Source organism: Nipponia nippon, unplaced genomic scaffold (assembly GCF_047370975.1).
Source record: "Nipponia nippon isolate SJK-2023a ecotype South Korea unplaced genomic scaffold, ASM4737097v1 scaffold_1, whole genome shotgun sequence".
NCBI classification, from domain to species: Eukaryota; Metazoa; Chordata; class Aves; order Pelecaniformes; family Threskiornithidae; genus Nipponia; species Nipponia nippon.
Window position 1 is genome coordinate 96123727 of NW_028262290.1, and position 121155 is coordinate 96244881.

At 43.4% G+C, this 121155-nt stretch overlaps 6 protein-coding genes across 19 annotated transcripts; 4 read left to right on the top strand and 2 right to left on the bottom strand.

The window, feature by feature from the left end:
* Positions 1-4080: 4080 nt before the first annotated feature.
* On the top strand, positions 4081-27856 carry GCNT2 (glucosaminyl (N-acetyl) transferase 2 (I blood group)). Of its 6 annotated transcripts, none has more exons than XM_087763183.1 (8): positions 4081-4125; positions 4429-4573; positions 4747-4829; positions 7068-7292; positions 7368-7553; positions 8420-9576; positions 24498-24590; positions 25766-27856. In XM_087763183.1, the coding sequence occupies exons 6-8, from the start codon at positions 8655-8657 to the stop codon at positions 25954-25956; spliced, it is 1206 nt and encodes a 401-aa protein (XP_087619309.1). In that variant the 5' UTR covers positions 4081-4125; positions 4429-4573; positions 4747-4829; positions 7068-7292; positions 7368-7553; positions 8420-8654; the 3' UTR covers positions 25957-27856. The 6 variants fall into 6 exon arrangements, with proteins under 6 accessions (XP_087619309.1, XP_087619299.1, XP_087619320.1 ...); XM_087763173.1 differs by having other exon boundaries at positions 7397-7553; XM_087763194.1 differs by lacking the exon at positions 4081-4125 and having other exon boundaries at positions 4520-4573; positions 4765-4829; positions 7397-7553.
* A 5749-nt stretch (positions 27857-33605) lies between these two features.
* On the top strand, positions 33606-38453 carry LOC104021826 (transmembrane protein 14C-like). 2 transcript variants are annotated; one of them, XM_087763256.1, is made up of 4 exons: positions 33606-34080; positions 35217-35318; positions 37309-37393; positions 37631-38453. In XM_087763256.1, exons 1-4 carry the CDS (start codon positions 33945-33947, stop codon positions 37686-37688), a joined length of 381 nt encoding a protein of 126 aa, XP_087619382.1. In that variant the 5' UTR covers positions 33606-33944; the 3' UTR covers positions 37689-38453. The 2 variants fall into 2 exon arrangements, with proteins under 2 accessions (XP_087619382.1, XP_087619389.1); XM_087763263.1 differs by lacking the exon at positions 33606-34080 and adding an exon at positions 34475-34712.
* Positions 38454-38680: 227 nt separating this feature from the next.
* Positions 38681-73194, bottom strand: MAK (male germ cell associated kinase). 3 transcript variants are annotated; one of them, XM_087763230.1, is made up of 17 exons: positions 73106-73194; positions 67073-67171; positions 66207-66544; positions 64397-64451; positions 63355-63476; positions 63204-63247; positions 62224-62325; positions 60302-60434; positions 60039-60210; positions 56336-56503; positions 54226-54546; positions 52909-53099; positions 52235-52365; positions 50417-50548; positions 48406-48480; positions 45559-45687; positions 38681-42326 (listed from the first exon to the last, which is right to left on the bottom strand). In XM_087763230.1, the coding sequence occupies exons 3-17, from the start codon at positions 66305-66307 to the stop codon at positions 42172-42174; spliced, it is 2031 nt and encodes a 676-aa protein (XP_087619356.1). In that variant the 5' UTR covers positions 66308-66544; positions 67073-67171; positions 73106-73194; the 3' UTR covers positions 38681-42171. The 3 variants fall into 3 exon arrangements, with proteins under 3 accessions (XP_087619356.1, XP_087619363.1, XP_087619370.1); XM_087763237.1 differs by lacking the exon at positions 63204-63247 and having other exon boundaries at positions 62224-62303; XM_087763244.1 differs by lacking the exons at positions 48406-48480; positions 63204-63247 and having other exon boundaries at positions 62224-62303.
* Positions 73195-77308: 4114 nt separating this feature from the next.
* Positions 77309-85123, bottom strand: GCM2 (GCM transcription factor 2). Of its 4 annotated transcripts, XR_015699913.1 has the most exons (6): positions 84676-85123; positions 83106-83358; positions 82599-82711; positions 80931-81056; positions 79715-80736; positions 77309-78904 (listed from the first exon to the last, which is right to left on the bottom strand). XR_015699913.1 is itself a non-coding variant. In XM_087737256.1 (5 exons), the coding sequence occupies exons 1-5, from the start codon at positions 84715-84717 to the stop codon at positions 79855-79857; spliced, it is 1389 nt and encodes a 462-aa protein (XP_087593382.1). In that variant the 5' UTR covers positions 84718-85123; the 3' UTR covers positions 77309-79854. The 4 variants fall into 4 exon arrangements, 3 of the variants coding, with proteins under 3 accessions (XP_087593382.1, XP_009473707.1, XP_087593388.1); XM_087737256.1 differs by having other exon boundaries at positions 77309-80736; positions 83106-83331; XM_009475432.2 differs by having other exon boundaries at positions 77309-80736.
* Positions 85124-85871: 748 nt separating this feature from the next.
* On the top strand, positions 85872-87392 carry LOC148057490 (synaptonemal complex protein 2-like). The gene is made up of 4 exons (XM_087737268.1): positions 85872-86089; positions 86386-86451; positions 86936-87073; positions 87159-87392. Exons 1-4 carry the CDS (start codon positions 86081-86083, stop codon positions 87291-87293), a joined length of 348 nt encoding a protein of 115 aa, XP_087593394.1. The 5' UTR covers positions 85872-86080; the 3' UTR covers positions 87294-87392.
* Positions 87393-88480: 1088 nt separating this feature from the next.
* LOC148057491 (synaptonemal complex protein 2-like) lies at positions 88481-115041 on the top strand. Of its 3 annotated transcripts, none has more exons than XM_087737284.1 (32): positions 88481-88579; positions 89876-89900; positions 90912-90997; positions 91124-91212; positions 91314-91348; positions 92096-92238; positions 92717-92769; positions 93125-93170; positions 93934-94026; positions 94116-94176; positions 94600-94748; positions 95598-95658; positions 98002-98120; positions 98549-98624; positions 98785-98830; positions 99452-99497; positions 100492-100556; positions 102165-102213; positions 103362-103417; positions 104024-104078; positions 104649-104805; positions 105789-105838; positions 106953-107049; positions 107489-107580; positions 107740-107803; positions 109533-109664; positions 110391-110515; positions 111132-111226; positions 112681-112780; positions 112861-112919; positions 113390-113459; positions 114709-115041. In XM_087737284.1, the coding sequence occupies exons 1-32, from the start codon at positions 88511-88513 to the stop codon at positions 114766-114768; spliced, it is 2523 nt and encodes an 840-aa protein (XP_087593410.1). In that variant the 5' UTR covers positions 88481-88510; the 3' UTR covers positions 114769-115041. The 3 variants fall into 3 exon arrangements, with proteins under 3 accessions (XP_087593410.1, XP_087593414.1, XP_087593420.1); XM_087737288.1 differs by having other exon boundaries at positions 92123-92238; XM_087737294.1 differs by lacking the exon at positions 112861-112919 and having other exon boundaries at positions 112681-112814.
* The last annotated feature ends 6114 nt before the right edge of the window (positions 115042-121155 follow it).

Genomic DNA, 121155 nt, shown 5'->3' on the forward strand with positions numbered 1-121155 from the left:
CTGGCTGAAGGAAGAGAGAGCAAGAACCCACCTTTGCCAGAGAAAGGTACGGAAGGGGGACGCTGACAGACGTGGTGTGCTTTTATACCCAGTCGAATAGCATGTAAAACACCACAAATTTCATGCTGTACACACAGCGGCATCACTAGAGCTCAGTCCCCGAGAAGGCTGGATATTAAATTGATCAAACTGGTAATGAAAGTGGGAATTACTCCATCTCAGCTGACACAAGGCAGGTGACCTTATTAAAAAATATGCCAGTGTATTTAATGGGGTAGGGCAGTTTCTTGGGGAATTCATGATTAATGTGGCTATAACTCTGGAGATCCCACAGCTAATGCCCCTGGAAAAAGTCTTACTTCCACTATGAGATGGCTCAGCTGAAATTTTTGAGATGGGACTGTCTGAATACAAGCACATGAATGCAGCCAGTATTTTCTGACAGAGAAGCCAAGTCACTCAAGAACTGCTGCGTTGATTAGAGGACATGGTGGCTTCATGCCGGACGCGGCAAGCTGGGTATGTAAGAAACCTCAGAGCCTGCTGAGGGATGCAATGTGCCTCTCTGTGGTCTGTTCAGGCTAACCACCAGGAGCAACTGGAACTCCCATACTGGTTAGTCATCACCGAAATAACAGAAGCCACTGTCCAAGACACTGACTGCATGTAATGTCCTGGGCAAGACCTGACTTGGAGAAACCTCAGTATCCACTGACAACCAACAGCCTGGCGCAGGGCAGCGTTGGTGGCTGTCTTGAGCTATATGCATGTATATGAAAAAGATCTGAGAGTGAGAAAAGTAACTGCCTGTGCACCTCCAAGAGGGAGCAGGAACTTAGGAGGGTCATAACATCCCAGCCCAGTACTGTGTCCTCAGCAGGTGCCAGAAGCTGAGGCCTATGGAAGATCAAAGGAGCAAGGCAAGCAAAGGTGGCACTTCTCCTGACACCCTTCCAAGCCTCCAACCATTTGCAGACCAAGGTCTTCCCGAGATGGACGTGGCTGCTGTGTATCCAAGAATGGTCCTCTCTCTCACGAACTTACCCAGCCACTTCTTGAACAGAGACCGCAGAGAGATGCAGCGAGCAGAGATTTAGGAGTAAAGCAGCCTGTTTTCTTCTGCTTGCTGCAGGTAGGGGGAAAAGAGGCCTTTGTGCACGTTCTTTGCAAATAAAAAGGAGTATAGCAAGAACTAACTTAAATATAGGCTTGGGATTCAGACCAAGGAGCGTTATCAGTGTAAGCAACAGGCAAGAAGCTGTAAGAAGTTCCCAAACAGAGAAATTGAGCCAATCCAGAAGAAAAGAAACAGACACTTGTAGAATTTTGAGACTGCAGAGCGGAATTGCAGTTTAAGGCAGGATCCAGGCACGCTGCAAAAGGAAGGTCCCAGAAAGCACCATGAAATATCCTGTCAGGGGACAGAAAACCCATGCCAGGGTACCAGCTGCCAGCTATGTATGGTAACTGGGGAACTCAATAAGAAAATCCTGGCCTGGGAGAGGCAGTTTAGCAGGAAGGGACCAGACAAGATGAGGCTGGCCGCAGGAGCTGAGAAATGCGGTGTTGTGCAAGGCAGGAGATATCCAGTAGTTTTCTAGCCTCTTTACAACCTTCCAGCGACCCAATATGGGGAGACTAGATTGTCCCAGCTTCGGTAATGCCATCAGGGTCCGTCTTCGATCTCATGGCGACTGGTGATTGCAGCCACTGCCCTTCCCGTAAGAGAGCCATAAAAAGTTTTTGCGTAAGCTGTAGAACAAGGGGCCAAAACATGAGCCTCCACCCAAACCAAAAGCAAATAGGAAGGTGCTTGGCAATTTGAAATACCCGGGAGTGGAGTTCAAGGCTTTTGTTGAGTGCTGTTTTAGGTGTGCATACATCAGCAGCTCTAGAAGATAATCAGGAAAAAGACATGGAGATGGATGTGAAAACTTAATAGAGCCTGAAGCAGGGCTGGTTCTGAAAAGGGTTAATTGGTGTAGATGGCAAGGATAGGGGAAAAAGACTGTCTTCGCAGCAGGGCAGCAGGTCTTACTCAGTGTAAGGCAGATGGATCACCAACACAGATTGCTTTGCCCAGACTGTTGGTTATACAAAGAGAAGACCTTGGCATACAGTAAAGCCTCCGGAGGGAAAATGAGGCAATGGAAGCTAATCTTAGGCTAAACCTTAAGAAAAACTGTGTTCTTTGGGCTGCAAAAGGCAGCATTTCTGCTATCGGGAAGAAAACTGCGGCTGCATGGCACTGGCCAACTTCTTCCCCAGTTTGGCAGCCAGCGTTTGTCACTAGTCACAAGTTACTTCTGCCAGTGGCTTGTCATTACTCGCTAAGAACCTGGCAGGCTCTAATGATCATGGATGTCTAAAATTATCTCCTGAGCAGACCTGGAGTGCAGCGTGATGGGGACCCTTTCAATCCTAAAGCCCTTTGGCAGACTCCGGAGCCCTACAAAGCAGGTGGCACCTCACCACTGCTCACAGCCTGGTGGGGTGGGAAAGAGACTTCTTCAAGGCACGCCCTGGCTTGGTTCTACCTAAACCTAATAAAAAGTCTGTCCCAGCCAGGAAGACTTTAAGGACAACAGATACCTACCACAGCCCTCTGACAGAGGATCCTGATAATCCATTGAAAGAAAACTAAGCAAAGAGATGGAACAGGTATCAAGATAATTTGTGTGCTGATGAGAAAAGACATGAGAGGCGAAATACCTCTCAACAGGTAAACAGTTACAGATTTATCATTTATTAAATGATTTTTCTTTATGCTTAGGATGAATCACAAAAGTATCATACAAATGCTTTTCCTTCTAGAGTGGTCTGGGACTATCCTGGGCTTACCAAAATTGCAACGTTAATGGTAAGTAGCAGCGATGACGAGCGTATTTCTAAGTGATGATGAAGTCCTTTTGCTAGCAGTTCCTAGATGTAATAGGATCCCCAGCCCAGCTACAGCCAAGCTAAGAGATACTGTAATACAGACAATCATAGGAAAGAGAGCTGGAAAAGACCTAGAAAATTACTAGGTCCGGACCAGTATGACCTGCAAAACTGCTGAAAAAGCTACGCCTAACCTGCTCCCGAAAACCATCAGCGGGAAAATTCCAGCCTTTCCAGACAACCTAATCCACATTTAACTGTTTATCACTACAAAGCTTCCCTGATGTCTGATCTTCACCTCTCTGATGCTATCTGAGATGATTAGTTCTTCTCCTATGCACAGAGAACACGGAGAATGAGCTACTCCCTTCCTATTTGCATCAGGACTTGCTTCTGGTTTTCCTTTTTTGCATATTTGAAGACTTTCTGCCTATTTCCTTTTTTTTTTTTAATGACAAAGTAACCACATATATTTTTCAGTCATCCCTGACAGGTGATGTTTTCTAGATGCCTGTGGACTCTCTGCTCATTTCATACCTGGCAACAAATTATATTGCCAGAATAAAGAGCATGATAATGCCCAACGTTTAGTGGAGCCATTAGAAATAAAAGGAGTGATCCATGTAGCTGCTCTCTCTGTGGCATAGCCAGACCCCCGTACCAGCAGGCAAGGCTGTGGTTAGCCTTGCTGAGCAGAGCAGGTCACTCCCAACCTGGAGATGGAGTTGCTTTACTCCTCTAGCTGCTAAGGCACTCGTAGCTGGGAACGGGCCCTTGGCCATGCAAAGATGGGGCTGCAGGGCCACTGCCCTGACCTAGCATCCCCCTAAGGGTCTGACACCAGCTGCCCCACTTCACCCGCTCAGGGGAACACCTTGGGTTCATGCTCATAAAGTTAGCAAGTGCCCAAACGTTTGCAAAATCCAGTGTAAGCTACCTTTGGACACTCCTGAGGTGCGAATAACAGCTGCACATGTACGTTTGTACTTTACGGTACACTAATGCATGCATTAATCTGCAGTAGGAAAACAGATCTCTCTCCATGCCTTGGCTATACCAGTATCACCTATAAAATCCAGTCATATTTAACAGAAGAAAACCAACTTCACCACCACAGCCTGCCTGTCCTCTATTAGAATATGTTTAATTACGTCTTGCTTTCTCTGCGCAGGAGGATAAATGAGCAGGGAAGAGAATGCCGTGCTGTTGCTTCTGAGCAGCTGAGGAGGAGTAGTTTGCACAGAGGTGAGTACATGTCCCTGTTGGAAATTAATTGGAGACGGGAGTAGTAGAGTGCTCTGCGTTCGACCAGTAGCAAGTCCGACTTGCAAAATGCGCTCTGCTAGAGACTAGGCATTTTACCTATGCCTGAAACCTTTCTATCTAAAAGTCTACTGCAAATTCAGACAAGCCGCGCAGTACCCACAGTGTAAGAGGCTCTGCGTCTGGAGCTTGGGAGCATGGCAAGACAAAAGCGGGTGGGGTGGTGTATGGTCTGGCCCCCGCTGTTTGTGCAGACAGATGTGCTCACTGACTGCGTACGATTAGATTACTCGATGACTCTACTGGAGCATGTGAGCTGAGCTAGCGTTTGCCTTGATGTGTCATTTCATCTCTCCTCCCACTTGCTGCGAGTGCTGCTGCGTTGTGACTGCCCGGTGTCAGTGCGTCTGCCTGGGAGCTCCTGTTTCAGGTAGGCTTGTATTTTCTTCTCTTTGAATAGCCAGATTACGGCTGGCTGGGAAGTGCAGGAATGCCAGGGGCTGCTCTGAACAGGAAAAAAAGGGAGGGCAGAAGAGAAGAGAGAGGAATAAACTTTAACTACTCTTGTGCCAAGACTGTTTTCTTTTTCCCTGCGTTACACAGTATGTATGTACCTTCCAGCTCAGGCAAGGCATGTGACAAGATGCGTTAGAGAAGATTGCTTCCAAGCAGGGCCGCTCCACGAGGTGAGTTTTGGGGAGACTGTGCACATTGCATGGCAACTCACAGCAGCACAAGACCAAGGCAGATTCATCTTAGTACAAGAAGTTGTGAGGGAGGAGGAGACCCTTTACTTGGGCACAAAACAGTGGACTGTGGCTACTTGCATTTCCTAACCAGAAAAAACATACCGAGGAGAAATAGTTTGCTCGGAATTGCCTTGCTGTGATTTTAACATCTGTGCCAATTCAAACTGACAGCTTTGCAGGCGAGGGTCACGAAAAGGAATGTCATGATACACATGGTTTTGTCCTAACAATAGCATAGAAAATGCCAAGTGACTCCAGACAGACACGAAATGTGTAATGTTTGTCGCTACTGGCCAAGGCCAAACAGGAACTCAAAACCAATGTGCACAGCCTGTGCATCTTGCTTTTTAATTAGCTGACAAATTAGCTGAAACCAATTACCTATATTGATTAAGGCCAGGAGCAGTTTACTGAGTACTAACTATATGCCTAAGACATCCTCGTTGTCTGGAAAGATCTGTTCCCATTCATCCACAGGGAAGCCATTCCAATTGCTAATCCTACTGGGGAATGTGTTTCCACTACAGGAGCCACACCAAAAGCTCCTCTCATACTAAAATGAGAATTGCTACAATGCAGGTCCAGGCAACAAGAAAAAGGAGCTGCCCTGCAAGCCTCAGTCAGCAGCAGTTTTAGTTCTACCAGCGCAGACCCCTCTTACGCCGCCTATGTCGAATAGCGTGGTAAATTTGATCTTCTCTTAGCTTTTGTCCAGTACCTCTGCTTTTGCACCCAAAATATGCTGAGGTCCAGTACAAACCACGACAGGAGAAGCCACGGGCATCATGAGGTCTCCTGCCACCTTGCTGTTTTTTCACGGACATTTGCCATAATATGGTTCAGGTTTACATCTATATTTGGCTTCTCCCTGCATCTGAACTTCAGATGAGTCTGTAAAATCTACAACTCACCAATACCTGAGAAACATTTTTTCTTTTGAGGTGGCTCACGTGATTTGTACACTCTACTTCTTTGTTTCCCTGCTCTTTTTTTTTTTTTTTTGTTTTGATTTCTGCCTATAATCCAAGGCATGGATCTCATTTCACAAAGATCAGCACGAAGTAGAACTACCAAAAAAACCCCCTCAAACCCAAAGGTTTTGAGAGCTTGGTTTTCCACAGCAATCATTTGCATGCGTGTTTTCAGGTTTTTAATACTAACTGTGCCAGAAAATCGAGGCACTAGGATTAAGAAGTAGCACCAAGCATGCAGACTTCTTTCCCCGAAGGCTAGTAGTACCAAAAGACCACGGTTAGTCTGGATTGCTGCAAGGGTGTTGCAGCAATGTCTGTGCAAGAAAAAAACTGGTTTGTTTCACAACACACCAAGGGAAAGCTAAAGCTTGCATTTCGCTCCTGTGATGAGCAGGCCTATCTCTTGTTTTCTGCATGTAGCTTACTTGTTTGCTACGGACCATAATAGTAATGCAAACTTTAACACCTAAGAGAAGACAGTCTCTGCATACGCACACACATGTATAAATATATGTATTTTAAGTTCTTAAAAGTCTTCCTAGCTGTGTAGTAGGTTATGCAGTACCTAGCATAAGAGTTTTAAAAGCATCTGGGCAGACAGTTTCAAAGGCATCTAAATGCCTTGGAGGATCTCAGCCTTTGATACTTTGGAAAAGCTACCTGTGCTCTCTGCCCCCAACTGAGACTTCCTCAAGGAAATACTGGCTCCTGCAGGAATGCTGGCACCTGCCCCCAGTTTTCTTCCTTCCATATTTTCCTAACTCCAGCTGGGTGGAGGTCTCATGTTAAGACCATAGCACAGCGGAAAAAATGGTCTTGCAGCCAGCTGGCCCAGTGAGCAGGTGGGAAGACGTTGAACAAAATGGTCTATGGAGTGCACAGAGGAGAGCAAGAAGCTGCTGGCTTTATCTGTGGTGATGGCAGTTTGCATTACTGAGGTGTCAGGCGGTTGAGTGTTGTTCACTCCTGGATATAATTTGCTGTAACAATCAAATTAGGAAGGAGCAGTGGTTTGAAGCACTCCGGGCAGGTCTGTGCACCTCAGGACAGCATTCACCAGTCACGGAGCTGGGACATGTTTTCGCTTCATGGTGGTGTTTGCTGTATATTTCTTTGCTGGACTTGGACAGTGGTCTCAGCTCAGCATCTGCTCATCTCTCTGAATCCCCTTTTAACAAGCTGTACCTTTGGGTTGTGGCAGCATTTTCCAGATGACTTCTCAGCAGCGTCAGGCGAATCTTTGTTACTCCCTGGGACTTCGCACACCTCTGTTCCAGCCCCTTGGCTCCACCGGAGTCGTCCTCCGTCCGAAGGCACTGGTGTCCATGAAGAAGGCTGCACTGGATCTGCAGTGTGACCACAGCTGTCCCCATCTGTCCCTGCTCACACCCTGGTGAGAAGCTGCTCTGCTGCTTGCCATCACCAGGTAAGCTTGACTGCCAGGTCTGCCCTGCACTGGTGCCCCTCTTGGGGGACAGTCTAGCCACAAGTCCTTACAAAGTTTCTCCACTGCTCTTTTCCTCTTCACAGCTTGTGACTGTACCTGATGGGTTGAAGCCACCGCTTGCAGCCTTCAATCTGTGAATAGAGACTCCCAGTGAGTGTTTGGGGCCAGGACGGGAGGAAAGTGCAGCTTCTGGGAGGGACCTGACAGCACCTGAGGTGGCTTGTCTGCATGAGCTGGAAGGTAGGTGATGGTATTTCTGCTTTTGTAGCATGCTGGACTGCCCAGTAAAAACATTTGCTGGTGTAATTTCAGATCATCTGATACTGCCTCAGCATTACTTCATGTTGGAGCAAAATGACATGATGTTGGAAAAAGTTTATATGCTCCAAATGTGCTGTCTCATGGCAGCAGATCCACATGAATAGACTCAAAGTTGGATTAGGGAGAATTACCAAGTATTTCACTTTAGTCAGACCCATGCCAGAAGCTCTCATTGCATAGACACATTGTTACACCAAATGCATGCACATCTCTCAGAAACAAGAATATCTCCTCAGAAAGCCTAAGGTTAGCTTAAGTAGTTTAAATAGCAGGTTTCACTAATCCAGCTCCTTGTGATGGATGTAAGCCTGGAGCTCATCACAACTCGTCCATGACACTTAGCAGAAACTATTTGGCAGATTTCAAATTTACAAATGAGGCAAACATAGCTGCAAAAAACCTGATGGCTCTGATATAACTCTACACAGAGGAAAAAAAGACTCTCCTGTTTCTTATATGTGAGTGTTGGTGGCCTTACACGGTAACATGGTGTGCTGAACAAACCTTTCATAATTCTGAAGCAGCCATGACTGATACACTTGGGTAACTCAAAAAAGAAGTTCCTATAAGTAAAAAAACAGAATGATACAAGGGGTAAATGAGGTTTTCCTGTCACAGGGTGCACACACAGGAAGTTTTACAGCAATATGATACACGCAGGGAGAGTGGGGAGGGAGCAGCTAAGAACATACTCCTAAATTGAATTCAGGGACATTGTGAAATACGTAGCGCCGGCTGTTCGTTGCCAAGCTAGTAATTATGCAATGTGTCTGTTTAATCTTCAGGGTGCTGTGGAGCAGCTTCCATCTGCAAGTTGTTCACTACTTATGCTCCTTCCACGTCAACGATGACAACGGAACTATTAATATCGAAAGTAAGTACAGCAGCTGCGTACTATACATCAGATGGGTGCATGCATTCTCCAGCAGCAAGCAAGCGCAGCCAGCAAAACAAGCTGTTCGTGGTGTCTGATCTGACATCTTTGCAATATTTCAAGTGAGACTCTTTCTCTGAGCAGCAATGGATACGCTCAGATATTGCTTCTTCGCTGTCCTGATTCTCAGTGTCTCACTTCCATTTCTTTTCTATGCTGTTAATCTGCATGCACAAAAACCTCTCAGGAGGCTGAACTTCTCAGTGAGTTCAACTTTAGCAGAAGCCTGTAAAGCACTAATTGAAGACAAGGCGCCCTTTCTGAAGGAAAACACTTTAAAAACATCATTCGGAGAATCCAGTTGCACGGAGTACATCACGCAGAACCACTACATCACCCGCGCCCTCTCGGCTGAGGAGGCTGCCTTCCCCGTCGCCTATGTCATGACCCTGCACAAGGAGTTCGAGACCTTTGAGCGGCTCTTCAGGGCGGTGTACATGCCCCAAAACGTCTACTGCGTCCACGTGGATGCCAAGGCGCCGGCCCCCTTCCGGCAGGCGGTGCAGCGCTTGGTGGGCTGCTTCCCCAACGCCTTCCTTGCCTCCCGGGTGGAGCGGGTGGTCTACGGCGGCATCTCCCGCCTGCGGGCTGACCTCCACTGCATGAGAGACCTGCTGGCCTCGGCCGTGCCCTGGCGCTACCTGCTCAACACCTGCGGCCAGGACTTCCCCTTGAAGACCAACCGGGAGATCGTCCGGCTGCTGAAGGGCTTTGGGGGGAAGAACATCACCCCTGGGGTGCTGCCACCCCCCCACGTCACCGCCCGCACCAAATATGTGCACAGGGAGCAATTATACTCTTTCTTTTCTTTCATGCTATGGACATTTGTGCGCAAGGTGCCCCCGCCCCACAACATCACCATCTACTTTGGCTCTGCGTACGTGGCCGTCACCCGGCCCTTTGTGGAGTTCGTGCTGCGGGACCAGCGCGCCATCGATCTGCTGGCATGGTCTGAGGACACCTACAGCCCCGACGAGCACTTCTGGGTGACGCTCAACAGGATCCCAGGTGAGTACACCTTCACTTGTCTTCTCTGTAGATGCGCACATGCATGCACACATGCAAGGACATATACCTGAGGCTGATCTTGACGAAGCCTAGATGAAAAATTTAATCAGATCATAATTTATATAGAAGGCTGATCTATCAAATAAGCTTACTTGCCTTTTCTGACCACCAAGAGAGAGATGACTGTGCTGTGCAGGATGTGCATTACTGTTCTGCATCTGAGCAGGAAGAAGCCCAGGAGATCTAAGTTCAAATTGAAATCCTTGGACATTTCATCTGATTTAAGGCTTTTACCTGTAAAAATTGAGATGAAGAAAAGAGAAGGAATAAAGATTAAAATATGTGAGGTATGTAAGCATTGTAGTGAAGGTGTTTTCTACAAGATGCTCATTTTGCTGGGGGCAATTTTATTTTTCCACAAATAGAAGTCAATTCCTTCCTCTCTATCTATTACTCCAGAGCCAGAAAGTCTGAGTTCAGGCTTGAATCTGTTTCTAGTCTTCACGTGCTTTTCTGGGGGCACACACCAGCTCTCCTGTAACACCTGCAAAAAACCCCCTGTACTCATAACTACTGCCTACATTCCACTGTACAAGGTCAAGGATTTGTTCAGAGAAACAGAATCAGAGCGAGTATTTTCATCTTTACCTTATGTATTTACAATTAATTTTACCTTGTTCATATGACTGGGAAAGGGTCAGAAGATGCACAGGACTTCTCCCCCATGCACATTGCTTTTAGAAGCACCTGGTAGGACTTTACTGCTCCTGACTCCCTAGGGATCTACAGCACCCCAAAGCAGGGTATATAAGGAATGGAAGCAAGGATAAATTTCTTCTCCTGTCTTTTTTTTTTTTTTTCTTCTTTTCACCCTCTCCCTACTGTAACTTGTGGGAAATGAAAACAAGGAGCAGTAACAGAGAGGCAGAGCATGTCTACTTTAACCTAAGCAGCAGGCTGTGGGTCCATTTTGCAAGGCCAGTCTGCTTTCAAATTATCACATAACTCTGAGAATAGGGCTTGCTCTTCCGATAACTATATTTTACAACTGGCAGGCACAAGATGCACAAATGATTACTGATCAAGATATTTATGGCATAACCATCAGCACATATTCTTTTTAGATAGTTGACTTTTCCAGGAAGCTGGTTGCTGTGATCTTATTGTAGCCCATTGCCCCAGAAGCAGTAAACCTGGGATGAGATATGTTCTCCGCAATCAGAAAGCTTTAGGTGGCTGCCATTTGTTGTGCTGCACTGTGTAGCTTACGTAGGCTGTGTATTTCCTTGTTTATTTCCATGATCATCACTGTATGCTTTCCAGTGGTGCACATTGGCGTAACAATTTTTGTGCTTGTTCTCTTTGCATTCAAAAGAGGAATCCAAAAAAGATGAAACATTTCCACAGCAGATATGTGTCCTTCCTATTCCTTTATTCCCTGCCATCACTTTAGGGTGAACAAAAGTGGCCACGCAGCTCTGACAGATGTACTCAGGGGTGCTGTTGTCCAGGATTTTGAATCCAAACTTGTAAGCATAGCATGGAGTGTCTCATCTGAACATATTTGAGTCAGATGCAGAGCTTTGAGCAACTCTGGGGTGAGAAGTCCTTCTCAGTGCATGGGCTGTTAGCCTGGGACTTGGTTCCTGGCTCTCACAAAAATGTCTTGTTCAAGTTTGGCCAAGCCACTGCCTTTTAGGTTTTCATGCATACAAAGGGAGACGATAGTGTCAAGCAGTGGTCCAGCTGTTAGAGCAAATAGTTAAGAGGCCTCCAAGCAAGCGGAAAGATCGTTTAAAGACCAGTTTGGATGTACACCATATAATGAAAGAACTAAACCAAACAGATATTTGTAGTTTCAGACAGCTGTGATAATCTCAGTTCAGATAAAAGATAAAAATGGCTGTTCGGTCCCCAAACCTTAAAATAGCATGCTTATTACCCAGAGCCATGCAATGAAGACCAAGAGGTATTTTGTTTTTAGCCCCCTAAAGGCTAGGGAAGTTCAATTCCCATTCAGCTGGCTTTCAGGTAACAGTCTTAACTTACCTTTGGTATTTATCTCAGGCCACGTATCTCCCACATGACTCCTGTATGACAGAAAATTCTTGAAAGTCGCTTTTCAGATAAGGAAGAGAAGCATGGGGAAATCAAGGGAAAGTATTTGCAAAGTATGTAGGCCTGAAATGACTGGCCCTAAACCACTTCCCCTGGGTCACACAAGAAGGGAAACACCACCCTAGTGCAGGTTAGCAGCCACATCCCAGGCCAGCAGCGTAACCTCTGGGCCACCTTTCCCCCCTCTGCTCACGTAGAGCAGAAAGCAGGTTCTGGTCATTGTGGGCGAGGTGTGCATCCACAGTCCATGCTACTGAGTCCTTCAGGGCAGCCTTACTGAGTCCTCTTCCAAGCCAAAATCCTGTCCCCACTTTCATGCAATAGGGTCACAGTATATGCATGGCTTGGGATACAGGCAGCCTCAGGTACCCTCAGGGTACACACCGATATGTACATTGACATACACATATGTTGGTCCACTAGTAACTTACACGTTGTTCAAGTGGGAAAATAAAGGTCAGGAGAAGTAATAGCAGCACTTCTCATTCAGAGACACCAACATGCTTTACAAGGGAGATTAGTGCTATTATTTCCCATTCACAGAAGCAGGCAGAAAGGGGCAAAATGATATTCCCAGTGTTTTAAACCAGACCATGGGCAAAGACAGTGCTGGAGCACTGACACCTGACTCCCAGTCTAATGCACTGGGTTAATCTGCTTTTTCAGAATTGGCTCACCTGCAGAATGACAGAGCGTGGTTGCACTGTTGCTTCTGCACCAGCCCTGTTTCTTTACTAAGGGTGAGGGTGCACAAGATGGCTGAGCACTAAAAGCTTGTTGTTGCCAAAATAGGAAATTTTCTCCTGCTCATCCCTTCCCGCTCCCTTCTGCCCACCAGTCCTGTGCCAGCAGCATTGCCAGTTCAACTCACTAGTTCTGAAGAAAAACAATCTACTTTTTTTCCTGAGTCTGTGAATTTAATTGACTTGGCGAAGAATCTGACCAGCACTGAAGTCAGCACAAATTAAAGCTGGGGGTGAACATGCAGATGTGAACAAAAAGGAGAGGAAAATGGGAAGGAGAGGAGGAACAGGAGCCAGACCTTCCCCTTTCAGTGATGGTGAGCCATGAGACTGGCTCAAGCCACGAGCCTGGCTCAAGCCACCTTCTACAACGCCACCTGCATACAGGCATTTTTTTAACATCTGAGCTTGGAAGCGTAGGGCAGAAATATTTAAAGGCATTACCCATGTTTTATCAGTATCAACAGTTTCTGTACAGTTTTCATCCCAAAACAGACAAGAGATGTATTTGGGGAATCCAACGCTGCTAGTTGGACGTATTTTTGTTATTGCATTTAAGACACATTTCTAGGAAATGAGGATATGGAGATACAAACTTTAAAGTCCCATGGGTTATATCACACTTACAAACTGCCTGTCTAAAACTCACATGTTCATGTCTTTTTGCTAAATCTTTTACCTATAGGAAGTTCTCTCACATTGATAACAACAAAACAAGTCATAGCTTTGTCTGCTTTAATCTTCAAGATTATACTATGCACACCCTCCAACTGACAAGTTAGCTGTAAGGAAATATTCAAGAATGCATCCTCAAAGCCAAAATAAATATGTTAGAAGGGCTAGCCCATAGTCTGAAGAACAAATGTCGTCTGTGCGCCACAGAGAGTTCACTGCAACATCCTGTAAAAATAGCATCTCTCTTCTACTTTGACCTTTCTGCTAGGTGCTGCTGGCACCAGGTTCATTTATACAGATGATTCTTCTGTCTTAAATGATCTGGGTTAACACCAGTCCGGAAAATGTGAAAGAGTTTTTATTTGCAATCAATCCTTGCCCTGGATCACTACATAGTCCTATAAACGGCTGCACTGGCAGGACTGAAGGGGCTTGGTGGTTATGGGAATGAACAGCCAAGGTGTTTCAGGGACAGGGAATAAATCTCCGGAGGCCAGCAGCATGTATTTAGGTAAGAGGCACCCAGAGCACTTTAACCACCATCCTTATTCCTTCTCTCAACACTGTGACTGCACTTGTGCACTTAGAAAACAATTCTCTTTCCTACTTCCCTGCACCTCTTTTCCAAGTTTCTTGTTCAGGTTTCATTTTAGGGAATTTCTCCCAAATTCGGGTGTGGATACACAATTAATGTTTTAGTTGGGAGCAGAAGTGTGCTTCTGAAGTGCTTTCCCTCCAACTGTTCCTTCCTACTGCACGCTAGTTTTATTACTCAGATAACGATCTTAGTGCGCGAGGGCTGGCTCCTTCTCCGGTGGAACCAAACCAGAAGATGTGTATTAGCAGGACATCTAGTGCACTGCAGCAGCTAAGGGAGACACGGGGATCTGAATCGGGGAACAGCCTGCGCCACTGCCAAGCACAATGCTGGTCCTAAAGCGCACACTGGCAAGTATGTGCTAGTAGAAGACTCCGAAATGCCAAGGGCTCATGTTGCATACGTAGCTAGGTGATGCCTGGTCTTCCACAGTTGCTGTCTCCCACCAGCACGCCAGTCTGGTTGGTCCTTCCTTATCTCTACAATATTTCTTCTGCCTCAATATTCTTCCCTTGCTCTCCATCTTTTGCCATTTCTCCCATGCTGAACTTCTTTGTTCAGCTCTCATTTGTTCTTCAATGTTCCCCTTTCCTGTTGCTTTCCTTATTTCATGGTAAGTGCAGGAGATTTCAGGTTCTGGCGCACTCATCCAGGATCCTTGTTTCTGGATATCACAAAAAAACCCTGCAAGAGAACACTCATATCCAGGCACACTGCTTTTTCTATCTCACCTCAGCTCCTGTACCATTGTCACCAACTCAGATGCATGTATGGCAGGGGAGTGTGGGGACATGCTGGGCTGCTGGGGGATCACTTGTCCAGGGTATCGGTCTCAGTTTTGCACAGATGCAATGAGTACTGCCAGTCTCATAATAAGAGCTGTTAAATCCTTAGCAATCCCCCCAGGCTATGAGCTGCAAGAGAAAGTTTGCGTGTAGCAACCGGCTATTACAGAAATCACCCACTCATTCCCTGCCCTGTACGAGTGCCCGGTTACGTTCTGGCAACTGAGCAAGGCTGCAGATGCATCCTGCCATGCTCGAGCAGCCCTTCTAAGCTTCCATGAAAAGACTCTAACACGTGGTTCCTTTCTCTCCCTCAAAATGCTGGCGCTGTAGCAATGGTGCCATGCTCAGCAGTTCTTTGGTTCCTGTCACTGCAGAGTGCAACAGCAGCAAGTCTGGAGTGGTTTGCCCTTACACAGAGTACAAGGTGGTTAGCAGCCACGCCAGCTGTTAGCCACAGCAATGCACCTCTCTTCCCTGCTCTCATTCTGGCCAGCACAAAATTCACCTGGCCACCCGCAGGCAGTACGGTCCTGCCTCTGGGATGTGCCTTGGTCATGCACAGCCCTCCACAGAGATCATGAGTGGCGCTTGGCATTCACTTGGTGTAAGGGAAGCTGGAGGTTTGCAGGGAAAAGTGCCAAGGCAGAACCACTTTTATTCCTGGCTTCTGCAAGAAGCCTGCAGAATGGGGACCAGCTGTGGGTCATGTGTCCCAGACTGGGGAGTGGTGGGAAGGTGCACCATATCACTTTTGCTCTTGTGCCAGCCTGAAAGGGACATTGGGTACACAGCATGCCATCACCGCCTACTGCAAAACTAGACAAACTTTTGCATAAACGTGAGGTAGTTGTTGATTACCAGAAGGTGTGGCCCACAGTGTCGTGTGCGAGCCTGGAAACCCCCACCACTCTGATCTGAACGGACAGATCACAGAACCACCAGGCCTCCAGCAGCTTCCTACTGAGCACAGGCACCTGGGGACATCAGCAACCTCACCCTCTTTGAGTGAGGTTCTTTCTCCTGTGGTTGCTAATCTGACATGGAAATCGGGAACCCATCCGTGTAAGATTTTGCATTCTAGCTTGTGCCTGCTCTTCCAAGTATTCACCCAGCTGTGTGCCTACCACAATTGTAAGTGTTTTTGACACAGTTGCATATTGTGTCTAAGTGTGAAGACTCAGAATCCCCTCATCTCTCTCTGAGCCGGATGAAGGTTGCTAACATATTCGTTCATTTTGTCAATGGTTGGGAGGGAATGAAAATGATGGATAGTTTTTTTTGCAAGCAGAGTGTTAAACCACCCCCAGACTTTGAAAGTATATCTGCTCCATCCTGATGGTAATTCCTTGGCTGGGAGCTGAATGGTGGACAGAAAAGTGAGGACGACAGTTGGCACACAGTATGTCTCGGGTAACGGCAGGCATGTGGCGGGTAATACTGTGAGTGAAGCTAGTACGCTCTCAAGATAGGAGTTCTCCTTGTGAAAATTTCACTGCAGTTTACGTGAAGCAGTATCTTCACATCCAAACAAGAGCTGGTGGCTCTCAAGGAACGTCTCATTCACATGCCTTGGATGTGGGTGTGAGATCCAAGAGGAATACCAGAAAATTCTGAGTAGCATTGCTAGCACATTAATCAATCACATTAGCCAATACCTTATTTTTAAGTTTTTATATGGCTATTTGCTTGTACGAAGAGACCCACTTTTTTTTCCCAGATGTTTTAGCCTGCACTGAACTTCTCGTTAGAGTAACTTAATTCTTTGTAACAGTAACTTAATCCTTCATAACTACTTTGGTAACTCTCCACCCTGCTGTTGTTTGTAGACATGCGCTTGGAACAACCTTCTCTGCAACACACACATTATATTAATATGCACCGCTACATTTTTGTTCTGCCTGCTAAAATTGTTCCTTTCCTTTGTTCTAGAAAAAAAAGTATTTTGTACCTATGCCTCCATTATTTCTCATATAACTAATCCATGTCCTCTTGTTCCTATTCTCCATTATTTTGATGAGACTTCCTGATTGAGCAAGAACTTCTCATAGGAATAAGCTATAAAAAAAAAATAGGGATTTTCCTGTGACTGTTATTGAGTCTCATGCCCGCAAAGCTGTTGTAATCTCATCATCAAAACCTCTTTTTGCAAAACCTGCTTAAGGGAAGGTGTGGCAACACAGTCACAGCAATCACAAATACACCTTCTTTATGGCAGAATTTCCTGAAAAATTACTCTTGTCCTCTATCTACTATTCAGATATGATAGTTCATCTGAGAAATAACTTAAAATAGGGTTTGGTCTCTGTGCAATCCGCAGTCATTGGAATTTAAGTACTGCTTTCAATAGGAGCAGTACTTTGCTTCACAACCAATTGTTTGCTTCTCACTAAAACACTACTTAGTGATGACGGGACAAGGAAGGGTATGTCTTCAAGAGGCCTTTTTGAAAAGCCACAGCTAACAAATGGACTTGCACTCCTTTGCTTTATTCTCCTTTATCTTCACAACTATCAGACATTGATGTGATAGGCTTCAAACAGCACAACTCCTTGAAGAACAGGAGCAGATGAGTGTAATTTAAGGAAGAATGTTTTTCTTTCTGACTTCTGGCGTCGGGTAATGTCTGTCACAACTCATGCATGTAACCAACCAAACTTCAGTCCAGCTGCAGTAACAGAGATGTTTCTTGACGTTCCCAGATGCTGAGCTGCCAACAGCCCTTGTTTTTGTTAGGGGGGAACTCCAGTCAGGTCACTTGAACCTGTCCCCTTATTTCACCTACGAGCATATTCTTCTGACCACTAAAGCTACATTACACGTGTTGAGAGACAAACCCTGACGCCAGCACCCTGCCTGGGCAGCCGGGGTGGAAGCTGGAAGAACGATGCCTGAACGGGTGCCGGGGTGGGCACCGGTGGTTCCTGCAGAGCGTCTCTCCCCTTGGCTGTCCTCAGTGCCCAGCGTGTCCCCACAGGTCCAGCTCACTCCCACTCTGGGAATCGGGTGTTTTCTGAACAATCCTGTAGAGTTCAGCTCCTCTGATGCAGGACCGCAACCCTGCCAAAGACATTAGAGTTCATTTATGGGTCAATAACAGCTCAGAAAAACCTCCTTCAAAACATATCATCAAATGAAGCTACTAGAACTGAGACCCTCTCCTTATTATCCATTGGATGATTCAACACAGGAGGTGCAGTTTAGCTCTCTTATGACTGTCAGCAGCCTGATGGCTCAAGGAAATGATGTGCATTGCCTTAATTCAGACCGCCGTCTTGAAATATGTAGTTTTAAATTAGCTTCTTTTTTTTCCTTGAGTTTTATTTCCTTCTCTCCAGGTTCTGAGGTCTGCTTTAAAGCTTGACAATCTTGACTTTATTTTAGTTAATCCCTCACTCCTCTACACACACACGTTTGAATTCACATACCGCACTGAAATGAAAATCTATGGTGGCAAAATACAAAATTGAGCCTTTGTACATTTTTAAGGAGGGGTGGTGGGTTTTTTTCTCCGTTGTTTCAATCTCATCTTGAAAGAAAATCTCTTCTTCTGAGGACTCTCCCATATCTTTACCAGCCACCTGCCTCCCATGGACAGCTGGGAGAACTTGTCTCACAGGACAAACAAGAAAACAGACAAACCAGGATTTCAGAGCAAATCATTCTTGCGTGCTGTCTTATGAGCTCGGTCAGACAAATTCTTGTTGCTGTGCAGGGTTAAGAGGTGACCATTTCCATCCTACCCGCATTCGCTCATCAGCTTCTCTCCATCCTTCTACTGACAGCTTAACTCCTTGATTTCTCCCTATTGCAGTTCTGTAAGATGACAAAAATGGAAAAAAAAAACCAAACAAACCTAATTTACTGTTGGAGAACCTGGAAGGGACTACAATAGATTGGATGAACCTGGGAATGAAGCCCTGTGTCCACAAGTGGAACTTCTCACGCAGCTAGGAGGGTTGCAAGCGCGGTGGCCACCACCAGAAGGCAGGGCCGGCCTGCAGGGCGCGCGTCCCCTTGCCCCCAGCACTGCCAGCACCAGCCCGGGGGCTCTGTCTGGAAACGTGCCACGAAGGCGGCAGGGGCAGGGAGCACCCTGGGGTGCTGGGCTGGCTGTAGGCGGTGGTGAGACAGCCCTTCCCAAGTGTGGGAGGTGGCTTGCGGCAGTGCGTTTCACGGGTCAGCCTCGCATTTGTGTCCTCTCGAAGTGGGACTGCCCGGGAGGTGCTGGCCAGGCCAGGGGCAAGCCGAGGCTGGCAGTGTGGGCCATGCGGTGGCAGCGGTCAGTGCGGCTACTGGTGGCTGCCATGGTGCTGCTGGGTGCTGCCATGTTGCTGAGGCATGGCAGGCAGTGGGGGGCGAGCAGTGGCAGCTCCCCGCAGGCCACAGCGCTGGACCGGGCGTGCAGCATGCTGCTGGCCGGGCGGGACCCCTGCCTGAAGGGCAGCTGGCTGCGGCCAGCACCAGGGGCAGCCCCCTGCAACATGTACGTGTCCCGCAGCCGCTACATCACCCGCGCTCTCTCAGCCGAGGAGGCTGCCTTCCCCGTCGCCTATGTCATGACCCTGCACAAGGAGTTCGAGACCTTTGAGCGGCTCTTCAGGGCGGTGTACATGCCCCAAAACGTCTACTGCGTCCACGTGGATGCCAAGGCGCCGGCCCCCTTCCGGCAGGCGGTGCAGCGCTTGGTGGGCTGCTTCCCCAACGCCTTCCTCGCCTCCCGGGCGGAGCGGGTGGTCTACGGCGGCATCTCCCGCCTGCGGGCTGACCTCCACTGCATGAGAGACCTGCTGGCCTCGGCCGTGCCCTGGCGCTACCTGCTCAACACCTGCGGCCAGGACTTCCCCTTGAAGACCAACCGGGAGATCGTCCGGCTGCTGAAGGGCTTCGGGGGGAAGAACATCACCCCTGGGGTGCTGCCACCCCCCCACGTCACCGCCCGCACCAAATATGTGCACAGGGAGGTGGCCGGGCACAACGCCTCGGGGCTGGTCACGCCCCGGCTGCACAAGGTGCCCCCGCCCCACAACATCACCATCTACTTTGGCTCTGCGTATGTGGCCGTCACCCGGCCCTTTGTGGAGTTCGTGCTGCGGGACCAGCGCGCCATCGATCTGCTGGCATGGTCCGAGGACACCTACAGCCCCGATGAACACTTCTGGGTGACGCTCAACAGGATCCCAGGTAGGACATCATGTCCAAGGAGGGCACGAGGGTCCCCACCCCAGCACCTGCCACCACTTGGCTGTTGCGTGGTGCCAGCCAAAGAGCCACCAGCTCTCTGTGGTGGCCACCATGGCTCACCTCTTCACGGAGGTGTTTCCAGCTGTGGCTCTTGGTGGTGCCCACCAGCAGGTTGCCGCCACTCCTGTTGTTTCACATGGAGAAACACCCAGGCAGGTGACAGCCCGTGTTGGCAGCACTAGTGGCAAGCAAGGAAGGTGTACTGAGCCTCCTTGAGTTTGATGTCCTGGACATTTATCCACTTGGCTGAGCTGTCTTCTGGGGGGAACAGCATCCGTGACTGGGTAAGGGAGGTCCCAGGCATGGTGGGCTTTGCAGTGTGATGGGTTCAGGGACGCCAAACGCCTTCCTGCTTAGCAGCCGCTGCCCTGCCCCATGAAGACCCAGGGATACAGCTTGGCATCCACTTGGCTTCCACCCTCTTCGGCCGTACTGTCTCATGTGTATCTCCTTGTACCATCTTGCTTCTCCAAAAGCCACCAAAGGGGGTTTCCAGGTCCCTCTCACACACTGGTGGGCTGCACGCTTTCACTCATGGGGAGAGAGTACGTGTTTGCCGACCTATACGTGGCCCACCCCAAGCCCTTTATGTTTCCCAAACATAAATACAAAGTCCAGCAAAATTTGTGGTTGATTTCAATCAGGTCTTGCAGAGTAATATTCCCAAGGGTGATGTGTACACCATTTCAGGCAAATTTCTGAAGTACATATTCCTGCGCACCAGCTTATAAAGCGCAGGAGAAAAGCTTGGATGAGTTGGTGGCACAGAAGTGTAAAGAAGTTGTCCCCTTCCCTAGAGAGAGATTCCGATGAGGATGAACAGGCTGCTTCAGGGGACTGGTAGAGATCAACCCATTGGCAGCTAGGATTTAACCAATGCATTGGTTTGATCCCGGAATCACAGGTACAGGACTTGGAAGGTCAAGGCAAATCAGGCAGCCTTTTATGCCGCAAGATTTCCAGCCCATGTCGGTTTATGTATGTGTTACAGAAATGCTAACGCAGTGGCTTGTTTGTGTAAGCTGGCTATATTTGTCTTCATAATACATGGTAGCGATGCAAAGAGGAAAGGGAGCGAGCTGCCTCTTGGAGCCAGCGCATGCAGATCAGCTCTCACTGGAATTGCAATGGCAGAAAAGCAGGAAGAGCTTAGCGGAGAAGCAGGTTGTGTTGCCTTTGTCCTGTGAATGAGGTCCAGGCTCTGAAGCAGTGTTTTTCCTGCCTCCAAACCTCCGCCACCAAGGGAAGACATGAAATTAAAGGCATCGGAGTGACTGGCCTGTCTTTCTAGTCCCTTGTGGCTGTGTTCACACCCTTCACACCCGAGCAGTGCAGTTCTGCTGGTGGCTGTTTCTAAGACCTGGTAGTCGCAAACTTGTTTCCAGGGCAGTGCTCAGTACTGCTGTCCAGGACCCCAGAACAAGACCCCAGAACAGCTTCCAAATCTGAAATCAGTTGCTCAAACAAATATTTGAAGGAAAATATGGTAAATCCACTTTTTTTCCCAGTGCTGAGCTACACTTCCTCCCACTCTTTAATTAACTTACAAAAGTGCCTGGTTTACTCAATTTGGGAGATGGTGAATAATGTGAAGTCAGTAGTTCTGTATTCCTGGAAGGCAGTGCCTTCCAGTGTTTTTGTGGATGTCCTGGAGTCATTCCTGTTTTGTCAGTCATCTTTCTGCTTTCCCACTGTGTCAGCATTTTCCAAGTCTTTCCGCACACCACATTTACTGCCATCTGTTACAAACAGGTTTTTAATTTGGTATGGTAATGCACGTCCCAGGCCGTTTAAAGTGTTTATCTCCTGCCATCACTGCCTCTTTTTGTCTTTTATAAAGTGTTATCTTTAGCTTAATGCTTTCTCCAGAAGAGTAACATTTTCTGAATTTTCCCCAGGACAAACCCACACTTTTTGGCACGTTATTTTATTTGATAATGGCCCAATATACAGAGGGGGAGAAATAAAGCCATGAAGTTCTGGTTATAGCTGCCACATATCTCTGTTTATGGCAAAGTGCTATGGTGGTTCTGCTGTTGGATCATACGGTCTTTTTGCATCTGATCTAAAAGTCATGACCCAGTATTTGCAACCAGCCATCCTTACTTACCAGGAACAAGCTATCCTTAAAAACACAGAGCAAAGCAAGCAAACAGAAAAAAACCCTGATGTTTAACCTCCTTTTCAATTTCTCAAAAAAACCCAACCCCAAACCCAAGCCTCCCTGACATTATACAATGCCTTTAGGGTCTCATTTGTCCTTCACCGCTCTCCTCTTCAAGCTCACAAGCAAAATAGTTGTTGGGTTATGGTAACTGTAGAGGTACTGTACTTGTTGCCATCTAGGAAAGGAACAGAAAAAACCAAAGTAGTACCAAAATCTTACTTTACTTTCACCTTTATTTTTTAGAAAACGCCAGGCTTAGGATGATGACCCATTCAGCTGCTGTTTCAGCACCGAGGGCTTCTTGCATGTGCTGCAGTCACCAGCTGAAATTGTGCTTTACAGAACTGCTGGCAAATCACCCTGTTTAGGATTGTGGTTAACCAGCAAAATAAATAGCCTATACTAATACACATTTTAAATTAAGTTATGAAAATCAGGAAGATGGGCTAATTAGCCTTAAAGAAAGAGAGAGGTCAGAACTGGAGATTAAAATGTCAATTTTATTTTACTTAAGATCATATTTGAAGGGCTTAGGTTCCCTGTCTTTGCACAGGTCCCACAACTCCAAACCAGTGCTATTACGCATTTCGTACAAGCTCTAAAAGGCTTTGTTCTCATTGCATTGTAAATCGAGGAAAATGTCTGTCTTTTCAGTATCCAGAGTTAGTACAAATGATAGATAATAATACAAATGTTATGAAGATGTTTTCATAAAAAGTGCATGGTTCCTTCCCTGCCGCTCATACAAGTGTTTCCTTTAAAAGGAAAACAGGAGGAAGTAGGAATAACAGGCTTTAAATATCCCTATTAAAAATCTGGAAGAAAAACACTTGAACATGTTTAGCTGTTAAAACAGCTTAACTTTTGCATCAACTATGATTAGGCTATTACCAGGGATTATTAGCATTAATAGTAATAATACTAAACACTGTTATCACTATCGGACTCTGCACCCCCTATGTGTACAACAGAGATGATTGACAAAAATCGCAGAGTTTTGCTACTGAGGAGGGCTACCCGCGACGGGGAGCTCTGGGGTAGGGGCTGAGCTTCAGAGGTGCGGGAGCAGCACGGAGCAGCGATGCCCCAGCTCGCCCTCGGCTCCTGCCTCCCGCTGCATCGGGGTGCGCAGGGAGCAGCTGGGTTGGTACAAATCCTCTCCTCCCTGGTCGCTGCCACCAGTCAGTGCTGGTGCTTCTGCTGCATTTGTTAAAAAGCTTGAGTCCCAGATACTCCTCAGCAGTAACGCTGCAGTAATTCTTTGCATTTGAGCAAGTCAGTCTTTTCCTTTGCTTTCAGCTTCATTAGGAGAAAGCAGAATAAACGTCTGCATTTTTGTACCTGCTGGCATGCACGTTGGCTCCCCATAGGCTGCCTGTTCTGCCTTTTGATAGCTCAGGTACAGCGTTGGTCATTGCTTGCTGGGCAGGAAAGAATAAAAGATAGTTTTTTCCAAGCAGACAAATAAGTTATATACGAGTGTGTGCGCCACGGTGAGAAATTGGGGCTTTCCCAGCCTTTCTTAGCAAAGCGGTTTGTACATGGGGTGGCAGTTACACAGTCCGTATCACTGTTTTGTTCTTCAAAAACCGATTAAGCCAATAAGAAAGATAAAATTTGCTGAAAGGGATGAGTTCATAGAAAGCTTTTATTATTTTGTACCTTTGCTTTTTTTTTTTCCCCCTGTATTCTGAAGACAGTTTTAGGAAATACTTCAATAAACTTCTTTCACTGAATTGAATATGATACTGCAGTACAGATCTGGCACGCAGGTTTCCCTAGCTGTACCTACCTGATCAGCTCTTGCTTTCAAAGGCAAAGACTTCATCCCATGGCGATGGTCTGTTATAGTTACTGCCTTGTGCTGAAGATACTGATATTCCCTTGCCTCACAGCAGTTGCCTACACGTTGCATACATGTTGCCCGTTTACTCTTCAGCAAATACCAACTGCTAAATGTTCAGCATTTCCCCCTTAATTACTTAAAATGGATGTTTGCCAGGTTATAGCAGGACTTGATCGTTTACTGACGAGGAGAGGGTCTCTTACCAGTTTATCTCCTACATAGGCCCTGCAATCTGCCTAGACTTATATATATTATTATATAACATTATAGGCTATGATTGAGTTTCAACAGCTCCCTCCAGTTATATCATGCTTGAATTTGTTCTGTTAGTCTCTTTTCTTAAAAAAAAAAAAAAAAAAAGACAGTATTTACCACTAAATTCATGTGAAGGTATTATGTGTCGGTGGCCCAGTGTTCAAATAGCCCTTGGAGGGCAGTGCTGGTTGGGAAGGCGACATGAGTGATCGTACGTGCATGCAGTATCATACTGAAGCTGCTGCAAAAGAGGGATTTTATTTCTCAAATGAAATGCTTAGGTCTCTTGGGCTGACATCTTGTTTATCTCATGAAAGCTGCTTTCAATGAAGAAACTTGACAACAAGGTTAGCAGCCAGGCATCTGTTGATGTATATTCCTAAGTATGTCATCCCAGTCCTGTGGAGAAAGGTCCCAGAGAGTGGACATAAACCTGAACATATAGCTGTTAAAAGGACTAATTATTTGATTTTCCGTTACCTAATTGCAGGTGTCCCAGGCTCCATGCCCAATGCATCATGGGAAGGTGACCTGAAAGCAGTGAAGTGGATTGATATGGAAGAGAGCCATGGAGGCTGTCATGGTAATGTGTACATTTTTCTCCATTTCTTCTTCCTGTTCATATAGTGAAAAATACTCGACTGTTGCTCCTCTACTCCTACAGCCTCTAATCATAATGTGAGACAGTCTTTAGACAGCCTTTCATCAGCGAGAAGACATTAAAAAGGAGTCATCTCCTTCATAGTCCATATGTGAATGACAGTAGCCACATAAACAGGGAGAAAGCTGGCACAGTTGCTTCTTCATCAGGAATTTTATAGAATATATCAGCCTTGGGAAGGGTCATATTTGGCAGCGCTTAGGGCTCACATGAGTTAGCTGACTATTTTCCTGAAGGCCTTGGGGGAATTTTCTCGCAGGTAGGTGGGAAGAGCCCCCGTGTATGGCCCATGCTGGGACGCAGATGTGCTAGTGCCAGCAGCGGTGTGCGGGGCAGGTGTCCTGTGTGAACTTGGACAAATCCCAGCTCTCCGCTGGGCACCGACGCCTGCCAGAGTCCCAGCTGACGGAGGAACCTAAGGAGCTGTGGGCTGACGGTGATGGTTGAGCTCTGAGTTTTCCTATGTCATGTTACTGCATGACATGACATTAGCAGTAGGTAATCTTCTGTGTGGCACACTTAATTTTTCAGTCACTGGTTTGTACATTGCGTACGACTACTACTTCTGACATATCCAAGTGGGATGAGAAAGGGAATGCCAAAACGCTAATGATACAAATTTTATTTCAAGAATTCTTAATCCATAACATAGCTGTTTGTGTCGAGGAGAAAAATGTTGAGAACTTCAGTCAGCTTCAATTACAGCAGTTTCACATCGGCATAACTACATTGAAATCAGTGAAATCACACCATTATCACCCAGAATTAGTTAGTGGAAAATCTGGTATGAGTAAAAGTATCGGTTTCTCTTCACTGACAGAAGGAAATTCCCCTTTGCTGTGTTTCAGCCTTGTCTCAGAGAGTCTCAAGTAGTAACACGTCTTTTCTGAGCTATCTCCTTATTTTGCTCATTATTTATTCTGAAGTAACTTTCTTCATTTCATCCCATTGTTCATACTTATTCCCATTGCATGTCCAGTATGCCTTTTAGCATGTTTGTTGTGTAGGTGATTATTTATAGTGGCTTTGTAGATAAAACTTCTCAAAAATAATTAGTTGGATCCTTGATTCTGACGTTGTCTTTTTTCTTTTGGCAGGCCATTATGTCAGAGGCATTTGTGTATATGGAACAGGTGACCTCAAGTGGCTTTTTAACTCCACCTGTATGTTTGCAAATAAGTTTGAGCTTAAAACGTACCCCCTGACGGTGGAGTGCCTGGAGCTGAGACATCGGCAGAGAACCTTGTCCCAGAGTGAGGTTCAGGTGGAACCCAACTGGTATTTTTAGCTAGCAAAACCCCAGGCTACAACATCGATAAAAGCAGTCAAGAGAATAGCAGCAGCAGCAATCTTAATTTCTGCTGTGCCAGAAGCATAAACTCATGAGACGGGTTTCTTTAGGATGTTCTGTACATGCAGCTCGGGTCGGCTTGTCTCCCACTGCCTGCAAATCTCACCTTCCACTTAACACACAGAAGCCAAAGCACGAGAGATCCGAAAAGAGACGCCAGGGCAAAGCTCCTCTTGCGGCTGGAGAAGCTTTGCATTTTTGCCATTTTTAATGGGCTATTTTCCAGCTCTAACTTTTGTCTTGCTACACTGTCATTGCTATCTTTTTGTACAGAAATATAAACAGTCATGCATCCCTGGCACTTCTTGTGTGTAAAAGACAAGTGTGCGCATTTGGTGAGCAAAATGGCAATGAGTCACAGCCAGCAAGATCTTAAAAGCAGGAATACAACTGCTGGCTATACATACAGATACTCTTTTGTCAAAGATACTGATATTTATTGCAGAGAACTGATGGAAAAGTACTGGAAATGGAATAAAGATGCTGCACTTCCCAGATCTTACCTGTTCTTTACATATCTGTTGGGGTAAGGTTTGTAAGAGAAAACAGCATCCTTTACTAGATCAGTGGGTGTGGTTAGAAAAATCAGATAGGCTTTCAGGCACAGGAGCCCTTCTCCATGTCTGAAAACTGAGGGCTTGCATTTGTCTTACTTGGCCAACTAACAGAACCAGAAAAAAAACCCCAAAATCTCTACATGCAGATTTTGGCCCACCAGTGTTCTTAGATCATCATATTTCTAAGGACACAGAGGGAGAGATGGAAAGTGGGAAAGAAAGTAGCAAGATAAATATTTTCAGGACTGAAAGGGCAGTAACTGAGCTTTGGGAATAACTCAGTAATTCTGTGTCATATTTTGATATGGCATAAGCCTTCTTCCCAAGTTTCCTTCCTTTCATCTTCACGTAATGGTTAATGCACATACTTAACCTTGCAGCTCACTTCATCACAGCCCTATTTTTATTCCCCAGTAACAGCCACTAGAGGGAGGCCATCAAACATCTGAGTAGATTTTCCCTTCCAAGTCTACATAAACCCCTTAAAGCACACAAAATCTCAACAGATTAGGCATGCCGCAGAGAAAAAAATCAGTGCTTGGGAATATTTCAATATGGGCAACAGAAGGTAAAAGTTACGGGTATTGGTCATCGTGTCCTAAAAAACAAAGCAAGGAAGCAAAACTATGAATGCTTCTTCCTGTGGCTATGACGGTTGTATTTACGTTGCATTTTAGCAGCACTGTTGAGGGGACCTAGTCAGCAGCACGGAGGCGGTATAAATCAGAATGCCTGAATCTAAGGAGAGTCTGTGCTGCTTTCCTGTCTCTTTTCTGAACAAGCGACGGTGGCTCAAAGAGTTCCTTTTGAATAACAGCAATTTACCACCAACTTTATTAAACCATCGCTAATTTCAGGGTTGTTTAAAAAACTGGATTGCAAACTGCAGCAGTTCAGGAATGACAACACATCATATTTTCGATGTCCTGAAGCACGGCTGGTAACCCCCAGGGAAGGTTCTGAACAGGCAGGATCTGCCTCAGTCAGCTTATTCTGCATTTAGAGCTGCCAACACCTAATAACGCAGATCCCTGCAGAAAGGCGCCGAGAATTTACCTCCAGAGCAGAATTTTGGTGGAAATCTTGTTCAGTTTTTTGGGGAGGGGAGAAGAAGAGGGCTTTGCAAACTTGCTGCCATGGTGGCAGCTGCAGAGAGAAGTATTTCAGAGAGACTCATTCTTTTAAAGAGGGAGTTTTAGGGTGTACAACTTGAGACGCCTGGAACCAGCCCCCTCTTTGTTTTATCAAGCTGAATGTTCCCCAGATTGAAAGGTCCCAAATAAAATAAAGGCATTCTCACCATTTTATGTGACTATTTAAAGTAGTACAGAGTACAAACAAGATTACTTTTCATTGTTCAGACTCTGCAGGCAAATGGCAAAATAGCAGCAGCAGAAGCAGTAAGCTTGGCAGTTTGAAATTATGCGTATAAAAGGGTATTGTACTCTGAGCCTGAACAAATATAGGTATTTTAAGACTGGGTGATATCACCTGTTTAAGTAAGAACCCAGAAAAAACATCACAGCTGGTTAGTCTGTTGAGTGACCTAGCTTTCTGTCCAGTCATGATTTAGAAGGTTGTTTTTTTTCATGAATGCTACTCCATGTTACGTTTTTCTGGAAGTCAATTAATTTGTTTTCATTGTGTGCCTGATTCTGGGGCACAACACCTGCCTCATCAGCCTCTTCTTTTTTTTTTAAAGAAAGAACATTACAGTTAATCACCGTTTGCAAGGTGACGTGGAAAGAAAAGAGGGAACAGAACAAATTCTGGTGGCCAAGCTCAAGAAATGCATCTGAACCAATGTGACCTAGCAGTATTAGCAGTACTTTGGAATAGCAGTAAAAGACATGGGGAGATGAAAAACTGGAGGAGGTGGCTGCTAGGAAGGATGTTCAGGAAGGTTAGGCTCCTGTGCGCAACAGTAACAACAGTTTAGCAACTGCGGCACACCTCTGTAGAGGGAGCTGGCTCTCTGAGTAACCCATGCCTGTACCTCCTTGTTTTCTACAATTATGGCAAGGAGGGGGAAAAAAAGTAAACTCTTTCCCAGTGCAGCTTGTAGCTGCTTTTCTGAATCAGTATGAACAGCGGAGCAAAGTTTTCAGTTCCGTTCAGTCGCTCGCTCAGAAGCTGACCGGGACGGGGCAGGTAAAGAACTTACTCTCTCTAACGGGATTTCCAGGCAGGTCAGGCTTTCCACTGAAGTCAGTTTGACTTGCTTAGACAACCCACGGGATGCCTTTCCGCTTATTGAGCTCCTAAAGACTTTTATACGGCTTGCCCAAGGAGCCAAAATATCACTGTAAGATTTAAGGTGTGTGCAACTGCAGACTTTTGACTCCAGGGACAGTGAAAGGAGCACGGGAACAGGCTGCGCAGAGAGGCCGTGCAGTCTCCATCCTTGGAGGGGCTCAGGACCCCGCTGGACAAAGCTCTGAGGTCATGACACGTACATCTGCACAGGCTGTCATCACTTCGGGATCACAGGTTAGGATTTATGCCTATGAATGAAAATCAACAGACCCTTTTCCTCCTTCCTAACATTAAGGACTTTTTTACATATGATACGGTGCTGTACGAGCAGCTACAAGACCCTGCAAACTTCTGCGCCTGTTCTAGATACTGCAACATTTTTCCTTCATTCCCTAGCATCTCAGATGTTCATCAATACACTAAAAATGAGCGAGAGGAGCAGCATGCATTCCTCTCTTGTTACTCCATACGTGAGGTAGGGAGGAGAGGACATTTGGAGGAGCTAGCGTTGCACCTTCTGTCAGTAGTAGGGAAGAGAGGTCACCGTTGCTTTACCCCCTGTTTGCTGTTGTCTTAGCCTACAACAAATCTTGGACTCCTTGTCGGGGTTTGTTTAACTGGTCTATTAATGCAAGTAGGTACTCATGCAAGACATGGAGTACTCTGCTATGCGTCTCTACAGCATAGTAGTGGGGCTTGCAATGGGATGTATGAGCTGACAGGGCTGGTGCTTGCTAAGTCTCAAACTAAGTGGAACAGGGTTTTAATTTATCCGTTGGATGTGGGAGTTGAGAGTTTCTTTCCAAGCTTTCCTCTTCCTAAGACACGCTATTTCTTCAGGTCCAGCAGGCATCGTCAGGTGCTCGTTTTTCCACCCCACAGAGCAGCACCGTGAGGTTAATACGTGAGCTGAGACACTAGTTAGCTCCCAGGCCCCGACCCAAGTCAGCAGAAAGGGCTGCAGAACAGGCTGAGCCGGTGCAGCCAGCGCTCAGCGTGGGGCGATGAGCAGAGCTGCTGCAGACGGAGACCCTGTCACCATGCGTTCCCCGGAGCCAGCCGACATCAGCAGGAGCTGCAGTTTCAGGCTTACACAACGTGCGAGGCCACAGGTCTGCTGTTCCCCATTGCGAATAACTTGCAGGTTTCATGCTATTTCCCTTTCAGCTGAACACACTCAAATACCTCCGAAAATCCCCCACCAGAAGGAATACGTATGTTCTGTCTGTGCCTGCAACATCGGAGGTGTGCGCAGCAGCCAAAAACGTCCAGCAGCCCGTGCCAGGCTGTAGGAATTGTGAAAGAGTCCCCGGGAGCACAGTTGTGAGAGCGGGTCCAAGAACAGCACGATGCAGCGCTGTGCTTCACCGTGTTCCCAGCTGGGTTCGAGCCTGCTGCTGCAAACCAGGCATCTGCGCAAGTGCTGCAGGTCTAGAAGCCTGAATTAAATTCCCTGGCAGCAGGTCCATGAGCAGGATTTTTTGACGCGAAGGGAGGGCAAGTCTTAGGCTTAGCTCATGGCTCGATGTCTGGCAGCAGTGCTGCAAAAGCCAGCCTAAACCAGCAGGCTCCCAGCCCTCTTGTTCCCTCTCCTGCTAGGTTTGTCTGTGTCCCAGCTGTATCAATTCCCCAGGCCTCAACCAAGAGGCCAAGCAGTACTTGTGCCAGCCCAAAAGAAGGGGTGGGAGAGATGATCCCAGCACTAGGAGCCAGGCAGCTGCTCAAGTTGAGTCTAGTGACAAAAAAGAAAAAAAGAAAAAACAAAAGGAAACAGAAAAAAAGAGAGGCTTACCAAGGTATCCTTTTAACTTCACATAAGGCAAGAAAGTAATGTGAATGTATTCATGTTTTCAGTTTTACCACCACTATTAGGCATCACCTTAGAGGTCATATAGTAGCCAATTAATATGGATCCAATATTGGACACTCCTCCTCCCCCCCCCCCCCCCAATGACTAACAGAAATGGTATAAAGGAAAGGAGAGGTGACACTGAAGTTACAGAACAGCGCAAAAGCCAAGCACACTTTAATGGGCTTGTGGTCTGGTTTGGTTTGCTCCCTTGCAATATTCCACTCTTCCATTACAGTACACTGCCTTGTCCTGCAAACCTTGTATTGCACCACAGCTACCACAAACCCACCATTTTGGCACCCACAACTGCAAGACGGAAGCTTTGGTGCACGTGAACAAATCATCGCATAGCCACAGGAGCCATAAAACTCAAGTAGCCGGTAGGACTGTCTTCTCACTGGCTTTGGAGTCAGTTGCTGGCTTCTAATGCAGTTAAAGCGTCACAGACTCTGGTAGACCTGACTTCTGTGAGCTGTGAAGTCAGCAGTGAAATCAGCAACACCAAACAACAGATTAAGTAGAAGCTGCAGGTGCTGCAAACATCACGCAGGACGGTGCCAAGATCTGCCTGTTAGCACACAGATTCAGAAGTCAAGCCACAGCGTTACGCCGTGATGTGAAGGAATACAATAATGTCCCCAGCTTCCACCAGGAACCAACCTGTTAACATACCAATATCTAATGAACATAACATCTTGATATAAGGTTTAAAAAAAGTTTTACTGGCATTACTCTGCACCTGAGAGGCACTTTCACGGACCCTTTGCAAATCCATTCTTAACAGATTTGAATGAAGATGGATGCTCATTGCTCCATATTCAGAGTGCCACCCACCCTGTAGCTACAGTTTTGCTTGCCATCTCCTTCCTCCCCCAGGCTAGAGCCAGGGATGATTTAGACTTCTGCTAAGAGAGGACCATCCAAGAAAAGCTCTTTGCCTAGCCCATCCTGCTGGCTCATGGCTGGTGACTGCCAGCAGAAATTTTAAGGTGGCACCGTGGTGGTTTGCTATGTGAGCATGAAGACTCACTGGTCGGAATGATAAACAACTGGCTGGTGTGTGAATGTCATTTTTGGGAGGGTCACCTAAAAAGGCTGGAAATAGGCACCGGAAATAGGCCTGGAATTAGGCACCAGAAATAGGCCTGGAAATAGGCACCAGAAATAGGCCTGGAAATAGGCACTCAAGGCAAGACAATGGCATCAAGTAAGTTAACAGGTAAACCTTACTGTCTGATCTGATAGGAAAAGGAAAACACAGCACATGAGAGAATGACCTGAGAATGTGAAGAGCTAAAAATAATAATACGTGGCAGACATAAAGACATAAGAGATAAAAATACTGTTTTGGTAAGTGTCATTCATTCAGCGTCAGCCTTCTTTTTCAGATAACCTGGGGCAAACTGCTGGTTTGCCACAGAGCTCATAAAACTGCAATAGGTGGCCCATTTTCATTTTGTTTTGTTTGTGTAGTGGAAGCCTGATGACTGTATTAACTTTCTTTTGGTCAAAATATGTTTGTGCTAGTCCCTTAACCATTCATATACAACAGAACAAAGGTGCAGCCTGCACGCATCTTCTTCGGGGTCTTTTATGGAAGCAAGTGGGGAGGAAAGTCCATTGCCTTGTGAAGGAATTGGTCTCACCATAGTGTGCAGCGTGCAAGCTTCAGATCTTCCCTTTTTTTTTCCTTGCAAAGATAACCAGGCCCAAGCATAGCTACCATCAGTAGTGCAGTTGGGGAAAAAAAAAACAAAACAAACCACAAAGCAGAAAGCATGATCGACAGGTCCTTTTTGTTGTCCTACAGGCAGGCCTTGAAACTTGCCAAGTTTGGTACACCTTTGGGTACACATTAATGAACAAGCTCTGCCAGGGGTCAGAAGGTAATTTGCTTCTTGTGTCAAGTGGGCCTCATGATATTTTCCTTTCTGTAAAATACATAAAAGATCTCATCACAAGCACAAACCTCAGTGCTCAGTTCTCAAAGCACAGCTGGGAAGGAAGGAGGCAGAGATCAGCTGGGAAACTTGCACCAATCTTATGGAGTTTGTGTCATGCAGAATCACGGACCTGCTGAGGTTGGAAGGGACCTCTGGAACCCACCGAGTCCAACCCCGCTTTCTCAAAGCACGGTCAACTTGCTCAGGTCTGTGTTCAGTTGGATGTTGAATATCTCCACGGATGGAGAATTCGCAGCCTGCCTGAGTGCCTCTTCCAGTGTTTGGCCACCTCCATAATGAAAATTATTTTACTTATGTTTAAATGAAATTTCCTGTATTTCAACTTGGGCCTATTGCTCCTTGTCCTGTCACTGGGTATCACTGGGACCCTGGCTCCATCTGCTTTATTCTTCCCCATCAGATATTTATATGCATTGCTAAGATGCCCCGAGCCTCCTCTCCTCCAGGCTAAACAGTCCCAGCTCTCTCAGCCACTTCTCGTATGAAAGATGCTCCAAGCCCTTAATCATCATCATAGCCCTTTGCTGGACCTGCTTCAGTATGCCCATGTCTGCCTTGCACCGGGGAGCCTAGAACCGGACCCAGCACTCCAGCTGTGCCTCACCACAGAGCAGAGGCGAAGGATCACCTCCGTCGGCCTGTCTAATGCAGCCCAGGGTGCCGTCTACCTTCTTTGCTGCAAGGGCACGTTGCTGCCTCATGGGCGACTTCTTGTGACACCCTGGGATGCCCAAGCCCTTTCCTGCAAAGCTGCTTTCCAGCTGACCAGTCCCAGGCACCTCTGCAGCCCCAGACCGGGAGAGCTGCACCCTCCCTCGGGAGCTGGGACTGTGCCCACCGCGGTGCCGGGGCGGCTGCTCCACGTGGCGCCGGAGATGGTGCCCCGTAGCACGTCACTGCCGTCGCTGAGCACGTGCACGCTGTCGTCAGCAGAGTTTCCGGGGAATCCAGACGCCTTCCTTTGACATCCGTATTGGGCTTACGGGGCAAGGTTGTGGCAGCGGGGGGCTTCTGTGAGAAGACACCAGGAGCTGCCCTCATGTTGGGCAGAGACAGCTCCAGCCAGCTCCAAGACGGACCCACCGCTGGCCAAAGCTGAGCCCATCAGCGATGGCAGTGGTGCCTCTGGGATAACATATTTAAGAAAGGGAAAAAACACAGCGCAGCAGCAGCTGTGAGAGAGGAGTGAGCAAACCGTGAGAGAAACGGCCCCGCAGACACCCAGGTCAGAGCAGAAGGGGAGGAGGTGCTCCAGGCACTGGAGCAGAGATTCCCCTGCAGCCCCTGGAGAAGACCATGGTGAAGCAGGTTGTCCCCCTGCAACCCGTGGGGGAGCACGGGGGAGCAGATCTCCACCTGCAGCCCACGGAGGACCTCATGCCGGAGCAGGTGGACATGCAGCCCGTGGAAAGAGGAGCCCACGCAGGAGCAGGTTTGCTGGCAGGACCTATGGCCCCGCGGGGGACCCAGGCTGGAGCAGTCTGCCCATGAAGGACTGTCTCCCGTGGGAGGGACCCCAGGCTGGAGCAGGGGACGAGCGTGAGGAGGAAGGAGCCGCCGAGACGAGGCATTACAGCCTGACCGCTGCCCCCATTCCCCCTGCCCCGGGGAGCCCCAGTGATGTTCAGCCTGGGAAGAAGGGGAGGAGGTGGTTTTGGTTTATTTATCACTTTCCTCCTCCGTTATTAATTGGCAGTAAATTAAATTAATGTCCCGAAGCCGAGCCTCTTTTGCCCGTGTCGGTAACGGGTGACCGCTCTTTACTCCCGCGCAACCGCAGGACGGGCCGCGCCGCAGGCCCCCACCCGGCCCCGGCCCCGGCCCCGGCCCCGGCAGGCGGCGAGCGGCCTCCCCCCGGGTGCCCGTCACGGCGGGCGGGAGCTCCGGGAGAGGCGGTGCCGCCGCGGGGAGGGCGGCCCAAGGTCGGAGCGGGGGGCGGCGGGGCGAGGCCAGGCCCGGGGGGTGCCCGCGGCCTCCGCTGCCCGCAGATGGAGTACGACTGGCTGGGCTTCGGCTACGCCGCGCTGGTGGCGGCGGGCGGCGTCGTCGGCTACGCCAAGGCAGGTAGGTGCCGCCGGCGGCGGGGGTGCCCCGGTCCTGCCCGCAGGCAGGCAGGCAGTCCTCCGCTCCGCCCGGCCCCGGCCCCGGCCCCGGCCCCGGCCCCGGCGCGGCGGCGGGTGTCGGAGCGCTTCGGGAGGGAGCGCTGTGCCGCTGCCGGGCCGACCTCGGGGCTGCGGCCCGGCCCGGGCGCTGGCCGGGAGCCGCCGCCTCAGCCGGCGCGGCGGGGAGCTCGGGCGCAAGGGCCCGCTCCGCTGCGGGCAGCCGCCCCGCCACGGCGGGCGAAATCCCTGTTGCAGGGAGACCGTGCTCGGCTGAGGACTGCAAGTGTCTCTCTGATAAAAAACCGCCACTCCAGTATCTTCTGCTTGGTTTAGACTGGGTTTGCGGTATTTTTTTTTTTTTTTTTTTTTAGTGGTGAATGTGAACTTGCCAGCGCTTTTGTTTGGTTTGCAGGCTTGCTTTCTGTGTGTTCTTTCACTAACTGCTTTTCTTTTCATTTTACTCAAGGCAGCGTCCCTTCTCTAGCAGCCGGTCTTCTCTTCGGTGGCTTAGCAGGACTAGGTGCCTACCAGCAGTCCAAAGATCCAAAGAATGTGTGGCTTTCCCTCGGTAAGTTTGCTCGGCACCCAAGTACTAAGCATTACCGGTAGCAGTGGGAATAGTAACCTTTTTTCTAGCACGTTTCAGCCTGTCTGCGCCCTTTTATTTATACAAATGTTCTAAGTGGTGGCAGGGCCTCCTGCCCGTAGCCAGGAGGTATTTGTGCAACAGCACGGTACCTGGTTCTAAGACCTCGGTTGCCCTTCTGGAAGCCAGAGTTGGTGAGAAATACCTGCGTCCTCTGCCAGACGAGATACCGTGTTAAACCAGTGTGGGCACAGGAAACGTACATGAAAAATGTTTGGTTGTGAAGCAGCGTTCCCAGTCTGTGGTCACGGAATAGGCATTTGAGCAATGGTGAAAGCACTGTGACAAGCAGTATATGGCTTTATGGAGTATTGGTTTGCAGAGGCATCTCCGAAGAAGAGCAGCGTATGTTTTAATGCATCGTACGCTGTGGAAGGAACAGTCTGAAGTATATAAAAGAAAGGAGGGAAGGATCTAATCTCCTTGCTTATGGTAGATGGGACAAGAAGTTGTGGGCTTAGCTTGCAGTTAACCCTTCAGGTGAAGCAGAAGGATAAAAAGACAGCAGAAAGTGTTATGAAGCACTGGAAGAGATCCGGTGAACCTCAGGGGCTTCCATCACTGCAGGACTTTAATAAGTGGTTCGACCAGTATCTGACAGGGATTGATCTTGCCTTTGGGCACTAGGTTAGCCTAGATGACCTCTTGGGGTTCCTTCTAGTTCCTTCTAGCTACACCGTAGGATTGTTACTGTTAGGATACTATAGCATTACAGTGATTTAAGACTACTTAAAACCAACAGGACTTGGTCACGTAATGTGCTGAAAGGCTTTATGAAACCCCTGGTAGATACTGCAGAGGACCAAACTGCCTTGTCAGTAAGGAATGAAATGTAAACCACAGCTCAATAAGAAGCAAAGTTTCCACTTGTGAACTTTCTCTTCTGCTCTGGCATGCCGTGGGAGCAGCTGTGCATCTCCGGCACGAGTTTTCAGGCAGTGTCATGACAGAAAAATGAGCAGCTTCCTTGTATCCTGATGTGATGCACGTAGTGCTTTCAATTGGACCTCCTGAAAGCGGTGTTGTGTCCCACTCTAGTACAACTCTTTATTCATCCATTCCTTCTCAGCCCTGCTGCGATGTGCAGTTGCGGCTCCCGCTGAGCTTTAGGTTGGTCACAGTACATGGAGGGTAGAAATCCGGAAAAAGAGCCTTGACAGAGTATCTTCAGAATACCTTTTGCCCTGTCTGGTGCAAACAAACTTGAAGCTTTGGAGAAAGGTATACACCACCTGCGCCTGCCTTTCTTCTTCGAAGAAACAACAGCCCCATAACTTTTATGTGAATATTGGTGGGATTTTTTTTTCCAGACATAGAGATTAAATAATTTGGAATAATCTTTAAAATGTTAGTCGCTCTTTCAGTTTGATCCCTTAGATTGCTTTCTGTTTGCTAATTCATATTTTCAGGTGGGATTGTTTTATTTCTAGTTGTAGTATTTAGTGCCACCTTCCAGTGCAGAATGTCACAGAGAAATGGGAACTGTAAGAATATTTGCCTCCCACATAGTGAACTTTGTCACCGTCCCAGCTTCCTGGCAGTTTTGAGCCTATCTGTATTCAAGGAAATAATAATTCTTCTGCAAGTAAGGAGAAACTGAGGGAGAGTTAGTGATCTGCCCAGAGGATTGGAGGCTGTGGGTGATTAGACAGTGGTCTCAACCCTAATGAGATCTGCTCACTTCTACTGAGCAGCGGAGCACGCTTACCAAAGCTGCGGAGAAGCTTGCCACAGCTCTGCTGTTTAACAAAAATAAATAAAATGTTTGCATAGGCTTCCTTGCGGAGAGGAGGGAGGCGTTCCTGTCTGTCGACACAGGCCTGTTTGGTTGGCGCTGCGAAATGTCCAAGCCTTGCGGTGCTGCGCTGGTGTTTCTATTTCAAATAGATCTGACCGGGCTTCTTTTCAACAGTGGCGTCTGGAACCCTGTCTGCTGTTATGGGAATGAGATTTTACAACTCCAGAAAAGCAATGCCTGGGATAATTGCTGGTGCCAGGTAGTCACCTCTCTTTTGTTCTTGTCTGTATTTTTGAATAGGCATTTTATTTAACTTATTTGCAGATTATATTGTTTTACAAATGTTATGTGGTAAGTTCTGTGAAAAATGAAATCTTATGGTGGAGTTCAGCTGAATGAAATCATGTCAGTGTTTTCTTCTGTCTTGTTCTTTATGGGATTTTTGCCTTTCCCTCCCCTTTTTTTCTTTATATATAACAACTATTCTGTTCAACAGTTTACTGATGGTTGGACGGCTTGGGCTGCAAATCATGGAAAAGCCTCTTAAGCCATAAGTCTGCATCAAGTCACTTGAAGATGCGTGATTGAGAAGCCTGAAAATGCAACTGCCTAAATGTGCTACACAAAAGTGGAAAAGGCACTGCTCTCTGTGCATTGTGTTTTTCATATGCTAACGCACGTGGGTTGTGTTTTTAAAGGACCGACGTTAAGAACCCTTGTTATGTCTTCCAAAATGGTATTTGTCTTAAGATTTTCTGCACTGTGAAGCAAGAAAATACAAGCATAGTGTTAGTTTAGCTTCTGGTCCTGCCGCTTACTGTAGGCGAAGACCTCTTGGCACTTGCATACAGACAGTTGCAGGATTGAAGCTTAAATGTACATCTGGACTTGTCATTCTAAAATCATCTATACCTCTTAAAACAAGGGGAGAGGAGTTGCCAATTTATCACTAGTAATTAATATAACAACATGCTTATTACGTTACCCCTCCCCTTCCACTTCCCTGCCAGTTTATCCGGTCATCACGTTTGTCAGTCAGGGGCTTTCTTCTCCCAGCACTGTGCGTTAGCACCTGGTCCCACAAAACACAATCACGGAGCAGGCTGTCGAGGTTCTGCTGTAATGCAGTAAATGCAAACCTGTTACTTGCAATTACTTGTAAGCAAAAGTGCCCAGCTAAATGTCATTCTTTTCACTTTTACAGATTATTATTCATAAATCAAAAATATGCTTTATTAGATAATGCTGAATTGTAGGCATAGCTCTTGTATTTAATAAGAATTGTTATTCTAAATAAATGAACAAATTATTATTACAAATTTTTGTGTTCTACACAACTTTTTTTTTTTTTCTTTAATTGTTCATCTGGATTGATACAGTTTGGTGCCTTTCCCGCAGGGTGTCCGAATATATTTGTGAACGTGGATTGTATAAATTATCTCTATTCCGTTCCCTGAATCTAGTGACTTGTAAATATAAAAATCCCATGAACTGGGAGGAAGTGTAGAGAACAAAAGCATACAGACCATATATTTCAGACAAGCATTACATTAAAAATATATATATTTTTTTTTTTCTGAGAGGAATCATCTATTTCAGATTTGAAAAATGCTCTATGAAAGTTTATTTAAAGACTGAAGGGCTCAGTTGATCAGTCTTTGTCCTCAGTTGATTCCCTTGATGCCTGAAATCATTCTAAATATAAACTTGCCATGCTGAAGTAATCCTGGAGCTACACATGGATGGTAACGTATCCCTTTTCTGGTCTCATTTAACTGATGTCCCTTTCTGCGCAGATCCTGAGCTTCGATTTCCTCAACCTTTCTTCTTTGGTGGCTGGGACTGGGAGAGCGGGAAACAGTGGGATTGATCTGTTAGATCGGTGAGACTCCGGAGTTGCTCAGAGCTCTCTAAATATCAGGCTAGTACCTTAGGAGGATGGTGACGTCTTGTGGTCTTCCTTCCCGCAGCAGAACGGGCAGGGTGGTGGCCCCGCACTGCCTGAGCAGGGGCGCAGAGCTGGGCCGGTGGCAGCAGCCAGGCTCTGCCAGCAGTGCCGTGGTTGGCCCGGCGAGTCGCAGCGATGAGGCAGGGCTGTGGTCAAGCCGGGCTGCCGAGTCAGCGGACTGGGTTCCGGATCAGCAGGGACGTGGCCAGGCGCCGGCACAGCTCCGGCAAGGGCAAGGGTCTCAGCAGCCTGGTCCCAGGCCACACAATTCGGGTCAGAGCTGGTTTGAGCGCGGGCAGCGAGAGCTCTTGGCGGGGGAGCTGGACTCAGGGCCCTTTCCTAGAGCTCCTGTCCACCAGCCTGCAGAGTTCAGCTTCAGCTGCTCACCCGTATTTACTTTTCCTTCTTACTGCCCTGCATAGAAACAAGGGGTGCCCAGGACAGCAGATGGTGTGTTTATAAATCATCCTTTTAAGTGCCTAATCCCAGGCTGCGGACCTAGCAGGTGTCTAAATGTCTTTGCTCTAGCTTTGAAAGGGTTAATAAGCCAGACATTAGCATTTAAGACACTTCTCTTGAAACTACTGTGCGGGTTATTTGCTGCTTCATACTGCTTTTGAAGCAGTTATCTTCTGCGGAAGATGCAAACAGAAGTGCATCTCCTGCAATAAACTGAGAACAGCCACAATCCATCAGTTTTCTAACTGTGTAATGCTGGTCTCAAATCAGGTAACGTGTGAATTTGGGCTGCATTTGTCCTTTAATGGAATAAAGACAACACAAAGCAGGGAACTGGACTGATGAGCTTTTAAACTTAGACCAAAGTGTTACACCTTGCTGCTGTTTCATGAGCTTTGGAAAGCAGTAGCTTGAATTGAGAACTGCTGGTAGAACTCGTTACCACTTTTCATGTTCAGGAAAAACAGTAGTAATCCAATCAAAGGGAGGAGAGAAAAGCCGGCGCTTTATGTACTTTTTACCCCCTTGGAACTTTATCAGCATATACTACATTTCTTGAGCATTAGATGGCATTTCTGCACTAACAGTTCAACGTGTATCAATGAATCAGAGTTAAAATGACTGTACAAAGCCTATTAGCCTCTTACTTCTGTTTTTTCTTGCTGTTTACAACAAGAATTTCTTAACATTTGTCACACTTTCGTTATGGACAAGTAAAGGCTGTTATGGTTATGTCAAAGCCGGTTCGATGTTCATTATCCTATGGTAAGGACAGCATGTTTCTTTTAGCCATGTTTAGTACCATAAATAGTACCTATTTATTTTTCTGATGTAGGTGATTTATGGACATGTAAGCTATGGACACGTTACTAGTTAATTCCTTGCCCAGACTGTGATTTTAACTAAGTCACTGGTGTCTTGTACTAGAGATGAGTGATTAATTTTTCTTTTTTTTTAATTATGAAACCAGTGCATTTATGCCTGTTACAGAAAGTCTGAGGTTGTCCTTCATTGCCATAGCCAGTTACAGATATATTCTGCAGATAAATTAAGATGCATTTAAATAGCATAGGGACATCTGTTAATACTAAGGGCACAACAAATAATTAAGCCTAGACCAATGGCAATTGAATTAAAGTCTCTAGTGCATTACTAAGCAGATATCCCTATCCCTATGTAGCTTTTCCAGTATTAAAGTGGCATTTTCTTTAGGTGCAATTTTCATAACAAAATATTTGACTTTTGGTACAACTGTTTTAGATTAAATCAATTTCCAGTAAGTTAACATAACCCATATATTGTGGCACATTAGGTCAGCAACAGGAATTTAAATTTTTATATGCAGTTATAAAAGCCATACAAATACATTTCTTTTTTACAATGCTTAAAGTAATCTTTAACAGCTTTACATCTTTGAGGAACGTACATACTCATTTTGTACTTTAAAATGGCAGCTTTAATGTAACTACTAAGGCTAAAGAATCTATGCTAAATGCAGTTAACAGTAGTAGCGTAGCTCAACATCCTAGAAACAATTCATTGTACGTTGCAAGATCCTTTGCAGGATATTACTATAAAACTTAGCATAGAAGCCAGGGAAAGTATTGAATGAGCATATAAATAGTGAGGTATTGCATTATTAAAGTTTGTTGTGTGTTTTCAGGTACCTAAGTTGGCCTTTAAGATCTAAACCAGAAAGCAATGTCTCTGAAGAACAGCCCAATATCCTCCATTGTGTAGCTTATTCAGCTTCTGTAGTTTAGTGCGATCACCCAATAAAAACATGTAGAAACAGGAGTTTAATGATAACTTGCGGCTTTTTGGCTAATTCACCCTTAAAATGACTGACAGACTGCAGCGATTCAGGCTCCTTTAAATGTCACTGTGACACTCCCTTGACAGAACAGATATAAATCTCCACAGATCTTTGACCAAAAATGGTCGTAAGTTAATTATAACAGTAGAATCTAATTTTTAGGCTTCACTACAGCTTGGCAAGGTAAGGCTAGCATTCGGTACTTGTTTAACTATTTGCCAATATTGCTATATCATTCTATAGCCATATATGGGCCAAGTTTTTAGACCTTCCTTGTGTACTATTTTTCAGTGGATTGCTTATGTCCTGCTACAAGGAGTTATCATTGCTATTACGAATATTTGCACATTACAGACTCTAAGTAACTCTTAAGTACAAGTGAGTTCTGAAATCCATGTATGAGAGCGTGGTGTTCTTCACAAAGCCTGATCTGTGCTTTGACTCTCATCTTTCTGGTCAGGAACCAGCCTAATACCTGAAAGTCTGGTGCTGCTCTGTTTTAGCCCTGCTTCTAGCTGCTTGTGTACTTGAGAGCAAGGATAGGAGATCCATCTATAGAAAAATGTCGAGTGAAATCTAATTCTCAGTAGTTTTGGCAATATGTGTTATACAATACTTCAAATAAATCCTACTTTATAGCCCGTATTTTATGTGGTGGTATATGTACTATACAGGTAATAGAACACAAGGTCGGTTTTTTTTCTTTTTTACTATTGCATAGTCTTAGGAAAAGTGAGAGCAAATAGGCATTTCAGGTTTCCAGTGCAGGAGAACTGAACACAGCTCACATAATATCTATGTAGGATGGCGTTTTCTATCTGTTTCCTCCATATTTGGCCACCCAGTCTGTTCTTCCATGTACTGGCTGAATTGTTGGTGGGCGAGTTAAAATAGTCACGTTTTTTGCTGCTGAATTGAAAGTAGGACCCGGTAACTGAGCACGAGCAGCTTTGGTTTTCCAGGAATAATCTGAAAGGAACAAGAACTCAGAATTAGTTATGACTCAAAAGATATTTCACTCCTTTACAGATAAAAGAATGAGAGCTTAAAGGTGACTTGTGGTACTCAAGGATGCTAACACAGCAGGATGCTTTGGTCTCTGATATGCTGTCAATGCTTGTTTTCAGATAAGGTTAATGTTTCTTACAGTTTGTGTATCTTACTGGTAATTTTCATCTACTGGATACTTGTTTTGCAACAATCCCTTGAGAAAACATTGAGACAGAAATTCAGTGGAAAAACTGATGTGTATGTCTACAGCTCTGTATCTCCTATTACAAAATGGCTACACAATGGAAGTGTTCTTTCCTCTATCATCTCAAATATCTGAAAAAGCATATAATTATAACATTGCTAAGCTTATTAAAAGCCAAACAGCCTAGACTGAAGGACAGCTTCTGGAGACCCTCTTCTTCCTTTTGAGATGTTATGCCTCTTATTCCCCTCCTGCTTAGCTGAGAACTCCTGGTGTAGCTGGTGGCGAGTCCGCTTCATCTCCATTTCCCATGTCTCTATAGATTTCATAGGATCTCTTCCACGTCGTCAGGGTTTTTTATCCCTTATATTGGCATCCACTCAGTCTCAGGCCCTGGTAGTAGTGTGCTACTATATTCCCGGCCTTCCTACCCAGATTTCCCCTTTCTGCATTTCAGGTACTGACTACATGCTTAAGCTTCATGTGATTACAGTAATTGCCCTGCTGCAGGGGCTCACTGCTCATGGTTTTCTTCATGTTAATCACCAATTCTGCTATTTTTCCAAGCCTTTAAAGTCAGTCATTTGGGACCTCTCTTTATATATAAGAAGAAATCCTGTTAGGATTTGTATATATAAGAAATATATATACTCCTAATATACCTTAGCGTTGTTTCTTTAGCATGCCTAAAGTATGTCTTGCTGCTTCCATTCCTACTTTCATAGTTTAGCCTTTTGTTAGGTATTACTGATACTTTTTTTTGTGCCGGAGAGGTTTAGATTTCTTCACTGAAAGGTTAAATTTCTTCACCCTGAACTCAAACTGGGGGTCAGGTCTCCACCTCTTTGAAAACTAATACTGTTCCTTTTTATTGTAGGCTGGCAATCCCCATCTTTCATCAGCAAGTACGATTCCAGCCCACCCTCCCTTGGCAATGAAGGTCACTTTTCTTGGGTCTTGGCATTGCATTTTCCTCAGAGAAACTGATCTTTTATACTGCATTAAATTATTTAAGCTATGGCATTAAAAAACTTAACAGAACAAATGAAAAGAGCAAAAGCAATTGAAAGCATAACTTATTTCACTTTGGATAATACAACACAAAGGGCCACCAAAAATGTTAATGTTTAAATATTGACAGATAGGAGATAAAAAACTGCCATTTGCTTCATCCTTATCTCTCTTCCCATGCAAGTCTGCAGAGTGTAGGCTAAATGTGAGGGGTTTAAGCAATAGGATTCTTGCTCTTCTCCAGGACATGGAAGAGTCTCTTAATTGACTTCCATCTGCCAGCCTTTCTGACTTTTACTACACATTTTCCATTTCTAATTACAGATTAACAGTGAATTTATTTCCCTTTGGATCACCATAAGTAATTCCTTTTCATTCTCACTATTCACAGCAGTCTAGAGATAGTTGCAGATTTTGTCCTCCTGTGAACTTCTTGATCCACACACTGTGACAAATCAAAACTCTCGTCGTTGTGTTTCAGTGGTGAGTTGATAAGATAATGAAGTGCAGCTCCAGCCTTCCCTGGTGGGTTTCTGATCAACTCAGCCTCAGAATATGCATACATTTAAGTGTATTTTATATATATGTGCCATCTCCTTCCTTCCCTCTCTCCCTCTCAGAAGTCACTGGCAAGTTCCTAAGGGGAACAGGTAACTCAAAAGAGCAAGTCAGCAAAAAGACAACATTATTAAGCAGGACCATATCGGACTGGTCTGCGATAGGCCCTTTAGCTAAACAATTCACAATTAGTTTAGGGCCTTGCTATTTCCTCCGAAGTAACTAGAGAAGTGTGCTGTTGGGTTTTGGACAACGGCTCTAAATCTTCATTCACGAACCAGTTTCTCCTGCATCCTGAGCACTTCCGTTCATCTTTGCTGAGTCAGAAACATACCAACAAAGAAGGTGCTCAGAATGTCATCCGTACCGCAGAGGATCCAAGGGAACAGTTACCTTCAGAACAGATTTCACATTGTTTTTAACTGATGAACGGAACAGCCTTTTAATGTGTTTGTTAATGTAATCTACAGCTGTAATGTAATCATTTCTGTATCATAACTGTTAAGCACTGGTCATTTGCATTCTCTTGTTTGGCTTTTACCTTCTGTAATGTAGCAACATGGAAAGTTTCACTTCCCACAGCACTCTTGTGATATTTCATGAGTACAAGAGTAGTGTCATCTCAGTATCCACAGACTTACATAGCCAGCATACTGAGGTGAAGACACAGTGAAAACCTGCCTTACATGACCACTGCAGAAACCACAGGCCAACTAGATAGGGCCAGTAAATGAGAGAGCAAATAATTTGAATTTACTGCTTATACCGTATCTGTAACATTCTTTGTGAATTTACTAAGTCACTTGATGAAGGTCTTTGCCTTTTTTGAAATTGTTGAGGCCACTGTAAGCATGGATCAGCACCATTCAATTGCATTAAGTGACATTAAACTGATTAAAGACCCACACAAGAAAGCTCCAAGCTACATGAAAGTCACTGTCAAGAAAATTCCTCCAAACCCCCTCAAATCTAAGGCTTTTTTAAAACTGTGAACTTATCTATTTTGCATACTTACTAGTTGGTGACTGTACCAATTGCTACTAGCTACATAAATCATGGATTTATATTTGTGTCCAATCTACGTGACCATTTGCTATAGACTTGTAGAGTTACATATTTTTACAATTCTGCTTAGCCCTTCACCACTAATGAACAGTAGTTTAGCAAATGGTCCGGACCTTCTAGAATTACAAAACGTTTGCGCCTTTATTTTCTCTTTTACCTAAGAAATAATAGCAGCAATAGTTTCTCTGGGTATCAGGACTGCCTCTAGACACCTACATTCAATTCACTTACGTTAAGAACAATTTATGCCCTAGAATTTTATTTACAGAACTTGAGGAAAACCTTACTAAGGGCTAATAAATCTTTTAGGAAGCACGGGGAATGAACATTTCTCTTTGTCCCAGATACGTATGGTATAAGGATGTTTCTTACCTGATACAGGTGCACCAAGAGGAGCTAGCTGTATCCGTTGTCCAGCTGATCCAACTTCTTTTTTATGAAAGGAAGGGATATATACTCCTGATGGGTTGTAAGCAGCACCACTTACAAAGCCAGGATTTCCTGTTGACATTACAGAGTTTTAGTATTTTCGGTTTTCAGAAAACCTTGCCTACTTTTTATAGTCACTTCAAAATATATTTGCAGTACCACAAGAGTAAGCATGTGTTCTTTAAAAACTCCCTAGTGCTTGTCTGATGAAAAAAAGTATATATTCATTCTTTGCTTTGTGTATTAGTTGGACCCTTTACAGCACCTAACAGACTCGCTAAGCTGCAGATCCAGTACATCTGATACGTGATTTAGCAGGAACAAAGACAACAGAGCAGGATGAACATTTCATTAGTACTTTCATTCAACTTAGACCACATAGAAAGGTTTACACTGAGTTTTAGAGAAAGGCAGGATCTTACCTTCTACTTACACCTACTTGCTTTACTGGAAGCTGGCTTAAGTACTTCAGCAGTTGAAAACTAGCACTCAACAGTACTCTTGTGCTCAACATGTCTGGCCTAAATCTATCTAAAATAATGGAACCAAACTTCTCTTGTGGGAAGTGGTGCACCACTTGAAGTTGACTTTGCTCGTTCCACAGCTAAAGGCCTGCTATAAAAGTCAGACCCAATTACCCTCTTTCTTTAACCCTGGTTATAATTTTATTGTGCCTAGTTTTGGTCCAGATCTTTCTTTAAAGGAGTGCTACCTTGCGAAGGTTGACATAACCATCCTCATTTGGAAGCTGAGAAACATTGTGCATTTACACACAAAATTAGTACTGAAATTATTGTCCAATGGCAGAGTGATCTGTTACAATATTTAGACTCCCTGTTCCAAGAAAATTTCTTACCTTCTCTGTGTCTGTCATCACTTGGGACAGTGTTAAGACTCTGCTGGCACAATGTCCAGAGAGAAGTGCCTTTCTGTAGTGGTGTGGTTCTGTATTCAGTAGTATTAAATTTGTGAACTACAAGGCCATACACAGTAGTTTTAATTTGACCTTTATCAAGTGTGAGCATTTCTATCATACTACTATTCAGCATGTTTTCAATGGTAGTTGCAGTAAAACACGCAACATCCGATTTGACAGTTTTTGTTTCCTAAATCTCTGGCCTCAGTGCAATCCCAAAATGTTCCTCTTCACACAGACACTCCCAGTCTTCTGTGATAATTTCAGAGCTCAGAGCAGTGGATCTATAAGCTGCAAAATTGGTCAAAGGCATCCTCAGCTAATTACAGCTGTGTTGGGTCATTGCATAACTCCCTGTTCAGGAGCACTAATAAAAAGCATTCAGCTAACTCAGTTTTGCCAGTCTCCCCAAACTGTCACTTCTGTTAGTCCCGCAAATACTTGGGTCTCCATGTGGCTTCCCTGTATCCAGTTGATGCCAGTCTCCAACACAGTAAAGAACGACACAAAAGTCCTAGTGAAAAATACAACTTTATTAAAGTGTTCTAATGAAATTTAACTTTCTTGCAGTCTTTAAGTTGTTCTTCCTTTGCCTGAAAAACAAAAGCAGCAGTTTTAGTGGTTCGTTCACCTGCCTGTGCACATACACATCTCTCATTCCCTCAGTTCCTAACTATTTCAGTGGGAGTGGTTCATAGCTCTGACAGTTTAGTAGCATTCTTAAAATTCTGAGGTCTGAAAGTAAGAACATGACAGGCCTCAAGTAATATAACCTCAAAAAGTCTACTTCAGTCTGCTTCTTATCTACAGCTCAGCAAAGCTGCCTGTCTGTCAAAAATTGCTCAACCATTTTGTGGTTCTCCTTACCTCTCGATGTCCAATGTTCTTTATGAACCCTTTTGCAGGAAACGGAAGAGTGCAGCCAGGAGGAACAGTTTGGGTGAAACAGAGAGGTCTGGAGGGGTGATCTTTTGTTGGATGAGAACAAGGGAAGGAGGAAAAAAGACGTTCAATATAAAATAACAGAGTAACTACAAATAATAATAAAAAAATAATCCTATTGAAAAGCACAGCTCCTTACCTCTGACCACTGCTGTACAAAAGAAGAGGTGCTTGCTATAGAAGTACCCATCCATCAGGCTTCCAGGAGGTCTGGCAGCAGGTATATAGGCAAGCACTCACGGCCACGATGTCAGCAAGTGTAAGCGTGGCCCAGGCTGTACCCTCTACCTCAAACAACACATACGTGGTTCTTCATAAAGTCATGGAATCATTTGAGCTGGGCAATGAGTTCAAAAAACCCTATGAATAGCTGCAATGAGACATGTCATGCAGGCAGTACACACCAGAGGGGCCAGAAGCCGGGAGAGAGGTGAAACATTCCAGCGGCTTTGCAATGCTCACAGCGAATAGTGTGTTGAGACACAAACTAGGCTGCCTGGAAACCTGAGTTTCCACCCTCTCACACTAAGGTAACTCCACCAAAATCTATGCAATCACAGTGCTGTAAAATCAGTGTAACAGATAGAGAATCAGAATGCAAGTCAATGGTGCAAGTCCCAAGCGCTGTTATGAACAAGCAGTCTTTCAGGAGAGCTCCATATGCTGCTTTAGGATTGCTTCCTCCCCATTATCCAGCAGCAATGCAGTGACATGCTGTGGGTTATAAATAGGGTAATAAAATATTCTCTTTAAAGCACAGTTAAGTGCCAAGAGTCCAGAAGAAGTCACAATGAAGAGAGCAGGGTTTGACAAAACAGATTACAGATGAAAATGAAGTATATGATTATCTGGAATCTGCATTATAAGTGCAATTTTTACAAGAAAATGTAATATTTATATGAAATGTGCCAAGAACCATTGTTGTAAATTACCTTTTGGATCCTCTAATTTTTCGTTCAACCTTTCTTTGCATGATAGCTTTTCAATAGGTATAATTAAGTTCTCATCTGTAGACAAGGAAAATGAAAGGAAGAAAAAGATGGAAAGACAGAGCTTTAGAAAAAGCGTATGAAGAACCTGGCTAGGTGATGTAAAAGACATGAGGGAAAACAAAGCAAGCAAGAAAAAATACCTGACATTTTTGTAACTATAATGTCTCAATCCTATGTTTTCTCAAGCAGGAAATGTTACTCTAACAAGTTACTTTACAAGGTCCTTTCTAATAATGGAATAAAAATGTGATTTACCAACAATGCAATCACATTCCAGTCACACAAATACATAGATCACAAGTTTAAGCACTCAGGCCTATCTGCAAAGTTGACTGATCATAACCTTACAATTCTTCATAAATAAAGCGTTTGTAACCATTTGGTCCTGTCTTGTTTCACCTTGGGACAATGTTGTGGATGAGAAAAAAAAATAAGCACTTAAATAAACTAAATGTAGTTACTTAAACAGTAAGCAGCCCAGTATCAACTTTCACTTCTGTCAATATGAAAAAAGGAAACATACATAATTTACATGTGTTGTATTTCCGTGATGGGTTCTCCAGCTATCCTGGTTTCGTGTGTGTCTGTCTTAAATGTTGTTGCCTCCCCATATGTGAAGCATCACATGCAATTTAAGATACTGATGGAAATAATACCAAGTATTTTCAAACATACAAAATGCTCAGTTTTAGGGTTTTTTTTTTCTTTACACTTTTGTTAGATACCGAAAGTAAGCCAGTAAGACAAAACCAGGATTTTTACCATTGGCATTCATCTTCATTTTATTTTCAGTGCAGTTCAGTAGGCAGATGTCTAGCTTATTGATGCATACTTTAGGAAACTGCTCTTTGCCTTTTTGTGCCTAATTCCCTTGCAAGACTATTTTATGAATATATTAATTAATTCTGAGGCACCCAGATACTACATTTCGGAAAACAAAAAGGTACATATGATGATTGCTTAAAAAAGTCTGTTCTATTCTAGGTAGGTGCTGTTATTTTTCCACTTCCTGAAATCTTCCACATAATTTCAGATGAACAACTTACAGCTCACCTGACTTTCAGAGAAAAAATCAGGTTTGTTGACACTGCAGAATGGCTACTAAAGTTCTTTTAAAAAGGGGTGCAGCACCTGCATGTAAAGAAACCTTCTAAAGTTCTTTCTGTACAAGCACATAAGGCTGGGTGGTTTATTGGCATTAAAGTATGTGGGAGTGACTGATGCTAGCTGGACAATGGCTGCAAAGTTGTTAACCAGGTAACCTCTCGTAACAGGGTGATGGGACTGTGTACTTAAAGTATAGGGCTTGGTGGTCAGAAGGCAGATTTTAGTCTTGAGTCTGATGCTTTCCTCAGTGAAATTTTAGATAAGCCGTTTAGCTAGTTTCAGTCTTCACTCTATAAAATGCTGATAATAGTGTTCTTCACAAAACGTAGTACCAAAAGGCGCCTTACTGCAAGTTCCTTGCTGAGAATAAGGGGACTTTTCATGCAGCAAAGTATTCAGGACAAGGCTAGTAGATTGTTAAAATGCATGTTTAGAATATTAGGCAGTACGTCTATTACACGAGCACACCACCCACCATCTTGTTTTCGTATGCGAGGCTGCTGTTTGATAGCGTGCCACGGCACACTGACCAGGCAGTAATGAGGTCAAACTATTTGCTTAAATTAACACAGCAAAATAATGGTCTGAGAGAGGATTACGGTCAAAATTTATCTTGACAGAACTTTATAATAGGGGCTGGTCTATACTTCCTTTACACTTTGAAAGCAAAATACATAGTTTACATATAAAGAAGTTGTTATTTTAAGAGTCTGTCATTAAGAAAAAAAAAAAGTTAGCCTAGAAGCTAAGCCTGACCACAGAAGTTAAACCAGATGGTCTTAACTAAATTAATGAAATAAAGTATGATGAGATATAATGTGACCACTTTTATTTACACTTTTACCTGTAGTATTTCTGTTGAAAGTCACCCCTCCTCCAGTATGTGCCAACGGTTTAGGAAACAACTGGTTGTTCCAGGTTCCATGCGATCCTTCTTTACTGACTGCTACTAAAGAGACGCTCTTAGGGTTTACACCTTAGAAAACAAATTATGGAAAATGTTATAAGTATCAATTTTCAAACATAATGCAACCAATGAAAATCGGACATTTCTAGAACAGTAAAACAACACTGAATTATTTGTGGTATAATGTAAACACCATTAATGAAAAACAACAATGCCCATTGATTAGGTTAGATTTTTCAGCCAAACCATGAAAACTAGAGATACTGATTTAAGATCAATTCTCTTCATGCTTTCAAGAGAACTTTTAAAAGCCTTTTTAGTACAGCTACTTGGTTTCTGCAAAACCATAATCTCATTATTGATATTTTTGACTCTCAAACAATTAACACAAATTAAAAATACCTATCAAAAACTAGGGTTCTCAAGGCTGAAAATAAACTATTTATTCAAGGGGTAAGTTCAAAAGTAGGACAAAGAGGTTCTTGTTACTTCAGCACGTTACAAGCATTACAAGATGTAATGGGATTACACAGCATGAAAGCAGCTCCCAGATCTAGTGGTAACAGAACTAAAGTAATACAGATAACAAATATGATTCTTGGAGCTATTGTTCTCTTAAGAGCTGATATTATTTTTTACATCTAAGCCTTTCTCATTAAAAACTCCACTAAAACCAGAGAGACATTAGAAGAAAAAAAAGGTTAAAAAAGATATGAAATATAGATGAACTTTCCATTTCTGTTACCTTTAGATAGGGAAGGGTCCCCCTACCCCCCCCCCCCCCCTTTTTTTTTTTTTTTCCTTTTGGACTTAAACTCTTGAGTCTCTGGGCATCCTATTTACCATTCAAGAAGTGATTTCATATTGAGAAGTCATCACTGGCCAACGAATTCCTGAGAAATTAGTGATACATTGTAACAAAACAACTTGCCTGACAATGAGGAATTCCTCTGTGAGTCACCTAAATTCTCCTATGTGGATTACAGTAGAAGTCATAATACACATACTGTAATTGTGCAAACCATCATGGCAATAAAGGATACTAAGTGAGACACCAAGGCGATAATTTGGTTATAGAATATATTCAGAATACTAACTGAAGGCAACATTCCCTTTTCTTTCTCCTCCTTCCCATTCTTACTCCTAGCAATTATATAATTTTATGTTATTTTCCTGATAAAATCACCCAGATTTAGACTAAGCTAGCTATCTATTTTTAAGGAGGATGACTGCCTTGGGAAGGGAAGTGAGTGGGTGAATTCCAGCTAGCGCAAGTGGCTGATATTTCTAAACTTTCTACCAAGAAGGGTAACTGTGCTTATCAGAACTTCAAGTTCATAAAATCCCAAACCTCCTGATACTGCAAAACCGGGAACTATGCACTATATATTTATATACGAGTAGTTTCTTTAGTCCTCAGATACACTTGCTTATGGTCAATCAGGATATATTCTTAGGAATCCAAGAGATCTTGGATTTATATTACTGAGGGTTTTATGTTATTGGTCATAAGAGGGCCTCTGAAGTTTTATGGTGTACAAGCAGCATTGAGCTCCCTTCCATGTTTACATAGCCAGGACCTTCTGCATCAATTGTGACGAGATATGTTCTGGGAAAGGCATTTAGTCCAAAACTTGAAAATCTAGCCTGGTTATGAAAAGTGAAATTATCCAGTGTGAAATCTAAAGTTTAAATGTACTGCACATAGGTTGTTCACAGCTTGTATTTTCCGTATGTATTGACTTTTACCCTTACCAGGTAGGTATCTTGATTGTCTTAGATAGTACTGTTTTGCTGATGTATTTGATCTTCCAGAATCATTTCTCATCAGAACCTTATTTTCCCCTCCTGGCTGGATACAGCATGAAGCTTTTGGTTCTGGCACACTGAAAAATCAAAATGTTCAAACAGTGTGACCAACAACTCCAGCTCAGAATATCACAAGCTGACCCTAGCCTCAAGAGTGCAGTGCTTTCCTCTTATCCTGCCTTCGTCAGTAGAATTTATTCCCACAGAAAGTAACAGGCAAATCTCATACCTCAGGAGAGAGTTTGACCTTGGACTTCAAAGAAAAAAAGTGTATCCAACAGTGCTGAGTAAAAGCAAATGTGGATAACTGTAGCAGAACTTTCCCTAGCTTAACTGACAAAGAAAATGAAGTTAGTATATCTGATTTTAGTAAAACACACAGTTTCTTAATAACATGACAAACACCTAAACCACACAGTGCCTGAAAACAAATTTGATTCAGTTTGGGTATTACTGGCGCTGTATCAACACCACACCCAACGCTGGTCTGCTCACATAGGTCTTTGCATTCATGCAGACTTTTGGCCACTTAAATTTTAGCAGATTTGTCCTAATCAATTTATAAATCTAGTGGAAACTGTTTACTAAAAAAATTGTGATTTTATAATTATAGGACTTACCTAAAAAGACATTCCTTAGTTTTCTTTTCTTTTAACAGTGCAATGCTAGGCTTCTTTGAACATGACATTCCAAATTCAGTGTCATCCAACTCATCCCAGCTGTCCACAGCCTTTACCAAAGTCTGACCCCATCGTCTTCTGCAGCTTTTAGGACCTGCTGCACCATTCTGAGGGCCACTAGCTGCTTGTTTCTATTTTAAATAGGGAAAAAAAAAAAAGAAGCTTCAATTCAATTCTAAAATTCTGTATTTTGTGTCTGGTTCACTTCCTGACTACCGCTTGAGAACTTTGAGAGAATTTTTCCCATTGTGTTGTGCCTATGTCGGTCATAGTCTTAGAATGATTTTAAGCACAAAACATAACAATAACGCTGGCAGGTATTTTGAGTGTAGCTTTTTTGGACTGTCATTCTTAAATTGCTCAAATCTATCTGAAGTAGTGAAGTTAACGTTCTTTTTGCAGACCCAGTTCAGTGCTCAGCCTCTGCTACTGGTACCTTGCTGAACTCACACTCTCGACAGTGGTAGGTGAACTGTCAAGAAGTAGCACACAGTGGTACACAACATTGACAGCCGTCACACTCAGAGTTTATAAGTGCCAATTGCCATGGTCCCAAAGTAAATACAGCAAATAACAGAAGTTAGGCAGGACTTCCCTTAACATTCTCTTCCAAAGAAATTATTAGATTTTAAAGCTGTCCTTTCATCTTGCTTTCCAGTATTTTCTGAATACCTGTTATTTTTAACATGCTTTATATTGTAGTTCAGTGGGTATAAGTGGAAAGCAAAAAGAAGATCGTAAACCAAAGTTTAATATTCATCTTCCTAAAAATCTTACAAGCTTACAATCAGATGAAGTGTTGAGTTCTGTGTGATTACAAGTGTTGCTCACTTTGCAGCTATCTACTAGTAGCCAACAGGTGGTAGTCAGAGAACTACCATCATAAACAACACACTCAGCTTTCTCAGGTATTTTCCTGCTTGAGGCAAGCAAAATTCTCCCTTTCCACTTCTGTATTGTACACTAACAATATTTTTGTGAATTGTTTTTCAAAAGTCAATATAACGATAGTTGTCATAACTACATTACTGCATAAGCATGACAGTAAGGGCTATTATAAATGAACATACATTGTTGTTACAAGCAATCTATTCTGATTTGCTGTAAAATTTCAGTAAGTGGCCAGTTATATCCTTAATTAGTCCCTAATTATCCATCTGTATTTCCTCTAATAAAAAGTATGACAATTTTCAAGGGATCGCCTGGTTGAATATAAGACCTTCTAATAAAACCACCTAAATATTGAAGACAACTTACTGGCGATGAGTTTTTATTGATACTTGGAAAAAATGGTTGTGCCTGTGGCTGCTGCTGTTTTGGTACTTGCTGGTTAGCTGTATTCTGAGGCAACTGAATTTGCTGGAGAGGCTGGTGGTTAACCTTTGACAGGGGCTGCTGCTGTGTTTTGTCAAGTACATCAGGTGAAGACAGAGGTTCTGGCTTGGATATAGCTTCCAGTTTAGGTAAAGCTGGCTTTGGCTCTGTTGGCTGAACTGGTTTAATAGGAGTCTGCTTCTCCAGATACTGTGGAGGAGGTCCTAAAACTTGGCCAACTTGAAAGTAAGCGTACTTCAAAGCCTGGAGAAGAAGATATAACATACTAATTTTACTTCAAAGAGTTGACTTTGGTAACCTCATCAAGAATCGAAGCAGGTTTCTCAAGCATTTGTGCAAGCTCTACAGCACAAATGCAAGATGGATGCATAATGAGACCATATGTAAATAGTGTGTATTGATAACTGTCAGTTCTGTATTTTAAACCCTTCCCATCATCTAATTTAGTAAGATGGATCCCCTTGTACATGCTACAGCAGTCATGTCCTTTCTTTCCATCCTTTACTTCTATGTTTTGTGGAGTCTGCGTTTTGAGGTGTATTTTACATTCATCACCATTCTATATTCATGCAGTAACAAATTTCAATCTTAAAACAGGTAGTCTCCACTACCTTTACCATATGCTTTATTACATGTTTCCACTGCTAACTACGTTTTGGAAACCCAATGAACAGCTTTTTTTTTTTAATCTAAAAAACAAAAAATCCCAGAAGTGTGGTGATTGCCATTTAATATTAATGTATGGGTTTTACAATTAGAGGACATTAACAAGCAAAGTTTCCCCTTCATTTTCTTATCACCAGGTTTCCTTGTTTTGTTTTGAAGTACATTCACTGTGCTTGCTGTGCCTTCATGGTGTTTATTAGGAAACTACAGTGTCTGTCTTCAGGCAGATGTGTATTTCATTCTTTTTCTCTGACCTTTTCATGTCCACCACTAGATGCACAGCACGGACATACCATACTAACACAGCTCCTCCTGTGTCACTCTCTGCTACTCCTTCTGGGTAGGATCCTACTCTTTGTTAGTTCTCAAAGAGATTTTTTTTTTTTTTTCCCTCAGCTGCGCTTGAGAATTGCTGCCTTTGTACACATTTCCATGTACGTGTGTTCAGCTCTCCCTTTTGGCTGTGGATTACACAACTGCTGCAGTTGCATCATTGACAACTCACTTGGGCAAAAGCTGGTTATTTGCTTTCATACAGCACCATGCAGTATTCTGTGTAGAGGTATATAGCACCTGACTACAGTTAGATCTCAGTGACCCTAACAATAGATATGCTCTATAAAGCGGAGAGGAATGGTTGCTTTGCTTGGTACCATCTGCTTAACCACTTCTGAATCACTTACATTGCATCCACCTAGGATAACTTGCAATATGTCTTTTTTCTTTCCCAACTGTATTCCCCTTTTATACTTTTTAAATAGGATTGCATTAGGTATGAATACTCAAAAGAACCCCCCGTCCCCAGTAGAATGTAACCACCTTTGTTACTTGAAATATGTTTTTTTTAAATTAACTTGGAAAAAAACTCTGACCTTTGTGACCTATTTGTATGTTCTTCACAAAGTTCTTTCCTTATCACTTAGTACAGTTTACGTCCCATCTCTAAGTAAAAATAATCCTTAGCTCTTCCATACTGCATTCTATCTGCAGCTTCATGAAAAGCAAAGCTTAATTTTCAATATCCCACTTTGCTCAGATGGGGGAGGAAAATGACGGCGGCAGAAGTGAATTATTGTTACAATTCAGCAAACTTGCAGCTCAGATTTTTCTCTGTCCTGTACAGAGAAAGTTTTAGAACATGCCCATACAGAAGACAACATTATAGAAATAACTAAAGAGTTTATGATGTCTGCTGAGCGAGGTTTAGAACGTTCTCTCCCTACAACTCAGCCTCATTCCCATCACAGAGTTCAAAACGAGGAGACGTTTCTCTGGCCATCAGTATTATGACAATCAATTGGTTTCTGTATCTACAATTTTTTAACAATGCAAGAAAATTCAGTCTTAATCATTCAGCTGCTCAGACCTGACTTGCTGTAGGTCTCTTCTTTGGATTCCAGTTCAGCATATCACTCATAAGCTGTATTGCTTCATTGCTTGCATTTGGGATGAGAGTTTTTAGGCTTATAGGGACACATTGTGGGAAACGGAAATTCATGGCAGAAGCAAGGTGGTATCCTTCTGGCCAGTCACTCTGTTTCAAAGGAAAGAAAAATGAGTACCAAAAAAGAACAAAGACTATATACCTTCGAGGTATTAGATCAAATTTAATTTTATGCAGCTTGAGTCACACTTGGTCTGCATATCTCCTTCCTGTATAGTGGAAAACAGGCACTCCTATTTTCCATTACAATTGTTACACCACCAGTGAACGCAGCATAAGTCTCCAACGGCAGTCCTTCTCAAGCTCTCCTGTAGGCAAAGGTGGAACCGTCATTGGGGATACCACACTTGGACATATTCTATGTGAAGGAGAAGAGAGCGCAGCAGTACCAGAAGCAGTACCGAACATGCCGTCTACTATGGCAATGAGCTCAGACAGCTGACTTCAACATACCTTCTTTATGGGAATCGTAGAGGTGAGGCCCTCCCACCCAGCATACCATGGCTGTGTAACCATGGTGCAGCCTATACAATATACCTCTGATTCCACCATTAAGATAGTCAATGATTAAATTGCAACTAGACACTATTGCAACATAAAAAAAGCCATGACCGCCAGACGTATTTTTTTTTTGAGTGTTTAACTTTCCAAAAGTAAACCCTGAAGTCCTTAGTTGCTTCATAATTGCATTGTTTGAATACAGAATCACAGAAGGCCTTTAATACAATCTATCTTTCATTTTGAATGCGAACCATTAAAACTTACTCTCTAAATAAGGCTTTCAAAACAGGTATGCATTTATCATGCAGTTTGTTTATATAAATATGCTGATGAGAATGTTATGAGGGACACTGTCAGAAACCTTACTTAAGACAATGTATGATATTAGTGCTTCTCCTCTATCCACAAAGCTTGTTACACTGCTACAGGAGTAAATTGGATTCATTTGACAGAATTTGATCTTAAGATACCATGTTAGTTATTACTCATCTTTTTAGGTACATCAACAACTTACAGTTTTAGCTCTGTTAACGCAGTCTATGGTAATCAAAGAACTCAAATATAATTATAAACCAAGTCTGGTTAAAATAAGTCTCAAGACTTGAAGTGACTTCCTATTCCACCTCAGAGAATAATTTGTTCATTTAAATTAATGTATGCAGACCCTTTTCTCCTCCACTGCATCTCCTTCCTTTACTGGAGTTGGTGACATTCTGTCTGCCAGAGGTAGCGATAAAAGAACAATTTAGAATGAAGTAGCAAGGGCTGAGTGTTGAACTCGTGAAGTACAGGGATAGAGTGAAAACAGTACAAGTGCAAAAAATGAAAAATACATTTCAATTTATAAAAAAATTAATTTGGAATTATTTAAAGTGCCATTGACAACCTTCAGCTAATGAAATGCATTTCATTAATGAAAAAGCTGACGATGATGTGAAGAGGAGAGATTAAATTGCCATACTCCTAGTGCACCATCATGCCAGTACTTGAATGGTGCAATTTATTGCTTTATTTATTTTATAAGTAAATCAACTTCATTTATAAAATAAAACAAAATAGTTGCCTGTCACTATTTAAAAAACCCAAACACACACAAGTCATTAGTATGGTGTTATAGACTTCAACAGAGGAAGGTAAACTGGAATGAAGATAGTTTCTGGGCATAATTCCTGTAATTCCTTATTGCAGGATAAAGGAATAAATGAAAATGTATGTCTGAAAAAAAATACTATTTGTAAAACTATTTGCAAAACCAGACTATTAAAAAACTGCTGGTGTTTTTCAGAATGGAGAATAGTACTTCACTTGTAACAACTGCATCATTTGTTGTGATAATTCCTATCATAATATTTAAGTACTCTTCTTACACAGTGATCTCCCTGAAGAATGCCTTAGCATTGTTGTAAGGAGATAAAATTCCCAAGTCTGCCCAGCAGATGACAGGGGCACAAAAAGACCTCATTACAGCTTCCTGATCCTAGAGGGCTGATTTACCGTGTCTCTAACCCTTAGGGTCTTTAGAAGAGGCTACAGTTTCCTCTGAAACACTCAGCTGGTAATGCTCCCTGCTTTCCCAAGCAATCAGCTTGCTAGTCAGGGAACGACAGAGCGTACACAGTCACGATTTGCTTCTGTTCAACTACTCATAAGGTTAGAGAAAAACCACAGCAGTCAGCTCAGCACTGCTCTGCTACTACACACACTGAAAATCTCTCTCTGGTCTCCCTGCACTTCCAGAACTTGTTCATGCTATACGTGGAAAATGTTCCAGAAGGTAGTATGTTGCTCTCTTTCACAGATATTCTCAATATACATCAAAATGCTCTTCTTACTATGCTAGACTTGTGACCTGCTTAAGAAACTCAACATCTGTGTTTGAAAACTCAAGTCTTAAAATACTGCTCATGTTACACATTATTTCTGATGCATAATTGCCATAGCAAGCACTGTTTTACACATCATAGCAATTTTCACTTAATCCTCTAGTTTTCACTTCCATAACATATCATCTATAACTCTCCACCTCTGACCTTTTACTCCCTGCTCTGTCATGAGCTTGCACCTGTTTCTCAGTATGTTCTCTTGGATGTTTTCCCACCACTTCAAGCTCTGCATATTCCTAGCTAAGCTTAATCTATTTCTGTTTTAGGTTTTCTGTTCCTCACTTCTCCATTGGTAACAGGTCCTTTACTGGACAAGAATTATGCTTTATTTTATATCAGTAGGACACCAATGAAATCGATGTTTTCCTCTCCCACCTTTAGGTTTTCCAGATCTAAAGACTCTGTGTTCAGTCAGTTATTTCACAAAGTCCTGTTTGCGCCCATAAAGTACTGATACACATCTGCCATCTCTTATTCTCCAAAAAATATTTATATTATATGGTCTTTTTTCAGTTTCTTCAAAATTTTGAAGGTAAACTTATTATTTTCTTGCATGTTCATGTATCCATTTGCTAAAACAACTTTTTAACTGAAGTAAATATAATTGCATATGTTTTTATATGCGCTACCCAAACCTTCCTTGTAATTTTAAATAGTATTTAGCCCTTCCAGAAAATAATTGAAAATAATTGTTTCCTCTCTGAAGTACTGCACGTTTTTCCTCCATTACTTTTTATTCCTAATAATATTTTATGACAGATCTGTGTTTGAGATCAAATGTTTCCTTTATGTTTTAAAAAGAAGAAAAGCACAGTTTGTCTTATTTACGGTATCTTCTATAAGCTCCAAATTCTGGGTACCAGCCTCAAGGAATTATACTTTCAATAAAGGAAAGCAAATTGGCTATGGCAAAATGAAATCCTAGGAGACTTCTGATTTTCTTTCCAATATGCATAGCTTTAATATTTTATGTGGCTTTCATCAGAGGAGAGCAAGGCTACTCATCATGGTATGATATACAATGGATGCTAATATACAACAAAATTCTAGCATTACATGCCTTAATGGAAGCTTAAAAGAAATACAGTTGAGAAAACCTTAAGTCTGCAGGAAACTTACTAAAACTAAATAATTTATATGTATGTTCTGAGAGAGACATAACATTCAATGTTTTATAATAATTTTATTTAAATTTTTTTTTTTTGTAAATATTATTGTGTGGATTTTTCCAAAAGTCTTACCTTCTTTGGAGTCCCTAATACTTGGCAGATTTTGAAGATTTCATCTACTTCACTTGTGCCTGGGAAAAGAGGTCTTAGTGTGTACAGTTCAGCCATTATGCTGCCAACTGCCCACAGATCAATAGGTGAGCTATAAATAGACGATCTTAGCAAGACTTCAGGAGCTCGATACCTGTGAGGGTGGAAAGAAATAATAGATAAATTAAAATGGTAAGAGAAAGGTAATTAGTTAAGATAGTGTATTAATTTCTTAATGTACTTACCACCTGGTAGAAACATAATCTGTATAAGGTGGCTGAGATCTTAGTTCTCTAGCCAAACCAAAATCTGCTATTTTCACAAGCTCTGGTCCAATACAGAGAAGGTTTTCAGGCTTCATATCTCTATGAAAAAATCCTATAGAAGACAAGGCAGAAAAGAATGGTGAATTATTATGTCATCACTTCGTAAACAGCAGCCTCTAATAGAGTAACCCAAAATTTACTTTGGGATGTTTTGGAAGAATATATATTTTTTTCCTTTTTCCTTTTTTTTTTTTTAAATTCAAATAAATGAATTGTAACCATCCTCCAAGAAGCACACACATTTTCCCTCCAGTGATTATTACGCCAAGTGTTCTTAAATTAACAAGTATAAACTGTCATTAACACACTAAGGAAAATGAATAGGCTATTGCAGCAATATCAAACAACAAACCAATTTCAGAATGAAATCTTTTGTGAAAACTACAACTGCTTTGTCAGTTTTGGATAATCGAAAATTGAGCATCTGACACACTTACTTGATTTATGAAATTCCTTGAACGATTTTTAACTAGTTTATCATTGTGACAACAATTTGCAAACACAGACATACAGAAGGTATCAAAATTCTGCTCAGGAATGCTAATATTAGTAATGCAGGCACATAAAGATTCTTTAATGCTTACTGTTGAGCACCTATATACCTGGACAGCGGTTAAGTCACTAAGAAAATCAATTCTGCTGTTTAATTGGTATACAAAATTTGTTATAATATAAATCAATTTGATTGAAATTCACTTGCTACAATAAAGCATTCAGTTTCGGCATGCAGAAACTGACAACCACTGGAAGATATTGGCTGAAATTATTAGCGAAATGTAAATGTTCAAATTTATCATACCCATCATTCTCACTTACAGTCAAAACAAAATATTAATATTGTAACTTAGAAATGGCAGTTTTCTTAAATTCTAATCTTCTCATTTATTTCATGTAGAAATGACGAAGGAAAAGAGGATGCTAATAATCAGAGAACAGTATATGATCAGAAAGACGTAAAATGGCAATTTCTGGGTATTTGATGATACTGAACAGAACTAATTATTTATTTGAATTCATCAACAGGCCTTCCCAGGATACATGAAAGCTGGAGATCACTGGTAACATTGTTTCTTATTTCATTTTCAGGTAATATTTTATTGCCTTTGGAAAGTTTTAGGGATACCAATGTGATGTGAAGGACAAGTACAAAATAAAAAAAAGAGTTGAACAAGAAAGTAAATTGCTACTTTTTTAAATGCAAAGGAGCTTAATACCAGTATTTCAGAACACAGTTTACAGACAGATATTAAACATGAGAATTAGACGAATGCTGTGCAACTTTTTGTTGTTGTTGTGAACACACAGAACCTCTTATTTAGACTGTGCTTGTAATTGCTAGAAAAGTCCCATCTTTTAAAATATTTAAATCCAGGTTGTATTTGATAAGGAGACTGTTTGATTTTCTTAGTGAACAAGTATTTTAGTATTTTTTTAGATATAGAGTATTGTATTAGTTGTAGTATCTCAAGACAGGAGAAACTGCCATCTGTAAAGTATCAGTGCTCTTAAACAGATCTTTTTGAGGAAGGAGAAATGCGTAGTATAGCACAGCATACAGGTTTCTTTGTTTATTTGTCTGGTAACTAAGATGGAAAAAAGTACTGAACAGTGTATGAAAAACATCCAATGCTTTCAAAAAGAAGGAGGAACATCCGATCATAGAACAACAGGGTGTAACTTCAGGTATGGTTTAAAAATGCACCATACTTGAAGCAGATAAGAATAATTTTTATTAGAGATTATTAATAGCCTTTGCTAGATATTTCTGTTCATGTTATTACTGCGCATTATCTTATTTTCTAAAAAAGTGCTACACAGTTCAACTCTAGTATGAAACTTACCGTGTTTATGGATAAAAGCTAGCCCTTGTAATATCTGATACATCATGTTTCTGATGACTGACTCAGGGAACAACTTGTTTCTGTGAAGAAACAGATTAACAACTTCACATAATAAAAAAAAAAAAAAGTATTTTCAGAACATTTCATTTTGCACAACGCATCATGAACAGATGAAAACAGACCCGTCAAGCCTTGTGCACAAAGTAAGACAGGTGCAACTGGCTCTCATCTCAAAACTCGCTTGCTGCCAGGCCTTAATTTCACTCACTTTAAGTGCTGCAGAGGGACTTCTCTGCAGAGTGGTTCACGATCCTATCTCTGTGTAGAAGCTGGCTGGCCAGTAGTGTGCTTGACCAGGTGAACACGGAACGCACAGTAACGTAGCAAGGAAGGGACGGCACAGCGCAGCGCTGTGGTAGGTGTGTTGCCCAGCAGTGCCCTTACGGGAACCCTGATTGAGAGCAGCGCTTCTCAGCTGTGGGGCAACATTGTGCTAATATCGCTGGCAGCTATCTCAGGATGCAAACTGAAGAGCTTTGCACATTAGGAGATAAAGGTGCATCATAACATCAGAAGGAAACACACATTAAAGGCAAAAGAATTCGGCAAAGAAAAGTATTATTGAAAAGGCAAGTCCTATTCCAAAGTCCACTTTGCAAGCCTTGCTATGTACTGTTTGTCCAAGATTGCAACATCACACAGTCCATATACAGGTCTTTCTTATGAGCATGCATGTACATGCAGATGACCATCCCCACCTTAAGCCAAATCCATGAGCAAAAGCAGAACAAACAGTGTTTATCCAATCCTTCATACATTAAAGTGAAGGCTAATAAAGAAAAAACAACGTATTTGGAATTTCTCTCATGGCTCTACACACCAAAGACATGCAAACTATCGTGTTAACAACTGAACAAACTGTTATTTCCAAAAGCATTACAATATGCAATATTGTAACGCAGAGCAATGCAGAATTCTACCCTCAGATAAGCAGGTGCAGCAACTCCTGTTCACATCAGTGGGGCTGCAAGAAGAGCCAAAACCAGAAATTCCAATGTGTTCTTCAAGATAGCATAAGAATCATTAAATAAAGCATGATATCACACTTTATGTTCTGTGAAAATGACATACCTGTCCTTCATTAACTGATAGAGATTTTCCTTCATGTATTCAAATACAAAGTAAAGGTGGTCATTTTCTCGTATGACTTCTTTCAATTTTATTACATTGGCATGATTTAGCTTCTTCAGAGACTGTAATAGAGCAAAATATGGCTTCAGATAACTCGACAGTGACTTTGGTTCCTTATCAGAACTAAATTTTTAATATGCAAAAGTTTCTAGCACAGAATTTACAAAATATGCCCATCTGATAGTCCATATTTATCTTGTAATCTCTGTTTCAAAGAACAACAAAATAGCATTTTAAATTAATTTCAAAATAAAAGTAGCAGCAGTATTAATAGTAGTTTAATACTTCTATTTCTAGGGATTACATCATTGCTGGGGTGAAGATTAACACAAAAACCTAATTCCCTGCAATGAAAGACAGTTCTGCAGCTGTAACAGCTCTTGCTTACAGAACTGAATAAGAAAACCCAGCAATTTTTTTGTTATGAAACTTTCACGAACAAGGATTCTCTTACAAGTGTTCTTTTTGGAGATACTGATTACGTGCAACATCCAATAAGTTAAACCTAAAGTATGGATACCCAGCTCCTTTGTTAGGAAGTTTTGTTATGTACAGAAAATCAGATGCCCAAAACATGGGATGACTTGGAATTTAAGCCCAGGATTTCAACCGTTATTCTATCATTTGGCTAGCACTCCCAGTGCTTTCTACAAATGCCCCAAATACAAGATATAAGGACTGGATATACGCCTAGAAACCTGCTGGTAAAATGAAAGAGCAGGATGGTAAAACACAGAAACACACACAAAATCAATTTCTTTATCTTCTCTCAAAGACAAGGGGCTTGGCTATGAGACATGGCCACTTCTTGAGAATAGCAGGATATTCCACAAAGCAGCAGGAGCTCCAGGAGTGCCAGCAGACCATGGCTTTGTGGAACCTGTCACTCCCATTTAAAGAGTTCACAGAGTTTGGCCTTATGCTTGGACACTGTAGGTGCCCTTTTCCTTTGTTTTCAAATGTGGTACGTTCGCTACTTTACCTTGACCTCTCTCAAATTCATACATTCATCCCATGAATAGAACTTTCTTTTCATTCTGAAATACAAGTCCGAGATAAAGTATTTTCAGTGAACAGTACAGAATATTTTCAGAACAAAAAATCTAAACATGTTATTTTCCAAGTGTAGCATTACCTATATTTTGAGTTCAATGTAAAACATTCTAGAATACCTGCCAGCAACATAATTAAAAACAAACTCAACTCTTAGAATTACTAGAAATTTAAGTGTTTGATGATTAATCACTGCAAACATATTTTTTAGCCAAAGAGACCATGATACTCCAAGGTATTTATAAAAACCATCAGGGACACAAAATCCCTTCGTATCATTTGAATTGTGCTCTTAATAACAAGGAAAGCAACAGTGACACTGCATACAAGACATGGATACTTCAAACCAGAAAAATGACCTCTTTGTGCCTAAGTTGCATATTCTAGGAAAACAAGAAAATTATATTTTTGAAATCTGCAAAGTATCTTAACTGCTTAACATTATAATTAAGTATCTGACCTGATCAGTCATTTTTACAAATGTGTTCCAAGGTATTAAATACCAAATAAAAATAGTTTCATTTTTTCAAGCAATACTCATACGTACATACAATCATTATCTATAACAGTTTAATACATTTATTTGTAAGTCTTGCATAGATACAAACATGGATATTTGGTGTTGCTCAGATTTTGGGTCAGGGTTGTGAATGTCATGTTATTTGCCATGTTTCTGTAAAGTTCTAGCACCTAGAGCAAAGAGATTTAAACCCAAGATTTTCATTTAAATTAAACATATCTTCAACCAAAACTGTCCCCCCTCAAATCCCAAACTTACAAATCACACAAAAGAATTCCAAATCCTGAAATCATGATAATGAAAAACAATTCCCACAAAATGTTGTTCCTTTTGTCTAAAAATAATGAAAATAATCAATTGCAGATTTTTTTTTTTAGCTTAGATTAATATTATTAACTTAGGTAACAGTACTAGCAGCATATGGAGAAACCTGAAAGTCTGAGAAATTCTTAAAAGAAAAGTCAGTCAATTATATTACAATTATCTTTCTGCAGTAAATCCACAAATGGAGGAAAAAAAAAAATCTCAGCAACATACAATTTCTGTATTTCAACTTACGCTTTATATCCTGCTTGCGATTCTGTAGGAATACAAGGGGACCTTCCCCACTCCTCTAGTATAATTTTTGTTGTTTTGTAATAAGCTTTTTAGGCAATATGACAACAGTGATGATTAAGGCACAACACAACTTTACTAGATCCAAGGAGACTGCCTTTATTTACCTGACCAGATTGTTACCTGGTATTTATCACTGTAGCAATATCTGAAACTTAATGCAGTACCTAAAAACATCTGGGGAGGTGGGAAGGTATTTCAAATCTACCCATTAAGATGGGTATTCTTACAATTCATATAAACAAACTCCCTCCCTAATTAATCAACTGCACATTCAGTTTTGCTTTTCCTTTGGTGTTAGCCTAACATTTTTAGAAGGAAGCATGTTCGAACTGAACAAAAGCAGCATGCGATTTTATAAGCCAAGATAAATCAGTAACTTATACAAACTGATGTGTCTGTCTACTGATCTGTTAGCTGAAGTCTGACCCATGATCACCTTGTTAATAATCTTAATTAAAAAAATAATTTTGTCATGTTCATTTCCTTAAAAAGAAAAGGGACATTTTTTTTCTATTCTACACAGATGGCAGACAACAATAAGGTTAAAAGGGAAAATTTTAAGCTTTTGCAAGTACCTTTACTGAATTTAGATGTTACATACCTTTTGATAGCCACAAGTTCTCCTGACTCATTGCTCTTCCCCATCAGCACGCTGCCATAGGTGCCATCACCTAGTTGTTTCATGATTGTGTAACGGTTCATTTTTTTTTTTTAAGACCCGGATAGCCAAAAGCTTATGAAATTCTATGTGTCTTCTGTCTTCTATATGTCTATGCTCTTTGATTTTCTTAGAGAAATCTTCTTCCGGACTGTTTCACATCGGTGATGTCTTCTCATAACGGAGCAGGATATTCACTAGTCTCCTCCAAATTACAGCTACTTTGAGATCCAGATATAAAGTTTAAGAGACTGAAGAACATGGTCGTTCTCACATAGATCCTTAAAAAAAAAGAATAGGGAAATAAGTAATTTTACAGTATTTTAGGAAAGAGACACTCTACTATTTGCATCTAACAATAATGGCTCCCAGATCTGTATGTGTTCTTTAAATAGAACACTTCAATATAACTAGCTCCTTTAAATCCTTCGAACCACAGAAGGTGCCTAGTCTAGGATTAGGGTTACAGTAAGCAGGGACTGGAAAGTCAAGATTACTGTCATAATTCCCTAGAACCAGAGAAGTGTGTTTAAGGCTGGTGTCCTCTGATGGAACTCCTTAATTTGCAGACAGCAGCAGGGTCCTAATCTGTAATGAAGGCAGGGCTGAAGGTTGGGAAAACAGACAGAAGAACCCAAATTTTGCACAGGGTGCTATGGCAAACCTAGGGTCTGAATGCTGTGTTTTGGATTGGTAGTGCAAGCAGGCTCGCTATGCTTAAAGTTAGCGAGGAAGGGAGGTGAAAAAGCAAGATAAACGCTGCATTCTTTGCCAAGGTAAATCGAGTTGTTATAAATGTACTTGGATACCTTGCTCTGAAGTTCACAGAATTCTTAGTCTGTAGCCACAGTTAGGATTAGGCACAGTAATGGATGAAGAGGTAAGTTTATTGTTCAGTTTTACAAGGCCTGCAGAGAGAAGGATAGAGTTCACGTGCATTGGTATGGAAGACTAGATCTGCATTGTCATTTGGAAAAGAATTCACACTAAACATGTTGAATCTTCATCTTTGAATATACGTAAACCTTAATTTGAATCCTGATCCAAACTTGAATCTTTATACTAGCTTTCATTATACACAATATTATCTGTCGCCAACACTTCAGCTGAAGGCCAGTTCCCATAGGTCCTAGGCACAAATCCTAATTCTAACCTTAGCACCGGCTGCCTACCAGACAAAATCCTAAAAACTGATGTTAAGGCAATTTATGCAAACTCACAATAGTCATCCACTTATTTATGCAGGCCTAGGAAACACTAACAGCTAATCACCGTACCATTTATTTGCCATAACCCAAATGCTTAAACACAAACAAACCATTGACTGCTAACCGAATTCCAGCATTACCTCTGCCTTTTGCCTCTGCTGTCTGAAAATGCAAAGCTCAAATCAACTGGCATCCACTGTCAGCCTACCTCTATAGGAGATGCATGCAACTCTGTAGTCCTTATCCTTATGCCAGGATTAGCTACAGGCTGGTAAGTCTGTCCAAACAGATTAAGGAACTCAAATTCAGCTGGTGACAAGTCTCAGGCCTGAGATTTACAGGCCTAGCAAAATTCAACAGTAAAATTGGCCTCTTACAAGCGCGAACGCAGCATTCTGAAGTAGACTAGCCTGCTGTGTGAAGGAAACATCTGCCTGGACAATACAATGATGTTTCTAAGCAATAACAATGTTATTACTTGAAATGCTGCTTCCTTGGAGAAGTCGTAACGCGCACCTTGTTACCAGGGAGGAATCTTACATCAGCTGTCAAGATGCCAGTAACAAGCGACCTAGTGGACATCTCAATTTATAACCTTTGCACAAGACAACCACCAGTTTAGCAGTGAAAAATATAAAGAAGTTCTTATCCACCCTCCCAAAAGCACCCCTACAGTAAAATAAGATCGCTGGTTAATAGTGTATTCTATAACAAAGCTGAAAAACAGATTTAGCAAAAAGTAACAATCATAGACAATTCAAATGATGACTGGGTTTTAAATTGGACTTTCATATATTTAAGCCTATTGTTTTTCTCAGAATTCAGCTTTATATCTTATTCCCCAAAGTGTCTGCATGCACTCTAGTCTTTAATACCTTGAATAATGCCATTTCTTCAACAAGGTTATTTATTGACTCCAGTAATAAGCAGATGATAAAGTGTTTATGCCAAGTTAAGATACATACTAACTACTCATACTTTGCAAGTTATCAACTGTTAGGTTTTTTTATATATATCTATATCTATCTATACATATATATCTATCTAAAAGCCAAAAGAAAAATTTTCTGAAAGTATTCTAATACACATTTTAAAACACAGCATCTGCATCTAAAGCATCAGCAATGATAAACTGAGTATGCATTTTGTGTATAGGTATACATAGGCATGTAACATGAAGTGAAGTTAAATGTAACAGGATTTGGGTGCCTGTGTTTCTCTGTTTCAACAAATATCATTGTACATTGTTTGAGACATGGTTTTCGGAGGGGCTTCAGCAATGTCTGCCAAAGATGGCCCTAGCCTGAACTTCTAGAGTTACATACATCAAAAATTTGGACAACTTGCATGCGTTTCATGCCCAACCTTTTGCTCTCTAATGATGAAAGCGTCTGTATTTGCAATAAACAGACCCAGATCTAGACACAAACCTCAGGTTTTGACCTTTAAGTCCTCTAATTTTGGTGCCTAAATCCTAGCTTTCCAAGTCATTTTTGGAGTATAAATTAATCACATGCTTTTACAATTATTCCTTTTGTCCAATTATATTATTTCAGCATGTGCACTTGAAACAGCATCACATGAAGTGTTTCTTCCCTCCAGAAGTCCTATGTAATGTAACACATCACAGACACAATTGTGCATTTTGTCTGTTCTGTAATACATTTTATTGCCTTATTCCTTTTCTGCTGTATACTGTAATTTTCAGGGTATGAAAACACTTAAGTACAGAAATGTCAGCACATTCCTTCAATAGTCAAATGGAAGTGTCAAAAACGCTCTAGGGAAATGCACAAAACCAGGTGTGAAAACTACCTACCCTGACAACAATATCTATGTACCATCATACAGACTGCAGACATTCACCAGCACACTGATGCACGCTAGGCCATGCCACTAATGACTCTCATGAAAGAGTTGTCTTGGTCACCTACAGTTAACAAAAAAGGCAAACGAGGGAACTCATAGTGAGACCTCATCAACTGAAAACTAACCAAACGCAGCAGGGAAAAAAAAAAAAAGAAAAAGGACTGCAGGTATCACACTTGACTCTAAGCTCTTCTCCAGCTTTTTAGGGAATTCATCCTTCATACAGAAGTATCTAAAATGGATAGAGTTGTGTGGACAACTTAAGAGTCAACTTTACGGCAATGCTATGGCACGCAGTAGTCCATAAGAAATGCTGGAGGGTGGCAGAGGTTTGCTGACCAAGAAGTACAGCACTGGATCCTGCAAGACTCTAACCGCCACCGCCCACTGACATTAGAATAAGCGAGGCTGCCAAGTACTTGCGTTCATCAGCCTGGTGTGACATCAGGGTCAGGGGCTTCTTTCGCTCTTACTGGAATTACAGAGCACAATGAGTTAGAATATAAATGCTCTAGAGATTCACATTTCACTACAACAGACTTTTGCACGCTTCGTAATTTGCACCACACGTAACCAGCTCAGGTGTGCAATTTCTTCTCTGTGGTCTCTATTATTTTATTTTTTTTTTCAAATTTGCAGTTCAGTTTTCTCTTTTATCATAGAATCATTAAGGTTGGAAAAGACCCTTAAGATCATGGAGTCCAACCGTTAACCTAGCACTGCCAAGTCCACCACTAAACCATGTCCTCGAGCACCACGTCTACCTGTCTTTCAAATACCTCCAGGGATGGAGACTCAACCACTTCCCTGGGCAGCCTGTTCCAGTGCCTGACTACCCTTTCGGTGAAGAAGTTTTTCCTAATATCCAACCTAAACCTCCCCTGGCGCAGCTTGAGGCCATTTCCTCTCCTCCTATTGCTTGTTACTTGGGAGAAGAGACCAACCCCCACCTTGCTACAGCCTCCTTTCAGGTAGCTGTAGAGAGCAATAAGGTCTCCCCTCAGCCTCCTCTTCTCCAGGCTAAACAGCCCCAGCTCCCTCAGCCGCTCCTCTTAAGACTTGTGCTCCAGACCCTTCACCAACTTCGTTGCTCTTCTCTGGACACGCTCCAGCACCTCCATGTCCTTCTTGTAGTGAGGGGCCCAAAACTGAACACAGTACTCGAGGTGCGGCCTCACCAGTGCCGAGTACAGGGCCACTATCACCTCCCTGGTCCTGCTGGCCACACTATTCCTGATACAAGCCAGGATGCCATTGGCCCTCTTGGCCACCTGAGCACACTGCTGGCTCATGTTCAGGCGGCTGTCAACCAACACCCCTAGGTCCTTTTCAGCTGGGCAGCTCTCCAGCCACTCCTCCCCAAGCCTGTGGTGTTGCATGGGTTGTTGTGACCCAAGTGCAGGACCTGGCAAGGCTCAGGCCTTGTTGAACCTCATACAGCTGGCCTCAGCTCATTGACCCAGCCTGTCCAGGTCCCTCTGTAGGGCGTTCCTACCCTCCAGCAGATCGACACTTCCACCCAGCTTGGTGTTATCTGCAAACTTAGTGAGGGTGCACTCGATGCCCTCGTCCAGATCATCAATGAAGATATTGAACAGGACCGACCCCAGCACTGAGCTCTGGGGAACACCACTCATGACCAGCCACCAACTGGATTTGACTCCATTCACCACCGCTCTCTGGGCTCAGCCGTCCAGCCAGTTTTTAACCCAGTGCAGAGTGAACTTATCCAAGCCATGTGCAGCACCAACCTGGGGAAAAGCAAGGGCTCAGTCTAGCTTTTCTGGTTAACGCAAGCCTCTGAAGTGGCCTTTCCCAACCTAAAGCTAATATGGTATTATTTCCTCAGTGATATGAAGCTCTAAAATGTAAAATTGTCATCATAGGTACCAAACTGAAAAGAGAAATCCTACTGTAAACAACAGCTTGTTTTCTACTCTTAATGACTTACTGCCCATTATCTCATCACACACGATTAAGGAAGGATTATAGCAGGGGACAAATAGAGGACAAATTACAATAGCTTGAAAGAATCTAATAATTTGTATAAATTTAGAGAACCTGAACAAGTACTAAATAATTTATGCAAATTTTAACTTTTACTATGTTACTGGTGTTTTATTTTAAGCACTAGCAACAACTTCAAATTATTTTAGATGTCTGAATTACATTTCAAAATGTAATGAATAACAGCAAATCATCTGCATTTCTGCTGTACAGGTATTACACATTACCAAAAGTTTTACATTTGCATGCTAAACAGGCTACTGTCAAATTAAATACAAACTAGGATATACAACCCAATAAAGACCTCCCACACAGATAAGCAAAACACTGACAACCCAATTTCACCAACCTGTTTAGAGTAAATGCTGAAATCACCAAAACCGTTCACAGAGCACGGTACTACTCTCAACGATCAAAACTGGCAGTATTGCACAGTACAGAAGGTATGCCGATACAAATTTTAAAAGTTAAAAAAGAAGAACAACCACAAACCAATTGTTGCTACAGGAACCTTCTTTGCAGTGACTGTATATTACTAAAGCTGACAGTAATCAGGTCCCATGACAGGTGAATCCAGTTCTGGAGATTAACTACAAATCCATTGCGCTAATCGAAGACCACCAGTTACTTAAATGCATGACTGCTCAGCTCCAAGCTAGAAGTTAATAACATTGACAATAAATATTTGTTCTCTTAAATATACCGCCTTAAATAAATTTTTTAAAAAAGTCTCTTCAGAAATCTAATATGTTGTTTCACTTATTTGTATTGGGCATTCAGGACGGGGCATATCAAAAAGCAAGAACTCCAGTTTGCTAGAAATATTTTCCCTTGTTTTGTTCCAAACCAGCTTTGGTTTCAAACCAAAATGATCCGCACCAGCTTTTTCAGGATGTTTCAGCAGCGACCTGCCTGGACGCTGCCGCCCCGTGCCAGCAAGGTTACCTCTTCCCACCGCCGTGAAACCTCTTCCCACAACGCAGTGAGCGGTACAGCCAGTTTCAGGGCAGTAATGGTTTCAGTCAGACCTGCTGCCGGACTTTCAAGTCTCCAGCCTTGGGCGGCGTCCAGAGCGCAGGGAGGGCAGACTGCTCATCTTTTAACATCTCTGCGCCACTGTAAGTTTCAATAAACGCCCATTTCCGTGCCAGTTTTGGTTTTACCTGATGACGTCCCGTTATCTCCCAAGAGCGTGCAGGTGCCTCCCTGCATACATGCCGACGGTGGGAAGGGGAGCGCAGCTCTCCCCGCACTTACTCAGGCTGTGAAGCCCAAGCCCGCCTGGCCTGGAAGCTTCACCCTGGTTCTCATGAATAAAAATTCACCTCCTCTCATTAACTCTGAACGTGTCAGGCTGTCGAGGCCCGGACCTCTCAGCGGAGCCAGAGCAGGCAGGATCCCTGCCTCCACACGCTGCGCCTCCGATCCCAGCGGAGCTTTCGCTCCTGCGCCCCGCACCGCGGAGCGGAGCGGGCCAGCTCCTCACGCACGGAGGAAAGGCCACCGGTGGCCCGGCCCATCGCAGCCCAGCCCGGGGGCTGGGAGAGGCCATCCCGTTCGGGGACAGACGGCGGGCCCCGGGCTGCTCCCGCTCCAGCCTAAACCACCACCTCCTTCGTCCCGCTGGCACCCTGGGGCCGCCCCAAACGGCCCGGCCCCGGACGGGCGGGACGCGACCACGAACGGACACCCGCTCAGGACGCCCACCGCCCCCTTCCCTTCCTTCCCCACCGCCACCGAGCGCGGCCGCCCACTCACTGCGGCGCTGCGGGCGGTACCAGCCGGGCGGCGGCCGCCGCCGCCGCCGCCGCCGCCTCACGCCGCCGGGCCGCTCTGCCTCGTCGCCGGGGCGACGGCGCGGGGCGGGAGGGGCCGGCGGCTGGCCCCGCCCCCTCTCGCCGTGGTCACGTGGCGCAGCAGGCGGGCACCGGGGTGCGCGTGCGTGCGGACGCGCGGCGGCGGCGGCGGCGGCGGCGGCGCTCGGGTGCGCGGACGGTGTTCGGGAGGGCGGCGGGGAGCGGCGAGCGAGTACCGGTGCGGGGGGCGGTGGCGGGGCAGCCCCCGGCGGGAAGAAGGCGGGACCCGTGCCCGCGGGCGGCAGCCGCGTGGCGCGCCTCCTGACGGTGGCACCATAACACACGAGGTCGTCTTGAGAGTGTCTTTGCTGTCACCGTCGCTAGCGGTAATGATAATTATATGCTAAATAAAGCCGCCGGCTAAGCCGCCGCGTGCTTAGGATTCGCCTATCTGTAATGTTCGTAGCTGCAGTGACGTCAAAAGTTCTTTTTTCCCCTAGCGTTTTCCTTTTATTATTAATTGTAAGCAGTTTACTAAAACGCACGTTGCTAATATTGATGGGGGGGGGGGAACTTTCAATGCTATATGTATTCTGAAATATATCTATTTCTATTATAAAAATAATCATGAAGTTTCTTCTCTTTGTAACCCGCATTTCTCCAGTCTGTGCAGAAGGCATGGTTAATAAAAATTGCATATTTAGTGTCCGAGTCAGTCATTTTGGCGGTGAAGTCTCATTTTAAGCTTTGATTCTCAACATTAGTTTGAACTTCCTATTTTGTAATGTTTTTGAGATCTTTTCAACACAATAACTGCTAGTGGCACCCGTGGAGGGAAAGGCAGAAAATTGTTTTAGAAATTCAGGTTCCTGTCTGCTTCAGCAAGCTGGCAGCTCGGGCTTGGTGAGCAAAAACGGTAAGCTGTCTTAATTATACCTTTTGGTTTTTTTTTCCCCCCCCCCCATTCCTCATTAACTGCTGTGGTAACTTTGTGATGGTTTAAGCATCGTTGACAGATTAATCGCTTCTACCTCAAGTCAACTGGGTGGAACGCGGGGCTATGGGAATCGGTTTTCTGGAATCCAAAGGATTCGGCCGCTCACACATCATTTGCTGAAATGAATGTGCAAGAAAACAACATTATATTTTCTGAAACAGAATATGCCCGTTTCCTTTGCTGAAATAAAACATCAGAGGTGCCTCCCGGGTAAAATGAAGTTCAAAGGTGAGACTTGGAAGTGAGAAGGGAGAAGGCGGCATCACCCACGCCGGCGGAATTCAGGCAGAGATTCAACAGGAGTTGATCCTACGTAGCAAAGCATTTAATCATGCGCTCACCAGTAAGGACGTGTTTGAGCGCTATTACACGTATTCATTGCATGCGTGGAAGTACCTCTCCACCCTCAGTGGAAACGGTGCAGCAGTTGCCATGTGATGTCCCCTCCCTGCCCCTGTGTCCTTTCCTTTCTGTCTCTTCAGCTTAGCCTTGTCCCGTGGCTGTCCTTTCCCTGTGACGGGCTCCCTCCTCCTCCTCTGGTGCTCCCACCCAATTCCCACAGCGATCCCTCCGGCTACCTTCCCCTGCAGGGCCGTGGGGCTAACGTGGGGTTTCCTGGGATCTTGCTGTGCTTGTGAGCCTGAGCGTTACGTGGCCTGTAAGGCTGCTTTCTGAAACTCTAACCCCTTCTCCAAAGAGATCAGACCGTGGAAGGGAAGGAAGCTACAGCTGCTTTCATGCTCTTACCTGGGAATTCCCTAGAACACCGCTCTAGGTTGCTTCTGGGGCATTTCTAGTCTAATTACAGCCACTTATAAGAGATCTGGCACAAGCAATGGATCTGATGTTTAAATAGTTTCAATATTATTTTTGCACAGGTGCAGCACTTCAGTCTGAATTCTGTTACTGGGACCTTGCGTCTGTCAATTGTTGGTACTTTCTGTGACACTCCCCGACATTTCACAGGCGTGAAGACAGAAAGGCTGTAGACAGAACTCGCCAGGGTTTAAGCCAAACTGCAACATGGTGCCGAGTTGCAGGACAAGCACTGCAACCCAGTCACTTAACACTTCATTTTGTCACAAAGACACGGGAGAGGTGCCGTGCTGTGCTTTTGCTATGAACCAGGAAACCAAAGGAAAGGCAACAGGCTGGAACAGGGAGACCCAGGAGCTGCAGCGATGTTTGTCAGCCTCGCGAAAGGGCCTGCAAGAACATCCTCGTGCACCTGCTTCCCTGCTCGTTTTACACACCACCACGAGCGGACCCACTGCTAATTTTCTGTTGAAAGAACCCTCTTTGGTTGTGGTCCTTAAAGGTGTCGATGCTTTTCTCAAATGCCAGCCTAAGTACCAGACACCGGCTTCTCCCAAACGCCATCACAAGTGACAGCGTGCACGTTGAACCTAGTAGGGCTTGTGTAAACTTCATTTGGTTTCTGTTTGTTTGAATGAGTTTGAGCCAAACAAGCGACGTTGCTGTGTGACTCTTATTCGCACCTGTATCATCCCACCGATCCTTGTGTTGCACACGGACTCTTGCGAGCCCACGGAGGCGTCGTGTTGAACTGCACTCTCTGTTTTCACGATCCCAACTGCAGCGCTAAAAAAAAAAGTAACTGGTTCACCCTCCCTTTGCTCCTGAGTGACAGGCAGATACTTACTTTACGCAGCTAGAAGACCAAAGACTGTTATCCAGACGTGGGACACCACCCTACACTGGCCTCATTACTGCTCAGGCAGAGGGGTTTTAACAGGCCTGGACTAACTTTTCACTCTGCGTGCTGGGAGGAACTATTCCAACATTAAAGGTCCCTGTTCTGCCCTTTTTATCTGCATGTAACTGCTACTGATAAGGGTGGGAATGACACGAACTTTCCTAAATGTGTAATCCAGCTCTTCAGAAGACCTCCTGCATCTCTAGAAATACATTGTGCATCCTGCTAAATGGTGTCTCTCAAGAAGCATGATCCACTTTTGTGAATGGGAGCAGCTCGGTTGTGTTAGATAGCTTCCCTCAAAAAGACACAAAGAAAACCCCTAGAAATCCAGAAAGAATCCCAGAAAACTCCCAGAAAAAAAACAACCAACAGTCTCAGAAATCATATTGTGCTCTCTTGCATCGTCAGTGTCTGTAGACTAGCTCTGGTTTCCACCCATAGAGCTTAGAGGAAAGCTTGCCTCTGTCTTACAGATGCTAGTCTGTACCCCAAAACGAGGAGATCAACTACCTCAAGCCCAGTAAGCCCAAAACAGCCAAGTTTCTGCATGCCTTGTTGGTAGCATTTAACGTATTTGAAAAGCCCAGAGGTAACCTGCTTTCAGAAGAGGAGCAAGGGCTAAGCGAATTGCTCAGACTCACGCCGGAGGTCTTTGGCAGGACTGGGTGGACGCAGGTGGCCGCGGAGCGAGACAGCGTGCCAGGCTCTGTCCTCCCAGCAGGAGGAGACGGGATCACGAAATGATGCCCGCGTGCAGTTGCACCCGTCAGATGTGTGACACGCGGTTGTGTTTGGTGGGTACGCAGTTGAAAAACATCGTCACATGGCCTCTTGTCTCCGGGAGGCATCCATTCAACACCTGGGCTTTTAAACTTTGCCATTAAGAGGCTGCTGTTTTGGTACAAAAGGCAGCCTCGGCATGGGGACAGGTGGTACTTTACCTCAGTAGGGCCCTTGTAGTCCATATGAAGCCGGAGCCACAGGTGGCTGAGGTTTGAAAGCGCCTTTCCCCCCCCTCCCTCTGTGACTTTGCCATAACAACTGGAATTTGTTAGATGAAGACGTCTGCCGCAGCGCAGGATGCGGGCTGGCGAGGGGCTCCTCTCATGTGCTCGAGGCAGGACCAGAAACCGCGCTTGAAGGGGATCATTAATGGAAGAGAAGCTCCTTACTCAGGGACCGAATCTTTCTTCAGTATGCTGCTTTGCTTGAGAAACATGCTTTTAAATTCAATCTTGCGGCTATATAAACCAACAAGGAGGCTTTCAATTTCATCTTTTTTTTGTTACAGAAGCTCGCATTGCCTTTACAGTTATATATTTTGGAGAGAAAACTATGTACAGCACTAGACTTTATCCATCTGGTCTTTTATCTGAAAAAGGTAACGTGCGGATACCTCGTCCCAGACACTTGTGCGTGGAAGGGAGCAAAGCGAAGAAAGACTACAATAACCTTTAGAATGGTTTTATTTGTTCTAGTGCTACAGATGATGTGGCAAGGTAACCGCTACTATAGCTTTTTACTGTGCTTAAACACTTGTCATGTTTATTAAAATTAAGTCCACACCCAAAAAGTAGCATCTTAACACAATTAGCTGCATTTTCTTTACTGATGCACAAAGTTCTGCTTAAAAGGCTGTGTTTAAGAGCATAGCATAATGATTTAAGCATACAGCTACAATGACAAGTTTTATAACAGTAACATTTACAGCACAACCCCCCCCACAGCTCATCTTAATGTTTTAATGCCTCTGAAGCGTGAGTTGTGGTTGTCTAACTCCTATAAAATCTATATAAAATGGAGCAACTTACAGCTTTAAAATTTTCATTGACTTTTGCATCTGCTGTGAATCTTTCCAGATCTTTTAGTCATTTAGTTTGGCCTTATTCCCCTCCAATATGTTTCTTTTTCTTTTAAACTTAGAAGGCTGTAAATCTTAATTTTTATTCAGCATGCCAAATGTCTCAATATGATCTGGAGTACAGATGAGAAATCTCAGTTCTGTAAATGTCCATATTGTCATATATTCCTAAACTCTAAAACTTTGCATCAGTCTTTCTGGGTGGTAGCTTTTTTTTTTTTTTTTTAAGGTTGGTATATGGGCTAATTATCACTGATGTTCCTCACCTGAATTGGTTCTTGTCAGTAATTTAGAACACCTGGTAGAAGAATTGCCAGAGTTTAACAAGAGCCAAGTGAGGTATACAGCAAACACCCTAAAAGACAAGGTAAGCTTGCTGCAGATGAATGCATTTAATCTTTTTGTAAATTCCAGCTTCACATGGCTTGAATTTTTAAAATGCTGAACACTCCATTGCTGAAACAGGATACTATTAGCTAAATTCCTGTGGGGCTCAATTTCACATATCCAAGTGCATACAATGTTTTCATAAAATTAAAAAAGAAAGAAAATAAACTACACCAGAAATAAAGATTGTAAAAACTTGCGTATTTGTACACCATGCTTTGCAAGTAAGATTTGTTTAGTGGTTTGATGATAGCATTACAAGGTTCTGTATGTCAAAGCCAAGTAGCCAGCTGCTCATGTTCCTTTATGTGGTGCTTTGTTTTTAACCACGATTTCATTGAAAGGGTACAGTAGCTTATTGTTACTCAAAGCATAGCAAAAACATACAAACCCCAGATTTTCCAAAATGTTAAAGGTACTTGGTAACTTAATAATAAGAAATTCTGTCATCCTGCCCAATCCCCCGTGTCTACATAGCTCCCTTGATCAGCGCCCATGGTTTGGGTACAGGTTCCATTCCCCAATAACTAGGCAGCTTTCAAAGTACCTAAGTACTTAAAACTGCTAAGTTTTAAGTCAGCAGTACTCTTCCATTTCTTTCTCTTCCTGACCCACTGGAGAATTAGTTCAATTAGCTAAGAATCTGAGGATGCAAGTCCTCACGTTTTCTTTGTTTAACTCAGGGTGTCTGGACATTTTGTTTCCTCACCTCTCAGTTTGTTGGTTGCTTCATTTCCAGGAGAATGGCGCCGTCATGGGGAGTTATGATTGCAGAGAGAAAAATGACTGGAAGTCCCTTGGAGGAAGGAGAAAGATCTAATGAAAATGCAGTGCAGAAAGGCAACCAGGGAAGATGCATTCAATGCTGACCTGTACCGCTAAGCAGCTAGGATGTTGCATTTTTAGACAGGATGGAGTCGTATTCGTGGGTAAAACGAGTTTCTGCAGTAATAACCTGCACAGTATTGGTCTGACCAGCTTGCCAAACCCCTTTAGACAAAGAGCAGTTTCACTGCAAATGGTTTTCAGGACCATATATGCAACCCTGACACCCACACGATGCTGGGCGTGCTTGGTGGGGGTGACCTGAGCCTTCTTGCCTCCAGGTCAAGTATTGCAGGGGGTCGGTTGCCAGTGGTGGTGGGGCTATGCCTAGGCTTTCCCTTTGGCCTAGGAAGGCTGGACAGTCTGTACGCTTGATGCAAGGGATCAAAAAGCAACAGGGAGTTAGCGTGTAGGTTTTTAATTTCTCATTTCAGAGAAACTTATTCGGCAAATTGTCTTGCTTTCTTTTATTTCTTTCATTTTCCGTCATTTCTTTCAGTTGACTATGACCTATAGCCACCTTCCTTCACCTTTTTTTCCATTACCTGGTAAGCATTTTCTTTTTTACATATGGAACGTTTTCTCTCAAAGCTGGAGGCAGCTGGCAGGAGTTGTGGCAACAAGTGGATTGCATCCCCCATCAGAGGGGGCTGTTGACTTCCAGAGGTGCCATGCCTCCAACGCTGCCTTCCCCCAGGCACATTTGGGCTCAGCTCCTTGTGCCATTTTAGAGATTAGGTGGGGCTGGTTTGAAATTTTGTGCGAAATATGCTTCACTCACCACAGAGCCAGAAAGGGACTTTTGGGGGATAAGCTGTTGTGATGTACTGCTTCCTCACTGCTCCTCAAATCCCAAACCAGTGGGCTTAGCATGCACACAGTCAGCATGAGGATATATTTTTCCATTTAGGCAACATTTAGTCAATATTCAGCACTCTCAAACCTTAAGGTCTGTCCTTCATGCTCAGCATAGCTGTTCCCCAGCGGTGGCCCATACCGATAGGTCTCCAGGCTCTCAGCTGGTTCGGACTTTGTAGGGACTGGGTCATGCTGGTAGAGCAAAGCTGACTTTATCATCCCAAAGTCTTCCTGAATCTTCATCCCTGAATAGATAGCACCTGAGACGTTTTCTCCCACGTGGGTATAGCTCTGAAGATTTTTTGTATCGCAGAGGTTGTTGCTGTATTTCAGTGTGGATGGCTTGTAGGCCTGGTAGGACACCTTGGTGGTGGTTGTGATGACTGTTTGCAATGGCGGGGCTATGGGAGAGGGGCCGGGACCATACCTGCAGGGGTAGTCCCCACCATAGTAAGGGTGGTTAGCACTTGTTTGCATCTGTCCATAGTCACTCCGGTCTCCGCTGCTGCTTTTCCCCCAAGTTGGTTTCAGTCCGTAATGTCTGCCAGAGCTATCGAAGCTCTTATCATGGGCAGTCACAGCGTTGTAGTGAGACCCATTCAAACCGAGGGGGTCAGCATCGATGGCAGGACTTGTCAGATCTTTGTAAAATGCTGGGTAAGGGCTGGAGCTTATAAAGGTAGGGACTCCAAACTCATAGCTGCATGGCCTGGGCACGTAGATCCTTGGATTTGGGCACTTTGGGTATGGCGATAGCTGGTCCTCTTGGAAACCGGCTGAGTCATAAGATGCTTTGTAGAGGTCAGCATTTTGCATCGAAGGGTAAGACTGGGCTGGAATCGAAAAATTGGTGTCTGTGAGGATACCAGCCCTCTCTGGGCCATCCATGCAGGGCAGATTCTGTAGGTTATTGGTGTAACCGCCGCTGTCATGGTACCTTCCTGCCTGACAAGGACAAGTAGATCTTTGAGATTTGGGAATCAATATTGCCCCCACACACATATACGTCTCAACGCTTGCTCATTTCAGCCCCAAATGAACAGATGTAGCATGGTGTAAAGCTTTGTTTTGCCCTGGAATCCCTAATACATGCTTATGACACCTTTTTAATTGAATAAAAAAAAAAAATCTTGACTTACCTCTGAGTTTAGAGGTCTCTTTTTCTGGGCATGGTGAGAAAAGGACATTTGCTTCTTAATTGCACTTCGTCTTGCCTCTGCCTCCAATTTGCTCTCTGGCCTGGGGTGGTCATGGACTCCTTTAGCCTAAATTAGGTTTCACAAAGAATTAGATGTGAACTGGAAGGGGACAAGAGAAGAGAAAATGCAATAGTAGAATGAGAGGTAGACACAGCATGGTCTGTGGTTTGGCAGAAGAGAACAGGGAGGAGAAACTAAACAACAAGGAGGGATTGAATTTAAAAATAAATAAAATAAATCATGATTTGCAGGTAGCTAGAAGAAAAAAAAAGTGAGTCAGTGAGGACTGCAGAGCTGCAAGCCTGGATGATGAAGGAGCAAAGGTGTTACCTATGTTTGTGACATTCAGGAGTAGCTGATTAGAATCAAGGGGGGGAAGATTATAAATATAGTTTGGTTGATCTTCTTCAGTCCAGGATCTCAGTTCTGCTTTATAACAGCCATCACTAATCCAGCATAAATAGACTTTAAAGATGTTTCATGCCACCAGATGACAAATATTCTCTGCTCTGAAAACAGCAAACACCTTGAAGAGGACTGAAAAGTATACCCTGGAAAGCCATCCAAAGATGCTCTGCTATTGAAACATCTGTGGACATGCAAATCTATGTATCCAAAACTATACTGATATATAATAAACCAATACATTCTACATGTCCTTACACATTACATTTCCCTGAATGGACCTCCATGTAGTCCCTAATACAAAGTCGGAAACTTAAAATTGCTTTTAAAAATGCTGTCCTTTCTCAAGTAGAAATTAACTTCTAAGTGAGGATTTATCGACTATTTTGATGGTAAAAACCTTCAGTTTTTGCATGTCTGTAACAGAATAGCTGAATAATAATAATACTGCTAATAATAAAAAAACACAACAGGTGAGAATTTGGGAATGCGGCCAGTTTGCTTCCATTTACTGACTGGAAAACAGAATTCACTGCAGTGTGGGTCAGGGAAAAAAAAAGACAAAACCATCCAGCAGAGAATGTAATCTCATAGAACAGAAGCTTTTTGTTAATTTTTTGTCCTAATGTTGCTAAAAGAGAACAAATCAACATGAAATTTCAAATTTTAGCTTTCTAAATTTCCCTTTTTTCTGCCAAGTTTTTAAATTCTCTTAAAATTCAAATATTATTTTCACATGAAGTAGAATTTTCACATTTCAACTTGTGCAATTTAAGTAAGGCTTTCCCTTGCCCATTTATTTAATAGGGAATAAATATTAGGTCCTTGGTGAGATTCAGTTGTCAGACATGCCAGGGTGCAGGACAACCTTTGTGTTCATATTCATGTGACTGTAAACGGGAGAATTTTAGACATCTATAATGATGTTACAGTTGAAATTGAATATAGTCAACCCTCAAGTCATGCTTTTAAAAAGACACCCAAGTGTTATTGTTTTATTTGTTCTTACCATGTTTGTACTACAGTGCAATTCAGTCATGGACCATAATTCCACTGTGCTCAGCAATACACAAAAAAAAAAAAAAGGAAGAAAAAAGGGGAGGGGGAAAGAAATCTCTCTATATATGCGTATAGATACATTTTTTGTGTCTAGATATAGTTTTTGTGCGTTTGTGTGCGCACGTGTGTATGGGTGCTTTTTACCTGGAAAAATATTGCTTTGCCATCAAGCCTCCAGAAGTTCGTGACTGGATAGCCGCTGTGTCCTCGGCAAGGAATCAGCTCAAGGGCTGAGTTACAGTTCGGGCAGGCTTTCTCTGTGAATAGAGACAAAGACTGAAGACACTGGTTAAAGGCGAGGGTGTTGTCTGAGAATAAACAGAGCTCAAGAGCGATATGATCAGCCTTGAATGAAATTCAGATTAAAATATGGTGTTCAAGGAAACACAACATAGACTCCCAGGCATAACTGGACTAAAGCTGCATACTTGATATAAATGCTAATGAGTTAAAGGATTGGAGACCCGTTTCCCCCTAAGTATTTACAGGCAGAAGTTGACAAAATTTGGAACTAAATATATTCATGACGCTCTTTGCAATTACACCTTATAGCCTGCATGCAAGTGAGGGCAAGCCCAGTTTAGAAATCAAGCCCAGCTGAAAGAAACGGGGTCCCTTGGACATCCCAGCTCTCCCCCGGGCACCCCTCACTTTGCTGCTTCTGCCGAGCCTTGTCGCATATGGCAGGGCGCAGCTGCAGCCTGGCTCCGCCGGGCAGCGCGCAGCTGCGGGCGCACACCACCACCCCCAGGCAGGACTTCTTGAGGATCTGGCAGTTGTGGTTGTTGGTGTTGCGCATGGCCCAGCCGCTGAGGTGTCTCTGCGCGTTCTTCTCCTCGCTGGAGTAGATGAAGCGGACGTAGCCGTCGGGCCATTCCTGGAAGGCATCAAAGTGCTTGGGCTCCTGCGGCGGGGCAAGCGGGGTTGAGAAAGCGAGGCAGCAAGGAGAAGAGCAAGAGAATATTAGCAGGATATCGCAACCTGATGGTTTTGCCCTGTTACAAAATACATAATGGGGGAAAAAAGGGCTTTTTCTATGACCACCCAAGCAGCAGAAAAAAAAATATTGAAAAAATAGCTTATTCAGAAACGCTCTATAAAAGGGGTAAGGCAGTCTGAGCTTCCACATTTCAAAAGAAAGTCAGGATCCTTTCCTCTTTTGCATCATGATCCATAATACCGTGGTTTGTTGTCACAGATGCCTCTTTGCAGTGGGGTTACCCAGCCATAAAAGGTCAGCCTCATTACCAGAACTTAACGAGTGGTCTGTCACTGCTGCGCCCAGACAGGACAGAAGCCACCATGCTCGTACTGGCTGTTAAGTTCTTCTCCTTGTGGGACTGTGCACCTGCAGGCTGGAAACTAGAAGTTTTAGCTAAGGAATGGTTTCTTAAAGCACATCTAAGTTGAATAAGGCTTCTACCAAAAAATAAACATAAAGAAAATTGTCTTTGCAATTACACTTCCAATATACATATAGTAGTTTGGAGAAAGAACATTTCAATTTGGGGTGTCACTGGCTTTCTGGAGTTCCTTACCGAAACAGAATTACCAGAACAATGAAAAAAATGACAAAGATTTTAAACTCCAAGTATATACAGTGCAAGTAAAGAGCTCCTACAACACTTGTTTAATGTACATAGGTACCACAGGTGAACAGTCCCAGTGAATGCGGGTAAACTACCAGCATTTACAGTGTTTAGCCATTCTGTAATTGCATGGGCTCCGTAAAATTAAATAAACTCTAAGATGAAAAAAGCTGTGAATTAACAATGTATCTGGAGCTCACAACTAGAAAAAAAAATATGGAATGCTCATTGGCAATAAGATGTCACATCAACAGACAATACTTAGATGGCTTTAACTATATTAGTAGAAAATAGTCAATCCAAGCTTCTTTTTGACATTTCCGTAAATGAGGAACAAGAGAGAAGAAAACTGGCTGAACAGTGGAGCTGAAGATTGTTTTAGGAGTTCATACACAGCTGGCCAATACTGCGCATCAAATCCGTATTTTTATTACAACTCATTTTGCAAGGACTACTGCAGCCCATCCAGACCCGCGTAATTCCATTTGAAAAGGCGCAGGAGAAATAAATGGAAGCCATAAATGGAAGCCTTGCTCCGAGAGGAGGCTTTTCCCCCGGCACCCCAGCCGCCCGGCCCCGCGTTAGCGCCCGCCGGGGGTGCTCTACCGCGACCCCCCCGCCCTGCCCGGTACCTGCGGCAGCTTGGGGTCGTTGATGTCCCAGGTGAGCTTCATACTGGGGGGCAGCGGCTGGGTGGCGAATCCCGCTTTTTTATGCGGTCGGGGCGTCCCGGGAGGGGGGGCGGAGGGCTCCCGGCCGGCCCCGCAGGCGGGGCAGCGGCACGGTGTCCCCCCCTCCCCGGGCGGGCAGGGGCTGCTCCCCCTCCGCCCCCCGCTGCGGTTACCCGGAGGTGGGGGGCGGCCCAGGGCGGGTCTCGCTTGAATCCATCCCCGCCAGTACCGGGGGCCGCGATCTCCGCAAATTTGAGCGGGGTCTGGAAGTCTGATCTGGCAGCAGCGGGGCTCTGCTGCTCCTTCCCGAGGGTTTAGGACCGGGGGGGTGCCGGGCCCGAGGGGTGCCCACCTCCAGGCACAGCTCTGGCCCCTCGGGATGCCCCTAACGTTTGATTTCGAGGGTGGTTTGGAGCTGCCCGCAGCTTGAAAAGCCCCTGGAGGGAGTCAAAGGGGCTGTATAAATAGCCTGCTCTTCCTTAAGTGCAGGCATACACCTGCTCTTTAGGTTTAGGTGTAAACGAACTAAGTGATATTAATTTAGGTTTAGGTGTAAACGAATTAAGTGTTATTAAGCGTGTTTTTCCTTCACTCTGTGCTCTATGACACGAGGTTTAAAACACAAAACCAGAGACAGCGCCACCTTATTGATCGTTGTGTAACTTTAATTAACGTAATAATATTGATTATTATGTAACTTAGGAAGTTATAAGTAACATTTTTTACCTTCTTCTTTTAGGAAAAAATAGCTGATAGGGCTCTTGGGGGGAAAAAAAAGTTTGCTTTTAGCTCTCAGAAAGGAAAGAGTATGCCTAATACGATCGAGACTGAATCGCAGAACGGCTGGTACTGCGATAACCCTTTAAACGATCTCACCTGTTCTAGCGGATTTTCGCATTCGCTTCCATTCCCTCCAGTCCCCTCTAAAAATTTCCTGACCTTTACTTTTGCAAAACAAAACCGGGGCGCTGGGCTCCCCTTTCGCGCCCGGCTGCTGGGGCGGATGCCAAACGCCATCACCTGGGTGCGGAGGGGCCCTGCCCAGCCGCCGCCCTCCCCACAGCTGCGGCTTTTCAGTGCCAAAATGGGGTGTCCCCCGCCCCCTTTTTTTTTTTCCTTTCCCCTCTACCAGAGCCGGTGGATAGGGTCAGGTTTCCTGAGGAAAGGAGAGCGCTTGGGGCCGTGGCAAACGCTGGCGAGCATCTCCCATCCGCCCCATACGCGGGTTTATCCAGCAGTAGCTGGTCTGCGGTCGTGCGAGGGCCGTGGGGAAGGGGGTGAAGGAGTCCCAGCGCCTCCCCGGTCCCCCCCTCCCGGCTCCCGGCCGCCCCCAGCCGCGGAGCCGCAGCCCGGAGCCCCCCGCGCCATGGCCCAGGTAAGCGCCGCTCCCGGCGGCGGGGAACTGGCTGCCGGGCCGGGGGACGGACACACGGACACGTAGATACGGTGCGATCCGCCCCGAGGGGCACCCGCGGGACCCCGCTCCGGCTTCTCGGGGTCGCGGCTTTGGTAAACCTCCGGTTCGGAAGCGTGGGGAGGTTTTGAAACTTTCCTTAGGAAATAAGGCAGGGAAAACAGCCTTTGGGGAGAGAGAGGGTGAGCAAACGGTCTGCAGCTTCGGGGCAGAAAAAGCGGGTTTTTCCCCCTGTATTTTTCCCTTTCTTTTTAAAGGATGAAAAAAGTGAAGAACGGAATAGAGAAGTGAATGACGACGTGGCAGCCAGAGGAGAAGACTATGTAAATATTTTTTAAATGTATCCTTAGCTTTATCTTACAAATAGTTGTACGTATACTTAAAGGTGTATTCTTAAATGGATATGGCATGTCCTAGAATTTTTAGTAATCTAATGTAACGTGGGAAGTGCAGCAGACCCCTTAATCTTTTCTTTAGTAAGTGGGAAGAAATGATTGTAATAGTTGCGGGACATGGCAAGAATTACAAATTGAGTGCACTAAAGGAGTTGCTTATTTCCTTATTAGGTGTCCTTTAAGGTTACTCAGTTTCAAAGATCCTGTCTCTTTGGGAGATTAAGACTGATGTTTCACCTTCAGATGTAGCAGTAAAAATGACAGTAGAGAAACAAATGAAGTAAAAACAAATAAACAAAAAGCCTACAACTTTTATAATAGCATTACAAGTATTTTCTCATAATCAGTGCTGCGATGATTCGAATGCCCACTTCTTTTAATCGCTAGTTGTTTGCTTCCCCTCCCTCTGCAGCTCGAATCACTGCTCACTGATGCTTTTAAGGGGAAGGGATTTCAGAAAATAAGCGAACTGCTTCAGGAGAGAGACATAGAGCCTCTCCAGAAATACAGTGAGTCTCTCTTCAACCAGCTAGACAAAGCACTGAGAAAGGTGAGTACCATAAATGATCTTAACCATTTTAATGCCCAGCTCTACGAGCATCAGGCTAATCGAGTGCGGCGTGCTGTTTCTGTAGGAGCTGGACAAGACTGAATTCCAGAATGTTTCGCTGCTGCTGAAATGTATCCAGCTCTACCTTAAAAGTGATCTTCAAGAAGGGATGAGTTTGTTTATTGAGCAAGGACTGATAGAACAGATGAGTATAATATAAGTTACTAATGTGTTTTAAAGTTGCTTGCATCAGGAAAAGAGCTCCAAGGAAGTGAGAACTAGATGATGGCTTGTAGGCCACACAGAAACAATTTTTTTTTTAAAATATATTGCATGAGCTGAGTGGAAAAAAAAAGTTTATTTTCATTGCATTACTTTCAGTACAGCAGCTAACCTCATGGCTTCACTTATCACCTGACTTAACAGGTTTGTGGGGTTTTTTTTAAGATGACAATGGCAGGAGAAGATGAGTTTTGATGAGTCCCATCTATGAAATGATATAGAATTTCTAAATACATGTTAAGTGCTCTAGCAAAATACAGTTTTAGTAATAGAATTGATGAGTAGTTTGTGCTTTTATAATTTTAAAAGCTGACTTACTCTTTATGAAGGTTGCTTTTTAGATACATAGTAAACCAGATGCATTTAATCTGGAATTGCATTTTATCTTCTAATGGCACAATACTGATTTCAGCTGGTCATACTTGCAGTAGCAGAAACGCGCTTGTGCCTAAGAGGAGTAATACCTGGATCTAATGCAGCTAGGAGGGAACAGTTAACACTTGCTCTCTGTTAGCAGAGCTGTACCAAGGAGTCCTCAGTCCAAAATGTTGTAATCCTGCCTTGTAATTATGCTTTTCAGGGATACAGTTGCTCAAAATTCCTGTATGGAGAGATTATTAATGAAGTTTAACCATCTGAGCTCTGTATCTCCAGTGAAGCAGAGATTTCTAGTTAGCCATAGGCATGTGATGCTATGCAATATGTTTAATAACGTAAAGTATTAAAATAATGACTTTGAAAAAGCTTGACGAATTTTGAAAACGTTATTTCACTGTGAATTGATGTCCCCTAGGAATTTCCATAGGAGTTAAGATGCCCCTAGCACTGTGCATTGTGTGAAGGAAGTCCTGAGCACCAAGAGTGGGGCCTTGAGACGAGCAAGGAGGGCTGGGGCGGCGGGGGGAGTCCTGCTGAGTGGGTGTCAGGGTGGCACTTTTTGTGTCCTCCTAGCAAAAGTCGAGCTCCTTAATGCCATGTAGCTTTTGACACAGTATATGACTCTGAAGTTCAAAGACTAAAAAAAACCTGGCTACGTGCATAAGGTTTCCTTCAGATACATCTCGGTTAAGGATTATTAACTCTTCTTCGTAGGTTTTAACTGATTCTTTTAACTTTTACCTGGTATCTTGGTTTGAAAAAGCAAGAGCGTTTGTGATGGTCATCGACCCAAACGAGAATAAATTTTTGATGTTACTCCTTGAAGACTTCTTTGACTCTGCATTGGTATGTATATGCATTAAGGGGGCAGAAGGGTTGCCTTTGGATAAGAAAGCCATTGTTCACAAACAGCTTTCTGTTAAAAAATAAATAGTTATGCAGACCTTGTGCTCTAGGACTGAGCCTGGGACAAAGCTCAGGTGGTGGGGACAGGCGGTGCCCAGGAGCCTGCTCTGGGCTGGTGTTAGCCTGAGGTTTGATGCACCTGGGAGAAGCTGCCCTGGGGCCGCACAGGGCTGCAGCATTTTCTAACGTGAAGCCAGGCGTTTGTTTTTGCAGGAAAATGTGTAAGAAGTTCCTATGCATTTTGTAAACCGAAGCTTTTGTGCTGAAGCCCTTGTTTGAAAACCCAAGCTACTGCCACTGAGCTGCACCTTAAGTGCAAATGTATTTGCCAAGGTGGTGCTGGCAATTTGTTCTTACGGTGTTTGAAACAGCTCATTTACTTTTAAAGAATATTCCGAACTGCTTATAATTCTCATTCAGGTTTCTATTTTAAATATGTGTAACTTTAAAGGTATTGGAGGCCTAGTGATCTAAATTTTCAGTAGGAAGAATGCTTTTAGCTTCTTTCCCCAAGCTGTTCCCCCAGTCTTGTTTGTAGCTTACTGGAACTGTGTCACCTTGTGCATCAAAATTTATTTGAATACTTGTGGCTCTGTTTAGGAGACTTGATAAAAAATATTTGAGTAAAATGAAATTTTCTTCTTTCTCTACTAACCTCATTGAAATTATAGGAAATATTCTATAAATTATTTCTTTGCCAAAATTTGATTTCTTTGTCTTCATGGTCCATTTCTTTTCTACGCTTTCACTGCGGAGGATGAAGTGTTGTTTTATTTGTGTTGTGGGGTTTTTATTTATTATTTTTAGTTTTCCTCAATGGACTTTAACACTCTTCAGACATCATATGATAGCTCACACTGTAGTGTGTAAACATAAAATGTGTTCTTACATAGGCCATTATGTGCAATAAAAGTAACAAAGCGATGCCACGATGTGGGTTTTCCAGGGAACTTGAGGGCGCTCCACTCTTGAGTGTTGCTGAAATCCTTGGGGGAAGTGGGTGCTTCGCTCCCTTTACCCTCCCTGCGTAATGCCAACCTGTATGCTTGGGGTGACCATAGGTGATGTACCTGTATCAGGTGGCACTGCTTTTCCTGATGTGGGTACAGTAATATTTTATGTTATTTTAGCTCCTGAAAGGTGTGACAGTGGGGGCACAAATGCCTCAGCACTTTGAGTACTGCTGTTCTTGGGTTGTGGCGTGTTAACGAAGGCTTCCTTTACTTTTTCCATCAGGTGATTTGCAAGTGTAGTAATGAAGGTCAGTATTGTTTTTCCTTCTATTCCTTGATATCCTGAATCTCAATCGCTCATTTCTTAATTCTGCTCGAACTCTATTCCCTTTCTCTTCTCCCCTCTGCTCCCTGCCTCCCCCTCCTCCTCTCTGCAATGTTTTCTTTAAATCATCCTGCTAATTTCCCTCCAGTTAACTTTCATTAACGTTTACATCGGAGCACAAAACCTTTTACTGTTTATCTTTGGTTGCTTGTTTTGCATATGCTGAAAAAAAAAATCTAGCTGTGGTATCTTGTTTAAATGGTTGGCATCAAGTATTTCACTTGGTCAGAGTAAGCGGTGCTTCTGAAAGGACTTGAGGCTAGACAGTCTGCTCTTGCACATCTATTCCTAGTGGCTTCAGATGTTATTCCCTTGCTGAAGGCAACCACCTCCACAGAATAACGTGGTGACTCCTTCAGCCATCCCAGCTAGGCAGAGGGAGGTCTGTCTCTCATTCGTTTCAGCAGCAAGGTTCTGCCTGTGGCCGCAGCTGGCTTTCCATTAGGGCTGGGGAGCAGGTGCTTTCAGCAAGAACAAGCACGCGTGTGCCCAGACATCCAGGCTCTCACAAGTCATGTAAAAACGAAGCATTACACTGTGGGCTGGGTAACTTGAGCTTATTCGTCCTTGTAGCTTATTCTAGTGGGAGCGGAGCGGGCACGAGCATCTTCTGGTTAATACTGTAGTGGTTTGCTCAGCTGACTTTGTCAAAAGCTGTATAGTACGGGTTTATCTGTTGTGGTTAGTAAGCAGCTTCTCCTCTCTATGCCTATTTAAGTAGTTACCCAGGTTAAAGTATCTGGAGCTTTTTTTACAGAGAAGCTACAAGTTCCCTTTTCTGTCTAGGATTAGATAGCTGTCAGCTTTGTTTAAAACTGAATCCCCAGCTGGGATATTTTTACGCCTTTAACACCACAAACTGTAGTTGCTTCAACTATCTTTTATATGCAGACCAGCTCATTGCTAGCTGTAACTTTTCAAACGACTTTTCTAGGGAAGAAAGAGCTGGTGAATTTGTTTTTACCTGAACTAGGGCATCTAGTGACAGAAGTAAATATTTGCTGTGCTCTGCGGCAGGAGGTAAGACCCTTACTAGGAGGAGAAAATACACACGCATACACGTGTGTGTAATTAGATTAAAAAAATGTGAAAAATGTTACTGAATTCTTTCCCTTCCTATTCTTCCCCTTCCTCTGTGGGGGAAAGGCTTTGAGGACCCTCAACTCTATACTCGACGGTGTCCCACGGGAGGAGAGAAAGAAATTCCCTCTGTCTGAAGAGATGTGCTTGCTCACGTAAGTGGTTTTCCCTCCAACTCTTGTTGCAGGGAAGACGGTGTTTAGCTACAGGAGTTAAAGTTGTTTCCACTTTAACTTGTTGCATTATGTCGTTTCAGGAAAGACCTTGCAAAAACTATGCTGGAGGTTGGTGGTAAGAAGTACTTAGTGGTTATTCTTATGAAGCTGGGCTTCTCCGGCTTTACTTCGTCTGCTTATTTATTATAGATGAATTATAATTTAATTCATTTCCTTGTAGAGAGTTGATTTTTGGGGAGGAAAATCAGATGGTACTTTAAGAAATTACTAATTGAAAATTGTTAGATGTAACAATGGATTAGTTCTTTCTGGTTAGTATTAGTAATTCGTATTAACTAGTAAGAAAAGCTGACCTGATATATGTAGAAAGGTAATTAGATCAGCTTTATCTATGTGTTTACAAAGTATGTTTGCTGTTAGTCTTTAAAAAATAAATTTTAACTACTTTGCCACAATGCAGACAAACTTAATAAGGTTTATAGCCTCTTGAGTGAAATCTCATTTGTTTTCTCCTAGCTATACCGCTTCCTAGGGCATTACCGTGGTATGTGAAATGTAACTTAGTTGTAGTGAGTTAGTGATGAGGCTTTACTCTCATCCCCTCCCTGATCCCCAAGAACATCCCTGACGTACGTGCGTGTGTTGTGGCTAGCAGTGCTCCGCACCTCGACCTTGCTGAGCCAGGAGGAGCTGGAGATGCCCGGAGCTAATGCTCCGCTGTTACCCTCTACTGTTTTCCTAGGTGAAACTGAAGCTAGCTGATTAATATGACTGTATAGTATATTTGTGCAAGAGTAGCAATGCTGTAACCCTCTGTTATGGTGGGGGGGATATTTATCCTGTGCTTATGTTTACCATGTAGATTATGACCTTCAGGTTGCCCTTTCAGAAGCACTTTGTAGGTTAATGACAAAAAAATGGAGGGATGACCTTGTTCACCACTGGTTTGAAGATAACTATCTTGCTGAAGCTTTCAAAGGGATCAAGGATAGAGAATTTGAGACGGTGAGGGTCCTTGTTTTGAAAACAACATACTTGACAAGTCTGTATAGGGGCTAGTTTTGGTTCAGTTCAGTCAGGATGTCCTTGTAAGAAGTTCCTACAAAACTGATTTTCTGATTTTATAAATAGACAAAATTATTTTGGTTACTTGTGGATGGTGTGGTGTGTGGTTTTTTTGTTTGGTTTTTTTTTTCCTGGCAAATATAAAATGGCATATTGTTAAAATAGTTCTTATTTCTAAGTTATTTTACTCCTAAAGCATAAATAAGTTAATTTTTGTGGTTTATGTTTGGAGGCTTGCTGGTCATAAGTTGGTTCCAACCATTTGTAGCAACTTGAGTTTTTCTTCCCCAGTGGCCTTTGGCATCACACTGAGTAGTTAAAAGCTTATAACTGGAGTAGAGGTTACACAGCCCAATAGAAAAACTCTTTGCAAAGGAAATGTAGACCGATTTTTAATAAGATGTCATTTGCCTTGAAGGACTGCAGAAAATTTCTTAACCAACTAAATGAAAGGCTTGGGGATGAAAGAAGGTAAGCTGTGAACCAACAGAATAAACTGGTGCTGTCATTATTGCAGAGGGGAAAAGCTAGGATTGTAAATTGATTTGGGTTACATTAAAAAAAAAAATTATCACATGTGAATAATTAAGTTCTTAACAGATTTTATTCATTTTAATGGTGGTTCTTTTGAAAGTAAAATCAATGAAGACAATGCATCACTACTAAAATACTCTATTCTCTAAGCTTCTCCAAGCTTAATTTACTTCTAGGAATTTATTAATTCTTTTTTGAACAACAAGATCGGTTGCTAATCTTGATGATTTTTATCTTCGTAAAGTCGGACTCTGATGTTGAATATATCATGTGAAGTCTGCTTTTCTTCCAGAGTCTATTCATTTCCTTGCATATCTGCTTTTGCTGACATGAATGAGGTAATAGTCCTTAACACTGTGACACCTTCCCTACAGTGTTACTGCTGTTAAAATGTTACTTTCTGTGGTATATGTGGGGTTTTTTTTCCTCCCTGATTTTTATTAAAGAAGTTAATTTTCTGGAGAGTGGAGTGTAACCTTCTGTTCTAGTTGGGAAGTTTGCATGTTTGTCACTTAGCTCCCAACTTACTGCTGCTGACTTTGCTTTTGTATCAGCCAAGTGATAGAGGCAGTGCTTCTCTTCATGGTGATGACAGAAGAGAGATCTCTAAAAGGAAATAGGAGGCCAGGACAACTCTAATTCCTCTGGCAGAGCTGCTCCCAGACTGCCAGAAAACAAGATTAGCCCAATGCCTGTGTAGGAGAGGTCATAGTCGCTGTTACAGATCCTGCAGATTGCTTTACTGGTCTTTAAGTAAATCTATTTGTGGCACCATTCCTGACTATTGTATCAAATCAAAACCAAGCCGATGGAAGCCAGTTTCGCTGCTTCTGCTTATTTCAAGTGCTTAGAAACACAGAAAACTTTCACAGGCTCTTTCCTGCCACAAACATGTGAGCCTTTGTGTATTGCCTTTCCCTTGGCTGACATAGAGCCACGTCTGACTTTGTGGGTATGGTTGGGTGAGCAATAAGCTGGCAATTTGCAGGTTGATCCCAACTCTTATTTCTGTTTCCAATTTCGTCTTGTTAAAGCAAACTGAGAATAAGACAGTTGTGGGTTTTTTCTGGGAATGGCAGCACTGCTGTTGTGCTTCCTCAGGTGAAGAAGCCATCAGACGAGAAGCTGGAGGAGTTCTGGATCGACTTCAACACCGGCAGCGAGAGTGTGACTTTCTATGTGGACAGTACCGAGGTAACAGCAAAGCTGATGTGGCCTTGGGTTAGCCTAATGCAACGAGTGCTTGCTCAGCCCTTCTGATGTGGTGGCTTTGGTTTTCAAAGGGTGCTCTTTGGGACTCTGTGAGGCTGGCAAAAGAAGCAGTCAGCAGTTACAGCCTGATCGGTAAGGTTTTCCAACCAGCATTATCCTCTGTTTGGCTGTGGGTCCACAAGACACATGGAGCCAACCTAAAATTTCACTATCACCAAAGAGTTCCTGTGTCTTCTCCCTGCTCCCCATGGTGCCCTTTGATGGTCACCGTGCACCAGCTCTGCTTGTTGGACTGTCTGTGGGTCTGTTTAGCACATAACCTACCCTCCCTACCCAAGCAGGGCATGTTGAGGGGTCAGTTTATAGATGTGCTAGGGAGTAGCATAATCATCTAGATCCAATGAGAAAGAAATAGGTGAACAGAGTAGTTGGAAATGCAGGGGCAAGATGTAAAAGAGACTGTTTTAAGAAAACCTGGACATTTATTCAAATATTTTTGAGGTGATAGACTGAATGTCTTGCTCTAAAACAGATTTAACTGCTTTTTTTATGCAGAGGATGATGGAAAAAAGATTGTTAAAATTTACATGAAGATTCCTGCTACTCTTAACAAAACAGAAGCAACAAAAATCAAAATATCTTTCAGTGCTGAGTTTGAAATCTTAAGTATACTTAGAAAAGTCCTGGGAGATGAAAAAATGATGGTAAGCTCTTAGTATGACTTTTTCTTTTCTAAACTATATTTTTGCCCCGTGTGTATCAAGTAAAAACATTCAGTGGGGTGTTTTTTGTGTTTTTTTTAACGTCTGTTTATTATATATATTTCCTCCCCTTGTGGATTTGTGACTCTCTGTATAGATGTTGTTAGCTTTGGTCTGAGATTAGAGACTTCAGGAAATAAGTTTCAGGGGATTCAAATTTATGGTTTAGAAGTTGGAAGGTTAAACTGGTTTGTTAATCCATTCAGTGTGATATGATTACTTTTGCTGAGTTTCTGAAATAAGAAATAAAGCCTATGGCATTTAATTGCCATAATTAATAACTTGAAGTACAAACATTCCCTTACATTAGCTCAAAGTGCTATATTGCATAGGATGAGCAAATTGTGACATGACAACCTGGAGAAGAGAAGCGATGCCGCAAGGCACAATTCTTAGATTGTAGGTAGTACTTCTAGATTAAAAGTAGAGTACTTTTAAAACCTCAAGTTTTTTTTTTTTTATAAGCTAATGTAAAAACATGGGGGATGTGTGCAATTTTTTTTTTGGTAACTGTTAATATGGCTACTTTTTTATACTTGTGATTCATCCACAGACCATGGGGTTTGCAGAAAACCTTATGTGACAGTAAATAGCCATAGTATAGTGGCTGTCATTTATCCTTGCAGGAGCAGAGACATTTCTAAATGGCCAACTCAAGTAGCATCCAATGATTTGCCAATGATTTGTTGATGGCGATTAACAACTCTTACGTTATTAAGTAGCTGACTTTACTAGATAAAGATTCTACTTCTTTTAAGGTCACTTTCACATGAGATTAATTCACACCAACAGATAAATGTGGCTGAAGAGGAGTCTGTCCATGCTGGGAAGCAAGCCAGGAAGAATGAAGCAGGTGATTTTTTAAAAATTATTATTTTATTTTATGAAATCTAAATGCTTCCCTTCTAAAATTAGTATCTTCGCTTGCAGTTAACCACATTAAAAAAAAAAAAATCCCCAAGCTCAATCTTTTACTGTTCGTATCTCGTGAGCTTGGTAGCTGGTGTTTGTGGCAGATGCTGAGTCCTTCTAGCCCAGGGAGCGAGGATGTGGCACCATGGCTGTGTGTTGCTGGGATTGCATGGGCAGGGGAACAGCTCATGTAGGCTGGAGCTGTGCACTGGCAGGTAGCCTGGCAGGGCATATCTCGGCTGCTGGCAGACCTCTGATAAGCAAAGAGTGCGCAGTAGTGTTTCTCCACCTGAGGGTGCAGCGGGATGCACCCATCTAGCCTCCCTTGCTGGCCCAATGCATGGTTCATGGTTTGGCTGTGCTGTGTGGGTGCCTGTGGGAGACTCCCTGCAGGAGGGGACAGTGGCATCTCTGTGCCCATGGAAGCGCAGGTCCTCTGATGGACCAGCGCTTGCACCTTGGCACTTAATGTGCTCTCCTCTGTGCTGCGGATGCATGTGTGGTGGTGCAGCCTCCTCCAAGGCTTCCTGCAGTGAGGTGACTTCTGTTTCTTTCCAACAATGTGATGTGATAGAGAATGGTGCGCTCTGGTCCCATTACTCCAGACAGTGGATGATGCTCTGGAGATGCCTGGTGCTGTTGTGGAAGTACAGCTGGGGGAGCAGAAATGTTCACCCGTGGTCCCTGTTTGTAGAGAGAGATGAGCAGCGGCACAGCTCCTCTCTGCAGGAGGTGACACGCTGCTGTATGCAGGGGCGTTGCGAGTGCTGCCGTAAATACCTGCTGTATGCAGGGGCATTGCAAGTGCTGCTGTAAATACCTCATGTCACAAGGCTGTCTCTGTGTGTGCCACAACTACGAGAGTAGCTGTGTGCCTTAAGGTAGGGAAGGCTCTTAGCTGGACCTGGAAAAGCTGTTACTTCCTCCTTCTCACCAGCCTACAATTAATGCTTTGTATTTCTTTGAACTGGGCACATTGAATTTTCCATGGTCAAATGGTGTCATTTCTCGTGCTGCCAGCAAACATCCCCTGCAAGATGTTTCCTTTGAGGATCATTGGGCTGAGTTTAATTTTGTTCCAAATAGAGATGTCGAGGGAACATGGAGCCTGAAGTACAGGCATGATGCTTGGGTGCCTGACCCAAAAGAAGGTCCAAGCCCAGCAATGGTCTGAGGGGAAGGGAAAGTAGCTCCTTCCTTTCCCTCTACTCCGCTCTGAAATTCTTTTCTAAATCCTCACCAAGGCTGTGACCCACAGTTCGAGGAAAAGCTGTTTTCAGCACAAAAGCAAGACACGCATGATCAAAATTGGTCTTAAGCAGGAAATGTTTCCTTGGCTCAATTTCAGTATCAAATTATTTGGGAGGCGGCTTTTTTTCTGTATAGTGATCTTTTCTCTTTGAAGACTGGGATATGTCCTTGCTGCAAAATTGGCTGTACTTCAGTTTTTAAAGTGATTATTTTCCGTGTGGCTTATTCCTTGGGGTAACTTGCTTAACAGATCTTTCCAGGTCTTCTAAGGCAATGAACTTGCAGCTCTCTTTCTGCTGCTACCACCCACCATCTCAGAAAATGAATCACAAGTTTGAAGAGCCCTTAGATTAGGTAGCATTCTTTCTGTGCCTGTGTTAAAAGCAAATTTTGCATTTTTCTTAGTTACTGTGCATTTCAGATTCCTCCAGGTGACTACCTGAAAGAGCTACTTCCAGCTCTAGATGTCCGAGACAGTAACTTCTTCAGTAGTCCTTCCCACTTCCCCCCAGTTACAGCCCAAAATGAGCTAGAATGGGAGTCTTCCAGATTCTGGAAGTGCAGGTGAGGGAGAAGTTCCTTCATCAGTGTCCACCATGAAGCATACACAGAAGTACAAGGTGGGCACTACTACTTGGAGCAATCAAGGAGTACAAAGGGCAGCAGGTAGTACATCTGTAGTGAAACAGCTTCTGCAGTGGCCAGTAGAGATTCAGTGCAGGGAAACAGAGATGGTGGAAGGTCCCACTGGTCTGCTGCTTTAGCCAGGCACAAAGGGTTGTTCCGTGGCTTCCAGAGCTAAGAGTCAAGGTATCAATAAGATGATAAGGTGCTGTTTATTTAGCATTGCAGTTCTGCACTGGGTAGTTTGGAGGTGCTTGATGTTTTTGTTCTATTAAACACGATTTTGAGATGTTTGTGCCTGATAAGTTGTACTGTCACGCTTTTACGCAAGCGTGTAAGAATGGAAAGGGAGGGGGGCGGGTGTGTTCAGTTACTGCAACGATGTTCTCGCCCCGTTGCTGTTCTGCAGCGACAGCCGAGTCCGCTAATCCGCAGAGGAGGAAAGATCCTTCAAACTCTGAAAACGCAGAGACTCTATCAGACAACGTAGCTCCTCAGCACAGCCAGCAGTTAACAGGCACCGCAGCAGTAAGTGTTTGGAGTATGGTGAAACCATCCTTGTGCCCCATTTTCCCCTTCCTTCAGTCTGCTTTGTGTGGTTAAAACCTTCTTTCAAAGAAAACTGGTTTGTACCCAGATCTGACAATGTTTTCAAACCCCACCTTATATTCGTGGGAAGTCAGCCCAAACACTTGCCTCCAGAGCTGCAATTTTGGCAAAACTGCTTTACAAAGAAAGAAGAAATTTTACTCCCTCTTATAAGGGGATGCTGGGATGCTCTTGGTGAGAAGCTCATAGTATCACCTACATGCAACCTAAAATGACTTTGTGTGGCTAATGATGAACCTGTCATCTAGCTGTTGTCACAGGCTAGCACTGAAAATCTCTGTTTCTAAAAAAAATCCACTTCTTTGATCATATGCATGCTCTGTTCGTGGTTTCATGTCTCCGAGCAGAAAATGGTTAACTCTGGTGTCACCGTGATTACAGTGAGCCAGCAGACTGATGTGGAAGACGCTAACCACGGCTCAGGTCAGGCATGGCTCCCTTCAGTTCCTTAAGTCTGACCCAGTTAAGCGTCACCCAGGTGACAAGGTGAAGGCTCTGCTTTTGTGGGCCTTACAACAAAAGCAGATGAAGTGTTTAATAGTAGCTTCAGAGGGTGAAGCTGTAGTTTCCTTGCCTCCTTCAGCAAAAAAGTCCAAAACTCCATCTCCAACGACAAAACCTAAGCCTAGGTGAGTGTCTTGCAGACAAAAACTTGCAAAGTGGTTTTTTTTTCTGGTTTTGTTTGTTTTCCCTCCCCCGGGCTTTTAATGCATGTGATTTTGAGGTATATTCTATCAGTTATTAAATGGAAACAAAGATTCTGTTTTGCCCCCCTGGCTGGTTACCCAGCGTTACAGTACTCTGGAGCTGCAGAACGGTGATGTTTGGTTACTGGCTTGGCTGCTACCTTGATGTGACTTTTCCCTCTCATCATTGATTTAATCCAAGTACAAGATGAGCGTACAGCTGTACTACAGAGAGTTTAGCTGCATAACCACAGCTCACCAGATATGTAGCTATTTACAATGAGGACCATGACTTCTGTGAAAGATCCTGTGAATTTGAATTCACCTCGGCGTTAGTAACACCTTTTTTCAGAGCTTTGCAGGACAGCATTTCTTATAGTTAACAAGTTGGACTTCTGTAGAGCTACTGGTTAGCTTTCTTCCCTACACACCTTTTAAACCACTGCTTTGATGCTAATTCATGCAAGCTTTTTTCCATCTTAGTACTTCACAAACTGACTCTTTGGGCTTTAATTAAACAGCCCCTCAGCACTGCATTTCCCTCATGTGTTCTCTTGTCCCCAGTGAGAAGCCCCTAGAAGAACCACCCATGGAGGAGTCAACACAAAAGGTATGTTTGCCTTGAGGCCCACCTGAGTGAAGAGACGTGGGGCAGGGAAGAGATGCTCTGGTGGAGTTGCAGAAAAAAGCTAGGATGGGTTGACCCACTCCTGCCCTTGAGTGGTGTCCTGAGCCCGTGCAGTGACATATCTGATGTAACGTGCCATTTTGCACCAGGAGTGCGCTGCAGAGGCAACAGCTGCCAACCTTATTCTAGTGTGGCCCAACCAAGTAATTTAAGCTCAGCTGTTTGAGTGCATATACCCCCTGGCAGTGGTGTGCTGTGCTTCTGTCCGGGAGCATGGCATGTTGGCAACCAGCTCGGGCCTGCGTGGGACAAACTCTCATCGCGAGACTTACGCACGATTTACAAGAGCAAAGATTTGCTTGCTGAAGGGAAGCAAGTCTTGGAACTCTACAGACATGTTTAGTCCATTTTGTACCTGAGCTCTAATGATCCTCCCACACTAGAAGCTTATAACCTGTGTGATTTAAGAAGTAACTGAGAGCTTGGAAGTTTCTATTGATGTGTCCAGGTATTAAAAAAACAAAAAAAACCCCAAAACCAACTATGCACTACATGAGAGAAATTAAATTCCCAAAGCAATAATTTTAATTTGGAGTAGGTACTTAGCTTATATAAGAAATCAAATTTTAGATTTATTCTTGGGTTTGTTTCCAGGTACTAGTTTTAGACTTTTTAAAAATTATTTTTTAATTGACAGTTCAAAGGTTTTTTAACGCTTGCCCACTGAGCAATGAATTCAAAGCTTTTGAACTACTTCTTTCTGTATCCTCACCCCCTTGGCCCCCCAATTTCATCTCTGGGAGTCCCATAGTTTCTGGTAGGAAAGAATTGCAGGAAACGGCTGTACCTGGGCAGTTGTTGCAAAAGGAGGAACGGAGTTTCCTAGCATGCCTTCCCTCTGCTTTTAGCAGGCTCTAGGGTAAGAACATGACTTGGTGTATTGTGGTTTTATGTCCTGCAACTCTTTCCTTTTCAGAAGGAGGCTACCTGGGAAAAGAGAAACAGAAAAACAAGATTGGTCAAGCAGAGGACTGAAGGCAGGTATGACACACGAGCCCTGTGCCCATGCAGGGGACTGGTGTACGAGGCGTTTTTGGACCATTTCTAGTACTAACGAGGGGAGGGTGCACCCACGGGGAGGGCTGCCTGAACAGAACGGGCATTCAGGAGGCTATGAAGGGTCATAACTTGTCTCAGTGGGAACCTTTGGGTCCCTAAAGCAATAAAGACTTTAGAAGCTAACTCTAGACTGCCAAAAATGCTCTTACCTCTGTGATACTATGTCATGTTGGCTTTTCCATTTTTTCTCTCGCCTAACCGTAATCCTCGCGTCCTCCAGTGAGTTGAGTTATGAGTGGCAGCTTCTTTCATAAATACCTAAGCTTTTTCAGATACTGTTCCAGTTCTTTGGCATTGTGTGTCCTAGAGTTTCAGAATGGTCTCTTTCTCAGTTTGTCCCCTTCCCTCACACTCATACATCGGTCTGCTCATGTTCAACGCTAGTGGCACTTGCGGGCAGAAGCACTCGAGGGTTTGAGGGCCATATGCAAGCTGCGGCGCTGGAAGTCTGTCTTGTTGCACTGTCCTCCTGCCCCCTCTGCCAAGTGTTGTGTGCCAGTTGATGTCTCCTGCTGAGCAGGAGAGCAAATGAACGGTATGTGAGGATCTCTGCTGTGGTTCTGGCTGTCCCAGGGCTTCCTTGAGTGTCCTGCTTCAGTCTACTGACTCTTAGTTTAAAAAACAAAACAAAACCAAAAAATCAAGTGTTTGGATGATTTTTGTTTTGATTGCTTGTAGATAAGAATGGGAAAAATTGATGCAGAACTTCATAATTGCTACAGGTTCTAGGTTGTAAGATGAAATAACTTGATGCAGCAAATACCAGTAGTAAAACAGGAGTAGAACTGTAAAGTTTGAGGTGGAGAAGGTCTTAGTTCAGTGGTTCTGCTCCCTCTAGTGCTTCATGTGAAAATGAGCGTTTCTTTCCTTCAGGAAGCTTTAACGAAAAGAGCTCAGTTGTTTGGTCTTCCTATTCTTTCACTAGTAAGAAGAGGAAGATGCACTGTATGTTGAACAATAATTGTAGGATTTTTTAAATAGTTACGATTTGGAGAAAGAAATAAAGGTACAGTTAAGTTTAAATGTTGAAAGACATGAAAACAAAATCCATATGCATACAGAGACGTGATTAGAGAACAAACATTAAATGTTAAAATTTTCAAAAGGGAGTGACATGATTTTTTTTCTTTTAAACGCTTCTGAAATTGTCTTTGCATTCATGATTTCTTCCTACCTACATACTATTAGTGGTGATGTGGGAACAAAACGTCTACTACATAAACAGGGATAGGCTAACTTCTATCTTCTGAATATTTCTCTTAAAATTAAAAATTTACAATTGAAAGACTGAAAATCAAGGCAGACAATAATAGAGACTAAATAGGAAAAGAACAAGTTTGGTTTTTTTTTTTAGAAGCTGAGAAAACAGCGGTTTTAGGCATATAAAGTATCTGAGTGTTTACTGTATAATGGAGTTCATAGGAGAGGGGGTAGGAAAAAACCCACATTATCCCCCCATATTCTTAGTGAAGTTCTATAGGGTGACTCTTCATGATTGTATGTCACTGACACATATATGTTGTCTTGCAGGAAGGAAATCTATGATTTTGAAAACTCAGACTCTGCAAGTCATGAAAAGGTAAAGTTGCGACAGAAGCTGTTAGGTGATGCACTAAGGTTCCCAGCTCAGTAGCTAACAGAGCAGTAACTTGAAGCAGGGGGTATCTCTTGTTGCAGAAATGCAGTATGGATGGGCACGCTGTTATAGCAAAACAGACAACTGGGAATCTGGGGTTCTTTTATTTCTGTATGGTGCTATACATGGAAGTATTTTTTTGGGGGGAGGGAGAGTGCTCATCACTTCTTGAATCTTGTGGTGGGTACTGTATGATAAAACCAACTGCAATAGGAATTTGAGCTGTTGCTTGAGTGAAGCTGTGAAATATCTTTGTGATTGAAGGCCAACCTCTGTTTGCATTTTACTGAATATTGAAAGCAGATTGCTGAGCATCCTTCACTTTGTACTCCTAGGCTAAACCAGAAGAGACTGAAATCCGTTTCGAGCCACACTTGGCACATTGGGAATTCCTGGTTAAAGCCAGTCATTGCAAAACTTTTGCAAGAAATTCGGCTTGACTTATATTTGCAGGCTGTTGGAAAAATTGAATAAAAATGAGTCGCTCTGCTTTGAAACTTTGACCAGTGTGGGATTGCCCAGGAAGTGGAAAACTTGCTCCTGATGGGTTCTGTCGAGGTGGCTCTGCCGTACCAACCCTTTGGCTTTCAGCCTCTTCCTTGGTGCCAGTGCTGTCGCTGCTGCCTGTTAATTCAGAGGCGATGGGTGCTTAATGGGCCACCCCAAATTTCCGTTATAAACTGGACGCCATCCAGTCCTTGCTACTGCCACTGGGTGTCAGCATAAAACCCTGCTTCGTGGTACCCTGCCCAGTGTCCCAGCAGCCCTGTCCAAAGGCTGTCCAGCACGCTGCTACTAGCGGTGTTGGTGCTTAAAATGATATTTCTTAGGACGTTATTGCTTAAAATGAGTGTTATTCACAAAGCAAGCAAAAGAGGAAGTAACTCCATTTAAGAAGACAAATGTTTCTTTATCATGATTTATGACACTGCTTCAATCAACAAATCCCACTCCATTAAAAAAGTTGAATTTCCTTGCTGGACTTGTAATCCATTCTTCCTCTAGCCCTTTTGAGTCCTAATACATTTTAATTTTGTAGATTATCTTACAGGGTAAGTGAACTTTAAGACAAATACCTGCTTCTGTTTTAGGTCACTGAAGCCAAAGAAAAGATTCTTGGCCAGAAACTTTCTTCACAAAATCAGAGGTATAGGATTATACATGTACCATTTATGAACATTTTGGTCTGTGAAAGAAGGGTTCATTGCCTTAGTTAAGCTGTTCGAAGTTGGGATCAAAAAGGCGGTGTGATGTTTCTGACAAAATAGTTCATTGCTTAGCTGCCACGGTATCCGTGGATGTTATCAATACTAATATTTAAATGGGACCTGAGAGAGAAATAACAACTCCTGTCCACTTTGACAATAATAAGGCTTAAACTCTTAAGCATTCCCCTTCCCTGATTATATGCCTAAATTACTGATTTAATTTTTGAAAAATGCTTAAACCCTCTGCCTTGCTTTGGTCACCTCCAGTTATAGCAAGCTGCCAGGGACTTGCCACTTCTAAGTACGTAGCTTACTTTTTCTTTTAAAACGTGCTAATTTTCAGGTATCCCTAGATTGCTACTTTCAGAAACCAACCGAAGAAGAAAAACTTGTTTAATGGATGCGCATTAAACAGTTTGGTTCTCCTGCTGATCTCTTAAGGAGCTGCCTGCCATTGCTATTTGGCTGTGCCCCTTCTGCACTGTTGTGATGTGCTATTGCAGCATCTGCTAGTCTAACTGTGGTCTTTATGGGTTACTTGGCAGGAGTCATGACATAGCAAACAAGAACGAGGAATCAAACAAGCTCGAGAGAAGGCTGGTAGGTCATCTGTACTTTTTCCATCCCTAGAGCCTTTGGTTGCTGTGTGTATCCACCTGTACGAATCGGTTGCACCCTTAAAGAGGCTGAAGTTTAAGGCTTACCCAGTGCGGAGGTGGAGGAATGTGAGCCTGGGAGCCTCAAAATAGCCCACTTGTTGCTACTGAAAGCAGTGGTCAGGGTGCACCAGGACTGCCAGACCAGCAAGTGAATGTCTGTGTTCATTTTTTCTTGCTGTGCTCTTGGCTGCAGCTCAGGCATGCTGAGGCTTTCCTCCTTGTAAGAGCTTTTTATCTGGATGCAGGAGGGAGGGAGAGACGAGTATGGAGGATGCTGCAAACCCCACAAGGCAAAGGGCAAGCACCTGCCTTTTGGTGTTTTTATACTGCTGGTTTTATAGTTAACTATTGCTGTTCTGGCAGATTTCACAGCTTAAAATAGTTCAGGCATTGCACTGTGGTGAGGAAGAAATGGAATAATTCAGTTGTAAATGAAGGGGGATGGCTAGGGGGCTTCTGAGTGGATGGAGGGAGCTGACTGAGCAGCACTCACTCTTAATAGTGTCTTTAGTCCAGTTACAGGAAACATCTTTTCTCTGAAAGCAACAATGAAAATACAAGCACTGGTCAGAGTGAAAAAAGCTGGATCCTTGACTCTCAGAAACAGTCATTGCCAAAATCTCTTGACTATACCCGAAAAAGACCCAGGGTGAGAAGTAAATTAAAAGGTAAGCTTGGGGTCCTGTTGACATTTAGCTATGTGTGAGGTACTGTACTGCAGATAAGGAAATGGCTGATGACAGTTTGAGAAAGAGGATTTGGCTGAGGCCTGAACCGAGTAGGAGAGAGCAAGCTCAAGGCCGGCGGTGAGGGATGCCCTGTGGAGGAGGTGCATTGTGCATCCTTGCGCTCGAAGAAGCGGGCTCCCGTCCCCTTCCCTCCAGTGAATGCACTGGGGTTCAAATGTCCAGGTGGAAATTGGGCACCTAAATGTCTGCGTGGGTGCAGTCCTCTGTGTAATGGACCTGAAGAGCCCATGGTTGCTGAGCTGATGGATAACTTGGTGCTCTTGAACACAAGAGGAAGAAGATATCTCTGGAGCTGCCATACCTCCTCCCTACAACTTTCCCTCCTCGTGTCTCCAGAAATACAGTTCACTGGGGGAATAAACCTTGAAAATCCACACAGCTTGCAGACCAACAGCAAACCTCCTTGTGGCCGCACTCCATGGTGGTGTCGGCTGCTGGGACCTCCAAATTCAAACTAAATTGCCCTGAAAGAGTTAGAATGTCTCTGTCCCTCTCATGGAGGATAACCCTTGCTCAGGTAGCTGTTGGTTTCTGTAGGGATGAAAAAGCAAAAGAAGGTTGAGGGAGAAATTATGCTTTATACTGTGTTTCCATGGGAGTTGTTCTCGCTCCAGTGCCAGCCCGTGTGCTCTGGCTGGGGCTTGGGGACCGTCAGACAAGCTGCTGACCCTGCCCCTTTTTTGGCAACTCCTCTGGATGCAGCGAATTGTGTTGTATGTTTGCATTGTTTAGAAACTGTTAGAAAGGGGTTTCAAAGCTTAACGGAAGTGTTGTGAAGATTTCTCTTGTAAATGCCCAGAAAACCAAACTCAAAACTGGATTATTTAGCTGCAGTGCAAACCTTAACTGGGTAAGGCATGCAGTTACGTTGTCAGTAACTACGCAAGCTTTTCTCCTTACAGTGCTTCCAGTGTCTTCTGCAAGTAGTGGCAGTGACTACCCAACAAAGAAGGTAAGGAGGTGTCATGCCTAGGTGCCTCAGATTTAAAAATATTACAAATGCAAAACATGTACAAATAAGTGGCAATTAAATAAAGTGGTGTTATATTTCTTCTCAAATGTTCTGATGGACAAATTTTCCTACTAAGTGTTGCTGAGACTGTGTTGGTCTACTGGAGGCTGGGGAAACAAGGAAGTCTTAGGAAAACCTGTCAAACTTCATAGAAATAACTGTGTGTGAACCCTAAGCAAGTTGTTCTAAAACTATATTTATCTGTGATAGATGGAAGATTGGTCAGGAATTGGCATGCTTGGTGTGACACCTGCCTTGGCTGATGTGGGTGTCACTCCAACAGGAACAAATTTGGCTCTAGGGCCATGCCAAGAGCTAGAGCTGCCTGTCCGAATACCTGCAGAAATCCCAGTTGGGTCCTACCAGGCTGTGTCTCCATGCTGTCCCCTTCCCTGTCCTGCCAGCCGGTGCCTTGGGAAAGCTCATGTTCTCCTCTGCGTTTTGCTGGCATTTGTCAGGGCTTTTCTTCCAAGCCCTATGCTCACGCTGAGTTCATGCACTGTCCTTCTCCACTTTCAGCTATACCTCTAGGAAAACTAACCATGGATTATACTGATGGGGGAATTAGTGGACCAGACATACATCAAGCAAAATAAAATACAGTTTAGCAATGCCAGACTTTTCCAGTGCTCAGCTGTTAAGTGCTGTGTATCAAATGTTTTGGAAAGGTCCCTACATAAATGCAGAAATTTTGGGACAAAACTCTTCAGAACTGGTAGTTGCATTAAAAACTTTTATTTTTCCCCTGGAAACGTTTTCTTTCCTCTCTTGACTAAAGTGCTTTGATTCTGCTTATGAAAAACTTCATCCACTCTACAACTCAAGTGGCTAAAGGGAGAACTTACACATACATTGAACTTCAGGGCACAGATCTCCTTTAGCGTTGGAGAGAGCTATCAGTATGTTAAGCATATTTTAAGCGTATCTCTACTCTTAGTGAGTTTAAAAACCAAACCAAGCAAACAAAACCCTCCCCTCTAAAAAACCCAGCTAAACCCCTACTTCTGTAGTAAAGTTCAAATAAAATACATGCTTAGACTTGGTTTTGTTTTAGGAGGGAGCATCAAGGCAAAGAGCTCAAAAGGAGATGCTAAGGAAGAAAAGCACATCCAGCTCCAAGGGAGATGATTTACCCACAGTGGATCTTGCTGGTATTTCTTTTCTAATCTTCAATGCATTAGAAAAGTTGTTTTGGTATGTGTAGGTGTGTGGTTTTGGGGTGGGTTTTTTGTTGGTGTTTTTTTTTTTTTTTTAATTTTGCCTTTTTCCTGCTTGTTTCTTCATAAGCATTCTGCCTTGTGATATTTCTTCTAATGGCTATGGGGGCTGGATATTGTTTGTAGATAAAGTCTCTTGAGCAGGGAAAACATTAGCTGGGGCTAATCAGAGGTGAAGGAATGAACTTAACTGGCAGCCAGAAATAAAAGAGCCTTTGGGCTGTGTTTGAGCTACTGTCCGTTCCCTGCGTGAAGAGATAAAGGAGAGGGTGGTGGTTTCTTCTTTTTCTGCATACGTCATTAAATGCAGGTTTCTAGTCAATACAGGATTCCGCCTCCATTGCTTGTGTCGTTTGGCTGATCTCTTATGCAGATGAAACGCTCTCAGAGGAGCTCAAAGGGGGTCCGCTATCACTTGATGCATCTGCCCAAGGCTATTCCAGTGATGAGGAGAAGGCCACGCAGGTGCAGTACACTGCGCTTAAACTCTTAATCTGCTGTCAGGCTACTTCTCCAAAACCAATGCATCATGTCGCTCTGCTTCCTATAACTAGACAAGTCCCTGGCAGCTTGTCTGCAGTGCAGGATGGGCACCTTCTTACTTTGTTGTCCCTCTCTCCTTAGAAGTTTCATGATGCATCTGACAAATTGTCAAGAGAAGAAGAAAGTCCTAAGCGGAAGGACTCAGGTTTGTCAGTCTCAATAATACAGAAGAGCTGTTTAAAAAATAGAAAGGGGTGTTGATGGATTTGTCATTTTTCTTTCAAAGATAAGTAGGAACTGAGCTTTTTGAAAGATATTTGAGGGATACTTTTTGCATAAGAAAATATCTTCCATTTCTCTATTTTGTATATTATGATAGGCTATGGCAAGATGCTTCTATATACATTCCTGAGTTTATCGCTAACTCTTAAATCATGTCCTTGATCACAGGGGAACTACTAGTGTAGCTATTAAGAGCTGGGGATTTACAAACCCAGTGACCCAAGAGAAAATATGTGAAATCAGTAAAAGAAGCCCGAAAATTAATTTTTAACAATTTGAAAGTGCAGTGCAACTTCATTTTAAAAAATAAGCATCTCTGAAAGTTGTTGACTTTCTTTATACCTCAAAATATAGATGTAGACCATCATTATAAGCATTTGGTAAGTGGTTACTTGTATTACTGCTGTAGCTTTTTTTAAAGTGACATTTGAGGACCTTTCTTTAATGAAACAGAACTTGCACAAACTAATTCAAAACTGCAGCACAGTCTCTCTGTGATTGGAAACAACTGAACTTCAAGAAAGTCAAGCAGCAATGGGCTGTCTTCATCCTAATATTCCTAATGCTAATGTTAGTTCTGAGAGAGATTATCTTAGTTATTGTTGTGACTATATGAACCAAGTCACTGAAGCTTTGGTCTTGGACAAAAGCATTCCCTTCCTTGTGAGCTGGCTATGTTTGTGTTCCCAATCTGTTTCTTACATTGGTACAGCAAAGGTATATTCTGCAAACGCTGAACAGGTATCTGCTTAATTTTGGGGGAAGATAAGTGCTGAGGACTGAATTTTTATCACCGTTTACTGTTCAGTCTTACAGTGGGAGAGGAGTTCATACCATGCAAGGGCAGAAGTAGGGTTATGTTCAGAAATTTCAGGTGTAGTCTGACTGCATTTGAACGCTTGCTCTGTGAACCCTAAATCTACTTCATTGTTTTCCCTGTGGTCTGACTGTCCTTCTCTGTCCTGGGCTCCACCACCTTCCTGCTTGCTGCACTACAGAGGTGCTAGAGAGGTGGTTGGTCAAACACCGGCAACTCACTGAGCTCAGAAAAGTGGATGGTGAGACAAAGGGATGATTTTTTTGGCAAGTTTTCCTTAAAATATGGGCTGCAGCCCCCCTCGCTGTGTTCCTAAGTGTTTTCCTAGGTTAAAAGTAATTGTATGGCAACTCTGGTGAAGCTGCAGAAAAGAAGGCTGCTATGGGTGTCAATAGTTTTTCTCTCTACTAAGTATTTATGCTTTTTTTTTTTTTAAACAGCAGCTGAAATTAGCTCAGTAGCAAATGAGTGTAAACAGATTGTGAGCTTGGGCTGGAAAACAGAAGGGGAAGAAGCTGGGCAAGGGTTTTCTTTCTGGTTAGAACAGTGGGCCAAGAAATGAAGTTATCTTTAAGATGGAGACATGGTAGCTTTCTAGTTATGTGCATAGCACTAGGCAGTCTAGTTGCCCGCTTTGCGAGGGAAGAGAATTGCTGGTGAAGTCTTGCCCTGTCTTGTAAGTGTGATGCCAGACCCTAAAATGAAGTTGCTTACTTTTCTGCAGGATTGCTAATTCCAACGGTGGTTTTTGCTTGAGTAGCTGGTGGTAGGTACTGCCACGTACCTCATGCAAAAGAACAGGTCTGTTCTGAAACATCTTCTGTTCTCTTTCTAGATGTATTAAGCAGCACTGTTATAAAAAAGCCTAAATTTTCCAGTTGGGAAACAAGTCATTTGTCTTCTGACACTTCCTATAAACCAAGGGAACTTTTTGATTCAGTAGAGAAGGAAGCAGAGATCCAAACAGGTAAAGTCAGGTTGGCAGTTAAGGTGAAGTGTTTGTTTAAATGTTTTTGGCTTTTTTTTTTTTTGGTGGTAGAAATCATATTCACGTGGAAGCTTGGAGAGGTATCTGTAGGGAGGATATCTTCTCCAAAAGTCAAAATGTAGCAGAAGGCGTGTATTGCGGCACTGCCATTGGATACCACATATATAGAGGTGTGAATAAGGAAATGTGGGTTACCTAACCACAATCCACTTGGGAAGCCACTCAATGATGCCAGCACTTTCTAGTCTTTCTGAATAGTGATTGTCCAGAGCTATTTAAAAAAAAAAAAAAAGCAAGCTGAAAAAAGCATGCAGATAGTGGACAAAGTAACTCCAAAACACTACTAACTCGGAACAGAATGGGGTTAGGCTTTCCTTGCAATGAATAAGTAGAAGATAAGAAAACAGTGGCCTGACTTTTTTTTCATTGTGCTGTGCTTTTGCCTCATTATCTGTAAACATGTTGCTCTTTGTATTTGGTTAGTATCGTGCCACTTCTTCCATGCTGCTTTCTAACAAGTCTTTCTCAATGCATTTTGAGGCAGTGTCCTTCCTGTTTGTGAGCTCTTAGAAGGGCAAGACTCAAATTTGAGCTCTCTAACAAGTGTTGTCGTTCACATGAACAATGAACCCTTCGGTAGCACAAGGTTTTATATTCCAATAAGCCCTCCAGCACAGTACTAGCTGCGCATACGCTTTCTCCTAGGCCAGAAAATGGATGATGGTGTGGATGATGCAATTTTTTCCAAGATGCTACATGAAGACTTCAGTGATTCAGGGGTGATTACTGCATTTGAAAGCTTTATCGGCCAACTAAAGAAATTGTTCTGGGTAACGTGCATTCTTTTAATGTTTTCTCACAGTAAATGAAATTACCTTTTTATCACCAGCGGAGTTGGTGTAAACATCCCATCTATATTTTTGTGCTCGAGAACAGGTTTGTACTGGATCAACACTTTGTGCAACCATGATTTTTTTTTTTTCTGAGTTGGTGTTATGCGTTCACACTAAACTTTTAGCACTAGTCCTTGAATCAAGGCTGGAGGTGGTTGCATTTACAAATCAGTTATGATTAAAATGTACACAGTTTGCATTAATGCTGGTGTGAAGTGGTGCTAACAAAGACCTGGGTTTGTGCAGTTAAGTGTATTGGAGCGTAGGTGAAGTTTGCTTCTTTGGCTGGATAGCATGACCTTGATCTGAAGTCGCATGGGTTACATAGAGGTCTGTTGGTGTAACTAGTGTGGCTGAATGAAATCCATTCATATTTGCAGTACCCTGCCTATGTGTCATCTCACTTGAGTTTAAATTTGACTTAAGATGGTTTCTGCTAAGCTGAAAGGCAGCCTGTAGAGGGGTTTGCCTTCCAGGGAAAGGTTCTGCAAACTAGACTTCTGGGTTTCGGCTTGGTCCATTGCTCATCCCTAATGGTGTGTCCTGTGGCTAGTCCCGGTACAAAAGAATGGAGACCAGTGCGCAGAACGCCCTGAGGACTTCGGAGAAGAACGTGTCTGCCCTGCTGAACCAGATACACGAGTGCAGGTAAGCTGTCTGCTGCTGGCTGAAAACAGCTTCAACTTTGTGTAAATTTTGATGTGAAAAGAAATTGCCTCTTTGTAAGTGAATCTGACAGTAAGATACTGAGCTCGTTATGGTTTGTAAGGCAAAATAGCTTGTGTGTGTCTCTCCCTTTTCCATAAGAAGAGTTTCAGAAGCATAGCTCCTGTGACTTATCCTGTTTTTTCTGCAAGGGGAGAGTGGATCAATTAATGCAAAGCAAGCTTCAGTTAAGAGCAGTTGATGAAACAGTCCTTAGAATGTCTTCTGACTGTCATCAGTGTTCACGTATCTGTCTAAAAACCCTCTTGTTACACTTAGTAGCTTCCGTTTCTACATGTTTTAAGAAAGAAGCCAAACTGCTTTACTGAATGAAGTGGGGGAGAGGAAAAGTAAGGGGTCTGTTATAGATTGTTGCCATGTGCATGAAACAAATGCCAGCTAGTGGACTTTACAGGCACTCGCCAGATAGGGCTTTAAGCAGGTTATTTTGCTTTATGGGTTGCCAAATTTCTCAGATAGGAGCTGAATAAAAATAAAATCAATTATAATAGCTATAGATTTCTTATAAGTGAAATACAAGCACAGCCTGAGATATGAGTAAGTCTATCAGGCCTCCATATCTACTACACATTCAGTTTGCAGGATTTAGATCAAACATAGTATGAAATAATAGCCTTTAAAGTACAAAATCCCTGGTATCAATAGGATCTCTGAGGACAATTTGCTTGTCTTTAAGGTACATGGAGAAGTTTGTGTTCCAAAAAACAAAACCAGGAAACATTTTGGGGTGGAAGATAAGAGTTGATGGTTGTGAGCTGCTGCCATGCTTTGATGTTATTAATTAACCTGGAGCCAACCAGAGCCACAGGATAGTGGGGACAGAGCTCTGTCAAATCTGTCCTACCCCAGTAGGGTAGTTCCTAAAGTCACCATCAGATGATGGCTTGGCATCCCATTGCTAGAGGAAAGGTGGCAAACCCAAGTGAATAAGGGTGTTGCTGCTGGTTAAGGTTTAGAAATCACTAGCATCCTGTAGCAACACCATATGTGTATATCAAACCCATGGTAGGAAAACCCATCAGAGGTTATTTGTGCCAAGATGCTGTCTTCAGCTTGGGAAATTTCTGCTGAAATCCCTGGAGGTTGGGAGAGTGTGCAGGGCAAGTGTTGCACTGGGAATCCTGTTGTATGCTCTGTCCTGGTCCTCCGTTACTCGCTGCTATTTGAGACAGGCTATTTAGCCAAACTCATCTTCATTTTGACGTGGTACAGCTATTTACGTGCTCTGTGACATACCTGATAACAAAACTGCCCCGTGTAGCTCAGCAAGGATGTTTCCTTCTGTCTAAAGTCAGGTTTGGTGCTGAAGGGGTTGCCACCTGCCTTGTGCTACTGCACATGAAAGTGTCAAACTTGTTTCTGTTCTCCATCACTAGGCTGAGTAAGCTGGAGACCTTCCAGAAGCTTGTTGTTGAAGAGCTTGCCAGTCTTGAGAAGGAAACTCAAATCTTGGCAAACATGGAGAAGGATGCAGTGGTGTGTACGACTTCTCATTTGCCAGCCTGCAGAGGTATCCCTTCCCAAGTAATGAGGGTTTTCTTTGGGGCTCTTTTTAGGACTTCTGGAACATGCAGTTGCTCAAACTGAATTCATTCTGTAACCAACAGAAGCAAAGGTATGTCTCTCCCAGCTGTCCTGCATGTTCACAAGTCCTCTGATGGTTGAAGAGGGCCCTAGTTAGGCTAGTGGTACCCTTGCTGGTATATCAGGAAGTATTCTGAACCCAGTATGGCATCCCCACTTGGTGTCCGTTGCAGCCTTGTGAGGGTTTTGAATTGGGACTAGTATGCAATGAGGGACTCTCTGCATGGGAAATTGTGCAGGACAGGCATGTACCTCAAGGCACCTGTACCAGGACCTGGAACAAGGTGCACCCTCTGCTCACATCTGTATCCTAGGGGTCAGAGGAGGTGGAAGGAGGCGATAGTTTCCTATATAAAAGATACTGTTGGTGTAAGTGCTGGGCAAAAAGCTGCAAAAGGGGGAATCCTTAGGTTCATTTTTACTGGTAAATATCCTGTTCAAGTTTCATCAGTAAGTACTAACACTTCACAGACAAACTAGCCAAGCTCACTTTTCTTCCAGAATTCAGTCTGTTGACTCGGCCCTGGGTGAAACAGCAAAGAGTTTTGCCAGCACTATCCAGAATACAACGGTATGTGCAGTATGGGAGCAGCTCTGTATGGGTGGTGGACTCTGAGCTGTGGCCTGACTGATAAGTGTTGGAAGTGAGGAAATGAAACTGAAGTCCTGGGAGGGGAAACCTTTGGTTAGCTGATCTGTGGGGCTGGTTCTTTGTGGGACCTTCCAGTCCTGATGCATGGAAAGCATCAAGAAAGCAGCGTTTGCCCTGCTAGGGACTAGGGAAAGTGGTCAAAAAGTGTTTTCTTAAGGTAGAAGGTAAGGACAAGGACTATCAGGTAGTAGTGCTTCTCCTGGGTTCATATCTCAGGGATTCCTTCATCCTGAGGCTGGTTTCTGTGTAGTTAGTGACCCTTAATGCAGTTATCTTCTGTCACTTTGTCCCCCTTGCCCTTGGAGTTGTGCATTCGTGACATCCTGTGGCTAAGAGTTCTGTAGCCTAACACCACCTTGTATGCTTTCTCTCATCTGCTTTTTGGGTCTGGCAACATCTAGCCTTGATGCCTCCAAGTTTCTCTTCTAAAAGCCAAATTCATTAATTTACCTTGTATCCCAGTTAAATATACTGTTTACATTCTTAAACTCTTCAGAATCTAATAACTAATTTTTACCCTTGTTTTAATTTGTAGATTAAGCGGAATACTCTGTTAACTTTGATACAATGCTTAGTTTCTGTTTTGTCCACCCCATCACATGTGCATGTATTTTTGCTGCTGCTGCAGTTTTTATGTGCAAACCTGATGGCTTTGGGGGTTTAGCATTCCTGCTGATTTCTCATGGATTACTATGATGTGTGCGATGCCGTGTGTCCGTACTGCACAGAGCTGATGAAGAAAGATCCCTGTGTTGAAGAAACAACCATGCCTGTGGTCACTACAGTAGACTAGGCCTGGGATTTTAGAAAAGATGCTGAAAACCAAGGGCTTGTTTCTTTTAGCTGTTAAAGCTGGAATCTTGAGCCTTTCCATAGGGAAAAGTTGCCATTAGGAGCACTGAGCTGCTTAGGGACACAGGCCTTTCCCTTACCAGAGGTGCTCCTGATGAAGGACACCTTCAAAGAGTAGCAGGACTGAGGAAGGAACAATTGTATCATGGGAGCTGCTCATCCTGCAGCACCTTGTTCCAGGGTGGGTGCTTGAGAATTAAAAGCTGAACCTACATGTGCTTCTAGGATCTCTACAGGTTCTTTTCTTATGCAATATAAATGTTTGTATAAACTTTTGAAATGCTTTTCATGATCTTTCTTTTTTCCTTCCCTGCAGCATGAACACCCAATGAAGAAGGCAGTAGAAAACAACGTGTTCACTGTTCCTTCTGACTAGCAAACCCCTGAATTCGTTACAGCACCTTATGCAGCATAGAGAAGACAGTCCTGTGAAGGATGTTAATCTATTTTAAATGGAAAGAAAAAAAAGGGGAGGAAAGTGACATTGGTATTGAGCCTTTCTTTGCTTAAAAAGTACATATACTGCTGAGCGGCCCAGGTTTGACCCCTGTGTTGATAACATCAAGTTTTTCTGCAAAATTGCAAGATGGGTCCATTAAATATCAAAGAAAGAGAAAATGAATTAAATATCATGATTTAGCCATCAAACTGATGCATATACAGGCTTTCTTTGAGTGTTCTGCTAATGCCTTTATCAAATGTAAAAGCATGTAATGATTGATTCCAAGTAAAATATTGTTTGCATAGGATAACAATCTCCTCATTTCTTTTGAATTGATGCACTGTGCATGCCTGTGGAAAGGTACTCTAGGGTCCTGTATACCCTGCATGGGGTGTGTTAGGGGTAGCCTTTCTCATGTGCATGCTCCCAGCACTGTGGGAACTGTTGGCTTGAAAGCAGAGCCACTCAATTCTGGATTGCAGAGATAAAAGCACAGAGGGATATACTGGATATTGGCCAGATGCCTGATGGCAAACTGGAGATCGTGGAGGGCAAGAAACTTGGAACATTGCAGAGAAAATGGAAAGTGAAGCTGGAGAAATTATTTTTAAAACCAGTGACTATTGGCTTCTAGGAAAGTTCAAAGTACAGTGAACAATGTTAGGATTAGATAAACTAGCATCAAAGGTCTCTTGACAGCGAGTAGCAGATAAACCATGCTATTTAACATCATCATCTGCTTTGACAATTCCCTAAATCACAGTTGCTCTTCACAAACTGCCTTTAATGCTGTGGCAGACTTCACTTGTGCTAGTGCATCTTCATGAATTTGTGGGAACGTGGCATGTTTCCAAGCTCTGTCTATCTACTTATCTTATAAAACTAACCTCAGATTTCTGTGTGGGTTGGAGTGGAGGGAATCATTCCCTGCACACAATGTACCTTCATGACAAAAGCCCACTTGTACTGGGGTTTGTTTCACCACTGAATGTCTTTTGCGGGGCTGAAACTGTTCCTTCTTGAAGATCATGCAGGGTAGTGCAACAATGAGAAGCTGCTGTTGCCATCACATAATTGCTTTCTGGAGATTAGGCTTATTCCTTTAGCTTAAGTGGTCCTGACTGGAGGTGGCATGAGTCAGGGACTCTACCTTCATCCATGTCAAGGGATGGTTGGCTCTTTCCTTCTGGGCTGGTTTAAAAGAAAAGACTGTCCTTCCCAAAGCTCCAGATTCACTAGTCTGCTCTCTCCTATGCACAATGTGAGTGGCTGAAGCTGCGATTTCACATCTGCTACCCTTGCTCTTATTTCTGTGAGGGCTGGCCCTGGTGACCTGACTACACTGCACCCTCCTGCTGCTCTTCAGTGTCTTTCCAGCTGCTGTTAGAATCGAGTCTCTCGAAGAACTCCACCAAAGTAGCTATGTCTTTTGGGAGATGAAGCTGTAATCTCCGTGAACAGCTCTGCTTGTGCCTGGTAAAGCTGTTTAGTTTTGCAGCCCTGTAACAGAGTTTTCAGCATGCTTTGTGTCCCACTGGTGTGGTGGTATGCTGTGATTGTACCAGCAGTGTCATTAACCAGAACAGGCTTTAAGATATTGGCCTGAGCGATCTGAGCATCCCTTCCTATTGCCTGGCTGTACCAGGTCCAAAATAGAAAACCATTTGGGGCTTTTACTACCTGAGTCGTCATGCCAGGGTCCTGGGCCTAGGAGTGCGGTAAGGGCTTGAACTGCCCTGTTTTTTTGTTGTCGTAACCCAGAGTTCACATGAGTGACCATAAAGGGATGCTCTGTGCAATGTTGCTCCCAGTCCTAAGTACTAAGGTGAGCCTTCTAGTAGTTCCTGGGTAAATGCCTGCATCCCATGGTTTTATTCCCCATGGCCTGGCCAAACATGATGGATGCAACCAGGCCTAACAATTGAGAGATTTCCATGCTGTGGCTGCTCTTGTATACTGAATTCTGCAAAGCCACAGAAAGAGCGTTGATAACCTGCATCCTTGGGGCATGTGTCATCTCCCTTGGGGTGGATGTTGCCTTGGGCACTTTAGGCTTGTTCACCTGCATCTCTGAGGAGCTTACTGCCCAAAGGGAAGGTTTGAAACAGGAAGAGGGTGAGATGTGATGGCTGTCTCTGGTTTAAGGATTTTTTTTTTTTCAAACTATGACAACAATCACTTATCTTTCATTTCTGAGATCTTGTTTGATGGCTTTATTGCTTACTAAGTTAGAGCTGCTAAGTATTTAATCTTTGTCAGCGTGATGGAATAGATGTGTAGCAATTCTTGTTTTGCCATATTTCCCCCTTCATGTGTGTTGGCAGAATGCTCTCTTGGTATCTCTTGTGACTGTCAAAATTTAGGAACATTTTTCATCCAAGTACCTTTGCTAGATAGTTTACAGAAACAAGACTCGTGCATGCTGTATCTCTTACTGTTGAATCCCTGTATAACCTGTCGTTACGAAGCCTGGAAGGCAGGTGTTGAGCACTTCAGAGGGCATGGATAAAGGAGAAATGAGGATCTCTTACTTATTAAAAATTATCATAATGCATGCACCTACACTTACTTTTAACTGTTTTATTGGAAAAGTCTGAACCCTAAAAGGCTGCTTTTAGTGATAGATATGGGAGAGCAGAAAGGGATGCCATACAGCTTAGATGTCTCTTACCCCTGCACTTCTTTTTCTATGCCTTTATATAAAATGCTTTACCTGTTGAGAAGCTCAGTGAGTTCTAGCTTGGTAACCTGTGAACTGCCTAAGCTGGGAGGACATGCTGGAAGTTTTGGTCTTTCTTAATGGTCTTTCTATTTGTAGTCAGTAGCAGTTGTGTTTGGAGACAGCATCTGGGGCAGGAATGGCTTTGATCTCGGACAGCCCATCTCATACTGCTTCCTGCACTGTTGGGTCAGTTCAGTGTGTTTGAGCTGAAACCCCCTAAAGGTCTTAAGTTAATTTGGTTTCTGCAGGTGATATCTTGGCCACACAGACCTGTAACTGGGTTACCCTAACATTTCCTTTTGGAAGGTAAGTAGTTGACCTTGGCAGGTTTCCTTTAGCTGCTCACTTACACTCTTTTAAGTGTTATTTATCTAGCTATTTCTTGTATTTGCTTCCTTTCAGTGTAAATAGATAAAGCTCAATTTTGAACCTGTTCTGAGCCAGAAAACTAAAGATGATGCGGGTGCTGAAGTGCAAAAACCATGCATCAGTACCCAGAAAAATAAATGGGAAATACAAAGTGCAGGTTAAGGACAACTGCTTCATGTGCATTTTAAGTTCTTAACCAGTTTAATATTAAACCTTGTTACAACCCCTGCTATCTTTATGCCATATCTCTTTCAAGGGATGATGCTGTGCCAAGTGCTTGTTTACTTACACATTCTGTATCAATGCAATGGTTCATCTAAGGTCTAGAGGGCTGCTGTTACCTAGCGTCAAGGCTACATGAAGGCTGCACAATGCCAGCGAAAGGGATGTCCTCTGTGGCTGGAAACGGGCAGAGTGACCAAAGGAACTGTATGTTTGTGTTTGCCCTGGCCTGGGGTCGGCTCGCCCTGCTCTCAGTAAGGCGTGCTGATGTGGGCTGGAGCACGCTGGGGACAGGTCCTGCTTCTGCAAGTGGTAGGACTGTGTCTAAAAGAATGGTGCTCCAGAAAATAGACATGTTTCCAGGAACAGATGAGAGCTGTTGTATATCGGAAACAAACACAGCAACAGAGCCTTTCCTGGTCATATATTACAGGGTGTTTTTTGTTTATTGTGAGCAAGAGTTGAGAAAGCATTACTTACAGCCAGACTGAGAGAAGCCCTGTAAAGCTGAGCCTTGGCATGCATCAGCAGCCTGATTTCTTTCCTTTAATTCCAGTGTTCCTGGAAGGACCTTCTTTCCTCTTCATTCCTTGGGAAGCTACTAATATCCAAAACCAGTGAATCAAACTCAATATCTTTCTCTTCTGCTTTACTTCCCTGTCCTCCCACACACACTCTGGTGAGCCCAAAACAGCAGGGTCAAGTGTTTACACATCTCCCCCTATTTGTATTTTCAGTATGAAAAAAATTATATTTTTGAGATTGTTTTCAGTTGGGAACTGATGGTAGAAAACTGAGAGGAGAGACAACAGGGGAATCGATCTGAGAATCAAAGGATGACCTGATAGGTAAATACGAGCTTTGAACAAGCAAGTTATTGCAACCTTCGCTTTGTTCAAAAAACAAGTTAGCGGGGCTGTGTATGGAGAATTAGGAGTTCCCAGCTACAGTACTGTGTGATAGGAAAAAAAGCGCTAATTAGCTTGGTAGTTCAGTCCAGTTTAAAATTATTCAGAAGAGATGCTATGTGCGTGGTATTTCAATGGGCATCATCATATCTAAGTCTAGAAACTGCAAATTGGTCAGGGATAGGAGTGTTAGTTAAACATAACTCCTCAAAACTCTAGTATCTTATTGGAGAATAGCTTTTGTTCTTGACAATCATGACTCCCTGTAGCCATAACTAGTTAGGCATTAGACTGTGGAGCTATCCTTTTTGTGCCTCAGCTTCTGATATTTCAGTCTTTACAGAGCTGCTAGCTATCAGCCTGACTCACCTGAAGGAGTAATCTTACCTTGGAGCCAACTACAGTGGCAGAGATATTTTGTGATGAGTGTCTTATTTCACAGTAAATGAGTTGGAAGTATTTTTGAATCTTGTCTTGGTGCGTATTTGGCCGCTTCAACCTTCATTTGCAAAGGCAGGAAGTGCTGCTTGTGTTTCATGCTGGATATTTGTGGCTGAAAGAAGCTTAAAGCACCAGTGGGACCTGATGTCTTGAGGATAATATAGCTGTTCCCTTCTGCTTACTTTGATTTTTCCACCAGAAATTCATGTGAAAGGTGGGCTCAGCCAAATTCAAGGAAACTCTTTTGCAAATGGGGAAGTTGCTTATGTACCTTATAGAGGTATCTAAGCTTCTTTAAAGTATTTGTAGGAACAATACTGATTTGACTGGCTTGCTTTGGACTAGAGGAGGTTTCAGTACTTGTTGCCAACACAGTCCACAAACAACAGAAATCTAGGAAAACAATTGTAGCAAACTGTTATGGAGATCATGAATGACATTAGAAGTGCTGCAGGGCACCTCGGTGCAGTATTTGGTCCCTTCATCAATCCATGATCTCTGCTTGGCGCATGTTGACACCTAGCCAAGGGACTTATGTATCTGAGAGTCTTTAGGCTTGACATGGGTATGAGTGCACCTAGGCTTGGGTGCTCTGTAGGACAGAGGTGCTGCTGGCAGCATGAAGCTCTTGTTGCATCCATTCAGAGGAAAGGCAGTGCCCTGAAAGCACATTAGAAAGGCGATTGGTAATGCCCTCATGTTTGGAGTGTTGCCGGGAGATGAGCTTAGTAAAACACGATATTGGTTTTTTCCATACAACAAATGTTCCTTAATGAAGGCAGGCATTGTTCAGTTGTGGTTTTGCCTGTTGGGCTGGATGAGGTGCTTCCTTCTCTCCCATTCCCCTGGAGTGGTCCAAGCATGCTACCAAGTGAAAATATGCCTGACAGACTTCATTTTCAGCTGATAGAATGCGGAATTTCCTTCTAAACTATTTAAGGACTGGCAGTCCTTGCAAAGAAGTCTGAAACAGAGAGACTGCTGCTTGCCATGAATATAGCTTGAAGTGCCTCGTGAATACGTAGTTGCCAGAATCCCTTCTCAGTCTATACATTGGTAGGAGCAGCTTTCAGACTGGATCCTCTTTGCCGCTATCAGCTGTTACAGCTCTTATCTTTTTCCAAGAATAACACCAGCTTCTTCCATCCATGGTGCTAGACACCGTCTCTGCGTGTTAACATCCAGTACAGGGCTTTACAGCAGCACTCAGAACTGCTCTAGCTAAGTTTGAGATTGTTTTTTATGACTGTTTGACCGTGAGAGAAGCAAGACTCACTGCCCATTTGAGAGTGAGCACGGTAACCATGGAGCATCTCTGCTTTAATGTCATCCATTTCAATATCTTAATGCTTTCCAGGTTTCCCTTAGTGGCTAGAGCCAGGTGTCAAGGATTCTTCTGCATGCGGTTACTGCATTTGATGGACTGGAAACTATTGGCAAACCGAACAGTTCAATCCAGAAACACTTTTTCAGTGGGATCCTTTTTGTGAAGGGGAAAGTTGCTGTATCATGCTTTTATTTTTCTTGCTGCCCAAGTGAGTCGCTCACTCGCGTGGCATGTGGAGAAGCCTGATTTCTATTCTCCTCTTTGGTGAAACAAACTAAACCCTATGTCTTCCATCTTTCAGGAGACGTGTCAATTAAAAGCCTCTTATAGCT

What these genes read in the sequence shown, in the direction of transcription:
- GCNT2 (XM_087763183.1), top strand. Translation starts at nt 8,655, where the DNA reads ATGGATACGCTCAGATATTGCTTCTTCGCTGTCCTGATTCTCAGTGTC. An exon ending in GACGCTCAACAGGATCCCAG is followed by an intron (nt 9,577 to 24,497) that starts GTGAGTACACCT and finishes ACCTAATTGCAG; the next exon opens with GTGTCCCAGGCTCCATGCCC. An exon ending in GAGCCATGGAGGCTGTCATG is followed by an intron (nt 24,591 to 25,765) that starts GTAATGTGTACA and finishes TTCTTTTGGCAG; the next exon opens with GCCATTATGTCAGAGGCATT.
- LOC104021826 (XM_087763256.1), top strand. Translation starts at nt 33,945, where the DNA reads ATGGTGAAGCAGGTTGTCCCCCTGCAACCCGTGGGGGAGCACGGGGGA. An exon ending in AGGAGCCCACGCAGGAGCAG is followed by an intron (nt 34,081 to 35,216) that starts GTTTGCTGGCAG and finishes ATTTTACTCAAG; the next exon opens with GCAGCGTCCCTTCTCTAGCA. An exon ending in GGGATAATTGCTGGTGCCAG is followed by an intron (nt 37,394 to 37,630) that starts GTAGTCACCTCT and finishes TCTGTTCAACAG; the next exon opens with TTTACTGATGGTTGGACGGC.
- MAK (XM_087763230.1), bottom strand. Translation starts at nt 66,307, where the DNA reads ATGAACCGTTACACAATCATGAAACAACTAGGTGATGGCACCTATGGC. An exon ending in GATTATGTTTCTACCAGGTG is followed by an intron (nt 60,211 to 60,301) that starts GTAAGTACATTA and finishes CCACCCTCACAG; the next exon opens with GTATCGAGCTCCTGAAGTCT. An exon ending in ACTAAGGAATGTCTTTTTAG is followed by an intron (nt 52,366 to 52,908) that starts GTAAGTCCTATA and finishes TTGATTTTTCAG; the next exon opens with TGTGCCAGAACCAAAAGCTT.
- GCM2 (XM_009475432.2), bottom strand. Translation starts at nt 84,717, where the DNA reads ATGAAGCTCACCTGGGACATCAACGACCCCAAGCTGCCGCAG. An exon ending in ACGACCCCAAGCTGCCGCAG is followed by an intron (nt 83,359 to 84,675) that starts GTACCGGGCAGG and finishes GCCCCGCCGCAG; the next exon opens with GAGCCCAAGCACTTTGATGC. An exon ending in GCAAAGCAATATTTTTCCAG is followed by an intron (nt 81,057 to 82,598) that starts GTAAAAAGCACC and finishes AACCTAATTTAG; the next exon opens with GCTAAAGGAGTCCATGACCA.
- LOC148057490 (XM_087737268.1), top strand. An exon ending in CAGCCAGAGGAGAAGACTAT is followed by an intron (nt 86,452 to 86,935) that starts GTAAATATTTTT and finishes CTCCCTCTGCAG; the next exon opens with CTCGAATCACTGCTCACTGA. An exon ending in TAGACAAAGCACTGAGAAAG is followed by an intron (nt 87,074 to 87,158) that starts GTGAGTACCATA and finishes CTGTTTCTGTAG; the next exon opens with GAGCTGGACAAGACTGAATT.
- LOC148057491 (XM_087737284.1), top strand. Translation starts at nt 88,511, where the DNA reads ATGGTCATCGACCCAAACGAGAATAAATTTTTGATGTTACTCCTTGAA. An exon ending in TTGCAAGTGTAGTAATGAAG is followed by an intron (nt 89,901 to 90,911) that starts GTCAGTATTGTT and finishes CGACTTTTCTAG; the next exon opens with GGAAGAAAGAGCTGGTGAAT. An exon ending in TGGGAGATGAAAAAATGATG is followed by an intron (nt 94,749 to 95,597) that starts GTAAGCTCTTAG and finishes TCACACCAACAG; the next exon opens with ATAAATGTGGCTGAAGAGGA.